The sequence below is a fragment of the Salvelinus alpinus genome, chromosome 29 (genome assembly GCF_045679555.1).
Source record: "Salvelinus alpinus chromosome 29, SLU_Salpinus.1, whole genome shotgun sequence".
Taxonomy (NCBI): Eukaryota; Metazoa; Chordata; class Actinopteri; order Salmoniformes; family Salmonidae; genus Salvelinus; species Salvelinus alpinus.
Window position 1 is genome coordinate 21376338 of NC_092114.1, and position 123986 is coordinate 21500323.

General features: G+C 41.4%; 3 protein-coding genes across 5 annotated transcripts; 2 read left to right on the forward strand and 1 right to left on the reverse strand.

The window, feature by feature from the left end:
- Nucleotides 1-9038: 9038 nt before the first annotated feature.
- Nucleotides 9039-10049, reverse strand: LOC139559156 (guanine nucleotide-binding protein G(T) subunit gamma-T1-like). Its single transcript, XM_071374922.1, has 3 exons — nt 10000-10049; nt 9580-9681; nt 9039-9415 (listed from the first exon to the last, which is right to left on the reverse strand). Exons 2-3 carry the CDS (start codon nt 9676-9678, stop codon nt 9287-9289), a joined length of 228 nt encoding a protein of 75 aa, XP_071231023.1. The 5' UTR covers nt 9679-9681; nt 10000-10049; the 3' UTR covers nt 9039-9286.
- A 2495-nt stretch (nt 10050-12544) lies between these two features.
- Nucleotides 12545-17455, forward strand: LOC139559298 (tissue factor pathway inhibitor 2-like). 3 transcript variants are annotated; one of them, XM_071375168.1, is made up of 6 exons: nt 12545-12716; nt 13113-13283; nt 13578-13757; nt 15149-15322; nt 16249-16329; nt 16476-17455. In XM_071375168.1, the coding sequence occupies exons 1-6, from the start codon at nt 12641-12643 to the stop codon at nt 16634-16636; spliced, it is 843 nt and encodes a 280-aa protein (XP_071231269.1). In that variant the 5' UTR covers nt 12545-12640; the 3' UTR covers nt 16637-17455. The 3 variants fall into 3 exon arrangements, 2 of the variants coding, with proteins under 2 accessions (XP_071231269.1, XP_071231270.1); XR_011671734.1 differs by adding an exon at nt 15785-15880 and having other exon boundaries at nt 12546-12716; nt 16249-16606; XM_071375169.1 differs by having other exon boundaries at nt 12547-12716; nt 16249-16606.
- Nucleotides 17456-26005: 8550 nt separating this feature from the next.
- LOC139559299 (calcitonin gene-related peptide type 1 receptor-like) lies at nt 26006-121660 on the forward strand. Its single transcript, XM_071375170.1, has 16 exons — nt 26006-26870; nt 63890-63955; nt 71826-71985; nt 74755-74862; nt 76241-76344; nt 76865-77084; nt 85592-85702; nt 91817-91929; nt 99349-99440; nt 102328-102454; nt 105759-105912; nt 107173-107233; nt 107386-107452; nt 110719-110937; nt 111660-111701; nt 117873-121660. Exons 2-16 carry the CDS (start codon nt 63911-63913, stop codon nt 118095-118097), a joined length of 1848 nt encoding a protein of 615 aa, XP_071231271.1. The 5' UTR covers nt 26006-26870; nt 63890-63910; the 3' UTR covers nt 118098-121660.
- Nucleotides 121661-123986: the final 2326 nt, after the last annotated feature.

Below are 123986 nucleotides of genomic sequence, written 5' to 3' on the forward strand. Positions count from 1 at the left end.
AAACATCTTGGCAAATCTTGGAATGAATCATCACTTTAAATCCTCAAACGTCTTATACATATCATATACACTGAACAAAATTATAAACGCAACATGTAAAGTGTTGGACCTGTGTTTCATGAGCTGAAATCCAAAATCCCAGAAAAGTTAAATTTGCACAAAAAGCTTATTTCTCTCAAATGTTGTGCACAAATTTGTTTACATCCCTGTTAGTTAGCATTTTTCCTTTGTCAATATAATCTACCCACCTGACAGGTGTGGTATATCAAGAAGCTGATTAATCAGCATGATCATTACACAGGTGCTCCTTGTGCTGGGAAAAATAAAAGGCCACTAAAATGTTCAGTTTTGGCACACAACACAATGCCACAGATGTTTCAAGTTTTGAGGGAGCGTGCAATTGGCATGCTGACTGCAGGAATGTCCACCAATTTCTCTACCATAAGCTGCCTCCAATGTCGTTTTAGAGAATTTGGCAGTACCATCAGTACCATAGAGAAAATTAAAAGCAATTAAAACCACCATAATTATGAAGTTAATGGGGGAAAATTACAAATTGAATCTAATTGTAACGGCTTCCTTCCTGGGATGAAGGAGAGGACCAAAATGCAACGCAGTTAGTGTTCAACATGTTTAATATAACGAACTGTGAACACTTACAACAATACAAAAACAACAAATGTGAAAACCGAGACAGTCCTATCTGGTGCAGACGACAAACACAGAGACAGGAAACAACCACCCACAATCCCCAACACAAAACAAGCCACCTATATATGATTCTCAATCAGGGACAACGATTGACAGCTGCCTCTGATTGAGAACCATATTAGGCTGGACACAGAAACAGACAAACTAGACACACAACATAGAATTCCCACCCAGCTCACGTCCTGACCAACACTAAACAAGCAAAACACATAAGAACTCTGGTCAGGACGTTACACTAATGTAACTTCCTTCAGTGCATAAGCCACTGTCAGGGGTCATGAGTCACTGTTCATAATGGAGCTTGTAATACAATCTTAAAATTCAGTCTTATTCAATTTGATTAAGTTCATAACCAAAGGAAAGCACAGGATCTGGCTTTCCGTGTGTGTTGGAAGGCATTTCAAGACAAATAAAAAACCTGTCAAGTGGTAAATGCACCCCAAAAAGTTATTTCCAGATTTCCGAAAGATTGTGCAAGAAGGAATACTAGGGCCCTATAAAGACTGTTACATTTTTTGCCTGATTCCATTTAGTTTTTTCCCAAATACAGCTTCTTCTATTTAATTTTCCCAGGTTAAAAATATGTCCCAGTTTTTTCAGGTTTTTACTCTCTAAATCACACTTCTTTAATAGAAAAACAACTACGTTTGGATGTTCTAAGAACACAATAATGCTTAAATCACATCAGGAGACCACTTTTGAGGTCTGAGAAAAATGTGATAAATGTAGATTTTTGGGTGTAAGATCATGATTAGTTCATTATTGGAGGCAGTTGTGTTAGCTGGGGCAAAGGTGTGACACCAATCAAGCCCCCTGGAGTTGTCCAGGCCTGCTAATTGAAGCACACACCTACTGTAGCAAGAGGCTGTTGTTTAGCTGTGTTTTTGTAGCGCACATGTGATGTCAGTGTTTGCAAAACAAATACCCACTGCCAGGTAAGCAGACCCTTGTGAAATTATGCATTTACATCCTGAAGTTTGTAGTTAGCATTTAAAGGTGCACTATGCAGAAATCGCTCCGCCAGTTCCTGGTTACTAAAATTATAATAGTTAGCCTAATTTCAGTTTATGTGACAAAACAAGCAAGTATAGTTTAGAGAATCATTGTACCATCTAAACCTTTGTGAAATATATTTTCCATAAGCCAAAATATTGTATTTTCAGCTGTTTGAAGCTGGTGTACAAAACCAAAAGTAAAAGACGCAAAAACGAAACTTGAGAATGAGAAGCATAGAAATAGCGCACATTGAACAGATCTCCCACTTCTTAGACTTGCTTTCAATGAGAGTGACAGATCTATAACTCACATTTCTAGGTGAATTTGGTCAGGTCGCCCAAAATGCGACATATTGCAGCTTTAATTGAGAATGTTTTTGAGGAAGCCTTTCCATCTACCAGAAGACTGTTCTCATTAGCTAGCATAATCGCTAACAGCTACACAAAGTGGTAGACGTGTGCCCCTCACACACATGGACAGGGACATTCTCATGGCCTCTTAAGAAAGTTGCAGGAAATACGAATCCCTGATGCATTCTGTTCATATATGATAAACTTGGGCAAATTAATTAATTTGAAATACATTTATTCGATTCCCTAGTATGCTCAATACATTTTTGAATATTGTTGAATCCCGTTTTAATGTCTGAATTCCGTGATTCCGTCCAAGTTCTGCACACCACTTATTTTATAAGACCATAGGATCTGAACTTCTTACTTTCCAACATACACAGTAACGGCTCCTCTACCAGCCCAAAAAACAAACGTGTATAACCTACGAGAACAGGACAACCAGATTTACACATTTTCTTTCTGGACTTCAGAACAATAACACTAAACACATTCCACTCACTTCAGAGGACTGCATGAGTTATAAACCTGTCAGATATAAAACACAGTATAGGCTAATCAAAATCACAAACAGCAGCTATGAGCAGAGTACTGGTCCTCCTCTTCCTCTGCAAGAAATGCTTCATTTCCCAAAGTTCAAATCCTCAGGAAGGCAAATGGGAGGATCTGCTAGGTCTTGGAAAGGGAAATGCTTATCTTTACTGGGACCCTAAATCATATACAGTGTATTCGGAAAGTATTCAGACCCCTTGACTTTTTCCACATTTTGTTACGTTACAGCTTTATTCTGAAATTGATTAAATAGTTGTTTTTTTGTCATCAACCTACACACAATACCCCAGGTTTAAAAAAAACGGAAATATCACATTTAAATAAGTATTCAGACCCTTTACTCAGTAATTTGTTGAAGCACTTTTGGCAGTGATTACAGCCTTGAGTCTTCTTGGGTATGACGCTATAAGCTTGGCACACCTGTATTTGGGTATTTTCTGCAGATCCTCTCAAGCTCTGTCAGGTTGGTGGGGAGCGTTGCTGCACAGCTATTTTCTGGTCTTCCCAGAGGTGTTCGATCAGGTTCAAGTCCAGGCTCTGGCTGGGTCAATCAAGGACATTCTGAGACTTGTCCAGAAGCCACTCCTGCTTTGTCTTGGCTGTGTGCTTAGGGTCGTTGTCCTGTTGGAAGGTGAACCTTCGCCCCAGTCTGTGGTCCTGAGCGCTCTGGAGCAGGTTTTTATCAAGGATCTCTCTGTACTTTGCTCCGCTCATCTTTCCCTTGATCCTGACTAGTCTTCCAGTCCCTGCCGCTGAAAAACATACCCACAACATGATGCTGCCACCACCATGCTTCACCGTAGGGATGGTGCCAGGTTTCCTCCAGGCGTGACGCTTGGCATTCAGGCCTAAGAGTTCAATCTTGGGTTCATCAGACCAGAGAATCTTGTTTCTCATGGTCTGAGAGTCGTTTAGGTGCATTTTGGCAAACTCCAAGCAGGCTGTCATGTGTCTTTTACTGAGGAGTGGCCTCCGTCTGACCACTCTACCATAAAGGCCTAATTGGTGGAGTGCTGCAGAGATGGTTGTCCCTCTGGAAGGTTCTCCCATCTCCACAGAAGAACTCTGGAGCTCTGTCAGAGTGTCCATTGGGTTCTTGGACACCTCCCTGACCAAGCCCCTTCTCCCCCGATTGATCAGTTTGCCTGGGCGGCCCGGTCTAGGAAGAGTCTTGGTGGTTCCAAGCTTCTTCCATTTAAGAATGATGACGGGCCTCCTGAGTGGCGCAGTGGATTAAGGCACTGTATTGCAGTGCTAGCTGTGTCACTAGAGATCCTGGTTCGAGTCCAGGCTCTGTCGCAGCCGGCTGCGACTGGGAGACCAATGGGGCGGCACACAATTAGCCCAGCGTCGTCCGGGTTAGGGGGGGGGGGGCGCAATGCACACTGACACGGTTGCAGGTGCACAGTGTTTCCTCCGACACATTGGTGCGGCTGGCTTCTGGGTTAAGCGGGCATTTTGTCAAGAAGCAGTGCGGCTGGGTTGTGTTTCGGAGGATGTATGTCTCTCGACCTTCGCCTCTACCCAGTCCGTACGGGAGTTGCAGCGATGGGACAAGACTGTATCTACCAATTGGATACCACGAAATTGGGGAGAAAAAGGAGGCCGCTGTGTTTTTGGGGACCTTCAATGCTGCAGAAATTTTTTGGTACCCTTCCCCAGATTTGGGCTTCAACACAATCCTGTCTCGGAGCTCTACGGACAATTCCTTCGACCTCATGGCTTGGTTTTTTCTCTGACATGCAGTGTCAACTGTGGGGCCTTATATAGACAGGTGTGTGCCTTTCCGAATCATGTCCAATCAATTGAATTTACCACAGATGGACACCAATCAAATTTCAAGGATGATCAATGGAAACAGGATGCACCTGAGCTCAATTTCGAGTCTCAAAGCAAAGGGTCTGAAAACGTATGTAAATTATGTTTTAATGGTTTTTTTCTAAAACCTGTTTTTGCTTTGTCATTATGGTGCATTGTGTGTAAATTGATGAGGCACATTTTTTATTTAATCTATTTTAGAAAAACATAACAAAATGGGGAAAAAGTCAAGGGGTCAATGAGAAGACGGCACTTTCTCAATGCAATGCACTGTACAAAGGTTATTGTTAACTGGTAGTGTTGCATACTAGAACAATTTCACACCGCAGAGCTGTGAATTGTGAGTCGGGGTCAAGAGCACTGTCAAGAACACTACTTTCCCCTGACACGGTTGTGTTTCACACCTAGCTGTAACATCTGAGCAATTCCACAGTAACAGAATGAAGTTGAGACTCAGAATGTTCACTTTAAAATGTATGTCAAACAAAAACCAATGATTGAAAATTGAAACAAACAATACAACTCTATGCACAAGGACTACTTTTAAAAATGTCCACTTTGGTAACAGAATGACAGCACAAACAGCACTAACACGGAACCCAAACCGGCTGCACGTGTGCGCCATCGTGCGCTGTCGTGCATAAATGTATTTTGTCCCCCTACACCAAACGCGATCACGACACGCAGGTTAAAATATCAAAACAAACTCTGAGCCAATTACATTAATTTGGGGACAGGTTCGAAAAGCATTTAACATGTATGGCAATTTAGCTAGTTAGCTTGCACTTGCTAGCTAATTTGTCCTATTTAGCTAGCTTGCTGTTGCTAGCTAATTTGTCCTGGGATATAAACATTGAGTTGTTATTTTACCTGAAATGCACAAGGTCCTCTACTCCAATTAATCCACACATCTACGACAATTAATCCACACATAAAATGGCCAACCGAATCGTTTCTAGTCATCTCTCCTCCTTCCAGGCTTTTTCATCTTTGAACTTATATGGTGATCGGCATCTAAACTTTCATAGTATTACCACGACGACCGGCAAAACAGTTCGTCTTTCAATCACCCACGTGGGTATAACCAATGAGAAGACGGCACGTGGGTACCTGCTTCTATAAACCAATGAGGAGATGGGAGAGGCAGGACTTTCAGTGCGTCAGAAATAGAAAGGAGTTATATTTTAGCCTTTGGCATCGCAGACGCTCGTTGGCACATGCGAGCAGTGTGGGTGCAATAATTGAATAACATGGATTTCTACATTTATTTTGCGACGCTCGCGCACGCGACGTGTCCGGTCTGGTCAGCATGTTAGCATCGCAGACATAAGCGTCATTATTTTACCAAATTTTGCATCTGCACTGTTCTTCAAGTCAATGTATTTTTGTCAAATTTTCTGTGGACATTGTTCAAAGTAGTCCTTGTGCATAGAGCTGTACAAATATAACATAGGCTAGGTATGATTGAGCTGAGGTTTTGGAATTGAGTAAACTCGGAAGTTCTACTTTACTCTAAAATTAAGTGAGGTTAGAACATCCTGGTGGGATAGGTCTGAATCACTCTGATTGGATATGCAATGTGATTATGACATTGTAGTCACTCAACGATTTCTCGTAACCCTTTTGTGTGCCATTACCAAGTTTACAATGCACGGAACCTTCAACTGTATTCTTTTAATAAACGGAAGTTCCTATATTCCCCACTGGTGCGTTGTATTCATATTGTTCCTCATTTCCTTTTTGCTTTAATATCCTTCCTATTATTTTGCATGTATGTTTATTTTCAACCTCCCTGCATCCTTTGGGGTTTGAGTCACAAAAAAAATGTATTCCATTTACCGCTCAGTCTTTGTTTGTTTCTTTTTATAGGGTCTCTGTTTGTAGTTTGAGATTGTTGCCCCCGGCGACTGTCTAGTCTAGCAATATGTAGCCTTGAAGGGCTGCAGGTAGCCTACTGTAGGGTTTAGCTTATGCCTTGCTCCAACTAGGTACAGTATCCCACACCCGACTCGTCATTTAAAGAGTCACTAATGATAAACATGAATGATTGGCAGGATTCCACTTACTGGTCTTCCAGGTCTAAAGCTAAAAGTGTGGGCTCTATATAACCAGAGAAGAAGAGGTGAAGCGAGAGGGTTTACTCTGCCCAAAATCTGTCCACAAAAATAAGACCACGAAGTGGAGGTCAATAAACATCATGTTTATGGACAGCTCGAGCTGAATTAGCCTTTATGCTAGTGACCTTTCATCTACTGATGTAGTGTTACTATCATTTGCGAGTTATGTCACAAATATTAATATCCACGAAAGCTATATTAGTTAACTTTCTTTGTGAAATTTAATCATGATTTATGTATTCTGTTTCTGTGTTTCATTGTTGTCATGCTATGCTCTGATAGCTAGCTAGGCTAGCACTCGTTCATAGCTTTTGAGAGACACCTTTAGTGCAAAATGTTCTAGTCTATAGAGTCTTTAAATGATCAGCCGTTGTCTGTGAACCACTGGCGGCTTTGGATTTAGATGACACATTTCCAATCAGCTTCCTTGTACTGCTAGCCAAGGTTAATTTGTAGAAATGACGGCCACCTGCCAAGTTCAGTCGCAGAGCTCCGTCAATCAGAGCCATTTCTGGTACAAGTGACAGTTGTGTGTGCGTCTAGGATTCGCTCATGCGCAATGGTCGTGTCAGGTATCATTGCAGTTGGCATAGGTCATGACAGGCAAAGTATCAAGGCGTAGTGTACCAAGGGTGAACTTTATAATGGCAGGTGGTGACTAAAACATACTTGCTGCTTATTTTCCCTTTGACATTTTTCCATTGAAAAAACACTTGAAAAAACAAACAATGGATAAGTTTGAATGTTTGCTTTAGAGGTATCTGTGCTACAAGCTGTCTGTCTCAGTACCATCATTCAATAATTCATATTAGCCTATCCCTTTACAACATACAGTACCAGTGAAAAGTTTGGACACACCTACTCATTACAGGGTTTTTCTTTATTTTGACTATGTTCTACATTGTAGAATAATAGTGAAGACATTAAAACTATGAAATAACACATATGGAATCATGTAGTAACCAAAACAGATTATTCAAAGTAGCCACCCTTTGCCTTGATGACAACTTTGTACACTCTTGGAATTCTCTCAACCAGCTTCATGAGGTAGTCACCTGAAATGCATTTTTGTGGAATTTCTTTCCTTAATGCGTTTGAAACAATCAGTTGTGTTGTGACAACGTAGGGTTGGTACACAGAAGATAGCCCTATTTGGTAAAAGACCAAGTCCATATTCTGGCAAGAACAGCTCAAATAAGCAAAGAGAAACAACAGTCCATCATTACTTTATGACATACAGCTCAGTAAATCCGTAATATTTCAAGAACTTTGAAAGTTTCTTCAAGTGCAGTTGCAAAAACCATCAAGCGCTATGATGAAACTGGCTCCCATGAGGACCGCCACAGGAAAGGAAGACCCAGAGCTACCTCTTCTGCAGAGGATAAGTTCATTAGAGTTACCAGCCTCAGAAATTGCAGCCCAAATAAATGCTTCACAGAGTTCAAGTAACAGACACATCTCAACACTAACTGTTCAGAGGAGACTGTGTGAATCAGGCCTTCATGGTCGAATTGCTGCAAAGGAACCACTACTAAAGGACACCAATAATAAGAAGAGACTTGCTTGGGCCAAGAAACACAAGCAATGGACATTAGATTGGTGGAAATCTGTCCTTTGGTCTGATGAGTCCAAATTTGAGATTTTTGGTTCCAACCACCGTGTCTTTGTGAGACACCGAGTAGGTGAGCGGATGATCTCTGCATGTGTGGTTCCCACCGTGAAGCATGGAGGAGGAGGTGTGATGATGTAGGGGTGCTTTACTGGTGACACTGTCTGAGATTTATTTAGAATTCAAGGCACACTTAACCAACATGGCTACCACAGCATTCTGCAGCGATACTCCATCCCATCTGGTTTGCGCTTAGTGGGGCCATCATTTGTTTTTCAACAGGACAATGACCCAACACACCTCCAGGCTGTGTAAGGATTATTTGACCAAGAAGGAGAGTGATGGAGTGCTGCATCAGATGACCTGGCCTCCACAATCACCCAACCTCAACCCAATTGAGATGGTTTGGGATGAGTTGGACCGCAGAGTGAAGGAAAAGCAGCCAACAAGTGCTCAGCATTTGTGGGAACTCCTTCAAGACTGTTGGAAAAGCATTCCAGTTGAAGCTGGTTGAGAGAATGCCAAGCGTGTGCAAAGCTGTCATCAAGGCCAGGGGTGGCTACTTTGAAGAATCTAAAATATATTTTGATTTGTTTAACACTTTTTTGGTTACTAAATGATTCCATATGTGTTATTTCATAGTTTTAATTTCGTCACTGTTATTCTACAATGTAGAAAATAGTCAAAATAAAGAGAAACCCTGTAATGAGTAGGTGTGTCCAAACTTTTGACTGTTACTGTATATCAGTTACAATATATGAGCTCAACAGCTATTTAATCTTAGAAAACAGCCCGGGTGACTTGTAGTTGTAAACAAGCTCATTTAATGACTGTGGTTTCATCTAATAACGAAACAGATGGTGCACACTCAGAGACGTGGGAGACAAGCACTTTACTGACAAATAAACCATCCAACAAAGCTCTGACAATCATTGCCAAAAACTACTCTTATTTACTGCATCAATTCAGGGAGATTCATTTACATGGGTTCATGAGGTTTATATATATATTCAGAAATGTACATTTGTTTTTTGTTTCTTCTTGGTTGGGTAATGGTGATCCAACAATGTTTCCTGGGTAGGGGGAATGTCCTTGGGCACTAGAGAGGGTCTAATCTGTTCTTCCTGTCCTCTTCAGCAGACGACACATCCACCTTTCAACTCCTTGAATGGGTTCTTGTCCTCTGCAATACCTTTGACCAGGGTGTCATCTTCTACACCGGCCTGAACGGCCTCCATAAACTCAGTACAGCACTTAGACGTCTGTCGTACAAAAGAATAGTCTACCGGTAACACACACAACTTTAATATCAAGAATGCCATTACAGTCTCATTTGATGACCAATCCAGATCTCTTATTGTTTCTACATAGATATTACTTTTACAATTGGAAAAATGATCAATTAAAGTAAGCTGGTCGAATTTACCAGCCATCTCTCAAGCTTGACTTCAATCTTCTTTTGGTCTCTTTCCATTTTAGCCTTATCCACGTCTGTCAACTCGTCCATATTTATCACCCCCGGCATTGTCTGTCAAAGAAAATAAATACATTGTTGCCGAAGGGAAGGTAAACATTATTCTTAAAGTAGAGACACACTCACAAAAACAATTTTAAAATGTGCCTCGTAGAAGCTTGATAATCATAATTGCATACATTAGGTGGTACTTCATTAATTGTTTTGTTGATTGGGGTTGTGAATATTCATTGGTATATTATATTTTTTAAATAGTCCCCAATCCTACACTCAGATGATCCCTTCCCTATGATTGCTAGATTAATGAATTGAATAATATTAATTCATCAAATATATATTAATTCATAAAAGACAAGGAACAAAAGGACTTACCGCGTCTTTCAAGGACCAGTCTTCCACCCCTGAAAACTGCTAGAGAAATCCCTCTCCTCTCCCTCAATCCAGGTTATAAAGTAATCTGCATAAACATCCTAATCTCTTAATCTGATTAAAACGAGGCCCTTTATTCCAACACTGTAGAATCATAGCAGAGGGCAAAGGGCCACTCTCCAAAGTACAGGTGTTACGTTGGAAGTTGTGTTGTTGAGACGTCTAAAAATGGCATTGAGAGTGGAAGAATATGAATAATACGTTGATACGTACAATATTTTGCCTGTGGTTCTCTTCACTGTTCCAATGCAGATATGGGTCAAGGGGAATGACATGTTAGCAGTTCATGTTAGCATGATAAGAAGGCTAATCTGTATTTACCTTCAACCTGTCATGTTGAAGGATACATCATCATTAGGACCATCTGCATTGTTGGAAAAGGACCTGAAAGTAAGCATTTCACTGTTAGTCTAAACCTGTTGTTTACGAAGCATGTGACAAATAAGATTTGATTTGATTTATGAATATGACAACTATAGCAGTTCTCCAGGAGATATAAAGGATTGATGAGCTTGAACTGAGATCATAGAGGTACTGCAATAGCTGCATCCATGAGCTGTGTAGGCTAGTATTGTCTAAGTAACTATAAGTCACATTTTCTATGGCTTTGGGACGAAGCAAGATAACGTCTTTTCAGTGTAGAGTGTAGATGTAGGAACGATACTGCAACTGGTGCATCCATGAGATGGGTTCCTATGTATCTATTAGCCGACATGTTCTGTGCCTTTCAGATGTAGAAAGGTTTCATGTCAGTGCAGAGAAAAGGTGCAGAGAGAAAAAGTGTGTGGGAGTATAGTGGTCACTGGTCAGACATTATCCTGTCAAGGGAGAAAGAGTATTGTCCCATGTTGAGAATGGGGTGGAGAAGGTCATTTCTATGGAATGGATGACAGCCTCCTGTCAAGGGAGAAAGAGTATTGTCCCATGTTGAGAATGGGGTGGAGAAGGTAATTTCTGTGGAATGGATGACAGCCTCCTCTACAATATACTGAGAGAGATGGAATCAAGGTTTAATTAAGAGGACAGTCAGGGGTTCATGTTATGAAATAATTTCCCCCTCTTGTTGCTGTCCTCTACTAGCTTTCCACCTATGTAATTGAAATGTATTGAGATTGAGAAATAAGCCTTTCTTTTCTTAGACCAAGGCTCCTATTCAATATTCAATCAAATACAGGTCAAGCACTGAGTCTAGCCTACATTTGAATTGTGCTGCCTGTATGTGTTGGATTCAGGCACAGAACAAAACAGGGTGACCAGTTTGAAACGAAAAGAATCTCCACTGCAAATGAATTGGAAACATGTTTGGTGCTCTACAACAACTAGGTTTCAAATGCAAACTTTGTGTGTGAGTAAAGTACCTGTCGGATAAAAAATATCATGACAGGCCTGATGGAAAGAGGCAATTTGTCGGTAAACTTTATAAATGTGCACAAAATATGCTACAAAAATTGGGATCTTTTTGTGTCAGTAAAATGTATTATGTAAGAAATTGCGGTGGAAACGCTTTTATGCACAAATATTGATATAATAACCATCATATAGAAATAAACTTGGAGTCATGTGATGACATGTTGTGTGGTCCCTCCCACTACAACGCGGGAAAGCATGTCGTTTATTGGCTACAGATTAAATATATTATGAATTTCACAGGGTGGTAAAAGTGCATGGTGATGAGTTTAATGCTCATTTCCAAAAAATATCGAGGACGTTATTCTGGTGACATGATGATCGATGCTTTGCTGTTTGACAAATAAAAATAATCTCGCTATTTTGTCCATAACAATCTCATAATGTAGTAACAGGCTATACTGTCACTGTAGTTGCGAGTTGTTGGCTAGAGCGCACGTGCTTATACCAGAGTGGGCATATTCTCTATGTAACTCCCCCAAAAATTGTGACAAAACCATCAGTAGAGTTGAAAATGTAATGGAAACACATTTAAATTGTCATTTTTATCCGATACGTGAATTTAACCGCAAAAGTTATGTTTATGCGCACTTCGTAATCACGCACAGCCTTTTATCCTCAACAAGTAAAAAACAAGTAAAAATATGTTGGAAACACATCTCTTATGTGGAGAATGCGGGATTTTGGAATATATATAGAGAAACTACTTAAAAAATGTAAGAAACAACAATAATCTACATTATCATGTAATTGAACTACTCTGAAGACAGCAGTCCACAACATGACACATATGGTCATAAACCTGTTAACAAATCATTATTTTCATGATACCGATGATTTATTAATTATCACTACCATAGTAGTTCCGTTCCCAGACTAGCCTACATCTATTCTGGTGTATTTCCACAGCAATGATTAGACCATAGCTATTACCCAAGATGGGCGTCTTGCATAAATATTTTAGCTGTCTATAAATGTGACATTGTCTATGATTCAAATCATCACATTAATCAGTCGTTTTAAGATCTACTACGAATTTTTATGAAAATGACAAATGAGTCATCAGCTATAGCCCGCCCCTCCGGCCCCTTGGGAAAATCTTTACAATAGTATAAATGGCTGCACATCTCGTGCGTAAAATTAGAAGGATAGTTGAATTTAGAGCCGATCTACAACAATGGAGTTCAGTTTATTGATTTTTCTGATCCTTTCATGCTCCCTTTGTTACGTTTTTGCGTTGTCACCGAAACAAGGTAAAGAAACATTTGATTACCGTGACTGTTGATTTTATTCGTTATGAGAGTTAAGCACCAAAATACCGTTCAACCCCATGATAATCAATATAATGGGCGTTGGCTCAAGCCTTTCTAGTAGTGATAAAGTTGTTGTTGACATGAATCTGTACTTCAGCAGAGATGTCTTTACCTAGGGGGCATAATTCAAACCGTATCGTGGAATTTCAGCGGTACAGTTTGATTGACAGTTAAAGGCAACGTTCCCTCATTATGGTAAACGCTGCCGGTTTAACAGGAATTTAACTTTACATGTCAAGCGTGTTATCTGTAACGCTTCAGCGATACAGATTGAATAGAGACCCTAATTACATAGCCAGCAATAGTGTTGATGTTGTGTGTTTCTTCTCATTCCAGAGGTGTGTCTTCTTCAAGTAGACGAGGGGCCTTGCAGAGGAGATAGCCAGCGTTACTACTACAATACTATCACTCAACAATGTGAGGTGTTCAGCTATGGAGGCTGCCAAGGGAATGGCAACAACTTCATGAGTTTTATGGAATGTAAGAAAGCATGTTTTAGGATACCAAGTAAGTTTATTTGCATTTTAATGAAAGACTGTATTTGTTTAGCAATTGCAGTCATTTTCCTTTGCATTAAAAAGTTTGCTGTTTTAAATAATGTATTTATTTATTTGATATGCAATCAAAACTATTGTAACCATTGAAATCATGATGTTTGTGGAAATCTGGCCTATTAAAGCACTAAAGATTTGAAATGGACACATCAATTTATTTAGGGTAAATGGCAATACACCGTGACACGTTTCATTTTTCAATAGTTCTTATAAGAATGTGTGTCTTTGCACATCCTCCACCCACCAGAGATCCCCCAGATCTGCAGGTTCCAGAAGGAGGAGGGTCCCTGCCGTGCCATGCACTGGCGCTACTTCTTCAACATGACCACCATGCAGTGTGAGCAGTTTGTCTACGGCGGCTGTCAGGGCAACGAGAACCGCTTCCAGAACCAGATGTCTTGCATGGAGTACTGTAGACCACACAAAAGTATGTGGAGAATGGTCAAAGTCAACAGTCAGGCTGTTTTCTATCAGCTGTACTGCACAATAGAGAAAACATTTCCACGTAAACACATCAGTGTTGAGCACATAGGCTCATTCCACGTAAACACATCAGTGTTGAGCACATAGGCTCATTCCATGTGAACAATGCTAGTTAGACCCATATTCTACTGTGTTCTACTGTGCTCACTCTGTTGTGTTGTTAACTTTGTATTAATTTTGCGGAAACATATTTAACTTTGCTCACAAGAATTACATGAAGAAGTATGTAGAAACAAGATTAGAGGAACCTCTTTCATGAAATCGGCCAGGCAATTTGATTGTAAACACCCACATCCAGGACATTTTAAACTTGTAGTGTATTTGACGTTTAAAAAGGCTTCTGAAGTTTGTAATTCCCACTTTAAAATTTTAGACTTGATTTTCCCTTACGAAATGTATCAACCCCTACAAACATTTCCATTAAAGGTGCACTATGCAGAAATCGCTCCACCATTTCCTGGCTGCTAAAATTCAGATAGATTGCCTAATTTCAGGATATGTGACAAAATAAGAAATTATAGTGTAGAGAATCATTGTACTATCTAAACCACTGCGAAATATATTTTCCATAACCAAAAATGTTGTATTTTCAGCTGTTTGAAGCTGGTGCACAAAACCGAAAGTAAAATAAGCAAAAATGTAACTTAAGAAACATATAATTAGCGTGCATAAAACAGATCTACCGGTTCTTAGACTTGCTTTCAATGAGAATGACAGATTTATAACTAACATTTCTATGTGAATTTAGTTGGGTCGCCCAAAAAGTTACATATTGCATCTTGAATTATAATCTACACCATAATTCACATTTCCTGTTGCTGTAGGATTTTTTTCCTGCTGGCTCAAATTAAGATCATACATCTGTAAGTAATCAGGAAATTCAACAAGATAGAAGGAACAGCAGTACAAAAATACCAACCCTGACTCTAACAGCCTGCTCTATCAATACGATACTCAAGGGTCTCACAGTTTGCGAGTGCCTTAATTTTCCTCAAAAATTGCACTGAAATGATTCCAAATGGCCCTCTATACAGCCTTCTCTCAGTTGTGCATCTGTTCATGTTCAGAAGCCGGAGATGATCCTCTTGATCTAAAATTAGACAATGCTAGCTGAAGAGTAGACTACATTTACAGAGTACTTATTGTCCTTTCTTTAGACTCCATTATTCCGAAATGATTCCATCCAGTGCCCTCGCTCAATTTTACATCTACTAATGTAATTAAGCAATGAGCAATGACACCAGCAATGAGCTTCTTGGTTTAAAACGAGATAATGTTAGCTGAAGAGTAGCCTTCTCTTTCAGAGTTCTTATAGTTGTTTTGTGTGATTGACAGCTACTCCTGTGCTCTGCCTGGATCCCCTGGATAAAGGAGGCTGTGCTGCGTCTATTCTGCGGTATTACTACAACTCAGCTTCCAGGATGTGTGAGCGGTTCATCTATTCAGGCTGTGGAGGAGGCAGCAACAACTTTATATCCAGGCAAAGCTGCATGGACGTCTGTGCTAAAGGTATAATAATGGTCATGACACACGTACGCATGTACAGACGTGCACGCACACACCCACCCACCCACAGACGTGCACGCACACACTCACCCACCCACAGACGTGCACGCACACACTCACCCACCCACAGACGTGCACGCACACACTCACCCACCCACAGACGTGCACGCACACACTCACCCACCCACAGACGTACACGCACACCCAGTATTCTCTATTTTTTGTTTATCTGAAGATAGATCTGGGAGGTAAGGGAGGAAGGTGGTGTTGTTGAAAATAGTGAACAACAGACTTATTACATTTGTCAGCCCAGCAACCATTTGCATGTTCCCCATAATTGCAGTAATGGCTACAAGGCTTCTCGTTAGCGAAAGCTAACACGCTGAGTATATTTTTACTATCTCAGTAATAATTTAAATGTGGCAGATTATAGACAGGTAGAAGTTACATGTAGCTGTGTTTTAGGTCATGATGTGACTGGGGATACTGAATAGATGAACTGCTCACACGTCCAGGAAGCTGAGTTGTAGTAGTGGTGCAGTATGTGGATCAGGTTATAAGGTACATGCTTTATGACTTTTCCATTTCTAACGGGATCAAGCGCAGCCAGCTTTGAATGCAGTACAGTGCCCCAAAACAGCTGGGTTACACCTCAATCTCTCAATTTTGGCCACATTAATTGGATATTTGTGTAATATAATATATGATTATGCTATAACTGACAATATGTGTAGTTTAGGTTCATTTGCACACAGTTTTCAATAGTTTTAGGTGGTTTTAGTCGAGCTGAGGCTCTCCCCCCCCAGCAGGCAAACCGAATGTTCTGCACCTTACTGTGACTTAATAAGGGAAAGGGAAAGGGGGATACATAGTCAGTTGTACAACTGAATAATAACCTATATGACGATATGTCATTTTCTTTGTTCCAGCTGGGAAACCATGGAAACCCAGAAGAACAGGCATGAAGAGAACAACCACCAAAAAAGGCATTAGAATAAAGTCTAATAACGGTATTAAATGGTCAACAATTTGATTCAGTGATTTTTATTCAAAGAGACACATGGATTGACTGTAAATGAACAGACATTGAAATGTTGATTTGTATGTTTTTTCCTGCACCAGAAGTAACTAGCTACTTGCACTGCCTTTTCTATAGATGTTAACTGTGATGCACTGTTGAAAATAGCATCCAACCACTCGAATGGGAATCAACCTACACCAGCAGTATTTTTGCTGTGTACCTTTCTCAAGACGGTGTATTGTAGAATACATTTACCATGGCAGCTATCATACAATATAGCATTTCATTTTTGTTAGCAAAATAATTAATGTATTTTTAGTATTTTGTGTTTTTAACATAGTATATTTCAACAAAAACCTTTGGTTAGCTTTATATGAAGTTTTCGCACAATGGCATATTTTGGATATAATTTAACTTTGCCTTGTCTGGATAGTCTTGTTATTAAGCAGGAATAAGAACTGAATGTGTATCAATACTTATTCTGTATTTGTTCTTAACTGACTTGCCTAGTTACATTTTTTAAAATTACATCTTTATTTTCCTCTGGATCCTCTTTGGTCAGATATGCTTGCATCATCACCTTGTCCCTTCTCATCTGGGTTTCCAGGTGATAGCACAGCCACAAGGTCAAAATTGGCTATTATCATACAAATTTATGAGAACAAAAATGCCCTTTTTGGTCTTAATTTAAGGTTAGGGATAGTCATAAGGTTAGCAGTGTGGTTAGTGGTAGGTTTAATATCACATTTTAAGAAGATAAATTGTAGAAATAGGCAGGGTTTATGACTGTGGTCACAAAGTCAACACATCTGTCACGCCCTGACCTTAGAGATCCTTATTATTCTCTATGTTTGGTTAGGTCAGGGTGTGACTCGGGTGGGAAAGTCTATGTTTTCTATTTCTTTGTTTTTGGCCGAGTGTGGTTCCCAATCAGAGGCAGTTGTCTATCGTTGTCTCTGATTGGGGATCATATATAAGTTGTCATTTTCTTTTTGGGTTTTGTGGGATCTTGTTTTCTGTTTAGTGTCTGTGCCTGACAGAACTGTTCGCTTTCGTTTTCGCTTTCGTTATTTTGTTGAAGTGTTTTTTGAATAAAAGGAATCATGAACACTTTCCACGCTGCGCTTTGGTCAACTCTTCCTTCCACCAACGAGAGCCGTTACAACATCAATGTAATATGTGATACATACTGACACACCTGCAGGTACATTCCCATCCACTATACAATAACATGACATGACAATTCAGATTTATTTCGTTGTTTTGACATGAACCCTAACTTGAAAGGGTCAGAAAATCCAATAGAAAACCATGGACCAGAAACGTAATAAGCATTAAAAAGGATTTAGAAGGAATTAAAATGTTCCCATAGAGTTTCTGTATGCAAATTGATACTTTGGAGTTTGCACTCCTTGCTTTTGTCAAATAAACTAAGACGCATTTCAGACAAGCTTGTTAAATTTAATCACATAGAAAATGTATCCCTGTTTTTTGTCGCTTTGTTGTGAGATAAAATCTCCAGCAAAAGCCATTAAAAGCTGTCCATCTCTGTAATAGACATGGTGGTTTATTTTCTATTACAGACAAACCGTCTGAAATGGAACCTATTAATTTTGAATGGTGCTGATTATGAGAGATTTGACTGACATAAGAGTACTTGAGGCCACTGTACTAGTCACAGGACATTAGGTAGGGCAATTTACTAGTAATTAATTCACTGTTTTAATTAAATTACTTTTATATACAGAACCATGAGATCCATGTGTTAATCAGTCCAGTTGTTGTCAGACCCTTTAGCTCTATACCTTACGTACTGTATAAGCCTAGCCTGTTGTTCTAAGGCAATTTTCAGCTACCATAATATTACTTGTCATTCTATATACATTTAAATAACAAAACATTAGTATTTTTCATAAAAGTGATTGCATGTATACCAATTAATCATGTGTTCTATAAATAATATAATTGAAAGTGCTGGAAGCTAAAAGATTACTCAAGTTTGAGGATGACTTGGGGACTTAGGTTACAGAACTTTAGGCGCCTCCTGGTGGCAGAATTACACCCGTTACAGCTGCCCTTGGCAAAGGAAAAGGAAGTGCATCCCAAATGGCACCCTATTCCCTGTATAGTGCACTACTTTTGACCAAAACCCATAGGACTCTTGTCAAAAGTAGTGCACTATATAGGGAATAGGGTGCTATTTGGGACATATTCAGTATATGCTTGAGAAAGTAAACCGCCCAGTAGCTCCATGTAGACTGTGTTCCTAGTATATTAGTATCCATAATTAACATAGTCTATTAACAGAGTTATACCAGAGTCTATTACTTCTAACTACTCTATCTGTGGATGGATCCGGTCCTAGGTCTGTTAGGACCTTCATTCAGCATGACCTGATAGCTTGGCAGCAGGGGCTGGATCCTGAACAGCCACTGGGTGGGGATCCAAGGCAACGTTTTACAGACTTCCACCTTCCACCCATATTAACTGTAAATGAGTAAGCAGCAGCACCCCTCTTCTTTCTTTCATCCCTTCATCATGCATTTCACTCATACATCCCTCTGAATTATCCACCAAAAGGGAATCAAGAAGTTTTGTCATGTTGAGGTGACTGATATAATAAAGAATCTAATTAAATCCTCCTATGAGAGAAGTACATTTTCTGACCTTTGCCCAACAGCTGGAAATTTTTGGTGTCAGTCTCTGGGTATGTCTTAAATGGCACCATATTCCCTATATAGCGCACTACTTTTGACCAGAGCCCTATCAGCCCTGGTTAAAAGTAGGGCACTACAAAGGGAATAGGGTGCTATTTGGGATGCTGACTAAACCAAACATCTTCTGACTGAGTGCTCTGGAGCCTGGCTGTTTCCGTACCAACACATGGCATCACATTTTCCCCAGAGTCCATGATCCAGTGTGGGATTAAGAGGAGTGTCTCTCTCTCTCACCCCTGCCTGAATTGATCTCTCTGGTCTGGTCCGAGGCTAGGCTGGGCTAGGCAGGCCTGGCTGACACTCCCTGTCGATCTGTCTCGCCGCCTACGTTCTCTGTCACGTGGCCATGTTACGGAAACACAGATCAACTGTACTGTGTACCTCTGCTGGAGTGATGCAGTGGTGAAAAAAGTAGTTGTGATTAAAAAGTTACGCTCCCTATACTTTCAATGCCGTTTTCTGCAAAAGGTGGGTAAACTGTCAAGCAATTTCTTTTTTTTTAAGCTGGGGAAACGTTTACTTACGTTTACCCTCCACTACACCACTGCTCTGCTGTAGACGTTGTAATGGGCATTGCTTTAAAGCATACGACCCCGAATTCTTCCCACAGTTCTGTCAAGTTGGCTGGATATCCTTTGGGTGGTGGACCATTCTTGATTCACACGGGAAACTGTTGAGCATGAAAAACCCAGCAGCGTTGCAGTTCTTGACACAAACCGGTGCGCCTGGCACCTGCTACCATACCCTGTTCAAAGGCACTTCAATCTTTTGTATCGCCCATTCACCCTCTGAATGGCACACGTACATAATCCGTCTCAATTGTCTTAAAAATCTTTATTTAATAACCTGTCTTCTCTCCTTCTTCTACACGGATTGAAGTGGATTTAACAAGAGACATCAATAAGGGATCATAGCTTTCACCTGGATTCACCTGGTCTGTCTATGTCATGAAAATAGCAGGTGTTCATAATATTTTGTACACTCAGTGTATAACTGGGGGTTTAGCATTCACATCCATCAAGCTTGGTATCTTAAGATCTACATGTACAAAATAAGAGCTTGAATGTGATTTGAATATTCAAAGGATGTAATCAAAGGCGCTATAATTTCATCTGAATCCCTATGAAAAAAGTTCAACAGTGAACTCTGCATTCACGGAATCCTGGGTTTGATAGTGAATATTTTATTTTAAATCATCTGTGTTTATTCACAGACCTTTGTTTTATGTTGGGGCTGAAGCATATACCTTTAGTCTGTAGGTAGAATCTTCCTTTATTTTGTGATGGGCGGTAGCATACACCTTCAGTCTGTTAACAGAATCTTCCTTGATGGCACACATTCTATGACTCTCAATGGAGATAAAGTAGATCTACCACTGTAGCCTGCATGCTGCACGCGTGCCAGAGTCATTTTCAATCAAAGTTTGGAAGATTACAAATTACTCAAACAAATCCCCTGAATACAGACACACAGCCACACATTTCTTAACCTGATGTATTTTACAACACATTCACAAAGTAAAGTGAAGAAAGATTTCAATATGTGCACTCCACGCGGCAGCCTCCAAAGGTTAATAACTTTATATCAAAAATAAATGTCATCCGTTCTCAGCAGACTTGGCAGGTAAACACATTGGCGCTATTGTATTTGTGTGTCTTAATAAAGTAATATATTTTGTTAGGTTTGTGGATGGAGGCTACTGTAGAGCGCTCCACCTCCTGAGAGCTGAACTTAGAACCCTCTGAATAGGCAAGGCGTATGCAGATGTGAGGCGTGGAACCATCCTTCTTCTGTGATTACCTCCGTAAATCAAACAAAACGTTATTCTGCCAATGGAGCACAGCTCAGAGGAATGGTCACGAAATGCTGGCCTGGCACCAGGGGAGACTGAGTGCATATGCTTCTAGCACCACAGTTTCTGGAGTTGAGTTGTAGTGGGTCTACAGTAAATAGAATGTGTCCCACAGTATTGCCTACACACAATAAATCAGACAACATTTTGACCATAAAGGTCTTCTCCAGCTGATGGGATTGAATTCTGTGGCTCTACAGGTTGTTTAAAAAGGTTCTTGGAAGAAAGTTTAATTTCTCATATGACAGTGACATGTGATGTGTGTAACAGCATCTTACCCCACTGTGAGTAGACCTGCAGGTCTTAAGATTGTGACTTTGATAAATACATTAGGGAGGTTTGAATCTGTGTGGGCATCCACCATTTTTGAGCCATTCCAGAATCAAGGACCTATCAATTCAACACAATCTACAGACTTATTTGTTACCAAATATACTAATTGGAGGAGTTGGAGGAAGTCTCCAGATTTTACCAGAGGGATCCTCTCTGTGGATCCAGACAATTGATGCCCGTGACATTATCTGCCACCAGCCGCCATTACGTGCCTTTATTTTCACCTCCAGAGCCTAAAATGTAGCATCTCCTCGTGAAACAGGTGCCTGACTGGTTCTATTTCCTCTCTACCTGGCTCAAACAATGGCCATGATGGGCTTAAGCTGGATAAAGATCTCTTCCTTGCTTTTGAAGGTCACTGTGGCTGCCTCATATCTAATAAAACATGCAAACCAGTGGGCAGCTGAACCACACTGCTAACCTTATGCCTAACCCTAACCTTAAATTAAGAACAAAATATTCATTTTAGTTTTCATTAATTTCTAAAATATAGCTAATTTTGACTTTGTGACTGTGGTAACTAGTGGAAACCGCGGCTTTGGCTTTCTAAGAGGATTCTGCCTGATGAAGGGTCAAGTGAGGACAGCTTGGCTCAGTGTTTTACGCTATGTCAAAACCTTCATCCAGGTGTAATTGCCCTTTTAAAACCCCAACTCTCACTGGTCTCTAATGGACAGATGAACTAGAGGAGAGAAGCTGCGAAGCTGGTGAGAAAGCCCCTGTGTAGTATGGTTATTATTACCAAGGCTGTGTCCTAAATGGGACCCTATTCCCATTCCCTACATAGTGCGCTACATTTGACCAGAGCAATGAAGGCTCTTGTCAAATGTAAGGCACCACAGTATGTAGATAATAGAGTGCCATTTCAAACACATCCCAGGAGTTTCTTCTCTCTACCTGGTTAAATTAACATTGTGGCATCGCTGATGCACAGTGTATATTAAAGTGTGTATTAAAAGCATCACTAGGAGGTGGCAGTTTAATTTGATATGCACCTATTAAGGTTAATCTAATGATCTCGTGGAGACGTGAACAAACACTCCTCACATACAGTCGTGGCCAAAAATATTGGCAACCTTGCACTTTTTTCAAGTAACTCACAATTTTCCCTAAAAATAAGTTGACAATTATTTGTTCTCCACAATTCTTTATTTCACTGTTAACATTACAGAGCCTTTGTTTTTAATTCAGAACTTAATATATCCATTTGAATCAGAAAATAAACAGAAATAGCATCGTCATCGTTATTGTCACCCTAGACTTAATATTTGGTAGCACAGCCTTTGGTCAAAGTAACTGCAATCAAGTGCTTCCTATAACCATCGATGAGCTTCCTGCACCTCTGTACTGGCAGTTTGGCCCACTCCTCTTGTGCAAACTGCTCCAGTTCTCCCAGATTAGAAGGGTGCCTTCTCCTAACTGCTGTTTTCAGATCTCTCCACATGTTTTCAATGGGATTTAGATCTGGACTCATTGCTGGTCACTTCAGAACAGTCCAGCGTTTTGTCTTGAACCATTCCTGGGTGCTTTTTGAAGTGTGTTTAGAGTCATTATCCTGCTGGAAGATCAATGACCTTTCGACGGAGACCCAGCTTTCTGACACTGAGTCCGACATTGCGCTCCAAAATGCCTTGGTATTCTCCTGATTTCATGATGCCATGCACACGTTCAAGGCACCCAGTGCCAGAGGCAGGAAAGCAACCCCAAAACATCACTGAACATCCTCAACTTTTGACTGTAGGGAAGGTGTTCTTTTTTTTGAAGGCTTCATTTTGTTTTCTGTGAACATAGAGATGGTGTGCTCAACCATAAAGCTCTTATTTGGTCTCATCTGTCCACAGGACATTCTCCCAGGAGGATTTTGTTCAGGTGTGTTTTGGCAAATTGCAGTCGGGCTTTCTTATGTCTCTCTCTCAGCAGTGAGGTCCTCTTCGGTCTCCTACCATATAATCCCTTTTCATTGAGTTGGCGACGGATGGTGCGAGTTGAAATTGTCATACCTTTGAATATGTGGCAGTTGAACAAGGTACCTTTCCACCATTTAAAAAATCCTTTGCTGCAATCTTCCATCAGGTTTTCTCTTGCGACCACGTCCAGGGAGGTTGGCTACAGTGGCATGAAACTTAGACTTCCTAATAACATTACATACGGTGGAAACAGGAATATCAAGGTCTCTGGAGATGGACTTGCAGCCTTGAGATTTTCCATGCTTGGCTACAATCTTGTGTCTGACCTGCTTGGATAATTCTCTGGTTTTCTTTCTTTTCTCCATGCTCATTGTAGTACACAGTGACACAAAACAGGAGACTTTGTTATTTTCTCTATTCAAACTGGTTGAATGAGTGATTTTTATATTGCAGGCAGCTGCAACTCACCACAGGTGAGTTTAATTTCAAAGTAAAGGAGAAGCACCGGCTTGAGATCTAATTATTTATAATACTTCTAAAAGGTGGCAATAATATTGTTCGGCCCATTTTAGGATTTATTTGTGGAATAAGCTAAGCTTTAATAAATTATAAATTTTGTTTTGTTTTGTTCAACTGGATACCAAAATATGTTGACATTTCAACAGTTTTCTGAAAGAAATTGTGTATTATTTGAAAAAAGTGCAAGGGTACCAATATTTTTGGCCACAACTGTATATGTAATTACTTGTGTGCCTTTAATATCAAGCAAACCTTTAGAATTCGAGAAAATTTGAACTATTGCAAACAAAACAAAACATATTGAAAGCAAAACATTAACCCAAAAGTATTGAGAGAAAAATAAATTATATCGCAAGGAAATACATTTTGAAAGGCAAGAACAAATGAATTGTAAATGAATGCAAAAAATTGCAGTGAAACATTTTCAATGATAATGTGATTGTGATGAAACACTTCCCTCTTTGCTTGCAATGTTTTCTATCTTTGGTTATGTTACCCTGCCCTTTGCATTCGTTGCCTTTTTATGTTTGCAAAATTCTGGCACATTCATTCCATGTAGGTGGGGTTTAGCGGGATGCATAGATGATGAGTCTCTATTGGTCAACAGGTTTTGGAGTGACAGTTCATCCTCATTTTTTCTATCCCAGCTAGCAGCTTAAAACGATCACCCGGACAGCAATGTTAGATTGCTAGCTAGCTGGCGATGCTGAGGCAACAGCATTTTATGCTAACTACCTGTCACGACTTCCTCCGAAGTCGGTCCCTCTCCTTGTTCGGGCGACGTTCGGCGGTCGACGTCGCCGGTCTTCTAGCCATTGCCCATCCACCTTTCATTTTCCATTTGTTTTGTCTTGTCTTCCCACACACCTGCTTTCAATCCCATCAATTACATGTTGTGTATTTAACCCTCTGTTCCCCACATGTCCTTGTCCGGTATTGTTGATTGTAAGAGTTTGTGCACATTATGTCTGGCGTGTGAAGGGTTTCGTCCCAGGTTCCAGAGCAAGTGACGTAACTGATTGAAACGCTACTAGCGCGTACCCGCTAACTAGCTAGCCATTTCACATCCGTTACACTCACCTCCCTTTCAACCTCCTCCTTTTCCGCAGCAACCAGTGATCCGGGTCAACAGCATCAATGTAACAGTATAACTTTAGTACGTCCCCTCGCCCCGACACGGGCGCGAACCAGGGACCTTCTGCACACATCAACAACTGACACCCACGAAGCGTCGTTACCCATCGCTCCACAAAAGCCGCTGCCCTTGCAGAGCAAGTGGCAACACTACTTCTAGGTTTCAGAGCAAGTGACGTAACTGATTGAAACGCTACTAGCGCGTACCCGCTAACTAGCTAGCCATTTCACATCCGTTACACTTGCTCTCCTGCGCCTGACTTCTCTGCCGCCAGTACGCACGCATTACACTACCCAGCTAGTGTATAAACAAAGCTTGATTGTTTATTATTTAACTGTACATGTAGGTAGGGGTAGGTAGTAGGTAGTACCAATAAAAAATGTACCCCGATTCTCCACCGTTCTCCCCAAAGTGTCCACTTGCACCCTTCTTGCATGGATTTAGCAATGCCAGGGTTTTTTTCTGGATCAAAATGGGGATTAGGTGATGGGCGTGGCTGGGGCTTGGCGAACGGTACATTCCCAGACCTAACATGTTTTAGGCCCTGCACATACATGTAGCAAAAAGACAGAAACTGCAAAGTTATTTTCAAAGTTGGAAGAAGAAAAAACATATATGAAAAGATTGTTTGCCCGCCCCGTTCTCCCCAGTGAATTAAATGTCTATCTTCTCAGCATTGTTTTCCCCTGCTGTTTGAGACTTAGAGATGACAAGCTCATCATGCATTTCAGTCTAATAATATGTCATAAATATGCAGCTTCACGCCCCCATTACCCCCTCTCTGTGTGTGTGTGTGTGTAGGTGTATGTGTGTATGTGTGTGTGCGTGCGTGCGTGCATGCGTGTGTGCGTGCGTGTGTGTGTGCGTGCATGTGTAGAATACAGACAGATAAATGCTGAAGCTATAATGACATTGACGTCAGTCAAACACCTGGAAGTGCACTAAATGAGGTGGGTATAGAAAATAAAAAACAGCAGAGAAAAACAAAATGTTCTTCCAAATGTCTTGAACTGGGGCTTCTGATTTAGCGAATGATGAGGAGGAGGAAGAGCAGGAGGAGGAAGAATAAAAAGGTGGTGACAATGGTGATGATGTTGATAATGATTACCAGGACAATGACAGTTCTGATGATGATGGGGAAGATGATGTTCGTTTCTGCTGCCCCTCCTTTTTGCCATTGTCTTTTGAGGATTCAATGCTGCTTGTGCCTGGTTTTCAGTGGACTTGGTTTTCAGTGGAACCCGACTCTATCTACACCTTACACATAAGACACTTTTTTGTAAAATGATTTTTTTTTAATTTAAATTTTAATATATGAAATCACAAACTCCTCACCTCACAAAAGAAAAGATCATTTAAAAAATATGAGTTAGTTAATGTTCAACATTTTCTTAATGAATCAGTATCCATTGAGGAGAAAGATGATAACGACAGCAATAATCAACCGGTGGGAGTCTTAATTTCAATTGGGTTGCATGTATATTACCTCACCCGGGACGGTCACCCAGCACCATCGCATATTGTAACCTGAGCGTTGAATGTCCTTTTTAGAGTCCATCACTTGTGCCAAGAGCGCCAGTCAGAAGAAAGCACACGCTGAGATGCTCGCGCCTCGCCACTGTGAGTCTTTAACAAAGTGCTGAAACCCACCAGGCAGTCACAATCCTAGGAGGAACTCCGCGAAACGGGAGGCAGTTAGATGCACTTGGATTACCGGTTGGTGAAGTGTCACAGAGTTAACCGCGAACAGACTGGCGCGTTATCACCGCAAAAACGTAAACCACGCGTCAGTCATAAAACATTGCTTTCATAGCTGCAATGAAATCAACAATGGCAATTGTCGCACTTGATTGATATTATTATTATTTGATTTTCGAGTGGATATTCCTTTTCCGGTTGAAAAAAATATTGTAAATGTACATTTGGTTGAGTTAAATAGAATCACGGACGATGGAAGTCAGTCTCAGAATAAGCTTTCTGTCTACATAGGCTGCACCACCGGGCTCTTCTGAAATACATCACTATTGGACCCCAGAATTGTAATCTTTCAACACATTTTTTAGCAAGGTAAGAGCTTTCAATTATGTTGTTGCTTTTATTTTATTCCTATTTGGATTCATTCAATTCTTTTAACGTGACTGTCACAATCTTAAAATTAAGTTTAAAAAAATGAACTAGAATAACTTGCCAATCAACAGTCATTGAACATTGTTACATTTTGCGATTTTACATAAATAAATTGCGCCTTCATATTCCGTTGTACAGCTTGTGCTGAGTAGATGGCAGTGAACTTTGCCTTCCACCTACTCTGTTCATAATACTGGCTGATATGGAAGGAATGAGACCAAGGGAATCCAATGTTATAAACACCAAAGAGGCACAATGGTAAATGTATTATGAATTGATCTGTGACCATAAAAGGGCATATGTGTAGGTCTACTGGTTGGTTTCTGATTGATGAGCTCTCTACACTCATCAGTCATTAGTCAATGGGATGGCATATTTCGTTGAACATATCAAGCTATCGGTCTCACACAATTTAACATGGTTTATAGGAATGTGACATTTATTTAATATCATAACAAATCAAATCACAAAATGAAATGCTGTATTGACTTTTAAAATGTTTCATACCTTAAAAGCCCACACCCATCCCTCCCAAATAGACTAATGCTGTTGACACATATTCTAGATTTCTGTTTCAGCATGTGAAATATGCTGATTGAAGACATTCTCGCAAAGCTTATGTAGAAAACATTGCTTAGACTACAAATTTCCATTCCCATACCATACTGTATAGCCACTTTCCCTCTCAGTCATTTGGGCAGATTTCTAAGTATAATCAGATCAGTGGTCTAGCAGTGCCATTTAGAGGAGCATATCATTTTACATGTGAATCAAAGTAGCCAGTTGAGCATTAAACATTGTGCCTAAAGCAGCACTTTTGCCCCTCATGAGGAGTGTGTAAAGGAGATGTGATTGGGACTGGGGAGACTGTGGCTGTTGTCAATGTACTGAAAGTCTAACGTAGTCAACCACCAGGCTAAATTACAATCAGTGTGGTATTATCCAAGCACCACAACGTGTCCACTCAGACGATTTGATAGTGAGAAGAGAACTGCCATGACACAACCTAGAACCATTCTCCTTATACATTGTTTTAGCATATTGATGAAGAAGATCATTAGCAATCAATGATGTCATTCCGTAGGCTACTTATATCAAATTCATTCTTGTCGAGAATCAGTCAGGCTACGTCCCAAATGGCACCCTATTCCCTACAAAGCGCACTAACATTGACCATAGAAGGGGCAGAAAGTACCCAGGCGGCTATTGTGGCTAAATGTTGAATAGATTAGTTCTGTTAATGTAATCATGTTTAAGGAAATGTATTACCATCTGTCTGTCTGTCGGTCTGTCTGTCGGTCTGTCTGAACGGGCATTGATTTGAGACGGGATGATGGGCTGAAGGGGCGATGTGCACATATATGACGGGATACTGTCAGAAACACACACGAACACACAATTGGAGTGTCACGCCCTGACCGTAGAGATCTTTTTATGTCTCTATTTTGGTTTGGTCAGGGTGTGATTAGGGTGGGCATTCTATGTTCATTTTCTATGTTTTGTATTTCTTTGGTTTTGGCCGGTTGTGGTTCTCAATCAGAGGCAGCTGTGTATCGTTGTCTCTGATTGAGAACCATACTTAGGTAGCCTTTTCCCACCTGTGTTTTGTGGGTAGTTGTTTTCTGTTTTGTGTTTCTGCACCTGACAGAACTGTTTCGGTTTCGTTCGTTCTCTTCGTTGTTTTGTTATTTAGTATTCAGTTGTATTAATAAATCATGAACACTTACCACGCTGCGCTTTGGTCCACTCCTTCTTCTTCAGACGGCCGTTACATGGAGCTCAGTTGCATACGTCTGGTTGCTCTATCTGTGAGATTGGGGAGTGATACATCAGCTGTCTGATCAGTGATGAGTGGAGCGGCAAATATGCCAGACTAACAGGAAAGCAGAGAGCCAGGAGGGAGATCAAATTAAAATGAAAGTTAAACCTCGGTGCTCTCATGCCCTGAAATGGCACACACACAGAGAGCATGAGATTGAGAGAGGGATACAAGTACATTCTCATGCACGCACGCACGCACGCACGCACGCACGCACGCACGCACGCACGCACATGTAACGGATGTGAAATGGCTAGCTAGTTAGCGGGTACGCGCTAGTAGCATTTCAATCAGTTACGTCACTTGCTCTGAAACCAATATGTAGTGTTGCCCCTTGCTCTGCAAGAGCCGCGGCTTTTGTGGAGCGATGGGTAACGACCGTGCTTCGTGGGCAACCGTTGTTGATGTGTGCAGAGGGTCCCTGGTTCGCGCCCGTGTCGGGGCGAGGGGACGTACTAAAGTTATACTGTTACATTGATGCTGTTGACCCGGATCACTGGTTGCTGCGGAAAAGGAGGAGGTTGAAAGGGGGGTGAGTGTAACGGATGTGAAATGGCTAGCTAGTTAGCGGGTACGCGCTAGTAGCATTTCAATCAGTTACGTCACTTGCTCTGAAACCAATATGTAGTGTTGCCCCTTGCTCTGCAAGGGCCGCGGCTTTTGTGGAGCAATGGGTAACGACGCTTCGTGGGTGTCAGTTGTTGATGTGTGCAGAGGGTCCCTGGTTCGCGCCCGTGTCGGGGCGAGGGGACGGTTTAAAGTTATACTGTTACATTGATGCTGTTGACCCGGATCACTGGTTGCTGCGGAAAAGGAGGAGGTTGAAAGGGGGGTGAGTGTAACGGATGTGAAATGGCTAGCTAGTTAGCGGGTACGCGCTAGTAGCATTTCAATCAGTTACGTCACTTGCTCTGAAACCAATATGTAGTGTTGCCCCTTGCTCTGCAAGAGCCGCGGCTTTTGTGGAGCGATGGGTAACGACCGTGCTTCGTGGGCAACCGTTGTTGATGTGTGCAGAGGGTCCCTGGTTCGCGCCCGTGTCGGGGCGAGGGGACGGTTTAAAGTTATACTGTTACACACACACACACACACACACACACACTACCTTTCCACCACCCCACCCACTCCCCTCCTCCACACACAGACAAGGACACAGGACACAAAGACATACACTACCGTTCAAAAGTTTGGGGTCACTTAGAAATGTCCTTGTTTTTGAAAGAAAAACAACAATTTTGTCCATTAAAATAACATCAAATTGATCAGAAATACAGTGTAGACATTGTTAATGTTGTAAATGACTGTTGTAGCTGGAAACTGCAATTTTTTTAATGGAATATCTACATAGGCATACGTACGTTAGAGCCAATTTACGCTGTTCTGTGAAAGGAGTAGTATATGGCGTTGTACGAGATCTTCAGTTTCTTGGCAAATTCTCGCATGAAATAGCCTTCATTTCTCAGAACAAGAATAGACTGATGAGTTTCAGAAGAAAGTTATTTGTTTCTGGACATTTTGAGCCTGTAATCGAACCCACAAATGCTGATGCTCCAGACACTCAACTAGTCTAAAGAAGGCCCGTTTTATTGCTTCTTTAATAAGCACAACAGTTTTCAGCTGTGCTAACATAATTGCAAAAGGGTTTTCTAATGATCAATTAGCCTTTTAAAATTATAAACTTGGATTAGCTAACACAACGTGCCATTGGAACACAGGAGTGATGGTTGCTTATAATCGGCCTCTGTACGCCTATGTAGATATTCCATTAAAAAAATAGCCGTTTCCAGCTACAACAGTCATTTACAACATTAACCATGTCTACACTGTATTTCTGATCAATTTGATGTTATTTTAATGGACCAAATTTTGGTTTTTCTTTCAAAAACAAGGACATTTCTAAGTGACCCCAAACTTTTGAACGGTAGTGTATGTAACTAAGAGCTATCTGTCAACGGAGGTCAGCAGTGTATACAGACTGAGCTTGTTGTTCCTACGTATTAAACTAATGCTTCATGTTTTATTCATTGGTTCGTTCATGTACGCCACTCTGCCTCTCTCTGTCTGTCTCAGGCTGCGGTTCTGTTGTCTACAACGCTCCACTAGGGTAATTTGACAGAGCAACGATATTTGTCATAATTGTTTCCAGTAGAAAATATCTGTTCAATAGTAAATTTCATTCTTCCATGTTGTTGTCTTTCAAATCCCAGACTGTAGCTTTAAAATAAATGGGATTGAAATGTGTTAGTTGTTGTGGGGACATGTTGTCCTTCGGCCTTTTGTGTAGTGTAGGTTGTGTGTAAGACGAAGTTTGTGCAACCTTATCTTGTAGTCGTTTTCTATTTGTCTTCCTCTTTTATGGACCTTGTCAAATTTCACAGCATCAAATTGTACTACGGGCTAAGTCAAGACATTAGCCAGCCAGAATGACGTGTGGATGTTTTCCCATTATAAAATACACATTAGTGCATGAAGCCAGTGTGAGAGAATACAGCTCCCTTTCGGATACTTGTTCTCGCGGATGTGTGGATGCAGCTGCTCCCACAAACATTGATTAAGTCCCCGTAATGTAGTAAAGACATTTACAGAGCTAGCGATGATATGATGTGGTTATTACATTACATGTGTAAGTGTTTCAATGTGTGCTGTGATTTTCAAATTAGTGCATATCACTCATGTTCTTGGAGCAACACGATCGGTTGTCTGCGACCTACCCATGAAATGACACCGTAGTGAAATATTTTCTTAACATTTCCTTATTCATTAATCTGCTCCAACACAAAGAGGAGCTGTTCTCTCTGGGTCTATTTTTGGATAGTCCCGGTGCGCCAGTTCTCCACACCCTAAGCGGTGAACAATTTCCAGTGATTGCCTGCGCTGTGTCTACCTAACGTTCGCTCCAGGGAGAAGTTTCCCCAAGGTACAAATCTAGGATCAGCTAACCCTTATTCATTATTACATTAACCATTAGTGGGGGAAATGCAAAACGGACCCAAGATCAGCATTTAGGGATAACTCCCCCATACTCTCCAGAACTACAGTGTCTATAATATACTGAACACTAGTGATGGGGGAAAAATCGCTACAGTTACATATCGAGATATTATTTTTGACAATATAGCATATTGTATTGTTTTGACAATATTGCAAAAAGGGTAGTTGGCTGTACCTGCACCAAAACGTTTCCTTTATAGATTGTTCTCCATCTTCTTTTTAAATAAGAAGCCAATTAGTTTTCAGCACTTTTATTTCCATTACTGATCAAAACTCGTTTTCTCATGGGTCTCTCTTGTCCCTCTGCAGCAGACATATGGTGATCAATATGTTTTCGAACATCGAATCGGAATAAAAACACAGTATCAAATCACAATACATATAAACTCAGCAAAAAAAGAAACGTTCCTTTTTCAGGACCCTGTCTTTCAAATATAATTAGTAAAAATCCAAATAACTTCACAGATCTTCATTGTAAAGGGTTTAAACATTGTTTCCCATGCTTGCTCAATGAACCGTAAACAATTAATGAACATGCACCTGTGGAACTGTCGTTAAGACACTAACAGCTCACAGACGATAGGCAATTAAGGTCACAGTTATGAAAACTTAGGACACTAAAGAGGCCTTTCTACTGACTCTGAAAAGCACCAAAAGAAAGATGCCCAGGGTCCCTGCTCATCTGCGTGAACGTGCCTTAGGCATGCTGCAAGGAGGCATGAGGACTGCAGATGTGGCCAGGGCAATAAATTGCAATGTCCGTACTGTGAGATGCCTAAGACAGCGCTACAGGGAGACAGGACGGACAGCTGATCGTCCTCGCAGTGGCAGACCACGTGTAACTATACCTGCACAGGATTGGTACATCTGAACATCACACCTGCGGGACAGGTACAGGGTGGCAACAACAACTGTCTGAGTTACACCAGGAACGCACAATCCCTCCATCAGTGCTCAAACTGTCCGCAATAGGCTGAGAGAGGCTGGACTGAGGGCTTGTAGGCCTGTTGTTAGGCAGGTCTTCACCAGACATCACCGCCAACAACGTCGCCTATGGGCACAAACCCACCGTTGCTGGACCAGACAGGACTGGCAAAAAGTGCTCTTCACTGGCGAGTCGCGGTTTTGTCTCACCAGGGGTGATGGTCGGATTCGCGTTTATTGTCGAAGGAATGAGCTTTACACCGAGGCCTGTACTCTGGAGTGGGATCGATTTGGAGGTGGAGGGTCCGTCATGGTCTGGGGCGGTGTGTCACAGCATCATCGAACTGAGCTTGTTGTCATTGCAGGCAATCTCAACGCTGTGCGTTACAGGGAAAAAATCCTCCTCCCTCATGTGGTACCCTTCCTGCAGGCTCATCCTGACATGACCCTCCAGCATGACAATGCCACCAGCCATACTGCTCGTTCTGTGCGTGATTTCCTGCAAGACAGGAATGTCAGTGTTCTGCCATGGCCAGCGAAGAGCCCAGATCTCAATCCCATTGAGCACGTCAGGGACCTGTTGGATCGGAGGGTGAGGGCTAGGGCCACTCCCCCCAGAAATGTCTGGGAACTTGCAGGTGCTTTGGTGGAAGAGTGGGGTAACATCTCACCGCAATCGAACTGGCAAAACTGGTTCAGTCCATGAGGAGGAGATGCACTGCAGTACTTAATACAGTTGGTGGCCACACCAGATACTGATTGTTACTTTTGATTTTGACCCCCCCTTTGTTCAGGGACACATTATTCAATTTCTGTCACATGTCTGTGGAACTTGATCAGTTTATGTCTCAGTTGTTGAATCTTGTTATGTTTATACAAATATTTACACATGTTAAGTTTGCTGAAAATAAACGCAGTTGACATTGAGAGGATGTTTCTTTTTTTGCTGACTTTAGAATTGTGAGAATCGCAATACATATCGTATCGGTACCCAAGTATTGTGATAATACCAGCCCTACTGAACACCCCGTCTGCATCAGTAGGTGGAGCTGATGTACACAATAGTTGTGTGCCCAATCTACCTCATCCCCATACTGTATTTATTTATTTAATTATTTATCTTGCTCCTTTGCACCCCAGTATCTCAACTTGCACATTCATCTTCTGCACATCCTACCATTCCAGTGAGTAAGTTCTATATTGTAATTACTTTGCCACCATGGCCTATTTATTGCCTTACCTCTCTTATCCTACCTCATTTGCACATGCTGTATATAGATTTTTCTACTGTATTATTGATTGTATGTTTGTTTATTCCATGTGTAACTCTGTGTTGTTTTATGTGTCGAACTTCTTTGCTTTATCTTGGCCAGGTCGCAGTTGCAAATGTGAACTTGTTCTCAACTAGCCAACCTGGTTAAATAAAGGTGTTCTCAACTAGCCAACCTGGTTAAATAAAGGTGAAATAAAAGATAAAAACAGAAAAATAGCAGAGGGCTGCGATTCCACTTGATCCTATACAGAGCTTATCAGAGGAGAGACATAGGGTATGATCCTATACAGAGCTTATCAGAGGAGAGACATAGGGTATGATCCTATACAGAGCTTATCAGAGGAGAGACATAGGGTATGATTCAGATGTCATTTTTCTCCAAATGAGGGAGTTCTATGCATTGTTGTGATTTTACTTCGAGGCATTTTTCTATTTGTGAAAGGTGTAAAATTCATCTTTCAATACTTGCATTCTGTATAGAAGCAACACAAGCCTCTCTCTCTCTCTCTCTCTCTCTCTCTCTCTCTCTCTCTCTCTCATTTGAGTTGTCTCCCCTGACATGAGAAAGAAGAGAGGACATTTTCTGAAGATGGGCAGGGACTCCTCTGTCCTGATGTTAGGGGGAAGCTTGTTCCAACATTGGGGTTCCAGGACAGAGGAGTGCATTGACTGGGCTTAGCGGGAGCTGACTCCATGTATGGATGGGAGGGCCAAGAGACCATAGGTGGCAGATCAGAGTGCTCAGGTTGGGGTATAGGGTTTGAGCTTAGCCTGAAGGTACGGAGGGGCAGTTCCCCCTGCTGCTCTGTAGGCAAGCACCATGGTCTTGAAGTGGAAGCCAGTCAGTGTGCCGAGGAGCGAGGTTACATGGGAGAACTTCGGAAGGTTTAACACCAGGCATGATCTGGCATTCTGGATAAGTTACGGGGGTTTGATGGCACAAGTGCGGAGCCCAGCCAACTGAGAGTTGCAGGAGTTCAGACACGTTTTACCCACTGTGCAAAAACTGGTTGAATCAATGTTATTTCCACGTCATTTCAACAAAATGTTATGTGATGACGTTGAATCAATGTAGAAAACGTTGAGAATGTCGACCATAGATATCTTTTGATTAATGAGCAGATGTTCTATGCGTCATACATAGATATCTTTTGATTAATGAGCAGATGTTCTATGCGTCATACATATATATATTTTGATTAATGAGCAGATGTTCTATGCGTCATATATAGATATATTTTGATTAACGAGCAGATGTTCTATGCGTCATACATAGATATATTTTGATTAATGAGCAGATGTTCTATGCGTCATAAATCTACGTACTGTACAGGCTATCATGGGGTTGGGATGAAAAGGGCACAACGGATCTGTCAGCCTCTGATAAAACTGAGGAAAACACTGACACAGTCAGATTTGAAAGCTTAGTTCTCATTCCAGCCATAAGAACAAGACTTTGCCTAACTAATAGGCTTCCCCAGTCATACACAAGTCTATCAGAGAGACTGGAATAACTGTTTGGTTGCAAATTATAATTCATTTCTCTCAGCGATTCATTAACAATTGTGAGACATTTATAATTCTGACTGATTATGCTTCCCCTTTCCAAGTCTCTCTGTCCGGATAATCCCTCAATGGTAATTGATTTTCCTACTCCTAATTGATTGCGTTTTACCTGGCCACCTATACGTAACTGCCATTTTGGCACATTTTGGAACACCAGGAACAATCATCCCCAGATGGGTTTTTCTATTCTATTGATTATGAACCCTAGGGCCTGTCCTGGTGCCTTCAAAGGAAGTTTGCATCCCAAACGGCACCCTATTCCCTATACAGTGCGCTACTTTCTGACTAGGACTGATAGGGCTCTGGTCAAAAGTAGTGCACTATGTAGGGAATAGGGTGCCATTTGAGATGCAGACGAACGGATCAATATTCTTTGTTAAACCTTCTTAATCTCCTGTCTGTGTGGGGGCTATTTCTTCTGGATAGGTTTTTGAGAACCAAACAAAAGTGGATACTGAAGACAAGTTAGAGTTTTTAGAAACATTTTGTCAAATGTACAAAAATATTATTAAAACGGTTTGTATACTTTAACAATTGTAATTTCATTTAAGCTACTGCTATGTGAACACTGTTTACACAGTGGAATTGTCTCTGCCAAAATCAATATAAATTGGTAGCAATGGAAATTATGCACCAATGTTGTGGTATAAAATCTTTATATACTCTCCATACTTGATATATGTATTGGTTTTAGAATTGGTTAAAAACAATTGATTAAAAGCTATTTTGTTCTACATTGCAGCTCTAACATGCATCAACTCAGCCTAAGATAACAATCAACAATAAAAGGGTCTGTTGAGCATTATTAACCATCGTCAGTGGCGAACAGGCCCTCGGCTACCTTTAAACAAGCTTGTCAGAGCAATATAGCGGCCCGGCTTGAGTTCTCTGTCCCAGAACCAGAGCATGCTTCTCAGTTAACTATTTAACGAGAGACCGGGGGCTTGTCATGAGATAACTAGCGTCCTCTCTGTACACTGACACTGTTCTCTTTCTCTCTCTCTCTCTCTCTTTATTTCTCTTTTGCCATCTCACACCCTCAATGTTTGTCTTTTATTTCACACACCAAACTCTTGTGATGCTATTTCTGAGTCTCTCTTCCCAGCTCTGGTGCTTGTTTTAGTTCTGTGTGTCTGTGATCGCCGGACCGTGCTCCTAGCTCCTCTGTTCTCCTCTGCTTATCCACACCCCACTACATCCGTGGCCTTTGTGGAGCGATGGGTAACGATGCTTCGTGGGCGACCGTTGTTGATGTGTGCAGAGGGTCCCTGGTTCGCGCCCGTGTCGGGGCGAGGGGACGACGTAAAGTTATACTGTTACATTACGTCGCCAAACCCACTGGTTCCAGGTCATCTACAAGACCCTGCTAGGTAAAGTCCCCCCTTATCTCAGCTCGCTGGTCACCATAGCAGCACCTACCTGTAGCACGCGCTCCAGCAGGTATATCTCTCTAGTCACCCCCAAAACCAATTCTTCCTTTGGACGCCTCTCCTTCCAGTTCTCTGCTGCCAATGACTGGAACGAACTACAAAAATCTCTGAAACTGGAAACACCTATCTCCCTCACTAGCTTTAAGCACCAGCTGTCAGAGCAGCTCATAGATTACTGCACCTGTACATAACCCATCTACAATTTAGCCCAAACAACTACCTCTTTACCTACTGTATTTATTTATTAATTTATTTTGCTCCTTTGCACCCCATTATTTCTGTCTCTACTTTGCACTTTCTTCCACTGCAAACCAACCATTCCATTGTTTTATTTTTATTTATTTTTTTATTTATTTTTTATTTATTTTATTTTTATTTTTTATTTTACTTGCTGTGTTGTACTCACTTCGCCTCCATGGCCTTTTATATTTTTATTTATTTATACATATATTTGTTTGCCTTCACCTCCCTTATCTCACCTCACTTGCTCACATTGTATATAGACTTATTTATTTTTTTTCACTGTATTATTGACTATATGTTTGTTTTACTCCATGTGTAACTATGTGTTGTTGTATGTGTCGAACTGCTTTGCTTTATCTTGGCCAGGTCGCAATTGTAAATGAGAACGTGTTCTCAATTTGCCTACCTGGTTAAATAAAGGTTAAATAAAAATAAAATAAAATCCAAATGCTGCCCAGTTAGTCCAACACCCAAAAGACTATACTGGAAAGCTCAGTGCAGAAGGGAATCATAATGCTTCTTGGCTAATCTCCAGCCACAAATGTTTATTTAATCGCTTTTCCCATTTCTGCCAGCCGCAAGTATAAGGCTACTTCCCCAACGATTACATATGGGACTTTTTCATTCAGGACAAAGGGTGAATTTTGTTTTTATTTATACATGAACATGAATCTTGCCTACTCTGCATATCAGCAGGTTGTTTTGATCTTTTGATGAATATTTTTCAAATTTATTCAGCATTTGACAAAATGTTGGTACGTTTAATTCACATTACAAATTGTTCTCTTTGAAACTCCAGTAATGCTATCTCATTTGGTACCAAACTGTATTAATGAAAACTGTATTGAAAATTAAAAGTTCTCCAGAAACTTTTTCAAAATGTCTGCCATGTTCAGCGAGATAGAACCTTTGATTACAATGAGGTAGTTTTCTCATGATGTTGATATATAATGATATCTGCTGCCTCTGCCTGTCTTTGCCATTCACTGTCAGGTTGAGATGATGAGTGATAGAGGAGAAAAGGAGAAACCGTTAGAAAAGCACATCACTCCGTCTTCGAGATGGAAAGGGAGGGAGGGTAAGAAGGGATTCTTGGGAAAGGTCTTCTCTCCTGGTAATAATTGAAAGCACACACTAAAAGAATGTGAGCAAGTTTTTCTTGAAAAAGGAGGATATCAAAGCTCATGAGTTATGGTCCACAGATGCATTATCATATATAGAAAGGCTTATACTGAGTCAACATACATGTCTGCATACAGGGTTCTGGGTTCAATCTACTGGATTATTTTCTTGATTTATCATCTATGAATTCTTCTAAAGATCTTGACATGTTTTATGTTCATTTTAATTGGTTGTACTAAACACTACTTCAAACAAAGATGGTGAAGTAATTGGAGAGAGTTTGGAATACGCTGTTTTCAATTTGCCATAATAGATGGAATGGTCATAGTTATTTGTATTTTTTTAATCTGTTGTAATATGCTGTACTTTAACAAAGTGAGTAAAATCATTTGAAACAATTAGGAATATACTGTTTTTGATTTGCCAATATAGAATCAATGACCATTGTTATTTTTCATGGATTAAATTTTTTTTTTTTTTAATCCATTCTAAATCATACTAGCTAACTCTAAAGTAATACAATGCACATTCCCTCACACTAACTATGAAACTCCAGGTAGGAATTCCTACCAAATGTCTGCAAAAATAAATTATAGCAGTTCATGAAATGTTATTATCAGCCTATCAAACTCTCAAAAATACACCAACGTGTCTGTGATCATTAAAGACGTACAAAACTCGGCTCAAGTCTAGAATGACATCATTTCACTTGTGGCATGCTCACCCTAATGCCAAGTCACAGATTCAGGACCAGGGAAGTGTTTTCATGTGGTTATCAACATTTTCCTGGACCATCCAACGTATCTTTTAGTGCCAATGGAAGAATGTGAGGAGAAAAGTTGATTTATGATGTCTTAAAAAGAAAAGCTCTACTTTTGCCACACTTGCAGCGTTGTTTTATTGCAAGAAATACAATGTGATAAAGAAAAATGCACTGGCCTGCTGGTGAACACCAAACAGCTTCTGGCTGAGATGGATTTATTGCCTTCTCTTCTAATCAATTCAACACAACCGATGGCCATTCTTCATCATTAGTTTTCTAGAATCAAATGTCCCTCGAGACTTTCCAACACTGCTAAATAGCCCTGATTTATTTGCATCTACAGTATCATCAGAAACAAAAATGCATCAAGACTGAATTGTTTCTACTTCTCCACAGAAAAGGAAAGATCTTAGTTGAATCTGTGCAGTGTATGTCACCTAGACAGACCTGGGAAATTAGCTTCAAAGAGCCACTGCAGATTGCTTTACTGCCCATAAAAAGACATAGGCCAGACCCCATCTAGTGATTAGTTAATAGTTGTGTAATTTAGACCTTACTTACTTAGCTGTCCAGAGGGAGGGAGAGAAACAGAGATAGAAAAAGGGAAACAGAGAGAGAGAGATGGACAGAGAGAGAAACAGAGAAAGAGTGTAAAGTGAATGGTACGTGTTTTCCTCACTGACAGACCAACACGTTTAAAGAAAATACCTAAGCCAGGCGCAGATAAGAGAAGAGCTCCTGATGAGATAAACATATCTGAACCCACTGACCATTTACATACTGTAGATTAACCAAACAGAAAAACAGAAAATGAATCCCTTCAATGACCATTTGTAAATTGGTAATCTGAGACTAGAAATAGATTAAGGCAGAATAGCGAGAGTAGGCAAAAGTCAAGTTACGTAGTTATCTTCACAGTAGAGCTAGGCATGCAGTATTTCTATAAAGATACATTTCAATGATCAAAGTGGCGTTAATTACCTTTCAGGTACAGTCCCAGTGCTCATGACTTAATTACAATTTAATTAAAATTAGCTAAGTATGAATTATTATAGTTATTTAATGTTAAAAGGCACTGTAAAAGTGTTATGCATGTTATGCACATATGTTGGATTTTAGATGTGTCATCTGTCAGTCACCAGAGCCAGATGACATCACAACAGGAACCGCCTCACTAAAAGGGTTATTTTGCACACAGGGAATGCAATTGTATGGATCTGTCTGTCTGTCTGTCTGTGTCTGTCTGTGTGTCTGTGTGTCTGTCTGTCTGTCTGTCTGTCTGTCTGTCTGTCTCTAAGGGTTGTTTTGGACACAGGGAATGCAACTGTATGGATGTGTCTGGCTTCACTGAGAATCTCTCTCTTTCCCTCTCTCGCTCCCTCTCCCTCGCTCTCCCTCTCTCGCTCTCAATTTCAATTTCAATTTAAGGGCTTTATTGGCATGGGAAACATTTTAACGTTGCCAAAGCAAGTGAAGTAGTTAATAAATAAAAGTTAAATAAACAATAAAAATTAACAGTAAACATTACACTCACAAAAGTTCCAAAAGAATAAAGACATTTCAAATGTCATATTAAGTACAAAAGGGAAAATAAATAAACATAAATATGAGTTGTATTTACAATAGTGTTTGTTCTTCACTGGTTGCCCTTTTCTTGTGGCAACAGGTTATTGAATTATTTGTGTATCTGTGTAATCTGAAGGAAAAATGTGTCTCTAATATGGTCATACATTTGGCAGGAGGTTAGGAAGTTGATGCCAGGTGATGCAGACTGTTCTAGTGCCCTCGCCAATTCGTTGATATATATGTTGAGGAGGGTGGGGCTTAAGCTCCCCTTCTCATGTGGAAGCTATTTCTTTAAACAGTAAGTAATTCCTTTGATTGAACATTCCACCGTATCAAAAACCTTTCTCATTGTGACATGAAAGGATCCTGGATTAAAGGTATGTGGTACAAACGCAAGTTTACCAATTCTCTATTACCTCCTAGTGGTCTGTCTAAGACTATAGAGGTAAATGTCCTCATTCTTTCTGATGTTGTTGTCTTCTGGGACACAACGTCCCCATTCAGACATCTGAGGCTGCGGGGCATGTTGTGTGGATCAAAAGCCGCTCTCCCATGATGCTTTTCTGTGAATGAGAACATGGCTCGGAAAGGCATAGCAATAATCCGGTTAATAATAGATTTTTCCCTCCAGTGTTGTCGTCACATGTAGTTCCTCTTACGTCATCAGTATGACAGAATGCACTACAGTGAATAGGGGACACTAGCGCCATAGAAATTGAACAGGCCATTAGAATGAGATCAATTATTATATTTTGATGGAATTAGATCCATTATTCACGCACAATTAAACTGGGGAAGAATGTGCTGCTGGCGCTGTTCGTTAACGATTTGGGAAATCTTTCAACGTGGCCACGTTCCAGGGCTGGGAATGCGGTGGCAGCTCCGGTCTGATCTCGTGTGACTGACGAATCTGCTATAGAAACCGGATCCTTTCTATTCCCCGCTAAAAGAAATGTGGTGTTGACTGTTGACACAACATGTGATTGAACATGTGGTACATAGGTTAAATGTTTTGTTTTATGGGTGTGGTTAATTATGAGGATTAGTTGGCCAGGGAGAAGGATCCAGAGCTGGGCTGTCTTCTAGCGTGACTGTCCCAACGGGTCCAATGCAGCTGAACTGTCTGTGTTGCTGACAATGAGCAGAACTACAGAACCAGAACACTCTAGTGTCAAGCTACATTAACTTTTTGGAACCATCACTTACTTGGAGTGATATTTACTGTAATGCTTTTATTAAAACGCTGTCAAAGCAATGAGTTTTGTCATAAAATTAAGTGATATGTAGGTTTATAATTATGGTGTGTTTCAATGGTTTATTTTAACTGTACATCTTTAAATGATTTAGCAAAATCAGGATAGGCCAGTGAAGAGAAAAGGTTGATGTCAGAATCACAGCTGAACTGTACATGTATTAGTAGACTAGCATTATATACACCTTTCATGTCTCTGTCATTTATGAAGGAAACTGGGTGTTAAGAATAGGTTTATCACGCTGATTCAGGGATTCCTTATTTGGCTGGAACAACCATACAAAATATTGTAAACCCTGTATAAACCCTAACATACACAATGGGATGGTTTAGCCACCGGTAATGTGTATATGAGAGTGTGGAGTAGACACACACACACACACACACACGGTGAGAGTGAGAGAGAGAGTGAGAGAAAGAGAGAGAGAGTGGGTGAGACAGACAGAGAGAGAGATATAGAGAGAAAAGTAAAAGGAAAGGGAAAGAGAAAATGTGAAAAATAAGAAATTGAGAGAGAGAGAGAGAGAGAGGAGCATAAAGAGAAATAGAAAGCTCCAAAGGAGCAACCATGCAGGCAATAAATTCTGTGGTTTGGTGGTAGCTGGCATGCTGACTGACTGACGCTCAGGGAGCCAACAGAATAATGAGATGATACCACTCTGTCCTCTGAATTCTGTTTAACCCAACCGCAGCCTTTCTTTTCTCCTCCCGTACCTAATTTATATATGTCATAATGTTCTCATGGCTGTGCTTGCCAGGTTTGCAAGCACGCTCACCCATTTTCATAAGAAATTACTTTTGCAGGTATTCTGTGCTAGTTAAAAATACATGTTGAAGAGATTTCCATGGAATGAACATTGGACGATTCTTTTTTTTTTTTTATGGTACACAAGCAATATTTCTGTCTTGTTTTCAGAGAGAAAGACTTGTAAGTGCATTGTTAGGTAAAGATTTTCCTCGGGAAGTAAGTTGGGGGTGCTTCTTTCCATGGAGGGGGGGGGGGGGGGAGCCCAATAACAGTCTTCTTCTCATTAAGGTTAGTCGGTGTGTAGCCTACCCCTTGGCCATATTGCATGATGGAAGACTGACATCCCCCTCGAGTCTCCATTGACTTGACTGGGCTCTGTCTGCTTCTCTGCTCTCACAGAGGCTGCGTCCAAAATGCTATATAGGGAATAGGGAATACTATATAGGGAATAGGGTGCCATTTGGTATGCAAACAGAGCTATTTCTGGCAGTTTTTTGCCTCCTACCCGCTCTGATTTATCGGACCAATGTTGCTTCCATTCACCAAGCGCTGCACTTCCCACAGCTCTTAGACACTCCCTTTGTGCACCTATATTTATCATTGAGCATGTCTGTGTACTTTCTCTTTGAAGCTTTGAACCTCTCAATTTGAGTCCCAAGATTGAGTGTTAGGATTAAGTAGGATTTCTGACCTATTTGGCCTTCCATCTAGTCCACAGATCTATCATCTCTCCTAGATCCTCAGCTTTTGACCCTGAGGCCTAATCTTGGTTTGACTGGATGTGGCCCATCAGTCCTAATGCTTTAGGACAGAGGCAGCTCAGCCATACCTGTTGTGCTGTTTTGATCACATTGTCATATTTCTGACTGTCTTAGCAGTTCCACTATGAGGCCAACCTTTTTATTATCTAGAAATACCTATGTGAAACAGGCATAATAAACTTAGCCTTATAATTCAGTTCTGATTTTAAAAAGATGGCAATATTGTGCACTTGTTGTTTGACATAGGAATATGGATACACTCGTACAGTATATGTTATTTTTTGTTGTTGCTGTACAATCATCGGGATGTCATTCCTGTCTGTGTTTTCCCTTTCTCGGGCCTACATGGCCTAAAGCTCTGGCAGCAATATTCAATACGTCACTCTGCGTCATAATAGTTATGACTGTCTGCTTTTGGAGAGGAGAAGAACAAATGTCACTCGCTGAGAGATGAGATATACGTTGGTGAAAAAGTCAAAAGAAATCAACAGACAAAGGGAAGGATAAACCAGTGCAGGATAAATCAGTATAAACAGAGGGAAGGTTGGCTAAATGAAAGGACTTGATATTCTCCCCCTATAATAGCCCTCAGCCCTCATTCAAACGTAGATATCCGTATAATAGGCCTGAAATCATGGACTTTTTATCCCCTCGAAAATAACTATTATGCAATGTTAGAGAAGGGCCTGAAATCAAGGGGTCTACCTAGTAACAGAAGAGCGAAACAATACAAAATCAGTCCAGGGATAATCAAAATGGCGGCACTGTCAGAACAGAATTTGCTTGTCGGCAAGAAAAGAGCACTGTTGTTCCTTTAACTGAATTACATTTATTTATTTATTTTCCTTTGTTGATATCAAAGAGCAGACAACTGTGAAAATACAGGGGAAATTATAGGATATTTGACAGCTGTCTGCCACCCCAGCACAGCTGCATTCCTTCATTGCCTTGCAGTAGAGCAAAAAGAGGACGTCATGATCGAGCATTACTACCCACAGGGCTGGAAGCAGGGGGGATTTACAAGAGGAAGTGTGTAGGATTTAGAGATGATTGACTGTCTGCAACATCTCCTGAATAAAATCCTGAGAGTAAAACAACATCTCCTGAATAAAATCCTGAGAGAAAAACAACATCTCCTGAATAAAATCCTGAGAGAAAAACAACATCTCCTGAATAAAATCCTGAGAGAAAAACAACATCTCCTGAATAAAATCCTGAGAGAAAAACAACATCTCCTGAATAAAATCCTGAGAGAAAAACTAAGTCCTATTAGTCCTAGACCAGAGTTTAACAGTCTGGTATTGCAAGTATTTGTTGTTCACGAGTGTGGACTGTTTTCCTGGTGAGATACTGTACACCAGAACTGGGTTACAAATACCTACATCGATTCACATAGTGTATCTGTGTCTGTTTGAGCTTGCCTGGCTTAAGAAACAAACAGGAAAGTTTAAAAACACTGCAAACCCTGCCCATCTGTCACTTCAGGCAGAAGGCAAGCAAACGTTCCAAGTATTTGAATACATATTTTTTATATTTGCAGCCCAGGTCTGCGGCACACATGGTGTTTTCATCCATATAGTAACTCTCCATGTACTTCCGATGTTTTCAACATCACAGAAACATATCAATGTACTGTGTAATGTGGTGTTATTGTTGTCATGCGGTGTTGCAACCATCTGTGTTGTCATGTGTTGCTGCCATGCTATGTTGTTGTCTTAGGTCTCTCTTCATGTAGTGTTGTGGTGTCTCTCTTGTCGTGATGTGTGCTTCGTCCTATATTTTTAATCTCAGCCCCCGTCCCCGCAGGAGGCCTTTTGCCTTTTGGTAGGCCGTCATTGTAAATAAGATTTTGTTCTTAACTGACTTGCCTAGTTAAATAAAGGTTCAATATCATCTAATAAAATAGTTCTGCGTGAACTGTGAATGAACTAACATGTTGGTTCCATGTTAGTTATAATGCTATTCTTCTCTCTACTATTGGCACAGCTGAGAAAGAAGCTGCAATAGAAACGTTTTCTATTTACAGGTAAACAGTATAATTGTTTGAATCTCTATGTAGCAGCACCACTGTTTAGATAACCAATTCCAGTACAGTACCAGTCAAAAGTTTGGACGCACCTACTCATTCAAGGGTTTTCTTTATTTAGTATTTTCTACATTGTACAATAACAGTGAAGACATCAAAACTATGAAATGTGTCCATTGGTCTGATGAGTCTAAATTTGAGATTTGCTGGTGACACTGTCTGTGATTTCTTTAGAATTATATTTATTTAACTACTCGGCAAGTCAGTTAAGAACAAATTCTTATTTTCAATGACAGCCTAGGAACAGTGTTCAGGGGCAGAACAACAGATTTTTACCTTGTCAGCTCGGGGATTTGATCTTGCAACTTTTCGGTTACTAGTCCAATGCTCTAACCACTAGGCGACCTGCCACCCCAATTCAAGGCACACTTAACCAACATGGCTACAACACCATTCTGCAGCGATACGCCATCCTATCTGGTTTGCGCTTAGTGGGACTATCATTTGTTTTTCAACAGGACAATGACCCAACACACCTCCAGGCTGTGTAAGGGCTATTTGACCAAGTAGGAGAGTGATGGAGTGCTGCATCAGATGACCTGGCCTCCACAATCACCCAACCTCAACCCAATTGAGATGGTTTGGGATGAGTTGGACTGCTGTGTGAAGGAAAAGCAGCCAACAAGTGCTCAGCATATGTGGGAACTCCTTCAAGACTGTTGAAAAAGCATTCCAGGTGAAGCTGGTTGAGAGAATGCCAAGAGTGTGCAAAGCTGTCATCAAGGCAAAGGGTGGCTACTTTGAAGAATCTAAAATCTAAAATATATTTGGTTACTCCATGATTCCATATGTGTTATTTCATAGTTTTGATGTCTTCAATAGTATTATACAACATAGAAAATAGTAAAAATAAAGAATGAGTAGGTGTGTCTAAACTTTTGACAGGCAAACCTGTCAATTGAAATGCATTCCAGGTGACTATCTCATGAAGCTGGTTGAGCGAATGCCAATGGCTGTCATCAAGGCAAAGGGTGACTACTTTGAAGAATCTCAAATATAAAATATATTTTCATATGTGTCCAAACTTTTGACTGGTACTGTAGATAGTGAGGAAAAAATCCCCAGACAGCTGTCAATCTTCCTCTTTAATCTTCCTCTGCATCCCAGGTGTCCCAATGCCATCAGCCATCAGAATACAATGCCATCAGAATACAATCACACACATGTAAATCATTCTGCAGAGTTGTTAGAGCACCATTCAACCAGGGCGTTCAGTGTACTGTTTCTGACCAGGGCCCATTATTGCTTCCTCCTAGTGAGTGTGTTAATGATTCATACTTTAAATATGCAGCACACTGTTACTAAGAATGAATAATACCCTAAATATTCAGACTGTTACTAACGACATGACTTTGTTCTCTGCCTGACATAAATATAAAACCTGAGTGTATTTCGGGACAGCTGTTAATGCTCTAATGTTTTTAGAGAATGGAGATGGAAGGATGGAACAATCTGGCTCATTTTGAGATATTTCCTCGCTCTAAAAGGGAGTGCTTAAAGGTTCTATCCTCAGAGCACACAGACAGGCGCGTAAGGAAGCTTATGGGTCTGAGTTATGACAGGGTGGACTGGGAGTTAGCCTTACGAGACCCGACAGTATTCCATGTTGTCATATTCAAAGTGTTGAAGGAGGAAATGCTCATTTATTCTCAGCAGGCGCCTTCACAAACATAAAACCCCCGTTGTAAATCTCCACCCAATGCTGCCTGAGAAGAGCCCCAGGCTCCAAAACACTGTCCAACGTGGGCTTCTCCTGTTAAAACAAAACTCAAAACTCTTTTTCATAGTGTATCCACTATCCATATTACTCCCCCTCCCTAGCCCTGTAACTCTCCCCCCATTCCCCCATCTCCACCCTTGGTTCTGCTGCTGGCTTATAAAGGAAATGCGTGGGTTGCCGTATAGCGTGCCGATGTGATATGAATCAAGTGTACATGGAGTAGTAAACGCCTGATGGCTTGCATTGAAGAGGCTCACCACCAGAGTACTTGACACTGCCTGCCTCTCTTTTCCTGTCTTCCATTCCATTCTGTAGAAAATCAAATCTGCTCTCACAGTGAAGGGTGCTCCTTCACAATGGCAGGAGAGGATAGGAAAGAGCTGGAGTGTGTCTCAAAAGGCACCCTATTCCCTATATAGTGCACTTGTTTTGAAAAGAGCCCTATGGTTCCTGGTAAAAAAAAAAGTAGTGCACTACAAAGGGAATAGGGTGCCATTTGGGACACCGACCAGGTCTGCTCAGGCAGGGAATAACCCCCAGTGCTCTGTTAGAATAACTATGGGAGAAGGGCCAAGTAACAGATCAATAGCTTTTGCTCTTATGAACCGTAAATATTACATTTTACACGTTTTTTTGTAACAAAATGGCCTTAAAAATGTTATTGGACAAGATAAGTATTGGCCTTTTGGATAAAAATGCTGACTGTGTCATTGGATGCCTGGACACATGTATTTAACCATTCCTGAAAGGATAGCTGGGTTACTGGGCTCTTATATCCAAGCTGGGCTTCACAATAACAACATTGGTGTAGAAACATTTTCTATTACATTTTTTGTCCATTCTGGTGTTCAAAGTTAAACAATAGAAAAGTAAACACACAAAAAAAATGTATCCAACTCAAGCAGGAGATTATGGCTGTGTATTATCCTCCTAAACACATTATCTGCATCCGGCACCAAATTTACAAATCCAATTTACCTGGATCTGACTCCCAGATGGAGACTCAGAATAAAGATCTCTCATTCGGTGAGAACGGCAGAACGCTGCACGCCGCCGCTGTTTGGTAGGCCTCCATTTTAATCACACCCAACAGGTTTTGGGCCCATAAAGCCACAGATATTTAAAAAAAAATAAGTCATTCTGTGGTTAATTGCTTACAGTTGCTGTTTTCCCTCCATTCTTTTTCTATTATTCCATATTTTTTTTATGCTGTCAGGCCAGTCTCCGGGGGCTGCGTCGTTGAATATATGCCTTGTCTGGTTCTTGGGGAATAGCAGCAGCTGGATCACATGTGGAAATGGGGCGGAGAAGTGTAAGACGAGGCGGAGACGGATACACTTGAAATGGGACAGGTCTCAATAGAGGAACTCTGCTTGGAACCGAGTAGCAGAGGATATATAGGTTCATGAATGAGGATATCAGGAGGAGAGGATAGTTCATGAATCAGGATATCAGGAGGAGAGGATAGTTCATGAATCAGGGATCAGGATATCAGGAGGAGAGGATAGTTCATGAATCAGGGATCAGGAGGAGAGGATAGTTCATGAATCAGGGATCAGGAGGAGAGGAGGAGAGGATAGTTCATGAATCAGGGATCAGGAGGAGAGGAGGAGAGGATAGTTCATGAATCAGGGATCAGGAGGAGAGGAGGAGAGGATAGTTCATGAATCAGGGATCAGGAGGAGAGGATAGTTCATGAATCAGGATATCAGGAGGAGAGGATAGTTCATGAATCAGGGATCAGGAGGAGAGGAGGAGAGGATAGTTCATGAATCAGGGATCAGGAGGAGAGGATAGTTCATGAATCAGGGATCAGGAGGAGAGGATAGTTCATGAATCAGGGATCAGGAGGAGAGGATAGTTCATGAATCAGGGATCAGGAGGAGAGGAGGAGAGGAGGAGAGGATAGTTCATGAATCATAGATCAGGAGGAAAGGAGGAGAGGATAGTTTATGAATCAGGGATCAGGAGGAGAGGATAGTTCATGAATCGGGGATCAGGAGGAGAGGAGGAGAGGGTAGTTTATGAATCAGCGATCAGGAGGAAAGGAGGAGAGGAGGAGAGAATAGTTCATGAATCAGGGATCAGGAGGAGAGGAAGATATAGAGTTTCATGAATCAGGGGATCAGACTACGGAGGAGTCACTCAGTGATTGGGGAGGAGGACAGTAGGGGGACGAGGGGGTGACACTAAGCACATGAGGACTCCCTTTCGTCAGTGGGATCCCACATCTGGGAATAATAAGACCCAAGGTCAATCATGGCAGTGAGTGAGTGGGACTGTCATCCAGACAGTTCTAAAAGTTTTACTGAGGTAATTTACCTCTTTAACCTTCGTCCTGTACCAGATTACCCCTGATCTGACCTGAACAACTAATACATGTGAGCTGAGTTTAGTGGGGAATGAACGGGACTCTCAGGTATTGTGTGGATTATGGAGAATGTGTTACCTCCGCCGTTCAAGACGTCTTATTTATTTACAATAAACATGTCACCCACAATACATACGCACCACTCCTAAACCAACCTCCCCATGAATGCACATAAATATGGCATCGTTGGCCAACCCACTCTCTATGTAAACATACACATTACACATCCAGAACGTACACTGAGTGGAACACCTGCTCTTTCCACGACATAGACTGACCAGGTGAAAGCTATGATCCCTTATTGATGTCACCTGTTAAATCCACTTCAATCAGTGTAGATGAAGGGGAGGAGACAGGTTAAATAATGATTTTTAAGCGTTGAGACAATTTAGATATGGATTTTGTGCCATTCAGAAGGTGAATGAGCAAGACAAAATATTTAAGTGCCTTCGAAAGGAGTATGGTAGTAGGTGTCAGGCGCACCAGTTTGAGTGTGTCAAGAACTGCAATGCTGCTGGGTTTTTCACACTTAACAGTTTCCCAAGGACATCCAGCCAACTTGAGACAACTGTGGGAAGCATTGGAGTCAACATGAGCCAGCATTCCTGTGGAACCCTTTCGACACCTAGTAGAGTCAATGCCCCAACGATTTGAGGCTGTTCTGAGGGCAAAATGGGGTGCAACTCAATATTAGGAAGGTGTTCCTAACGTTTTGTGCACTCAGTGTACACTATTATGTTACTATTATGTACACTATTATGTACACTATCTCCCCCATACAAAACTCCCTATGTGTACCACTGTGTACACACTTCCAGAGCCATACATTTAAGATAGATATAATAAATAATTATAATAACATTTTAATAATATTTTAAATATATGGATCTGCACTTTCTCTGCATTTAGTCAGGTCTGGCTCTGGTTCCATTTAGTCAGGTCTGGCTCTGGTTCCATTTAGTCAGGTCTGGCTCTGGTTCCATTTAGTCAGGTCTGGCTCTGGTTCCATTTAGTAAGGTCTGGCTCTGGTTCCATTTAGTCAGGTCTGGCTCTGGTTCCATTTAGTCAGGTCTGGCTCTGGTTCCATTTAGTCAGGTCTGGCTCTGGTTCCATTTAGTCAGGTCTGGCTCTGGTTCCATTTAGTCAGGTCTGGCTCTGGTTCCATTTAGTCAGGTCTGGCTCTGGTTCCATTTAGTCAGGTATGGCTCTGGTTCCATTTAGTTAGGTCTGGCTCTGGTTCCATTTAGTTAGGTCTGGCTCTGGTTCCATTTAGTTAGGTCTGGCTCTGGTTCCATTTAGTCAGGTCTGGCTCTGGTTCCATTTAGTCAGGTCTGGCTCTGGTTTAAAGTAACTGTCCAGTTTTTCCAGATTTTAATTCATGAAAATATGAGTGAAAAAAACATGTAATTACGTGAGTGAAAAAGCAGCTTTTCTGTGTTTGAATTATGTTGGCGTACCCAAACAACAGAATGTAGTGGGTGTTTACTGGTTGTTAAAAATATTCAATGAAGTAGACGACTGATTGGCCAGCTCATCCTCCTCAGGAGTTTGAGGTGGGGTTTTTGAAGTGTTTTTTCTTTAATTCATGTTTTGGCCACAAATAAGAGTATAGGATGAGCCAACAACATTATTTGGGTCTGAGTTAACAGAATATTAACTTTTAAAAGTTCGATTCTTTCACTAGACATTTACTTTACTCGTGTGGCCAAACCCATGACCAAACCAGACTGAATAATGATGTCTAATACAATGACATGTCAGGTCCAGAGAATATTCATCCTGGAACAGATCATACTGGCTGGGAAGATTCATTCTGGAACAGATCATACTGGCTGGGAAGGTTCATCCTGGAACAGATCATAATGGCTGGGAAGATTCACCCTGGAACATCTAGATCCAGACAGAGAGGTGACAAACGACAATACCACCCCGCACCAAGAGGTGACAGACAGACTGATAACTAAAACAGAGAGAGATAGAGAGAAAGGGGGTGAGAGAGATGGAGCGATAGCGAGAGTGCACTCGTGAGAGAGTGAGCGATAGAGCGATGGAGAGAGATAGCAAGAAAGAGAGAGAGAGGGCGAGGGAGAGCGAGACAGAGAGAGATACCCAGTGAAAGAGAAAGATACCCAGTATGGAAAGACCGCTCGAGAGAGAGAGAGAGAGAGAGAGAGAGAGAGAGAGAGAGAGAGAGAGAGAGAGAGAGAGAGAGAGAGAGAGAGAGAGAGAGACAGAGACAGAGACAGAGACAGAGCTACCCAGTATGGAAAGGCCACAGTGTCCACGTGCTCTGTGAAAGAGTTGACAGAAATAGAGAGCGAGAGAGACAGAGAGAGAGAGAGATTTGACAGCATAATCCTACCAATAGCTCTTTACGGAAGTGAGGTTTGGGGGCCACTCAATAAACTGGAGTTTAAAATGTGGGACATGCATCCAATTGAAGCCCTACATGCAGAATTCTATCCAAAGAAATGGTGTATTCCAAAGAAATACACCAATGCATGTAGGGCAGAATTAGGCCGCTTTCCAGTGGTAATTAAAATACCAAAAATAGTCCAAATTCAAGTCTCCAATTTAAAGCACTTCAAACCCAAGAGCTGAGCCCAGAAACGAGCCCTCTCAGTCAACTAGTGTTGGACCTAACCAACCAAGCTGACACCAGCACTGCTTCAAAATAAATCATTCAAATAAACAAAACCAATCAAAGGACATTGGAAAAACAAAACAAAATCCCAAAGCCGACTAAATTGCTCAGGCCCTAAACAGAGAATATTAATGAGCTGAGTGACCACCAATTGGCAATAGAAACCAGCAGACGTGCTGTAAGAAGACATGGCTACCCAAAGAGGAGCATGAATGTGGTCACTGCACGACAGGGGAGGTAGAAACAGAGATTGACTTTCTCCTTTCCTATGAGAAATATTCCTCACCAAGAGATTCATTATTCGCAGAAATTACTACATTTATTCCAAACTTTAACTTATTAAACTCAGAGGAAAAACAAAAAATACTCATGGGCGAAGGAGCAAAGGCTCCTGTCAGAGTCGTGTGTATAGGTGGCAGGGAAGTCAGGTGCAGGAGAATCAACTTAGTGGAATGGAGTTGTTTAATGACTTAAAACAAAACATAACTACAAAACTACAAAAACAAAGTGGGTACGAGGACCCGTCGCGCAACAATACAAACAACACGAAATCTGAACAACAAACAATCTCTGACAAAGACATGAGGGGAAACAGAGGGTTAAATACACAACAGGTAATGAATGGGATTGAAACCAGGTGTGTAGGAGGACAAGACAAAACCAATGGAAAATTAAAAATTGATCAATGATGGCTAGAAGACCGGTGACGTCGACCGCCGAGCACCGCCCAAACAAGGAGAGGCATCGACTTCGGCAGAAGTCGTAACAGCTCCTGTTGCAGCCAAATATGTATTTGCCTGCCATAGCCTGAGGCACAATGAATAATAACATCTGCATAGTAAATAGTAACTTAGTATTATTGTTATTATTGTTATTACTATTATTGTTATTTCTATTATTATTGTTGTTTATCATTCCAAATAGTAGTGGTACGGGTAGTAGAGTGATGGTAATGATAGCAGTTTAATGATGGTGGTGTTAGTAGTAGTAGTAGTAATGATGATCAAATCAAATCAAATGTATTTATATAGCCCTTCTTACATCAGCTGATATCTCAAAGTACTGTACAGAAACCCAGCCTAAAACCCCGAACAGCAAGCAATGCAGGTGTAGAAGCACGGTGGCTAGGAAAAACTCCCTAGAAAGGCAAAAACCTAGGAAGAAACCTAGAGAGGAACCAGGCTATGAGGGGTGGCCAGTCCTCTTCTGGCTGTGCCGGGTGGAGATTATAACAGAACATGGCCAAGATGTTCAAATGTTCATAAATGACCAGCATGGTCAAATAATAATAGTAGTTGTCGAGGGTGCAGCAAGTCAGCACCTCAGGAGTAAATGTAAGTTGGCTTTTCATAGCCGATCATTAAGAGTATCTCTACCGCTCCTGCTGTCTCTAGAGAGTTGAAAACAGCAAGTCTGGGACAGGTAGCACGTCCGGTGAACAGGTCAGGGTGGTAGTGATGTAGTACTGATGAAATGGTGAAGATGACAGTTATAAGTTAGTTATAGTTTCATTTTCCATGTTCAGCCTTTTACATTTATTACATTTCTACTATTGACCGTTACCATTTTATCGTTGTTATTTTTATTTAGAGAGAGAGAGAGAAAGAGAGAGAGAGCGGTAGAGAAAGAGAGAGGGAGAGAAAGAGGGAGAGAGTGTCATGTTCTGACCTTAGTTCCTTTTTTATGTCTTTATTTTAGTTGGTCAGGGCGTGAGTTGGGGTGGGCATTCTATGTTGTTTTTCTATGTTTTGTTCTAGTCGTTATATTTCTATGTGTTTGGCCTAGTATGGTTCTCAATCAGAGGCAGGTGTCGATCGTTGTCTCTGATTGAGAATCATACTTAGGTAGCCTGTTTTCCCACTATGGGTGTGGGTAGTTATTTTCTGTTTAGTGTTTTTGTTTGCACCTTACAGAACTGTTCGTTTGTCGGTTTGTTGTTTTTGTTCAGTATTCATTCTTTATTAAATTATTATGAATATGTACCACGCTGTACTTTGGTCCTCTTCTCCTTCCACCAACGACAACCGAGTGAGAGAGACAGACAGAGAGACAGAGAGAGATATGGTTGTGAGGTCTGGGTTCCACTCACCAACTAATAACTCACAAAATGGGACAAACACCAAATTGAGACTTCATGCAGAATTCTGAAAAACGATCCTCTGTGTACAACATAAAACACCAAATAATGCATGCCAGTACCCGCTAATTGTCAAAATCCAGAAAAGAGACGTTAAATTCTACAACCACCTAAAAGGAAGCAATTCCCAAACCATCCATAACAAAGCCATCACCTACAGAGAGATGAACCTGGAGAAGTGTCACCTAAGCAAGCTGGTCCTAGGGCTCTGTTCACAAACACAAACAGACCCCACAGAGCCCCAGGACAGCAACACAATTAGACTCAACCAAATCATGAGAAAACAAAAAGATAATCACTTGAAACACAGGAAAGAATTAACCAAAAAAACAGAGCAAACTAGAAGGCTATTTGGCCTTAAACAGAAATACACAGTGGCAGAATACCTGACCACTGTGACTGACCCAGAATTAGGGAAAGCTTTGACTATGTACAGACTCAGTGAGTGAGCATAGCCTTGCTATTGAGAAGGCAGACCTGTATTTCAAGAGAAGACAGGCTATGTGCACACTGCCCACAAAATGAGGTGGAAACTGAGCTGTACTTCCTAACCTCCTGCCCAATGTATGACCATATTAGAGACACATACTTCCCTCAGATTACACAGACACACAAAGAATTTGAAAAAACAAGTCCAATTTTGATAAACTCCCATATCTATTAGGTGAAATACCACAGTGTGCCATCACAGCAGCAGGATTTGTGACCTGTTGCCACAAGAAAAGGGCAACCAGTGAAGAAAAAACACCATTATAAATACAACCCATATTCATGTTTATTTATTTTCCCTTTTCCACGTCGTTACAACAGTGTATTTATTCATTTGACCTTTATTTAATTTTACATTTACATTTAAGTCATTTAGCAGACGCTCTTATCCAGAGCGACTTACAAATTGGTGCATTCACCTTATGATATCCAGTGGAACAACCACTTTACAATAGTGCATCTAACTCTTTTAAGGGGGGGGGGGGTTAGAAGGATTACTTTATCCTATCCTAGGTATTCCTTAAAGAGGTGGGGTTTCAGGTGTCTCCGGAAGGTGGTGATTGACTCCGCTGACCTGGCGTCGTGAGGGAGTTTGTTCCACCATTGGGGTGCCAGAGCAGCGAACAGTTTTGACTGGGCTGAGCGGGAACTGTACTTCCTCAGAGGTAGGGAGGCGAGCAGGCCAGAGGTGGATGAACGCAGTGCCCTTGTTTGGGTGTAGGGCCTGATCAGAGCCTGAAGGTACGGGGGTGCCGTTCCCCTCACAGCTCCGTAGGCAAGCACCATGGTCTTGTAGCGGATGCGAGCTTCAACTGGAAGCCAGTGGAGAGAGCGGAGGAGCGGGGTGACGTGAGAGAACTTGGGAAAGTTGAACACCAGACGGGCTGCGGCGTTCTGGATGAGTTGTAGGGGTTTAATGGCACAGGCAGGGAGCCCAGCCAACAGCGAGTTGCAGTAATCCAGACGGGAGATGACAAGTGCCTGGATTAGGACCTGCGCCGCTTCCTGCGTGAGGCAGGGTCGTACTCTGCGAATGTTGTAGAGCATGAACCTACAGGAACGGGTCACCGCCTTGATGTTAGTTGAGAACGACAGGGTGTTGTCCAGGATCACGCCAAGGTTCTTAGCACTCTGGGAGGAGGACACAATGGAGTTGTCAACCGTGATGGCGAGATCATGGAACGGCAGTCCTTCCCCGGGAGGAAGAGCAGCTCCGTCTTGCCGAGGTTCAGCTTGAGGTGGTGATCCGTCATCCACACTGATATGTCTGCCAGACATGCAGAGATGCGATTCACCACCTGGTTATCAGAGGGGGGAAAGGAGAAGATTAATTGTGTGTCGTCTGCATAGCAATGATAGGAGAGACCATGTGAGGATATGACAGAGCCAAGTGACTTGGTGTATAGCGAGAATAGGAGAGGGCCTAGAACAGAGCCCTGGGGGACACCAGTGGTGAGAGCACGTGGTGCGGAGACAGATTCTCGCCACGCCACCTGGTAGGAGCGACCTGTCAGGTAGGACGCAATCCAAGCGTGGGCCGCGCCGGAGATGCCCAGCTCGGAGAGGGTGGAGAGGAGGATCTGATGGTTCACAGTATCAAAGGCAGCCGATAGGTCTAGAAGGATGAGAGCAGAGGAGAGAGAGTTAGCTTTAGCAGTGCGGAGCGCCTCCGTGACACAGAGAAGAGCAGTCTCAGTTGAATGACTAGTCTTGAAACCTGACTGATTTGGATCAAGAAGGTCATTCTGAGAGAGATAGCAGCAGAGCTGGCCAAGGACGGCACGTTCAAGAGTTTTGGAGAGAAAAGAAAGAAGGGATACTGGTCTGTAGTTGTTGACATCGGAGGGATCGAGTGTAGGTTTTTTCAGAAGGGGTGCAACTCTCGCTCCTTTGCTACTTTCAGAACTACTGGCTAAAAAGTATACAAAAGTACCAGAGAATCCCTTTAAGTTTCAATGAAATTATTTGATTATCTAAACAATATTGAATGTAAAGGTCTTGTTTCGTTATGTCGGCTACAGGCTTTCATTAGGTAAGAAGGCTAATTAGAAGTCTCCATTTTTCATAGCGATTTGAGTTGTCAATGTGCCGCATTGCATTGTGAAGAAAAATATATATATTGTTCTTAATTCATGTTGAATAGACACGCAGACAAATTAATTCATGCAGGGAAGAAGAATATTAGCCTACTACACAGGAGTCACAAACACTAAATAAATAGATGTTATTTGGCAGGTTAACGGATCAGCTCTCGGGAAACAATTTTATGCGGATGGGTCTGAATGTACAGAAAGATCTCTCTTGATGTCGGGTAGGCTCAGAATTTATGTGGCTGGCGCGGGGCGGGTGCGGCTCCAAAAACGGACCCATGCAGGACTCTAATGTCAATGAGTCCCTACCAACCTGCTGGCCAGCGAAGAAGCCCTTCACCAGAGAGCCCATCATCTGCTGTGGGGAGCGGGTGGAACTGACGTAGGGCAGGATGAACTCTCCATGGGTTTTCTCTGCATAGCAGATCCAACCTGAAGACAACACAAGCCTGTATTATTACTGGACATTTAATCAGGTAGGCTAGTTGAAGTTCTCATTTACAACTGGTATATAAACATAATATGACATTAGAAATGTCTTTATTCTTTTGGAACTTTTGTGCGTGTAATGTTTTTTTAATTGTTGATTTCACTTTTGTTTATCATCTATTTCACTTGCTTTGGCTATGTAAACATATGTTTCTCATGCCAATAAAGTCCTTTTCTTCCTGAGAGATCGCTGGTCAGATTTTCTCACATATAAAACTTTGGCAATTTATTCTCTTTACTGCCGTGTTCTTCTCTCCTAATCTAGTCCTCACATTTCTAAAAACCAAACCTTTAGCCTAAGTGGCTCTGGAGAGGTCCCTACCCCTCTACACATAACCCTTGTAGCTCCACTTGATCCACATCACCATCCTTTCCCCAGCGATGTGCCTGGTACACTGCTACTGCTACTGCTGCTCTAAAGTGCCATCTTATTATAGATGCTCTCCAGCTAGTGAGTGCCTTTCTCTGTCCTCTGTCCTCTGTCCACAGAGCCGCATCTCAGTTGTGTGTCCATTCACAGTATTGTAACTTTACATACCACACTTGTCAAAGGCACAGATAATTGCCCATTGATGTTAAGGTCTCCATATATCTCTGTGTAGAGGTTGTTGAGCTACTGAGATAATGGGTTAGGCAGAAATACTGTAGCACTGTGAATTCCCCAGCTGGAAGAGAAACATGCCCAGAGAGTTAAATCAACTATAGTCTAGGGATTAGCCTACTAGGCTGGGGTTAACTACCTAATGTGTGCCTAAGATATTAAGGCTCATGCAGAACGGAAAGCCCATTATTTATTTATTAAGACAGAGTGGATAGTACTGTTCAAACTCATCCTGGGAAAAACTATTTTGTTGAGAGAGAAAGAGGGAGAGATTGCGAGAGATGGAGAGAGAGAGACAGACAGAGAGCGATTTAGAGAGCAAGACAGAAAGAAAGAGTGAGAAAAGAGAGGGAAGAGAGAGAGAGAGACTCTCAGGATGTTCCTAGGAAGTGTATCTAGTCAACACACATATTCCAATATAAACTGAACAACAATATTAATGCAAGATGCAACAATTTAAAAGATTTTAAGGGAGTTACAATTCATTTAAGAAAATAAGTCAATTAAATGAATTCATAAGGCCCTAATCTATGGATTTCACATGTCTGGGAAAACAGATATGCACATAAAAAAAAAAGATGGGGCGTGGGTCAGTATCTTGTGTGACCACCAGTTGCCTCTGGAAGCACGACACATCTCCTTCACATAGAGTGGATCAGGCTGTCGATTATGGCCTGAGGAATGTTGTCCCACTCCTCTTCAACGGCTGTGCAAAGTTCCTGGATATTGGCTGGAACTGGAACACCCTGTCATACACGTCGATCCAGAGCATCCCAAACCAGCATACTATATTACATTATAGAATTACATTATATCATTATATCATTATATTGTACTATTATATGATAATATTATGTTATATTATTAAATTATATGATGTTATTATTATTATTATTATTATTATATGATATTATTATATTACATTATTATATTGTTATATTATATTATTATTTCATATCATTATATTATATTATTATATTGTACTATTATATGATATTATTATATGATATTATTATGATTATTGTATTATATTATATTACAGTATTATATTATTATATTATTAAATCATTATATTACATTATAATATTATATTACATTATAATATTATTATATTAATATATTTTTATATGATATTGCATTATATTATTAAATCATTATATTACATTATAATATTATTATATTATATTACGTCATAATATTATTATTTTATATTATTATATTATAATATTAAATTATTATATTATTATATTACATTATTATATTATATTACACTATATCCATAAAGCCTATAGTGTTTCTCATTCTGTCTTTGTCCAAAGACTTGATCACTGTTGACTATAATGGTTTGCAATTCACTTATGTCCAATTTTAGTCAACAGATATCAGTATTGATGTTGACTAGGCTGTCATTCATCTTGTTGAAACTCAATTTCTGTAATAGAGTTCTCTCCCTAATGTGCTGCCCGTCTTAGAAGGCTGTCTGAGGCAGGTAGTGCACTAAATAGGGAAAAGGGTGCTATTTGAGACACACACAAAGAACCAAGAAAAATAACGGCGCTCGACTGAGCGTGAATACGACTGAGTGTGAATTCAAACAGCTTATGTCCTGATGGGTGGTTACTGGTTTCTTAATAGTTTCTCAGGCTCGGACCCATTTACGATCTATCTTCTTCCACTGCTGCCATTTGATTTATGTAGTTGTTGGTTTGAGTTTCATAACTTTTTAAGGCTAGTCCCTCTGGTTGTTCCCTGCGGTATACTCTGTGAACTGTGTCCTTAAATGAAGGTCAGTTTCTCTCCACAGGTCAATGTGTCCCCAAAGTTTTTGTTTCTGGCAACAAAATCTCATGTGGACAGATTGCGTAAACCTAAATGGTTCCGTAGATCTGTCATGATACAACAGGATGCATGAGCAGCACTAGTTCCAGTGCGTTGGACAAATCACAATTTAATCTAGCATTTTAACAATTGGGTGAGACTTTAGTTCTGGATTAACCGAGATTACGGGCAACACTACATTGTCACGTTAAAATATCCATAATTTTCTCCAAAATGACCATTACATGAAAAACTTGCTCTTTAAGCTATAACTGTCTCTGTTCCCTTGAAGTCTTGAATTATAAATGTATGCCTTATAAACAGTATCAGAGGTGTTCCTGTATAGAATTTATAGCCCATAACAGTTTGTCATTAACACTGTGCCTTTGGAACAAAGACCCGACACTTGCTAGCCTGAGGGACACTGCCTCACAGTAGTAAGACAGGATGAGGATGAAGGTAAAAAGGTAGACCTAGCACATACAGTACATTACAATCCCCACCCTTCTCTCCTTCCTTCCTTCCCATGTCTGGGTGCCACAGAAATGTACACTGGCATTTTTCTGTAACACCCACATATTCCCATATTTCTCTCTGTGCACCATTTCACAGGCGGGTGGGTGGGTAAGCCATGCCAGCAGCAGATAAGTGCCTTGTTCTCAGCCATCTGGCAGGGGTAGGAGCTGGAGCTGGCATGCAGAGACGAACAGGGGCTTTAACTGTCTGTGCTCAGCAGGACTTCCACCTAGGCACTGATCTGTGGTCAGTTTTACTGTTTTTTGCTGATTCCGGGAGGTTATGCTGCCTACAGGTAACTTCTACTCCAAGCTGTTCAGATGACTATGCCTGTTCTGAGGATGTATTTTCTGTCACGACTTCCGCCGAAGTTGGTGCCTCTTCTTGTTCGGGCGGCGTTCGGCGGTCGTCGTCACCGGCTTTCTAGCTGCCACCAATCTATGTTTCTTTTTCCATTTGTTTTGTCTTGATTGTACACACCTGGTTCCCATTATGTTATAATTTATTCCCTATGTAACCCTCTAGTTCCCACATGGTTTTGTGCGTGTTTGTTCTTTGTTTAGTGTTCAAGACTTCTGTGAGCTGGTGTGTTTTCCCTGCGTGGAAATTTTGTTGTTTCTTTTCGAGTAAAGTATGTCTTTTACTCAGTTCTGTGTCCTGCGCCTGACTCCGTCCTACCCGCTGCACATTGTCACTTGACATTTTCAGGGTGTACGGTAGTGAATGCACTTGCACTGATATCATTTCCTTTCCTACACTGCTCCTTAGCCACCAGTAAGCCACAGCTTATTATGTCACATCAATAATGTTCATATAGGGCTTATAGGTTTTTAAGTAACACATTAAAATAATTAAGTTCTTAATCACAGCAACATTAATGAAGTGCTTAATCACCTCTCCAGTTCTTTCTCCTCTTAGACTGAACACACTCCCCTAGCCCCCGTCCGACCTCCAAAGCCAGTCACAATGATATGCTTACTGATGTATGTCTATCAACTGACAGTGGAACCTGCTGTGGAGCCCCAGTGAGGTGTGGAAAGCTAACAGCAGTGCACTGATTGGCGTAACCCAGCATAGTAATGAGTTTACAATGGGGATCTGCAGGGCCAATGTAGAGAGACCTGAGGGGAATTCTAATCTAACTCCCAGGCTTGGCAGTCCAGCCATTCAACCTGAGAAAGAAGCACCACTGTTGACAGTACAATGATTAACTAGCATTAACTATTTTTGTCTGCCTCTTGTGTTGTCTGCCTCGATCGATCTCATTCTCTCTCTCGCACACTGTAGTTTCCCCCCTCTTTCTCACACTGTAGTTTTCCTCCTCTCTCTCTCACACTGTAGTTTTCCTCCTCTCTCTCACACTGTAGTTTTCCCCTCCTCTCTCTCACACTGTAGTTTTCCTCCTCTCTCTCACGCTGTAGTTTTCCTCCTCTCTCTCTCACACTGTAGTTTTCCTCCTCTCTCTCACACTGTAGTTTTCCTCCTCTCTCTCACGCTGTAGTTTTCCTCCTCTCTCTCTCACACTGTAGTTTTCCTCCTCTCTCTCACACTGTAGTTTTCCCCTCCTCTCTCTCACACTGTAGTTTTCCTCCTCTCTCTCACGCTGTAGTTTTCCTCCTCTCTCTCTCACACTGTAGTTTTCCTCCTCTCTCTCACACTGTAGGTTTCCTCCTCTCCCTCACACTGTAGTTTTCCCCCTCTCTCTCACACTGTAGTTTTCCTCCTCTCTCTCACACTGTAGTTTTCCTCCTCTCTCTCACACTGTAGGTTTCCTCCTCTCTCTCACACTGTAGTTTTCCTCCTCTCTCACACACTGTAGGTTTCCTCCTCTCCCTCACACTGTAGTTTTCCCCCTCTCTCTCACACAGTAGTTTTCCTCCTCTCTCTCACACTGTAGTTTTCCCCCTCTCTCTCACACTGTAGTTTTCCTCCTCTCTCTCTTGCTGTAGTTTTCCTCCTCTCTCTCACACTGTAGTTTTCCTCCTCTCTCTCACACTGTAGTTTTCCTCCTCTCTCTCACACTGTAGTTTTCCTCCTCTCTCTCTCGCTGTAGTTTCCCCCCTCTCTCTCTTGCTGTAGTTTTCCCCCTCTCTCTCACACTGTAGTTTTCCTCCTCTCTCTCACACTGTAGTTTTCCTCCTCTCTCTCACACTGTAGTTTTCCTCCTCTCCCTCTCGCTGTAGTTTCCCCCCTCTCTCTCACACTGTAGTTTTCCTCCTCTCCCTCTCTCGCTGTAGTTTTCCTCCTCTCCCTCACACTGTAGTTTTCCTCCTCTCTCTCACACTGTAGTTTTCCTCCTCTCCCTCACACTGTAGTTTTCCTCCTCTCCCTCACACTGTAGTTTTCCCCCTCTCTCTCACACTGTAGGTTTCCTCCTCTCTCTCTCGCTCTAGTTTTCCTCCTCTCTCTCTCTCGCTGTAGTTTTCCTCCTCTCCCTCACACTGTAGTTTTCCCCCTCTCTCTCACACTGTAGTTTTCCTCCTCTCTCTCTCGCTCTAGTTTTCCTCCTCTCTCTCTCTCGCTGTAGTTTTCCTCCTCTCCCTCACACTGTAGTTTTCCTCCTCTCCCTCACACTGTAGTTTTCCCCCTCTCTCTCACACTGTAGGTTTCCTCCTCTCCCTCACACAGTAGTTTTCCCCCTCTCTCTCACACTGTAGGTTTCCTCCTCTCTCTCACACTGTAGTTTTCCTCCTCGCTCTCTCGCTCTAGTTTTCCTCCTCTCTCTCTCTCGCTGTAGTTTTCCTCCTCTCCCTCACACTGTAGTTTTCCTCCTCTCCCTCACACTGTAGTTTTCCCCCTCTCTCTCACACTGTAGGTTTCCTCCTCTCCCTCACACAGTAGTTTTCCCCCTCTCTCTCACACTGTAGGTTTCCTCCTCTCCCTCACACAGTAGTTTTCCCCCTCTCTCTCACACTGTAGGTTTCCTCCTCTCCCTCACACAGTAGTTTTCCCCCTCTCTCTCACACTGTAGGTTTCCTCCTCTCCCTCACACAGTAGTTTTCCCCCTCTCTCTCACACTGTAGGTTTCCTCCTCTCTCTCACACTGTAGTTTTCCTCCTCTCTCTCACAATCTCTTTTTAAACTATCATTAACTTTTTTTGTCAGTCACATACATGAATGCAAACACACATGCGCGCAGACACGCAGACACACACACACACACACACACACACACACACACACACACACACACACACACACACACACACACACACACACACACACACACACACACACACACACACACACACACACACACACACACACACACACACACACACACACACACACACACACACACACACACACACACACACACACACACCACAACTCGGGACAGAAGAACTTTAATTGCCCCAGAACAGTCAATATGGGAACCACTGTTGCAGTATACTAGTATTCAAGAGTAAAGAATGTTGTGCTGTTCTCAACCCTCAAGGCTGCCTAATCGTGATTCAAAACAACAACCTGGTTCTGTTTGTTAATCCAATTTTCCGCTAGAATTTTTTTCTTCTTCCCTTCTCTTCTCTGTCTCCACAGACTTGGCTGGGACCAGACAGTATGGGATTAAAAAGCTCCTACTGGCTTTTGATATCTTTCATGGTGGTGAGTACATCTTCAGCTTTTCATTAACAAAAGTTTGGACACATCTACTCATTCAAGGGTTTTTCTTGATTTGTACTATTTTCTACATTGTAGAATAATAGTGAAGACATTCTTGGCATTCTCTCAATCAGCTTCACCTGGAATGCTTTTCCAACAGTCTTGAAGGAGTTCCCACATATGCTGAGAACTTATTGGCCGCTTTTCCTTCACTCTCCTTCACTCAACCTCTGGTTGAGGTTGGGTGATTGTGGAGGCCAGGTCATCTGATGCAGCACTCCATCACTCTCCTTCTTTGTCAAATAGCCCTGACACAGCCTGGAGGTGTGTTTTGGGTCATTGTCCTGTTGAAAAACAAATGACAGTCCCACTAAGCGCAAACCAGATGGGATGGCGTATTGCTGCAGAATGTTGTGATAGCCATGCTGGTTAAGTCTGCCTTTCTAAATAAATCACTGACAGTGTCACCAGCAAAGCACCCCGACACCATCACACCTCCTCCTCCATGCTTCACGGTGGGAACCACACATGCAAATATTATCTGTTCACCTACTCTGTGTCTCACAAAGACACGGTGGTTGGAACCAAAAATCTTCCATTTGGACTCATCAGACCAAAGGACAGATTTCCACCGGTCTAATGTCCATTGCTCGTGTTTCTTGGCCCAAGCAAGTCTCTTCTTATTATTGGTGTCCTTTAGTAGTGGTTTCTTTGCAGCAATTCGACCATGAAGGTCTGATTCACACAGTCTCCTCTGAACGGTTGATGTTGAGATGTGTCTGTTACTTGAACTCTGTGAAGCATTTATTTGGCCCACAATTTCTGAGTATGAAACACTAATGAACTTATCCTCTGCAGCAGAGGTAACTCTGGGTCTTCCTTTCCTGTGGCGGTCCTCATGAGAGCAAGTTTCATCATAGCGCTTGATGGTTTTTGAGACTGCACTTTAAGAAACTTTCAAAGTTCTTGAAATGTCCTGTATTGACAGACCTTCATGTCTTAAAGTAATGATGAACTGTCGTTTCTCTTTGCTTATTTGAGCTGTTCTTTCCATAATATGGACTTGCTTTTACCAAATAGGGCTATCTTCTGTATACCACCCCTACCTTGTCACAACACAAATGATTGGCTCAAACGCAATAAGAAATGAAGAAATTCCACAAATCAACAAATCAACAAGGCACACCTGTTAATTGAAATGTATTCCAGGTGACTACCTCATGAAGCTGAGTGTGCAAAGTTGTCATCAAGAGTTTGCAAAGTTGCACACCAAGAGTGTGCAAAGTTGTCATCAAGAGTTTGCAAAGTTGCACACCAAGAGTGTGCAAAGTTGTCATCAAGGCAAAGGGTGGCTACTCTGAAGAATCTAAAAACTAAAATATATTTTGATTTGTTTTACACTTTTTTGGTTACTACATGATTCCATATGTGTATTTCATAGTTTTGACATATTCACTATTATTCTACAATGTAGAAAATAGTAAAAATAAATTTAAACTCTGGAATGAGTCGGTGTGTCCAAACCTTTGACTGGTACTGTAAATACTTGTTGTTAGATTGCTTTTTGCTGTGTTTATTACTGTAATGCAGTTTATATATTACTGTAATTCTTTTACCAAATTGTACAGGATTTATTCTGTAAATGTGTTTTAACTTGATAAAATACCATGCATTGTCTCAAAGTACTAGATAAACTGCAATACGTTTTGCTGTGCTGGTTTTCAACGCATAGAGAAAATCAGAGAGATGAATTTGATGTAGTTCACTAATCCATGAATCACTAATTGGTTCAGTTTGGCAACTAGAGGCATGGATGACCTAAAAGCCAGAAGATCTTTCAGCCATGACGCTCTGCAGATACTTTCTATGAATGGCAGAGGTTGGTTGGCTGGTGTGTATCTGTGTCTCTGTCTGTGTGTGTGTGTGTGTGTGTGTGTGTGTGTGTGTGTGTGTGTGTGTGTGTGTGTGTGTGTGTGTGTGTGTGTGTGTGTGTGTGTGTGTGTGTGTGTGTGTGTGTGTGTGTGTGTGTGTGTGTGTGTGTGTGTGTGTGTGTGTGTGTGTGTGTGTGTGTGTGTGTGTGTGTGTGTGTGTGTGTGTGTGTGTGTGTGTGTGTGTGTGTGTGTGTGTGTCTCTGTGTGTGTGTGTGTGTGTGTGTGTGTGTGTGTGTGTGTGTGTGTGTGTGTGTGTGTGTGTGTGTGTGTGTGTGTCTCTGTCTGTCTCTGTCTGTCTCTGTGTGTGTGTGTGTGTGTGTGTGTGTGTGTGTGTGTGTGTGTGTGTGTGTGTGTGTGTGTGTGTGTGTGTGTGTGTGTGTGTGTGTGTGTGTGTGTGTGTGTGTGTGTGTGTGTGTGTGTGTGTGTGTGTGTGTATCTGTGTCTCTGTGTGTGTGTGTGTGTGTGTGTGTGTGTGTGTGTGTGTGTGTGTGTGTGTGTGTGTGTGTGTGTGTGTGTGTGTGTGTGTGTGTGTGTGTGTGTGTGTGTGTGTGTGTGTGTGTGTGTCAGCGTGCTGGATGCATCCCCACTTGTTCATCATACTTTACTTAAACCCAATGGTCAGCTGGCATGGAAAACTAGTTACCTTATAGCACAAATGCCACTGTCTTTTCCTTTTGTTACTTTATGATCTTGAAACTCAAGGCAGCAGATATCAGCCTCATTTATAATTCATGAGATGCAAAGGGTGGTAATGATGGTATGATGGTAATTTGTTAGAACGTTTGTGTAATTACAGTTTGTAATACCATGTCTTGTTTTGAGGTGTTTTTTCTTATGCACGACTATACTAAGGGAGGGGGGACGAGCTCACTTTCCCTGCCTGTCTCATTACACTACGATCAGAGCCGGCTGCAGACAATAATCAGCTAGGGGGAAATCAGATTTTTAAAATCTTGATGTTATATTTATAATTATAAAAAATATATCCAACAAATTTTCCACTAACAGGTTTCTGTGCAAATCCACCACACACATCCAATAAGCAATGAATAACTGCATAACGATTACCGACTTCGAGCGCTTATCATCATGTTTGTGTTTTCAACACCACAATCAAGTAGAGAATGTTAATCTTGACAAACTGAAAATACATCCCTCCCTACTCAGTAGCGAAGGCTTGGTTTGGCAATCTCTGAATGTCATTAAACCTTTTGGTGTTTTGTAACAGATTTTTGGGGCATTTTGTCTCTTTCCATTAATCAAAAGGTTGTGGCACAGTTTGGATGCTGGAATGATATTAGAGTGGAATTGGATGAATGTGCGCAGAAGGCCTACAGGTAGCCTACAGGTAGCCTACAGGTAGCCTACAGGTAGCCGTGCTTCTACATCTGCATCGCTTGCTGTTTGGGGTTTTAGGCTGGGTTTCTGTATAGCACTTTGTGACATCGGCTGATGTAAGTACATTTGATTGATTGATTGGCAACCCATCCCTCACGGGATTAATTGACACATAAACAAATATTACAATAAGTCACTGTGATAATTCAGTGATAATTCTTACGGTGTTCTGTGCAGTGCGCACCTCATAAAGAGTGAACAAGAAATCACGACATAATAGTAAATAAGGTTATCCAACAATAATTATATCCATAGAGCAGTAAAAATAGTACATACAGATAAATAAATCCAAGCGCAATGACACACCTGGCCTCTCCCCTGCCTATCAGCTATTCTTCTATCTTGTGGATTTATATTGAAAATCTGTGCAGATGTGAATGATTTAATCTGTGGTATGATTGCTAGTTAGCCTATTGCAGATCTGGACAAACGATCCACCTACCACTATTGTCACTATGAATGGTGGATAGAGGGCAGGATAGACCTTTAGACAGGTAGACTATATTGACCTGTGGAATAGTAAGCGTGCAGAAAAGCATAGTGCATAATGGAAGTACCAAAACACCTTGATAGGGGACGCGCATGCAAGCAGATGAGGAGATTTGGCAATATGGAAGACATTAGATAGTAAAACCTACAAAATGGCCAATGTAAATCAAGGAAAAAACGCAAATAGTTTCACAATCATTCCTTATTTTGGACCAGCTAGCTAACCAACAACTGTAACAATGTATTTGAGAGACAACAGTGCTTATTGGGCAAATTTATTGATGTTTTCAATAAAGATTTGGCGAGGAAATATGGTTTAGATGTTGTCAATAATCTTTTGATTGTAAGCCAACCTCATCTGTTCTGCCCCAAAGTTGCGCACGCTTTGGTTTTGTTTGTAAACAGCCCAGGTAAAGCATGTAGAGGTAAAGTAGGTAAAGCATGTAGAGGTAAAGTAGGTAAAGCATGTAGAGGTAAAGTAGGTAAAGCATGTAGAGGTAAAGTAGGTAAAGCATGTAGAGGTAAAGTAGGTAAAGCATGTAGAGGTAAAGTAGGTAAAGCATGTAGAGGTAAAGTAGGTAAAGCATGTAGAGGTAAAGTAGGTAAAGCATGTAGAGGTAAAGTAGGTAAAGCATGTAGAGGTTAAGTAGGTAAAGCATGTAGAGGTAAAGTAGGTAAAGCATGTAGAGGTAAAGTAGGTAAAGCATGTAGAGGTAAAGTAGGTAAAGCATGTAGAGGTTAAGTAGGTAAAGCATGTAGAGGTAAAGTAGGTAAAGCATGTAGAGGTAAAGTAGGTAAAGCATGTAGAGGTAAAGTAGGTAAAGCATGTAGAGGTTAAGTAGGTAAAGCATGTAGAGGTTAAGTAGGTAAAGCATGTAGAGGTAAAGTAGGTAAAGCATGTAGAGGTTAAGTAGGTAAAGCATGTAGAGGTAAAGTAGGTAAAGCATGTAGAGGTAAAGTAGGTAAAGCATGTAGAGGTAAAGTAGGTAAAGCATGTAGAGGTTAAGTAGGTAAAGCATGTAGAGGTAAAGTAGGTAAAGCATGTAGAGGTTAAGTAGGTAAAGCATGTAGAGGTAAAGTAGGTAAAGCATGTAGAGGTAAAGTAGGTAAAGCATGTAGAGGTAAAGTAGGTAAAGCATGTAGAGGTAAAGTAGGTAAAGCATGTAGAGGTAAAGTAGGTAAAGCATGTAGAGGTTAAGTAGGTAAAGCATGTAGAGGTAAAGTAGGTAAAGCATGTAGAGGTAAAGTAGGTAAAGCATGTAGAGGTAAAGTAGGTAAAGCATGTAGAGGTTAAGTAGGTAAAGCATGTAGAGGTAAAGTAGGTAAAGCATGTAGAGGTAAAGTAGTTAAAGCATGTAGAGGTAAAGTAGGTAAAGCATGTAGAGGTTAAGTAGGTAAAGCATGTAGAGGTAAAGTAGGTAAAGCATGTAGAGGTAAAGTAGGTAAAGCATGTAGAGGTTAAGTAGGTAAAGCATGTAGAGGTAAAGTAGGTAAAGCATGTAGAGGTAAAGTAGGTAAAGCATGTAGAGGTAAAGTAGGTAAAGCATGTAGAGGTTAAGTAGGTAAAGCATGTAGAGGTAAAGTAGGTAAAGCATGTAGAGGTAAAGTAGGTAAAGCATGTAGAGGTAAAGTAGGTAAAGCATGTAGAGGTAAAGTAGGTAAAGCATGTAGAGGTAAAGTAGGTAAAGCATGTAGAGGTAAAGTTGGTAAAGCATGTAGAGGTTAAGTAGGTAAAGCATGTAGAGGTAAAGTAGGTAAAGCATGTAGAGGTAAAGTAGGTAAAGCATGTAGAGGTAAAGTAGGTAAAGCATGTAGAGGTAAAGTAGCTAAAGCATGTAGAGGTAAAGTAGGTAAAGCATGTAGAGGTAAAGTAGGTAAAGCATGTAGGGGTCAAGTAGGTAAAGCATGTAGAGGTTAAGTAGGTAAAGCATGTAGAGGTAAAGTAGGTAAAGCATGTAGAGGTAAAGTAGGTAAAGCATGTAGAGGTAAAGTAGCTAAAGCATGTAGCGGTTAAGTAGGTAAAGCATGTAGAGGTAAAGTAGGTAAAGCATGTAGAGGTAAAGTAGGTAAAGCATGTAGAGGTAAAGTAGGTAAAGCATGTAGAGGTAAAGTAGGTAAAGCATGTAGAGGTAAAGTAGGTAAAGCATGTAGAGGTAAAGTAGGTAAAGCATGTAGAGGTAAAGTAGGTAAAGCATGTAGAGCTTGCCCAGGTAAAGCATGTAGAGGTAAAGTAGGTAAAGCATGTAGACGTAAAGTAGGTAAAGCATGTAGAGGTAAAGTAGGTAAAGCATGTCGAGCTTGCCCAGGTAAAGCATGTAGAAATTAGTTTTCTTTGTCACCAAAATGGATTCTAGACGTTTTATTTAACATGTTTGTCGGGACACATACTTGTATTGTTGAACTGCTTTATCGGTACACCAACAGGTTTTTGGCTCATAATAATACCTTTGTACTGATGATAATACCTTTGTACTAACGATAATACCTTTATACTGATAGTAATACCTTTGTACTGATAATAATACATTTGTACTGATAATAATACATTTGTACTGATAGTAATACATTTGTACTGATAATACCTTTGTACTAACGATAATACCTTTATACTGATAATAATACCTTTGTACTGATAATAATACCTTTGTCCATTTGGTCTTCTATTCATCAGTGTCGATGTGAAATGAAATGTTCACCTGATGATAAGTTGGCTGTCGATAAGTGTATGTACCATGTAATTAAATTACATTTGTCTGCCTGGCTGAGTGTAAAAGGTAAATCGAATCCATGCTGATCTCTTTAATCTGGCTGATGTTCATGCACTTGTCTTTGCGTCCAGTGAAGCTTTACTCTAAGCTTCTGAAGTAACTATTATTTCAGCAAGATGCGTGGAGGAAAGGATAGAGGAAGGACATTTGTGTACAGGTGAGGTTTACTCATTGTCTGGACCTTTAAAGCTGACATTGGTGGTGGCCTGGTGGTCGTATGTATGACGTCATTTACTTCAACGTTTGGAGTGACATCATATGTACGGCTGCTAAACTGCTACATGGGACATCGTCAATATTCCGAAAACTCTCTCAGACTTAAAAAAAAAAATCTCCCCTTCCTTTTATGTTTGTGTCTGTAGCTCAGTATGCTTTGAATTGTCAGGTAACTGATGTACTATTCCCTGGAGAAGGAAAATAACTCCAAAAGTTCAACGGGAAGAGATGAAAGTAATTAAAAAAGAGAGAAAGGAGGGAGGAGGTTAGGGCGGGTGGGAGGTGTTTGCGAACAAATCTCTCCAAGCTATTGTGTTAATATTTATGTATAATTAATTAAAGTGTGGAAGCGGAAAGAGAACAAGAGAATAAGAGAGAGCGAGCGAGAGAAATGACAAGCCCCGGCGCTTGAGTGGCTTAATTCTCTGTAGAAATATTAGGAGAGATGAGTCACACTCACGACGACACATTGGACACAGTTGCTATTTGAATCTTGATTTCCTTCTCGTCTTTGTGCAGCGAAGTGTTATCTACATCAGCGTTGGAGACGAGACGAGCTCCCATGGTTTTTAAAGATTTTTTTCCAAACCACACAATAGGAGAACAGACAGGATCAGAGAGACGCTCTTGTCCTCTTCATATAAAAAATCTATCCCTTTTTATTAATTATTTTTTGAGTTCTCAAATGCATTTTACTGTGTGGAGGAATAAACTCACAGAATGATACTACTAAACCACTAGGCTACCTGCCTCTAACCACTAGGCTACCTGCCGCCCCAAGTTCATGTGGGACTATACTGTCAATAAATCGCTCTCACAATTCCAATAGTATACCATAGAAAGAGAACAGCTCATTCTAGGACTCATTCTAGATCATTACACATTCACATTGACTGTTGAAGAACAAGCATGCCAATATTGTCACAACACAATACAAATTGATTCAGCTCAGGGCAATTAGTTTCAGGGCAGCACAGCCTAGGTGCAACCTACACATACATCACTATCCAGTCACTTAGATGTTAAATAGCTCTATTTTGGTAAGATGAAGTGGTTGCTGTGTCTTTGCAGAGCGGAACTGTTGCCGGGGAGTCCAGCTCTGAGCCTGCTAGCCCAGACACATCTCTCAGGCCTGTCCTGACCATAATGGAGGACGAGAGGCAGACCATGACCGAGGGTCAATACAAATGTCTTGAGCTGTTCAGCCGAGACCAGCAGCACAACATCACAGGTGAAGCACAAATCACTAATTTAAAAGTACAAAAATTGATGTACCAATCCCAGATTGCCCCTTTAATCTAATCACACTACTTACTGGAAGTCTGGGATCTGATTAATGGAGCTCTTTGAGAAAGCACTAGTGTTGATGCTATGACCTTTGTTGCTTAAGTAAATCTTAGTGGATGGATGTGTAATCAGTGCTCCCTTGATGCTATAGGTAATAGAAATGCTGGTACTATCTTTTGGTATTTGTTTCATTAGTCCATTGTTGACATAATCCCAAAATGTTTTGCTTGTCACCAATCAAGTTTTCAAGATAGTATGTAACTTTCAAAATACAGAAATAATCACGTATGATACATTTTGCATTATATAATATAAAACACAGCATCATATGATGTAAAATGCGCCATACGGAGATAATTTCTGTATTTTGAAAGTTACATATCTTGAAAACTTGTTTGCTGACAAGTTGGGAATATGTCAACAATGGACTAATGAAAATAAATACCAAAAGATAGTTTTGGGGTGGAGTGTTATATGCCTATAAAATACTTAAATGCAGTGATATATGCCTATAAAATACTTAAATGCAGTGATAAATGCCTATAAAATACTTAAATGCTGTGATATAGGCCTATAAAATACTTAAATGCTGTGATATAGGCCTATAAATGACTTAAATGCAGTGATAAAGGCCTATAAAACTACCATAGCTAAATGGTTGGAGCATCTCTGCTTTTATGGAAAGTGCTAAAGGCACCGAGCATCTGCTAAATGTCTCAAATAGACAGTATCAGTCAAAAGTTTGGACACTCCTACTTATTCAAGGGTTTTTCTTTATTTCTAAAAATGTTTACATTGTAGAATAATACTAAAGACATCAAAACTATGAAGTAACACATATGGAATCATGTAGTAACCAAAAAGGTGTTAAATCAAAATATATTTTAGATTCTTCAAAGTAGCCACCCTTTGCATTGATGCACTAGCGGTTCTGGGGGGGGGGGGGGCAGTGCCCATGTGAGAACAATTTTGGACCCCCTTTTTTGGACCCCCCTTACATAACTCATTTTTGCTATCGTTATTTTTTTACATCCATTATTAATGATGATTATGAACATGTTTTTTCGCCTGCTAATGCCTGCAATGCAGTGAAGAAAACAATATGACAGCAATAACGTCTAATGTAACTGGCCCCTCTAACAGTACAACTGGCCCCAGCTTGCCCCCCCCCCCCCAGTTGAAATCGTCTACAACCGCACTGCATTGATGACAGCTTGCACACTCTTGGTATTATCTCAACCAGCTTCATGATGTAGTCACCTGGAATGCAATTCAATTAACAGGTGTGCCTTGTTAAAAGTTGATTTGTGGAATTCTTTTCTTCTTAATGCGTTTGAGCCAATCAGTTGTATTGTGACAAGGTAGGGGTGGTATACAGAAAATAGCCCTATTTGGTAAAAGACCAAGTCCATATTATGGAAGAACAGCTCAAATAAGCAAAGAGAAACGACAGTTCATCATTACTTTAAGACATGAAGGTCTGTCAATATCGAAAATGTCAAGAACTTTGAAAGTTTCTTCAAGTGCAGTCAAAAAAAACATCAAGCGCTATGATGAAACTTGCTCTCATGAGGACAACCACAGGAAAGCAAGACCCAGAGTTACCTCTGCTGCAGAGAATAAGTTCACTAGAGTTACCAGCCTCAGAAATTGCAGGCCAAATAAATGCTTCACAGAGTTCAAGTAACAGACACATCTCAACATCAACCGTTCAGAGGAGACTGTGTGAATCAGACCTTCATGGTCGAATTGCTGCAAAGAAACCACTACTAAAGGACACCAATAATAAGAAGAGACTTGCTTGGGCCAAGAAACACGAGCAATGGACATTAGACCGGTGGAAATCTGTCCTTTGGTCTGATGAGTCCAAATGGAAGATTTTTGGTTCCAACCACCGTGTCTTTGTGAGGCACAGAGTAGGTGAACAGATGATCTCTGCATGTGCGGTTCCCACCGTGAAGCATGGAGGAGGAGGTGTGATGGTGTGGGGGTGCTTTGCTGGTGACACTGTCAGTGATTTATTTAGAATTCAAGGCACACTTAACCAGCATGCCTACCACAGCATACTGCAGCAATACGCCATCCCATCTGGTTTGCGCTTAGTGGGACTGTCATTTGTTTTTCAACAGGACAATGACCCAAAACACACCTCCAGGCTGTGTAAGGGCTATTTGACCAAGAAGGAGAGTGATAGAGTGCTGCATCAGATGACCTGGCCTCCACAATCACCCGACCTCATCCCAATTGAGATGGTTTGGGATGAGTTGGACCGCAGAGTGAAGGAAAAGCAGTCAACAAGTGCTCAGCATATGTGGGAACTCCTTCAAGACTGTTGGAAAAGCATTCCAGGTGAAGCTGGTTGAGAGAATGCCAAGAGTGTGTAAAGCTGTCATTAAGGCAAAGGGTGGCTACTTTGAAGAATTTCAAATATAAAATGTATTTTGATTTGTTTAACACTTTTTTGGGTACTACATGATTCCATAGGTGTTATTTCATAGTTTGATGTCTTCACTGTTATTCTACAATGTAGAAAATATTAAAAATAAAGAAAAACCCTTGAATGAGTAGGTGTGTCCAAACTTTTGACTGGTACTGTAAATAATAGGGTTAGACATGAATTGTTAACACATGGTTCAGCAATATGGAGGTAGCCTGAAGTGTTATTAATGAACAGCTAGCTAAAGATATTAAACAGTAATTCTCCCTAACGCAGGTGTGTTCTGTAGTCGTATGTGGGATGGCTTGTTATGTTGGGACGAGACTCCGGTGGGGACCTACGCCACACAGAACTGCCCATACTACCCCGGCCTGGACACCACTGGTAAGACCGCATACTGATAAATTATCCAATTTCTGCAGAGGGAATTGGCCAAGTCACAGGTAGATTATAGAGATCATTTTGACCAATAGTCTCTATAGGAATGACAATGTAGCATCTTACACTCAAGTTCTGATCTAGGATCTAGGATCAGATTATATGGACAGGGGGGAACTCGTCCTAGATCTGTATCATACATCAATCTAGGATCAGGTCCTCCCTGTCCATGTACTCTTATGGAATGTGATCTAAAAGGCAAAACTGATCCTAGATCAGCACTCCTACTCTGAGATGCTTTTTGAATACAGGTACTTATCTGACCAATCTGACCAGTGACACAATGACTGCAATGAGAGTTGGACTAATGAGTGTAGAGTATATAGATTGTTAATCACTAGTGATGCAACAATTGATCTAATTATTTCACTCTTCTTTTGTTCTGTTGAAGCAAGCTGTCTTGGATAGCTCAGCTGGGTTTTATGTACAGAACCGTTGATTAGCTGCTGGGGGAGGACAGGCTGCTGGGTTAGCGTGCTTACAGACAGGGAAAATTGTGATCTCAGTCATTATTTAACAGAAGATTCAACTTACGCTTTAGTGATTAGAGCAGGGAAGAGTTTCCCCAAGTCTGGTATATTAAAGTGTTATGTGATGCTCATAACTTATATCTTAAGTGTTTTTCTAGCTTTGGTGGTGAATTAGTTGAATGACAAGGAGCTGGCTCTCAGTGTTATGGAATGCAGTGATGCTCAATTGAGTAATGAGGACAAACAGAATAACACTTAAAGGGGCAATCTGCGGTACAAATAGCAACATTTATATGACAGCAAAATGAGAGAGAAAAACTACCGACACGGCACAAACTGGTTGAATCAACGTTGTTTCCACGTCATGTAAAAAAAATAACTGATAGGATTTTTAAAAAAATCATCAATGTAAAGGCATTTCAGATTTTTTTCATCCAGCTTCTAACCTAATGACATAGTGAAATGTTTTGTTATTTTCACGTTGAATTCACGTTAGTTGACAACTCAACCAAATGTAAATCAAAACTAGGTGTTGAACTGACGTCTGTGCCCAGTGGGTAACTATTGCCTCTACAGTTGATATTACAGTCCAGTCAGTGTAGCTATAGCAGCGGCTTCATGTGACAATGATGGATTCAGTGATGGATTGATGATGGATTCAGTGATGGATTGATGATGGATTCAGTGATGGATTGATGATGGATTCAGTGATGGATTGATGATGGATTCAGTGATGGATTGATGATGGATTCAGTGATGGATTGATGATGGATTCAGCAGCTGCCAAATCACCATTACTCATTGCTGAAATTATATCGCTAACAATTACCATGAAGTGTTTATTTTTTTTGCAGGAAAAGTGTCAAAATATTGTGATGAATCTGGTAATTGGGTCCAAAGTCCCTTCATTAATAAGACCTGGTCCAAATGTCTGACGTTCTCCAAGGAAAAGTTAAAGGTAATTGGAGATTGATTCGTTCTCAGTTGATTAATGGACAAAACAGTACAGGTCTGTCTGGGACAGGCAATGCATCCAAAATGGCACCACAGTCCCTATAAAGTCCACTACTTTGGACCAGAACCCTATGGGCCCTGGTCTAAAGTATTGCATTTTTTAGTGAATAGGGTGCCAATCCTCACGCTGTATTCCATCTATCTGTGTCTTGGTAATCACTGTTACTGTTCCCTGTTGACAAGTAGAAATCCTCACGCTGTATTCCATTTATCTGTGTCTTGGTAATCACTGTTATTGTTCCCTGTTGACAAGTAGAAATCCTCACGCTGTATTCCATCTATCTGTGTCTTGGTAATCACTGTTACTGTTCCCTGTTGACAAGTAGAAATCCTCACGCTGTATTCCATCTATCTGTGTCTTGGTAATCACTGTTACTCTTCCCTGTTGACAAGTAGAAATCCTCATACTGTATTGTGTGTGTTTCTTTATGGTGTCTGTCCCGTTACATGTGGTTCTTCCCCAGAAGGTGACTCCCCATGGTCTGCTAGAGCCAGGGTCTGTGGAGCCCACTGTGGAGACTCCAGTCAGCCAGAAGGTGACTCCTCATGGTCTGCTAGAGCCCACTGTGGAGACTCCAGTCAGCCCCAGGGTCAGTCAGGAGGAGGAGGAGAGGAAGAAGATAATCGACGGTCAATACAAATGCTTTGAGAAGATGAACAGAGACCAGCCGTATAACAAATCAGGTAGTGATGATGTGCGCTACTCTAATTCCGCTTTCACATAGGATTTATGGGATTTTGCCTGTAAAAATATTTGCATTTTTGCCTGCATATGCTTTTTATACCTCCAGTACACATTCCTTTTATATCTCCAGTGCACATTCCTTTTATACCTCCAGTGCACATTCCTTTTACACCTCCAGTACACATTCCTTTTACACCTCCAGTACACATTCCTTTTATACCTCCAGTGCACATTCCTTTTATACCTCCAGTGCACATGCCTTTTATACCTCCAGTGAACATTCCTTTTATACCTCCAGTGCACATTCCTTTTATACCTCCAGTGCACATTCCTTTTATACCTCCAGTGCACATTCCTTTTATACCTCCAGTGCACATTCCTTTTATACCTCCAGTGCACATGCCGGTGAGGAGTGGTAGTAGTGGTATACAGATGTGGGTGGGTGTCTATTTGAATAAATCCATTGAGAAAATACTCAGGTCATGAGAAACATTATAAGACTAATGAAATGTATTTTCAAAAGAATAGAATGGCATATTTTGAGTTGAATTATGTTACTGGTCTGTGCAGTCTATATGCTATGTGGCTGTGCCATGCACAGGAACTCTAGTTATTTTGTTCATTAAACAGACAAGATACACTTAGGCTACGCTGATCACAGTCAATACACATATTTTATAGTAGGCTAAGAATATAATGAAATATAACAGAATAAAATACTGCTAATATTTTTCCCATACAACTTGCGTCATGGCAACGTGTGGAAACGTTATCATATAAAAAAAAGTGATATTTTGAAACAGAGCCCAAGTCTATACTTTTTTCATCCGCGTTTCATTTCTTTCCTACCCTCACGCTGCCTTGTTAGGGAGCAGGCGCTAGAGTTTTACATTGAGAGTATCTTCATCAGGCGCTAGAGTTTTACATTGAGAGTATCTTCATCAGGCGCTAGAGTTTTACATTGAGAATATCTTCATCAGGCGTTAGAGTTTTACATTGAGACTATCTTCATCAGGCGCTAGAGTTTTACATTGAGAGTATCTTCATCAGGCGCTAGAGTTTTACATTGAGAGTATCTTCATCGGGCGCTAGAGTTTTACATTGAGAGTATCTTCATCAGGCGCTAGAGTTTTACATTGAGAGTACCTTCATCGGGCGCTAGAGTTTTACATTGAGAGTATCTTCATCAGGCGCTAGAGTTTTACATTGAGAGTATCTTCATCAGGCGCTAGAGTTTTACATTGAGAGTATCTTCATCAGGCGCTAGAGTTTTACATTGAGAGTATCTTCATCAGGCGCTAGAGTTTTACATTGAGAGTATCTTCATCAGGCGCTAGAGTTTTACATTGAGAGTATCTTCATCAGGCGCTAGAGTTTTACATTGAGAATATCTTCATCAGGCGTTAGAGTTTTACATTGAGACTATCTTCATCGGGCGCTAGAGTTTTACATTGAGAGTATCTTCATCAGGCGCTAGAGTTTTACATTGAGAGTATCTTCATCGGGCGCTAGAGTTTTACATTGAGAGTATCTTCATCAGGCGCTAGAGTTTTACATTGAGAGTACCTTCATCGGGCGCTAGAGTTTTACATTGAGAGTATCTTCATCAGGCGCTAGAGTTTTACATTGAGAGTATCTTCATCAGGCGCTAGAGTTTTACATTGAGAGTATCTTCATCAGGCGCTAGAGTTTTACATTGAGAGTATCTTCATCAGGCGCTAGAGTTTTACTTTGAGAGTATCTTCATCAGGCGCTAGAGTTTTACATTGAGAGTTTCTTCATCAGGCGCTAGAGTTTTACATTGAGAGTATCTTGATCAGGCGCTAGAGTTTTACATTGAGAGTATCTTCATCAGGCGCTAGAGTTTTACATTGAGAGTATCTTGATCAGGCGCTAGAGTTTTACATTGAGAGTATCTTCATCAGGCGCTAGAGTTTTACATTGAGAGTATCTTGATCAGGCGCTAGAGTTTTACATTGAGAGTATCTTCATCAGGCGCTAGAGTTTTACATTGAGAGTATCTTGATCAGGCGCTAGAGTTTTACATTGAGAGTATCTTCATCAGGCGCTAGAGTTTTACATTGAGAGTATCTTCATCAGGCGCTAGAGTTTTACATTGAGAGTATCTTCATCAGGCGCTAGAGTTTTACATTGAGAGTATCTTCATCAGGCGCTAGAGTTTTACATTGAGAGTATCTTCATCAGGCGCTAGAGTTTTACATTGAGAGTATCTTCATCAGGCGCTAGAGTTTTACATTGAGAGTATCTTGATCAGGCGCTAGAGTTTTACATTGAGAGTATCTTCATCAGGCGCTAGAGTTTTACATTGAGAGTATCTTGATCAGGCGCTAGAGTTTTACATTGAGAGTATCTTCATCAGGCGCTAGAGTTTTACATTGAGAGTATCTTCATCAGGCGCTAGAGTTTTACATTGAGAGTATCTTCATCAGGCGCTAGAGTTTTACATTGAGAGTATCTTCATCAGGCGCTAGAGTTTTACATTGAGAGTATCTTCATCAGGCGCTAGAGTTTTACATTGAGAGTATCTTCATCAGGCGCTAGAGTTTTACATTGAGAGTATCTTCATCAGGCGCTAGAGTTTTACATTGAGAGTATCTTCATCAGGCGCTAGAGTTTTACATTGAGAGTATCTTCATCAGGCGCTAGAGTTTTACATTGAGAGTATCTTCATCAGGCGCTAGAGTTTTACATTGAGAGTTTCTTCATCAGGCGCTAGAGTTTTACATTGAGAGTATCTTGATCAGGCGCTAGAGTTTTACATTGAGAGTATCTTCATCAGGCGCTAGAGTTTTACATTGAGAGTATCTTCATCAGGCGCTAGAGTTTTACATTGAGAGTATCTTGATCAGGCGCTAGAGTTTTACATTGAGAGTATCTTCATCAGGCGCTAGAGTTTTACATTGAGAGTATCTTCATCAGGCGCTAGAGTTTTACATTGAGAGTATCTTCATCAGGCGCTAGAGTTTTACATTGAGAGTATCTTCATCAGGCGCTAGAGTTTTACATTGAGAGTATCTTCATCAGGCGCTAGAGTTTTACATTGAGAGTATCTTCATCAGGCGCTAGAGTTTTACATTGAGAGTATCTTCATCAGGCGCTAGAGTTTTACATTGAGAGTATCTTCATCAGGCGCTAGAGTTTTACATTGAGAGTATCTTCATCGCGATACACATAGAAAATAATATAAATAAATAGATATTTTCAAAAGAACGTGAGTCTCGTGTTCATATTTGACATCCTCCGTGCGCTTTTGCTATTGAGCAAAAATAATGACCTACACTTGATTTAGGCTACATTATTGCATGCTAAATATTTCTGATAAGTGCTAGATGACCAAGTGAAAGACCAAGTATTTTTCCCATTCAGAGAATTAACCAAATAGACAGAGATTCAGTGAAACAAAATCATATTGATTGATTAAGACGAGTCGCAGGCTTTTTGGTTGTGAATAGACCTAGGCTACTAAACTATTGCGAATGAAGAGCAAAATACTCCCCTTGTTAAACTACATAACATGCTGGCAACATATTCTGATCCATCCTAATAAATGAGCCAACTAGACAAGATCATCATTAGCAGCACTCACCTCAACTTGGCTCACATTTCCACAGCCTAATTGTATAAGGGCACAAGGCGAGACCCATATGCAGACACAGGAGTCAGATGGTTGAGCTCCGATATTTATTATAACACAAGGGGTAGGCAAAAGGCAGGTCGGGTACAGGCGAGAGTTCAATAACCAGGTCAGAGTCCAAACAGTACAGGGCGTTAGACAGTCTCGAGGTCAGGTCAGGCAGGGGTTCAGTAACCAGGTCCGAGTCCAAACAGTACAAGGCGTTAGGCAGGCTCGAGGTCAGTGCAGGAAGAATGATCAGGCAGGCGGTTTCGGTGTCAGAACAGGCAAGGGTCAAAACCAGGAGGACTGGGAAAAACAGAGACCGGGAAAAAAAGGAGCTAGGAGACAACCACTAGTTGACTTGGCAAACAAGATGAACTGGCACAGAGAGACAGAAAACACAGGGATAAAGACACCGGGATAGTGAGTGACACCTGGAGGGGGTGGAGACAAGCACAAGGACAGGTGAACCAGATCAGGTCGTGACAAATTGTAGCCTACCCAAAATCCAAACTGAGATTCAGTGAAAATAAAAATCGGACATTGATTGATTTATCAAGACCCCAGGCTTGTCTCAAAGCAGCACGAAATGGTGCTGAAATAGTTGACCACACGCGGGTAGGCTATTGCTTCAATCAAATGTAGGCTATTATAACAATATTGGATGACTTTGGGAGTTTCCGTTAGCAAGAATTTGATGCCTTCAATTTCATTGGCATACTTTATTCCAGTATTTTCATAATTCAGTGATTATTTATTCCCACAGTAATTCGTTACAGATCCGTCCAGTTGTGGTTAAGAAAATAGTGCATGTGGAGAGCGGGTGAAGAGATGGGTGAAGTGACTGACATGCCTTGCAAAGTTTAGAACTGCCAAGAGGATAGCAAAGTTTATAACTGCCAGGAGGATAGTAGTAACGGGTGCTGCTTAGCAACAACCACGAGCTTAAGAGTGTAGTGCAGGCCTGGGCGGCCACATTAGAATATATTTTTGCCATCGCGGGCCAGAATCATATTACAAGATTATACATCATGTGTTGATAGATATATCTACTGTAAATCACATCCAGATATGCTACTTATTTTACTTTTTTAACATGCACAGAAATAAACCACATCCATGTTCTCCTTTTGGTAGGTTTTTTCATTATTATAATTTTTTTAAACTTATATTTATTTATTTTACCCCCTTTTTCTCCCCAATTTTGTGGTATCCAATTGTTAGTAGTTACTATCTTGTCTCATCGCTACAACTCCCGTACGGGCTTGGGAGAGACGAAGGTCGAGAGCCATGTGTCCTCCGAAACACAACCCAACCAAGCCGCACTGCTTCTTAACACAGTGCGCATCCAACCCGGAAGCCAGCCGCACCAATGTGTCAGAGGAAACACCACAGAGACTCTGTGCCACCACTGCGCCACCTAGACCACTCTAGACCACTGCGCCACCCGTGAGGCCCTAGGTTTTTTCATTATTAAACATGCAATGAACTACATGGAGGGAAAATTACACTGTGCATTCAGCACCATGGACAGAACTCTTGTTAACGGGTATGCACAAAAACACAAGAAAGAGAGAGAGCTCAACATTACAGTTAAACTACTCAATCAGTGTGGGGAGTGAAGTCTCTGATGGGCATTGACTAGAGCAGTGAAGTCAGGTATAGTTTCTGACGTCGCTATGAGCAGGATTGCTGAGATGTGAGAGTCAGTAAGAGATGATCTGTGTCTTGACTTGTTATATTTCATCACTGAAAATGTCTGTTCACATACATAAGTTGACCCAAACAGTACAAACATCTTCTGAGCATGACTCCTAATCTTTGTAAAGTTTTGTTCATCGAGAGATGCATAGAACCTCGTCAGTGACATTGTTTTGAATAGTTCTCTTGAATAGTTCTCTATCACTGCATCAGACTGAAGATCGATAAGTTCAATTTGCAGGTCAGTGGGAGTGTCATCCACATTGAAAGTGAAAGGAGAGGAAACCAACAGCATGTCATTTTCCAATGTCGTGGAAATATTCAGTCAATAATATTTCCTAAATACCGGAGCCTGTGAGTTCAGATAGACTTTTATTACAATATAATAAAAGCTGAGCTGGTTCATGAAAACAACTGCCTTTTCTTTTTTTCTTTTTTTTCTCCTTTAAATTTTACCCCCTTTTTTCTCCCCAATCTCGTGGTATCCAATTAATTGTTAGTAATTACTATCTTGTCTCATCGCTACAACTCCCGTACGGGCTCGGGAGAGACGAAGGTCGAAAGCCATGCGTCCTCCGAAACTGAACCCAACCAAGCCGCACTGTTTCTTAACACTGTTTCTGCGCCTCCAACCCGGAAGCCAGCCGCACCAATGTGTCGGAGGAAACACCGTGCACCTGGCTACCAGGTTAGCGCGCACTGCGCCTGGCCCGCCACAGGAGTCGCTGGTGCGCGATGAGACAAGGATATCCCTACCGGCCAAACCCTCCCTAACCCGGACGACGCTAGGCCAATTGTGCGTCGCCCCACGGACCTCCCGGTCGCGGCCGGCTGCGACAGAGCCTGGGCGCGAACCCAGTCTCTGGTGGCACAGCTAGCACTGCGATGCAGTGACCTAGACTACTGCGCCACCCGGGAGGCCCTACAACTGCCTTTTCAACCTTGGCACACAGTTCTTATACATTTACTATCACAGACATAGTAACTCCTTTTTATGTTAATGATTCATCCCCTCTGGCATTTATCCACCGTTATCTTTTTGCCTTGCACTAATTTTAGTTTGGTTTCATGTTAGGGCATGGATACATTAGAGCCATCGCAATAGTTCAAAATTAACAGACATGTCATCCTGCTAACTCCTCTGAAATTAACAGACATGTCATCCTGCTATCTCCTCTGAAATTAACAGACATGTCATCCTGCTAACTCCTCTGAAATTAACAGACATGTCATCCTGCTATCTCCTCTGAAATTAACAGACATGTCATCCTGCTATCTCCTCTGAAATTAACAGACATGTCATCCTGCTAACTCCTCTGAAATTAACAGACATGTCATCCTGCTATCTCCTCTGAAATTAACAGACATGTCATCCTGCTAACTCCTCTGAAATTAACAGACATGTCATCCTGCTATCTCCTCTGAAATTAACAGACATGTCATCCTGCTATCTCCTCTGAAATTAACAGACATGTCATCCTGCTATCTCCTCTGAAATTAACAGACATGTCATCCTGCTAACTCCTCTGAAATTAACAGACATGTCATCCTGCTAACTCCTCTGAAATTAACACACATGTTCTGGAAAATTCCCAATAGGTGTAACCATAGCAACAGTAAATATTAGGCCATATCACTGGTACAACAGTCATATCCACTCCCCAGACATATCTAATATCTAATGGTGTCTAATGACCCAGAGCACATATAGAGAGCACTATTCTTGCTGGCTCCTCTGAAATGAGCACACATGTTCTGGAAAATACCCAACACCAACACTTTGAAATCCTCAAAATGATGAGAAAACTCCACATGTTTTCCTTTCATTTGCAAAAACTCAGCCATCTCTGACTTTTAAGCCCCTTCCCCAAACTCAGCCATCTCATGTTTGTGTGGTAGCGGAGATCTGCATGACCCGACGCTATCTCTTCCAACAGTGAGACAAACTGCCTGTGGTTTAAAGATTTTGCTCTTAGGAAGTTGACCACTTTAGGGACTGTATCCACAACATGGCTCATTTTCAGAATACATTTACAGAGCACCTCCTGATATGCAATGCAGGAAAATAATTTTCTGATCTGGGTTCAGCTCAGCTACTTGATCTTCTATCCTTTTCAAAAGGCCAACGTTTTTTCCTGGGCACCCATCAGTGGTCACACTGGATAGCTTTCAAAAGTCAGTCCCAGCTTTGACACACACTTATTAACCTCCTCCAAGAAATCTTTCCCTGTGGTTGTGCTCTTGACTGCACTGAAGCAAGCTCCCCTGTAATTTCAAAGTCTGGGGTTATGCCTCGTAAGAATATCAACAACTGTGCCGTGTCACGTGCATCACTGGTCTCATCCAGGGCCAAGGAGAAATAGGTGAAATCCTTTACCTCGTCTTTCAACTGTTGTTCCATATTCTCTGCGATGTCCTCAACATGCCGTGTCACTGTTCGTCTTGACAGGAAAACATTTCCAAACAGCTCTTTCTTGTCGGGGAAAAGTATTGCTGCAGAGTCAATTAAACATTCTTTAATGAATTCGCCCTCAGCGAATGGCTTGCTATGTTTAGCAATTTTGTGGGACAGTACATAGCAGTACATATTGAATCAGGTCGTGGGTCGTGGCCGCATACGGCCCCCGGGCCGGTCTTTGCCCGGGCCTGGCGTAGTGCTTGCCAATGCCACCACAGCATTACGGATACATTTTATAGTAGGCAGAACTTTTCCTCAATCATGACTAGGTAGGTTGGCGGAAATAAAAGTAGAGGCTTTGTAACCGGCAATATCTTTTATAAAGAAAAGTCGGCAAAAAGTTGACTGGATGCAAAAGTTGGCAGAAAAACGTATTGGTTTAAAAGGTGTATAATAATACAAACTCAGAGTGTGTGATTATTCCAGAATAGAATTATAATAGAATACAATACATTTCATAACCACTTCAAGGTTACAGCACACAATCAGAAGAACCCACAAAGACAAGTACGGTCACAAATCACAGAGCCAAACAATGTCACTGTGAAGAGTTACGATTAACATGCTATTCCAGTAGACAGATGACAGACGAGTGTGGCCAAATGGTTAATGTAGCCTACAGCTGGTTTCACTAAGCTAAGCTACATAGTGTTTTCACAGTGAGTGTTCATTCGTGTGCTGTGTCTGGTTGTGTGTTGCTGGCGGTGCAGGGCTGTACTGTAACCGGACCTGGGATGGCTGGCTGTGCTGGGATGATACACCAGCTGGGACAGTCACCTGGCAGAACTGCCCCAACTATTTCCCTGACTTCGACTCCACAGGTAAGTCCTGGCTATAAGAGGTGTTTGTTTTTGTGTCCTGTTTGTCTCTATGTGTGTGCATTTGTTTTCTATGCTATTTTTTACTATGTAAATTCTGCATTTCTTTACTTTCTGTAAACTACAAGCAAGAATAAATAAAGTCAAAGTTCTGGACGGTCAGATGCTCCAATGCTGACTTGTTAACTCCTTGTGATAAATGCATCACTCTGGAACTTGTCTTGAATTTAAAATATTCATAGTATTTAAAGGCCTAATGCTTTATATACATTTTCACACTATGAGGTTGGAATAATACTGTGAAATTGTGAAAATTATGATAAAACCTTTTTAGTTGTTGGAAAAGATGGCCTGAAATTTCAGCCTGTTTTGATGGGATGGAGTTTTGGCCTGCCTGGTGACATCACCAGGGGGTAAATTAGTTATTAGACCAATAAGAAAGATAGTTCCAAACCTACTCAGACCACTCCCAGACAGTCCTAGCAACATTCTTGCTTGAGAAATAGCTCTTTGCTAATAAGCTATTTTTGCCCATTCTAATAAAAAATAATAACAGTAAGGTACTTAATTGTTACCCATAAATGATTTGATATCACAGTATCAACGGCTGCAATTGGACCTTTAATTCATTATTCATGGTTTCAAGAGGTTGCAAAGCTTATGGACATTGCACAGTTTAAGTGTTTATGTTTAAAGATCAACTTTGGGCACACAAAACGGTCCAACTCGCCTCTTTCTCAATTTTCAAACAGATATGGGGTGTGCATTTGGTGGTTCATCGATGTGTCATCCTGGTCATGGGCGCCGCGACCGACGTAGCTAGTTCGTTAGCTAAGCTAGCCACTTGTAGCTAGCCAGTAACTCCTCCAGTATGTGTTGACATCATTTCACAGGATTTGTTTTTGGACAGAAGCTGTAGAGATCGGTAAGAAATGGCACTTCTGTAGCCAAATATCTCATTCATCATTTTATTTGTATTTATTTTTGCATTCAATTACCTGGTATGATGGTGCATTGATTAGTTATCTTCTCTGCGCTACGGATCCCTTTTACGGGATCACTTTTCTAAACAACCGCTAGAATTGCAGGGCGCCAAATGCAAAAATATTACAAAAAATATTTATAATCATGCAATCACAAGTGAAATATACCAAAACACAGCTTAGCTTGTTGTTAATCCACCTATCGTGTCAGATTTTGAAAATATATTTTACAGCGAAAGAAATCCAAGCTTTTGTGAGTGTAGCTTTCAATGCTACAACAGCTAGCCCCAAATTAGCATGGTCACGAAAGTCAGAAAAGCAATAAAATGACTCGCTTACCTTAGATAATCTTCGGATGTTTCCACTCACGAGACTCCCAGTTACACAATAAATGTTATTTTTGTTCGATAAATATTACTTTTATAACAAAAAAACGCCATTTGGGTTGCGCGTTATGTTGAGAAAACTACAGCCTCGTTCCGGTCCTGAAAGGAAGATGAAAATGTCCAAACGTATCAGATTAAAAGATATTACTAAAAATATTTATAATCGTGCAATCACAAGTGAAATATACCAAAACACAGCTTAGTGTCACGTTCCTGACCTATTTCTGTTAGTTTTTGTGTGTTAGTTGGTCAGGACGTGAGGTTGGGTGGGCATTCTATGTTTTCTGTTTCTGTGTTGGTTTTGGGTTACCTGGTATGGCTCTTAATTAGAGGCAGGTGTTTGGCGTTCCTCTAATTAAGAGTCATATTTAGGTAGGCGTTGTCACAGTGTTCGTTGTGGGTGATTGTCTCCTGTGTCTGTGTCGATGTTTGCACCATACGGGACTGTTTACGGTTTGTTCATTTCATGTAGTCTGTTCCTGTTCATTTCGTTCTTCACGTTGTATGTAAGTTCGTTGTTCAGGTCTGTCTACTTTCGTTTTGTTATTTTGTATCATTTTCAAGTATAGTTCGTTTTCGTGTTTGTTCGTTTTGTTTATTTAATAAATCATTCATGTATTCACAACCCGCTGCGCCTTGGCTCGATCACTACTCCACCTCTTCTTATGAAGAGAGAGAGGACAGCCGTTACAGAATCACCCACCAATCCAGAGCCAAGCAGCGGTGTAAACGGAGTAAGGGACAGCGAAAGAAGGAGGAATGGACTTGGGACGATGTATTGGACGGTAAAGGTTGCTACACATGGGAGGAGATCCTGGCTGGAAGGGATCGCCTCCCATGGGAACAGGTGGAGGCACTGAGGAGAACAGAGGCAACCGGAGAAGGGAACCGGCGTTATGAGGGGACGCGTCTTGCACGGAAGCCCGAAAAGCCCGTGAGTAACTCCCAAAAATTTCTTGGGGGGGGGCTAAGGGGTTGTGGGCCAAGGGCAGGTAGGAGACCTGCGCCCACTTCCCAGGCTAACCGTGGAGAGCGGGAGTACGGGCAGACACCGTGTTACGCAGTAGAGCGCACGGTGTCTCCTGTACGTGTGCATAGCCCGGTGCGGGTTATTCCACCTCCCCGCACTGGTAGGGCTAGATTGGGCATTGAGCCAGGTGTCATGAGGCCGGCTCAACGCGTCTGGTCTCCAGTGCGTCTCCTCGGGCCGGCATACATGGCACCTGCCTTACGCATGGTTTCCCCGGTTCGCCTACACAGCCCGGTGCGGGTTATTCCACCTCCCCGCACTGGGCGGGCGACCGGGAGCATTCAACCAGGTAAGGTTGGGCAGGCTCAATGCTCAAGAGAGCCAGTACGCCTGCACGGTCCGGTATTTCCGGCGCCACCTCCCCGCCCCAGCCTAGTACCTACAGTGCCTACACTACGCACTAGGCTACCAGTGCATTTCCAGAGCCCTGTTCCTCCTCCACGCACTCTCCCTATAGTGCGTGTATCTAGCCCGGTGCCTCCAGTTCCGGCCCCACGCACTAAGCTACCAGTGCGTCTCCAGAGCCCTGTACACACTGTTTCTTCTCCCCCTACTAATCCTGATGTGCTTGCCCTCAGCCCGGTGTCACCAGTGCCGGTACCTCGCACCAGGTATAGAGTGGGCTTTGAGAGTCCAGTGTGCCCTGTCCCTGCTCCCCGCACTAGTATGAAGGTGCGTGTCCTTAGCCCGGTGCCTCCAGTTCCGGCACCACGCACCAGGTCTACAGTGCGCATTATCCGGCCAGAGCCATCCGTCTCCCCAGCGCCATCTGAGCCATCCGTCTCACCAGCGCCATCTGAGCCATCCGTCTCCCCAGCGCCATCTGAGCCATCCGTCTCCCCAGCGCCATCTGAGCCATCCGTCTCCCCAGCGCCGTCTGAGCCATCCGTCTGCAATGAGCCTGCAAAGCCGCCCGTCTGCCATGAGCCTGCAAAGCCGCCCGTCTGCCATGAGCCTACAGAGCCGTCCGCCAGACAGGAGCCGCTAGAGCCGTCCGCCAGACAGGAGCCGCTAGAGCCGCCCGTCAGACAGGATCTGCCAGAGCCGCCAACCAGACAGGATCTGCCAGAGCCGCCAATCAGACAGGATCTGCCAGAGCCGCCAATCAGACAGGATCTGCCAGAGCCGCCAGCCAGACAGGATCTGCCAGAGCCGCCAATCAGACAGGATCTGCCAGAGCCGCCAATCAGACAGGATCTGCCAGAGCCGCCAATCAGACAGGATCTGCCAGAGCCGCCAGCCAGACAGGATCTGCCAGAGCCGCCAATCAGACAGGATCTGCCAGAGCCGTCAGCGAGCCATGAGCAGCCAGAGCCGTCAGAGAGCCATGAGCAGCCAGAGCCGTCAGAGAGCCATGAGCAGCCAGAGCCGTCAGAGAGCCATGAGCAGCCAGAGCCGTCAGAGCGCCATGAGCAGCCAGAGCCGTCAGAGCGCCATGAGCAGCCAGAGCCGTCAGAGCGCCATGAGCAGCCAGAGCCGTCAGAGCGCCATGAGCAGCCAGAGCCGTCAGAGCGCCATGAGCAGCCAGAGCCGTCAGAGCGCCATGAGCGTCGAGAGCCGTCAGCCTGCCATGAGCGTCGAGAGCCGTCAGCCTGCCATGAGCGTCGAGAGCCGTCAGCCTGCCATGAGCGTCGAGAGCCGTCAGCCTGCCATGAGCGTCGAGAGCCGTCAGCCTGCCATGAGCGTCGAGAGCCGTCAGCCTGCCATGAGCGTCGAGAGCCGTCAGCCAGCCATGAGCGTCGAGATTCGTCAGTCAGCCATGAGCTGCCCTTCAGCCTGAAAAGGCTAAATACCCAGAACTGCCCATCAGTCCAGAGCTGTCTCTCTGTCCGGAGCTGCCTTTCAGTCCGGAGTTGCCCCTCTATCCTGATCTCCCTCTCTATCTTTATCTACCTCTATAGTCTTATCTATCCCTCTGTCTTGGTTTATCTCTCTGTCCCGGTATTGTCATTATTAGATTTGTTATTAGGAGGATTTTGTGGGGGAAGTAAGAGGGTGGACATTCTTGAAGGGAGGGGGCTAGGATGGATTATGGTGGGGTGGGAACCGCGCCCGGAGCCTGAGCCACCACCGTGGTTAGATGCCCACCCAGACCCTCCCCTAGACTTTGTGCTGGTGCGTCCGGAGTTCGCACCTTGTGGGGGGGGTACTGTCACGTTCCTGACCTATTTCTGTTAGTTTTTGTGTGTTAGTTGGTCAGGACGTGAGGTTGGGTGGGCATTCTATGTTTTCTGTTTCTGTGTTGGTTTTGGGTTACCTGGTATGGCTCTTAATTAGAGGCAGGTGTTTGGCGTTCCTCTAATTAAGAGTCATATTTAGGTAGGCGTTGTCACAGTGTTCGTTGTGGGTGATTGTCTCCTGTGTCTGTGTCGATGTTTGCACCATACGGGACTGTTTACGGTTTGTTCATTTCATGTAGTCTGTTCCTGTTCATTTCGTTCTTCACGTTGTATGTAAGTTCGTTGTTCAGGTCTGTCTACTTTCGTTTTGTTATTTTGTATCATTTTCAAGTATAGTTCGTTTTCGTGTTTGTTCGTTTTGTTTATTTAATAAATCATTCATGTATTCACAACCCGCTGCGCCTTGGCTCGATCACTACTCCACCTCTTCTTATGAAGAGAGAGAGGACAGCCGTTACACTTAGCTTGTTGTTAATCCACCTATCGTGTCAGATTTCGAAAATATACCTTACAGCGAAAGAAATCCAAGCTTTTGTGAGTGTAGCTTTCAATGCTACAACAGCTAGCCTTATATTAGCTTGGTTAGCTTGGTCACGAAAGTCAGAAAAGCAATAAAATGAATCGCTTACCTTTGATAATCTTCGGATGTTTCCACTCACGAGACTCCCAGTTACACAACAAATGTTATTTTTGTTCGATAAATATTACTTTTATCACAAAAAAACGCCATTTGGGTTGCGCATTATGTTGAGAAAACCAAAGCCGTGTTCCGTTCGACAAATTCCAAAAAGTATCCGTAATGGTCGTAGAAACATGTCAAATGTTTTTTATAATCAATCCTCAGGTTGTTTTTAACAAACATAATCGATAATATTTCAACCGGACCATAACCTATTCTTTAAGAGAGAAAAGGAAAATGGGGAGCCCCTCTCGCGCGCAGGAAACATTCAGAGGACACCTGACTACTTATGAAACATCTCGCTCATTTTTCAAAATAAAAGCCTGAAACTATGTCTAAAGCCTGGTCACAGCCTGAGGAAGCCATTGGAAAAGGAATCTGGTTGATACCCATTTAAATGGAGGATAGACGGGCCAGGGAACACAGATTATTTTTTTTTATATCACTTCCGGGTTACATTTTCTCAGGTTTTCGCCTGCAGAATAAGTATTGTTATACTCACAGACAATATTTTGACAGTTTTGGAAACTTTGGAGTGTTTTCTATCCCAATCTGTAAATTATATGCATATTCTACGATCTGGGTCAGAGAAAATGTCCGTTTACGTTGGGCACATTATTTAAAAAATATATAAAAAAATCTGACCCCTAGTGCTAAGAAGTTATGCAGTTTAAAGCCGTTATTTGTGCGGTTTTTGTCCAAAGTCGACCTTTAAGTGTCATAGACTACCATAGACTACTTTCAAGGTGAGGAACCATCTAACATCAAGTTGTAAAATAGTGAACTACTCCTTTAAGTGTCTAAGTGTTAAACATGTTTTGCAGCATGTGTCATTAGTCCTACTTGATTGTTTCAACAGAAAAAGCTACAAAGATCTGTAGCGAATCAGGACAGTGGTTCCGCCACCCAGACACCAATAGGACGTGGTCCAACTACACCCTGTGTAACTTCCACACTACAGGCAAGCTGAAGGTAAGGGTTGTCACAGAGTGATCCATCAATCCCATTTATACATGCTATTTTGAGCATACACTTGATCCCATTTTACAATCACAATAAGGGGACATTTTCTCAAGGGGATAATATGCAGAGGAGACAAAGGTGGGAAAAATGTGTTAAATTAAGCTAGATATGATAAACAAGACCATGGTGCTTGCCTACGGAGCTGTGAGGGGAACGGCACCTCCGTACCTTCAGGCTCTGATCAGGCCCTACACCCAAACAAGGGCACTGCGTTCATCCACCTCTGGCCTGCTCGCCTCCCTACCTCTGAGGAAGTACAGTTCCCGCTCAGCCCAGTCAAAACTGTTCGCTGCTCTGGCACCCCAATGGTGGAACAAACTCCCTCACGACGCCAGGTCAGCGGAGTCAATCACCACCTTCCGGAGACACCTGAAACCCCACCTCTTTAAGGAATACCTAGGATAGGATAAAGTAATCCTTCTAACCCCCCCCCCCCTTAAAAGAGTTAGATGCACTATTGTAAAGTGGTTGTTCCACTGGATATCATAAGGTGAATGCACCAATTTGTAAGTCGCTCTGGATAAGAGCGTCTGCTAAATGACTTAAATGTTAAATGTTAAAATAAATATGGTACAATAAATGTACCAAAGCTTACACTTGATGACATTTTACAATCATGACATATGGAAGAGGTCATAGAGGGAACAACTGGTCAAATTAAGCTGGCAAAGGTTTCTATTTCTGACCAGTGAGTAGTAGTAAAACTCCTGACCCTAGCAATGGGAAACAGGCAGGGCCGGTTTCTTAAATCAATCAAATGTATAATTTATTTATAAAGCCCTTTTTAAATCAGCAGATGTCACAAAGTGCTATACAGAAGTGGGGCATCCTGAGGACACAAAAAATGCTATGACTATTTGTCTACGTCAGTGGTCACCAGCCTTTTATAAGTCAGGATCTCTTTCTGAGTCAAAATGCAAGCCGAGATCTACCGCTCAGTTTGTTTTTAAACATAACTTGAAAAACATAAGTCTATCCAACATGAACCAATTATAAACAGTTCTGTAGCAATGAGGTTTGTGCAGTACGCTTTAGGCCCAATACATTATCACTGCATATTGGCTATGCTTGAATTGCCCTGCCAATGTTCTTGTCAGACAATTTTTTAATTATATTTTAAAAATGTAGGTATATGATCACACTGATAATAGATCATTTGTTGTATTACTTGTGAGCCACAGCTGAGTGAGCATAATATATATTTTTTTTTACTGGACTGATGGCCTGCATCTGATGATCAGCCTGAGGGGAGGGAGGGAGCAGCGGTGAGGCTAGCTCTCACCCGACTCACTGTCTCTCCACTCTCCCTCCTCCCTTTGCTGAGAAAAGGGGACACATTCTTCCAGCTGATGGTGGAACTCAAGTCACACTGCATTATCTCTTCCTCATGCACCAATTCCTGTTGTTACTCCTATGATTAGAGAAAGTGAATTATTAAAAAAAAAACACAAGCAGCTAATAATAACAACGCAAGCTTATCGGAACACTTTGCTGTACTCAGTGGTGTAGCTGTGTCTGGAGAAGTGGGTATACTCTAATTTTGACCAAAAAAATGGCTCGCACGGAACCCCGCCGATCCTTCACAACTGGACTACCGACGAAATCTGCTCGAGGGGGTACTCAAACGGGCTCTGCGGCACTGCTAGCCACGGCCCGCTAGCGTTAGATGTCTAGAGCACACCGGACTGTTAGCTTTAGAGTCCCAAATTCTTCAGCCACTAAACCTATTTTGCCAATTGGCTTGGTTTACCACACGGAGCCCTGCTGATCCATCAGCCGTCATTTTCAGCACGAGGGGGCCACAACAGACTTTCTTCCGTCGCAACGTCCTTCTAAGGCCCTTCTGCTAGCTGCTAGCCCCGGCCCTCTAGCTGCCTGAAGCCACTCACTGGACTCCCATGATTACTCGGCTACGCATGCCTCTCCCTAACGTCAATATGTCTTGTCCATTGCTGTTTTGGTTAGTATTTATTGCCTTATTTCACTGTAGAGCCGCTAGCCCTGCTCAATACGCCTTACTGAACACTTTAGTCCACCTCCAACTCATTCGGTGACATCACCTATTTTAAACTATATTCCGAGAGACAATATCTCTTTCATCGCCACTCTATGCACAGGTTTACCCCCACTGTATTCACATCCTACCATACCTTTGTCTGTACATTATGCCTTGAATCTATTCTACCGCGCCCAGAAATCTGTTCCTTTTACTCTCTGTTCTGAACATACTAGACGACCAGTTCTTTTAGCCTTTAGCCGTACCCTTATCCTACTCCTCCTCTGTTCCTCTGGGGATGTGGAGGTTAACCCAGGCCCTCATTTGTTGACTTCTGTAACCGTAAAAGCCTTGGCTTCATGCATGTTAACATTAGAAGCCTCCTCCCTAAGTTTGTTTTATTCACTGCCCTAGCACACTCCGCCAACCCGGATGTCCTAGCTGTGTCTGAATCCTGGCTCAGGAAGGCCACCAAAACCCCTAAAATTTCCATCCATAACTATAAAATTTTCTGACAAGATAGAACTGCCAAAGGGGGCAGAGTTGCAATCACTGCAGCGATAGACTGCAGAGTTCTGTCTTACTATCCAGGTCTGTACCCAAACAATTCGAGCTTCTACTTTTAAAAATCCACCTTTCCAGAAACAAGTCTCTCACCGTTGCCGCTTGCTATAGGCCACCCTCTACCCCCAGCTGTGCCCTGGACACCATATGTGAACTGATTGCCCCCCATCTATCTTCAGAGCTCGTGCTGCTAGGTGACCTAAACTGGGGCATGCTTAACACCCCGGCCATCCTACAATCTAAATTTGAAATTATCAATGAACCCACCAGGTACAACCCCAAATCTGTACACATGGGCACCCTCATAGATATCATCCTAACCAACTTGCCCTCCAAATATACCTCTGCTGTTTTCAACCAAGATCTCAGCGATCACTGCCTCATTGCCTGCATCCGTAATGGGTCCGCGGTCAAATGACCACCCCTCATCACTGTCAAACGCTCCCTAAAACACTTCAGCGAGCAGGCCTTTCTAATCGACCTGGCCCGGGTATCCTGGAAGGATATTGACCTCATCCCGTCAGTAGAGGATGCCTGGTCATTATTTAAAAGTGCCTTCCTCACCATCTTAAATAAGCATGACACTTTTTTTTTTAACCAGGAACAGATATAGCCCTTGGTTCTCTCCAGACCTGACTGCCATTGACCAGCACAAAAACATCCTGTGGCGTTCTGCATTAGCATCAAATAGCCCCCGTGATATGCAACTTTTCAGGGAAGTTAGGACCAATATACACAGGCAGTTAGGAAAGCTAAGGCTAGCTTTTTCAATCAGAAATTTGCATCCTGTAGCACAAACTCAAAAAGGTTCTGGGACACTGTAAAGTCCATGGAGAATAAGTGCACCTCCTCCCAGCTGCCCACTGCACTGAGGCTAGGAATCACTGTCACCACCGATAAATCCACTATAATTGAGAATTTCAATAAGCCTTTTTCTACGGCTGGCCATGCTTTCCACCTGGCTACCCCTATCCCGGTCAACAGCCCTGCACTCCCCACAGCAACTCGTCCAAGCCTCCCCGATTTCTCCTTCACCCAAATCCAGACAGCTGATGTTCTGAAAGAGCTGCAAAATCTGGACCCCTACAAATCAGCCGGGCTAGACAATCTGGACCCTCTCTTTCTAAAATGATCTGCCACTCCTATCACTAGCCTGTTCAACCTCTCTTTCGTATCGTCTGAGATTCCCAAAGATTGGAAAGCTGCAGCGGTCATCCCCCTCTTCAAAGGGGAGACACTCTAGACCCAAACTGCTACAGACCTATATCTATCCTACCCTGCCTTTCTAAGGTCTTCGAATGCCAAGTTAACAAACAGATTACCGACCATTTCGGATCTCACCGTACCTTCTCCGCTATGCAATCTGGTTTCAGAGCTGGTCATGGGTGCACCTCAGCCACGCTCAAGGCCCTAAATTATATCATAACCGCCATCGATAAGAGACATTACTGTGCAGCCATATTCATCGACCTGGCCAAGGCTTTCGACTCTGTCAATCACCACATTCTTATTGGCAGACTCAACAGCCTTGGTTTCTCAAATGATTGCCTCGCCTGGTTACCAACTACTTCTCTGATAGAGTTCAGTGTGTCAAATCGGAGGGCCTGTTATCTCTGATCCACCTCTACGCAGACGACACCATCCTGTATACTTCTGGCCCTTCGTTGGACACTGTGTTAACTAACCTCCAGACGAGCTTCAATGCCATACAACTCTCCTTCCGTGGCCTCCAACTGCTCTTAAATGCAAATAAAACTAAATGCATGCTCTTCAACCGATCACTGCCCGCACGTGCCCGCCCGTCCAGCATCACTACTCTGGACGGCCCTGACTTAGAATATGTGGATAACTACTGTTAGGTTCTTCTTTTTCAGAGTAAATAACCCACAAACACTAGAGAAGCTTTAACCAAGTTTATTCATCCCAAAGATTCTGTACAGCTGAAATCAGACAGCAAAACATTTCAGACATCACAGTTTATATACATCCCACTTAAGACACTCCTGTTTCTCTCCAATCCTTACATTTTATGGCTCTACGGGAAGCTAATAAAGAGGGTAAAATGATTCCAAACATGTATTACTCTCTTAAGAGAATCTGTCCTCACCTCCTGACCTCAACCCCTCTTTAATCTAATACACAGATGTCCATCTGTCTTCCCTATATCAACCCATCGCTCTCCTCTCCTCCATCAAACACATTCCAAAGCCTTCTGTCTTTCTTCAGAGAACCATTAACTTCTAACATAACACCCAGTCTCTTTCATTTCCTATCATTCATTTAATATCTCAATGTTCAAAGTTTAGCCGATTCCAACACTACAAATACTTAGGTGTCTGGTTAGACTGTAAACTCTCCTTCCAGACTCACATTAAGCGTCTCCAATCCAAAATTAAATCTAGAATCGGCTTCCTATTTTGCAACAAAGCATCCTTCACTCATGCTGCCAAACATACCCTCATAAAACTGACCATCCTACCGATCCTCGACTTCAGCGATGTCATTTATAAAATAGCCTCCAACACTCTACTCAACAAATTGGATGCAGTCTATCACAGTGCCATCCGTTTTGTCACCAAAGCCCCATGTACTACCCACCACTGCGACCTGTATGCTCTCGTTGGATGGCCCTCGCTTCACTCTCGTCGCCAAACCCACTGGCTCCAGGTCATCTACAAGTCTCTGCTAGGTAAAGCTCCACCTTATCTCAGCTCACTGGTCACCATAGCAGCACCCACCTGTAGCACACGCTCCAGCAGGTATCTCTCACTGGTCATTCCCAAAGCCAACTCCTCCTTTGACTGCCTTTCCTTCCAGTTCTCTGCTGCCAATGACTGGAACGGACTGCAAAAATCACTGAAGCTGGAGACTCATATCTCCCTCACTAGCTTTAAGCACCAGCTGTCAGAGCAGCTCACAGATCACTGCACCTGCACATAGCCAATCTGTAAACAGTCCATCCAACTACCTCATCCCCGTACTGTATTTATTTATTTATTTTGCTCCTTTGCACCCCAGTATCTCTACTTGCACATTCATCTTCTGCACATCTACCATTCCAGTGTTTAATTGCTATATTGTAATTACTTCGCCACCATGGCCAATTTATTGCCTTATCTCCCTTTTCTTACCTCATTTGCACTCACTGTATATATACTTTTTGTTTTATTTTTCTACTGTATTATTGACTGTATGTTTAAATATTCCATGTGTAACTCTGTGTTGTTGTATGTGTCGAACTGCTATGCTTTATCTTGGCCAGGTCGCAGTTGCAAATTAGAACTTGTTCTCAACTAGCCTACCTGGTTAAATAAAGGTGAAATAAATAAATATTTTAAAAAATCAACTTCTTTTACAGTCTATGGCTCTAGGAAACTGTGCAGACACAGTGTTCTGAGCTATCTGATTGGTCAGCAGTAGACCTATAGGTGCACTTGATTTGCTCTCTGGGCCTGCCAAGTGGGTGGAGTTCTACCTTCATTGAACCTTTATTTAACTAGGCAAGTCAGTTATGAACAAATTCTTATTTACAATGACAGCCTACCAAAAGGCAAAGGTACCGTCCAGCCATACTCCAAAGTACTTGTATGATGTGACTGCCTCAAGCTCTAAACCCTCAGAGGTAGTAATCACACCTGTGGGGAGAGGGACATTTTTCTTACCAAACCACATGATCTTTGTTTTGGAGGTGTTCAAAACAAGGTTAAGAGTAGAGAAAGCTTGTTGGACACTAAGAAAGCTTTGTTGTAGAGCGTTTAACAAAACATCCGGGGAGGGGCCAGCTGAGTATAAGACTGTATCATCTGCATATAAAGGATAAGAGAGCTTCCTACTGCCTGAGCTATGTTGTTTATGTAAATTGAGAAGAGCGTGGGGCCTAGGATCGAGCCTTGGGGTTCACTCTTGGTGATAAGCAGTGGCTGAGACAGCAGATGTTCTGACTTCATACACTGCACTCTTTGAGAGAGGTAGTTAGCAAACACAGACACGTGAAATGGTTCAAAATGAGAACACTTTGCCTTCCCAGCCCTAGGGCTACTGAATCAAGTGCAACTGCCGCCAACACCGCAAAACTAATTTAAAAAAATAGGAACGCAAGGCTTTATCATTTTCTTTTTACATAAATGGTTATTGACTAGGAATGGCTTGGAGATTGACCAGTCAATCGACCAGTTAGTGACCACTGTTCTACATGGTAAATGGTTCAAGCGTGGCTTAGTCACACTGTGATTAGAGTACGAATGAAAACCAGCTGTGCTGCAGAGCTTAAGGACCTGATTTGAAATACCCAGGTCCTAAACCTTAAAGGGATACTTTGGAATTTTGGCAGTGAAGCCCTTTATCTGCTTCCCCAGAGTCAGATGAACTGGTGGTTACCATTTTTATTTTAGCTGTTCCTGTAAACTTTGTCATTGCGGTAACACTAGACAATATCGTCTCGCAAAAACTTCCTTCCTACTGGACACAGAGTCATAAAAATAGTATCCACGAGTTCATCTGACTCTGGGGAAGTAGATAATCATAATCATGAGTGCCAAAATCCCGAAGTATCCCTTTAAGGTCCTAGTCTCACCCCTTTCATAGTTTGTTTACATCAAGGTAGAAAATGGAAGTCAGGGTTAATGGTTCATGAATGTCCTTGATGCACCACTGTATGAAATGTTTTGTCATACCTGTGGTATACAACAGCTGTCAGCCAATCAGCATTCAGTGCTCAAACCACCCAGTTTATAATGGTTCACGGATGTCCTTGATGCACCACTGTATGATCCTGTTTGTTTTAATGTTCATGTTTCTGTATTTTCCAGATGGCCTATATCCTGTACTACATGGCGATTGTTGGTCATGCCTTCTCCATAGCCTCCCTCCTGATCTCTCTGGCCATATTCTTCTACTTCAGGTAATTATAGATGCTGCTGTTGCTTTCTTTATGAAACAAACTACTGGTTTGATTAGGGAGAGTAGTCGGTCTTGGACTATCAAAGCTTTTTCCCCCACATGATTAATGAATACTTCTGATGATGGTGATAATGATGACGATGGTGATAATGGTGATTATGATGAAAATGAAGACACATCTAATCGTGATGAAAATGAGGATGTTGATGATGATAGTGGTGATAAATATGATGAAAGTTATGATAATATTGATGGTGGTGATGACTGCGATTGATACAGTTCAGGCGGTATAATATATTTCTCCTAAGGATCTGAGAGTGCTTTATCAATCATCTTGTCATTATTTAACTGAAGAGATGGCTGTGTATTTCCTCTAAGATAACTGAATCGTAAAGATGGCCGCAGTGGTGTAAAGTACTTGTTATCTTGAAGCTGAAAGGGTTCCCTCGGTTGTCCTCATAGGATAACCCTTGGATAACCATTTTTGGTTGCACGTAGAACCCTTTTGGGTTGCAGGTAGAACCCTTTCTACAGAGGGTTCGTTCTACAACATTTCTTTCTAAGAGTCTATAACCATTAGGCCATTATCCTTGAATAAACATTATGGGGGACATAACTGCAGGAGCAAAAACAACATTTCTGCATCATATTGGTTAATACAGACTTGGGATAGTTCTCAATTGGCTCAGTTGCCAATGTGAAAATTCCCAAAATGTTGACATTTGACGTGTTTCTAATCTCAATGGATATAGCAAGTAGGGTGTTAACCAGCAAATGCAGCTGTGGAGCAACAGGTTTTGTAACAGACTGCAATGTGAGCTAACGTACAGTAGGTCTTGTAACAGACTGCAATGTTCCGCAAAGTTTATACCTGCTCATAAATCTAGCTAAGACATAGTTCAGGTGCATATCTTAGTAGCCAACTAGCCGCTATCCAAAACAAAAGTAAACGCTCAAACTACACTGTGTCTGTGTCATGACACGAATCAGAATAGAATAGATCCTTTCTTGGCATTGTAAAGCATCAATGGACGATCAAAGCCATCAGCTAATTATGACCTCAATTACATTTTAAAGATGGCAAGCAAAGCATTGCTTTTTAGGGGAACATCGTTTTTATGATCATGGCACTATCTTTATAGGCTGATCCCTTTAAAACTGAAAGTCTTCATGTTCCCAGATGTGCAGTTTACAGTGGTATTTGACGCAGTACAGCTGCACTGTCTTCTTATTTATGGCCTCCACTTCATCACTGCCAGGACTCACCGACAAAAAATACTCCGGCTAGCTGTGGAAAAATACAGTTGGGTTAGCTTAAAAAATATTGTATCACTGTGCAGTTTGATCCTGTCCTAATGCATACATGATGCTTGTTGTCATAAAATGGCTGTCTGTTTTGACAGGCCCTGTCTGATTAAAGTGTCAATGTACATGGGGTTATCATTTTGGTAGTTCCTGCTTTTACTGTACCTTGCATGTCAGACGTTGCCCTGAAACTCCTTTAGCTTGTTTAGGTGTAGTCTGAGAACATCCATACAGCATCTTCAGATGAAGAGCGTTCTTCTGTCTGTTCTATTTTCTGCTTATCCTAGTTTGAAGATATTCTGCTAATACGTCATTTTACTTCTGTTGTGCCATTTAAAGGTAGCCTTGTTCTCAAAGACATCACACACCACTGACCCAGAATAAGTAATTTACTAATGTTGCCATGCTGACATTTCTTCTTCTTCTTCTTCTTCTATAAACAACACATTTACAGCAAGACTGTTACATTAGCTTCCTAATGACTGGAGACAGATAACAGGACATTGTTGCTGTACACAGGTTTGGCACAAAGTGTTTTCACTCCAGTAAACACTGTTTCCTCCTATCTTTAATTGCTCGTGTTTGGCATTACTTTCCTAACCTTTTATAGAAAATAGTATCATTTGATTCCACTGCCATCCATATGGATGATGGAGCTTTTGATTACTGATGATTTTACCCCCACTACTTTGTAAATTACTTATTATGTGACTAATACGCTTCTGTATCAGATTCTGTGAGAATCAGGAAGCTCCACAGGGACCTCAAATACAGTCGTCAATAATCTTTTTTGACAACTGATTCCACTTATTGTCGGACGTTGTGTGTGCCAGTATTTAGCACGGCTGAACCGAAGCAAATGATATCAGTTCTTTGGTGTTGCTTGGGAGAAGTGTTGTGTATTTTTATACCAGTTTACAGCATGCTCTGAATGGAATGACAATCTTTATTTATATTTTACAAGAGGATCCTTCGTTCAGATGACCGCAACATCTGACTAAGTCATTATGGGTCAGAGTTAGTCATTCCAATGGTTCATGTTATTTATCGTCCTGTTTTCTTCATCAAAGCTCGAAACATATTTTTTGTAGGATTAAATATGTTGAAGTTGCAGATTAGTTTTTTATTGCAACGTGCAGAATGGATTTTTCATCATGAATATTCATTATTTGATGTTGTTAAAATTCGATTTGCATACAGTCCCAGTCATTTTTTTAATAGTTTCTCATGACAAGAATAATTTACCTCCAGCTTTGCAGATTATATTTTCATCTGTGACTATCAACTGTGAAGTTATTTTTCAGATTTCACATACTAACGATTTATATTGAAGTTTGTTCTCTCGTTTCAGACTTACAATTTACACTCTCTCTGTATCACTTACAATTCTGTAACCTATGTTCTCGACAGCATTCCCTACATATTTTCACACCAAAAAAATTGATAATCAGCTTAATCTTTTGGCTTCTGTCATTTAGTAAATAGTTTGATGTAGCTCTCTCTGTGAATGTCTGCTGGGGTAACCGCAGCCAGACCCATATCATATGTTAACGTTATTATGCTGTGTCTTTGTCTTCACTCAGGAACCTGAGCTGCCAAAGGATCACGCTTCATAAGAACCTCTTTGTTTCCTATGTCCTCAACTCCGCCCTAACCCTCATCTACCTCATAGCAGTGGTCAACAACCCAGATGTAGTGGGAAGAAATCCAGTAAGTATCACTTTACTTTACTCAACCCATATCACAGTCAAATACATCACAGAAATACATTTCACCTTTAAGGTAAAGAAGATCAATGAGAAGAGGAAATATAATGTACTGTGTTGCTCAGTATTGCACTGCATGATCATTTCAAAATAATACTTGTTTGAATTCTTAAAAACGATGTAGCCCTCGAGCACTATTTTATTTCATTCAAATTAGTTTACTCTATATCAGCTGTTTTTTCTAAAAGCGTTCGTTAGAATATAATTTCTTCTTTTCAGCATATCTTTTTAATGTGTTTTGCCATTAACAGACAGCCCAGAGCTATACTTCTCATATCACTCAGACTTCTTTCATTTGTCAGACTTTTGAACAGTTGCCACTCGTTGAGTTTCAGTCAAACGTAAATTCTTTGTATCCTAAGGTCTGTTAAGGTGAAGATAGTAAATCTGCCTCTATGGAATGTGACATTACTGTATCTGGAATAATCATCCCTTTCTGATACTTTCAGTATTGTCTTTTAAGAGACATTTTCATTGTCCACCTTTCAATGGAAATTATTTGAATAAATCATCTTCTTATTATACAGTATTGTGACTCAGCAGATAGAGTTACAGAGTTGCAGGCTTCTGTTCCATAAAAATACAAAGAAAAAAATCGAATAATAATAATAATAAAAACAGGTCTGAGAATTGTAGAGATGATGTTAATGTAGAGAAATATCTAGAACATGGGCTTGTAGAGATGGATAGCCTATGAGTAGAGACATTGTTTTTTTCCCCGGTTAGGTTAAATGGTTAGTAAAAAACTGCTGGCCCAATGTATACAGTAAGGTCCTGTTATCATTCTCTCGATTGGAGCATCTCTTTAGAGCAAATAACTGTCGTCTGGGTTTGATTTTCAGCGTCTCTTCTCCCCGTACCATCACGTTCTCACTGGAGAAACAGACTTCAAGCCTAATCCAACTGGCATATTCACAGTCGGAGATTTATTCAGATATACCAGCTGACCCTGGTGATCCAACCGACAGGGAGGAAGGAACGACAGCTTTCAAAATGAATATGAATAGCTATGTTCTAGCAACATTGGCTCAGAACCATCTTTCCCAATCTTTACAAATCTGTCTTAAATTTATTATAATCTGCTTGTTTTGAACCAAATTGCAGTTTGTCTTTCACACCTCAGACAACATGGTTTTGATTTCCAGGGATGGGATGAAAAAAAATCCCATCACAGTTGGTTGCACATACTACACGTCTTTAGTGGAACATGTTGAAATTCTAGAGCGGCAAATTTAGACTGGGTTGGTCTGTGTTCTGACTGCATGTTTGATTTAGGGATGTGGTGCTCTGTTGGGAGAATAGACTCAGCTCTCTCTGAACAAAAAGAACAAGGTCTCTTTCTCTCTGGTGGATCACAGCAGAGACTAGTAGTCTGCCAGTAGTGAAAGAGGAGTGGATCCCTAGTGCTCAGGTCAAGTAGGGCAAAGACTTGAGACACACTTTGGAATCGTCAGACATGAGTGCCTTAAACTCTGTTCCATAAAACACTGAGAACCATCCAGACAGTCCCATTACATCAGGCTGTGGTTATGAAGTGGTGAGACGTTTAAAAACAAAATCTTAAATTGAACCTCTACAGGATCGGTGGGTTCCTCGCGGAATGGTTGAGCTAACGTAGGCTAATGTGTTTAGCATGAGGTTGTAAGTAACAAGAACGTTTCCCAGGACATAGACATATCTGATATTGGCAGAAATTATTTAAAATTATTTTTAATCTAACTGCACTGTCCAATTTATAGTAGCTATTACAGTGAAAGAATACCATGCTATTGTTTGAGGAGATTGCACAGTTAGGAACTTGAAAATGTATTAATAAACCATTTAGGCATATTTGGGCAGTCTTGATACAAAATTTGGAACAGAAATGCAATGGTTCATTGGATCAGTCTAAGACTTTGCACATACACTGCTGTCATCTAAAATCTAAACTGGAATAATACATTATGGCCTTTTTCTTGCAATTCAAACATGACGATACAAAGAAAATACAAAAAACGCATATTATTTTCTTTGTATTATCTTTTACCAGATATAATGTTTTTATGAATTTAATATTTTCACAAACTTCAAAGTGTTTCCTTTCAAATGGTATCAAGAACATGCATATCCTTGCTTAAGGTCCAGAGCTATAGGCAGTTAGATTTGGGTATGTCATCTTAGGCAAAAATTGAAAAAGGGGCAGATCCTTAAGAGGTTTTTAACTAGGCAAGTCAGTTAAGAACAAATTCTTATTTACAATGACGGCCAACCCTGGCCAAACCCTAACCCGGACGACGCTGGGCCAATTGTGCACCGCTCTATGGGACTCCCAATCACGTCCGGTTGTGATACAGCCTGGAATCGAACCAGGGTCTGTAGAGACACCTCTAGCACTGAGATACAGTGCCTTAGACCGTTGCGCCACTCGGGAGCTCCCATGAAGTGTTCTGATCACACCAATAGACCTTAGTAATGTCAACTGTCTTTCACCATACATGTAATGGCGCAAGAGAAATAGGAGGAGGAGGAAGAGGGGAGAGGAGGAGGTGACATATGGCTAAGAGTTTGTGGGTGACTGACATGTTTTTAAGGCTGCGTATGCTGCGTACACGGACCTCGGGGACAGGAGACTAGCTAATACCAATGCCAGTATCTTCTAATTAGATCAGCACACTTGGAGACAGAGGGCTGAGAACCAGGAATCTCAACATGGAAAAACTAGAGGATGAGCCTCAGTTAATATGTATAGGCCCGTCTCAAATGGAACTCTATTCCCTATATAGTGCACTACTTTTGACCAAGTCCCATCTTAGAAGAAAAGGTGCTATCAATAACCTAAAAGGGTCCTTCAGTTGTCCCCATAGGACAACCCTTTGAAGAACCCTCGTTATTTGTAGGAAATAGGGAGCCATTTGGGACGCAACCCCATTAAAAAAATAGAAAGGCTTTAAAAGACAGAAAGAGACATATGATAGTATGGTGTTGACGGACAAGAATGTGGGGATATTATTGAACAGAATATAGGCTGCTTAACAGTCTATTTTTTCTGGCAAATACAACTATCTGAAATGTGGAGCGAGGGATACGCTGTGGCTCGAGCAGTAAGGGGTAAACGGGTAAACATCCTCCTCTCAGAAAAATCATTATACCCCACTAACGATTTTGTGTCAGGGCTGGTTGAGTGTTGGGCTTTGTGTTGTTGTTATTATTGTTTAATGTTGTTGTTATTGTCTCTGTGACTAACTCTTTGTGATCCTAATCCCCTGCAGGTTGGCTGTAAGGTGTTGCACTTCTTCCACATGTACATGCTGGGCTGTAACTACTTCTGGATGCTGTGTGAGGGGATCTACCTGCACACGCTCATTGTGGTGGCTGTGTTCGCCGAGGAGCAGCACCTACACTGGTACTACCTCCTAGGCTGGGGTGAGTCTTACTACCTGCCTTAACCACAGATCTAGGATCAGTGGTTATAGCCAGCAATAGAAGGTCAACAGTCAATTCAATTCAATAATCCAAAGTTGAATGGTCACAAAACCAAAAAAGGTGAATCAAAATGTTTGAAATGTCCTTAAATCCGACGTCCCAAAAACAGTTAAATTCTTTCCACAAAAAGATAAATTATAATCCAATAAGAAGTGTAGGAGAGTCAATCAACAAAGGAACAAATAATAAATGATCAACCAAAGATTATCTACATATTGACAAGATGCTGGACTGATCGCTCGTATGCTGTGTTCATAACCAATTGAGAAGGTGGTATTTACCACATACGACTGGGAATTACCTCCAACTGGTAATTACTAGTGGGAAACTTGTCTATCATCCCTGAGCTCCAACTTCTCCCAGATGCTGACCTCTGACGTCACCTACTAAGGAATTGACCTTGATTACATTTTTCGGCAGTTGAATGCAACAAAAATAATATTTTATAAAAGCAATCTAATTAATCTATTTTTTTAACACAAATGTGTTTACATGCATGATAGTTGTACTTTTAATTTATGCTTGATGCAGCTTGTGGCCATTAGCCAATCAGCGTTTCTGAACGTCATCTGTTTCATCTGTTTATGGCCCCAGCTAAAATGAGAACCCCAATAAATACTGGCATGGTTTGTGTTGTTTTTAGGGAAAGGATTTAACCAGACTTGGTAAGTAGAGGAAATGGCCTCGTATAGGTTGTTCTTGCTAAGCTTGTAGCAGACAACACGATGCTATAAGCTTGTTTTGAGTTTAGAAAGAGCTTCCACTGTCTGTTCTGTCAGGTATCTTCACTATAAATTGCATGATCAATACTTAACAGCCTTAAAGGGATAGTTCAAAGGGATATCCACTTACCTCGGCTGTGTTTATGCTCATTTTCTATTTTGAGTGAAAGGGAAAGGGGGATACCTAGCCAGTTGTACAACTTAATGCCTTCAAATGAAATGTGTCTTCTGCATTTAACCCAAACCCTCTGAATCAGAGAGGTGCATGGGGCGACCTTCCCTTTTAACTTCTTCTATACAGGTTACAGTACAGTAGATATACAAAAAGTGACTCTTATAAATGAGGAATTACACACAAATTACTGTAGTAAAAACATTATAGCTGTTTACTTTATAATAAAACCAACATCATTAGTTCATGAATTGATTAATTCAAGTTTTGCAGATGTCCTTACAGTGTTTGTCTTCTCGTTTCCAGGGTTTCCCTTAGTGCCTGCATCCATTCACGCTGTGGCGAGGAAGAAGTATTTTGATGACAAGTGAGTAATGGTCCTGTGCAGTGGTATTGTAAATAAGCTGAGCAGCTGTGTGGTGGGCTGCAGTAAACATATCTAGAAGGAGAAGAAGAATACTTCATTGTCTGTTTGTAGAGAGGGACTTGTTTACCGGCTAATGTTTCTCCTTCCTGTAGCTGCTGGATGAGTGTTGAGACCCACCTGCTCTACGTGGTCCACGGTCCCATCATGGCAGCGCTGCTCGTAAGTCACACCCTACTCAACTGAAATGCCTAAAGTGAACACTCAAGGCTACATCCTGTACAGCCTGGTCTCATAGACTAGACGTAACATAGCAAATGTAAATCCGGGATACCGAAATTAGTATGATATGTTATATTTGGTATGGATGCATAAGACAGAAAGTTACTTAATGCGAACGTCTAGGAACTCAAAAGGTTGCACATACGAATCTCATCACGGACATTTTTAGCATTTTAGCTAATTATCAACTTTGCAACTATAATAAACAAAAATCTAAACGCAACAATTTCAAAGATTTTACTGAGTTACAGTTCATATATGGACATCAGTAAATTGAAATACATTCATTAGACCTTAATCTATGGATTTCACATGACTGGACAGGGGTGCAGCCATGGGTGGGCCTGGGAGGGCATAGGCCCACATACTTGGCAGCCAGGCCCACCCACTGGGGAGCCAGGCCCAGCCAATCATAATTAGTTTTTCCCCACAAAAGGGCTTCATTACAGACATAAATATTCCTCAGCACCCCCTCAGACAATCCTACATGTGAAGAAGCCGAATGTGTAAATCATGGGCTGGTGTGGTTACATGTGGTCTCCGGTTGTGAGGCCGGTTGGCTGTACTGACAAATTCTCTAAAACAACGCTGGAGGCAGTTTATGGTAGAGAAATTAACATTCAGTTATCTGGCAACAGCTCTGGTAGAAATTCTCCCTCAAGACTTGAGGCATCTGTGGCATTGTGTTGTGTATCAAAACATTTTAAAGTGGCCTTTTATTGTCCCCAGCATAAGGTGGGTTAAGATCACTTGGTTCATCAACTGTATGCAAGGGCTAACCGAAATTTGACTTCCTTTTTATCCCAACCACTCCACACACAGTACCAGTCACAAGTTTGGACACACCTACTCATTCAAGGGTTTGTCTTCGTTTTGACTATTTTCTACATTGTAGAATAATAGTGAAGACATCAAAACTATGAAATAACACATATGGAATCATGTAGTAACCAAAAAAGTGTTAAACAAATCAAAATACATTTTATATTTTAGATTCTTCAAAGTAGCCACCCTTTGCCTTGATGACAGCTTTGCACATTCTTGGCATTCTATCAACCAGCTTCTTGAGGAATGCTTTTCCAACAGTTTTGAAGGAGTTCCCACATATGCTGAGCACTTGTTGGCTGCTTTTCCTTCACTCTGCAGTCCAACTCATCCCAAACCATCTCAATTGGGTTGAGGTCGGGGGATTGTGGAGGCCAGGTCCTCTGATGCAGCACTCCATCACTCTCCTTGGTCAAATAGCCCTTACATAGCCTGGAGGTGTGTTTTGGGCCATTGTCCTGTTGAAAAACAAATGATAGTCCCACTAAGCGCAAACCAGATGGGATGGCGTATTGCTGCAGAATGCTGTGGTAGCCATGCTGATTAAGTGTGCCTTGAATTCTAAATAAATCACAGACAGTGTCACCAGCAATGCATCCCCTCTCCATCACACCTCCTTCTCCATGTTTAACGGTGGGAACCACACATGCGGAGATAATCTGTTAACCTACTCTGCGTCTCACGAAGACATGGCGGTTGGAACCAAAACTCTAAAATTTGGACTCATCAGACCAAAGGACAGATTTCCACCGGTCCATTGCTCGTGTTTCTTGGCCCAAGTCTCTTCTTCTTATTGGTGTCCTTTAGTAGTGGTTTCTTTGCAGAAATTCGATAATGAAGGCCTGATTCACGCAGTCTCCCCTGAACAGTTGATGTTGAGATGTGTCTGTTACTTGAACTTTGTGAAGCATTTATTTTGGCTGTAATCTGAGCTGCAGTTAAATATAATGTACTTATCCTCTGCAGCAGAGGTATCTCTGGGTCTTCCTTTCCTGTGGCGGTCCTCATGAGAGCCAGTTTCATCATAGCGCTTGATGGTTTTTGCAACTGCACAATTCTTGACATTTTCCTGATTGACTGACCTTCATATCTTAAAGTAATAATGGACTGTCATTTCTCTTTGCTTATTTGAGCTGTTCATGCCAGAATATGGACTTGGTCTTTTATCAAATAGGGCTATCTTCTATATACCATCCCTACCTTGTCACAACACAACTGATTGACTCAAACGCATTAAGAAGGAAAGAAATTCCACAAATTAACTTTTTAACAAGGCAAACCTGTTTATTGAAATGCATTCCAGGTGACTACCTCATGAAGCTGGTTGAGAGAATGCCAAGCGTGTGCAAAGCTGTCATCAAGGCAAAGGGTGGCTACTTTGAAGAATTTCAAATATAAAATATATTTTGATTTGTTTAACACTTTTTTGGTTACTACATTATTTCATATGTGTTATTTCATAGTTTTGATTTCTTCACTATTATTCTACAATGTAGAAAATAGTAAAAATAAAGAAAAACCTTTCAATGGTACTGTATATATACAGGTTGGAGAGGTTGGAGCAGGAGGCTGCCACTCTGGGCGCACTTGGAGCAGTTGTTGTGGCAGGTTAAGTGCCTTGCTAAATGGCACAATGGCAGGAAATGGCATCTAGGATTCTATACCAGCGACCCTCCACTTCCCGACAGATTTTTCACGTCAGACTCGGGATTCAGACTGGCAACTCTCACCTCTCCAACCGCTAGGCTACCTGCCACCCATATGGTTCATGGATTTTCTGCTAGATCAAAACTCAATGGGTTGCCGTTGTTGGACCTATAATCCTATATTGTTATACTGTTGAATGTGCAACACATCAATCAAAGCAAATGGTTTCTCATGCTGGTGTTGAGATTTCCATCGTTCAGACAAAATCATTATAATCAGATTAGGTTGCAGCTCTTTCAGACACTGCAACTGTAACGGCTTTCTTCCTGGGATGAAGGAGAGGACCAAAACGCAGCGCGGCTAGTGTTCAACATGATTTAATAAAGATAATAACGTGAACACTACAAGCAACAAAACAATAAATGTGAAAACCGAAAACAGTCATATCTGGTGCAGAACACAAAGACAGGAAACAACCACCCACAAACCCCTACACAAAACAAGCCACCTAAATATGGTTCCCAATCAGAGACAATGACAAACACCTGCCTCTGATTGAGAACCATATCAGGCATACATATAAATGGACAAACTAGACACACAACATAGAATGCCCACCCAGCTCACGTCCTGACCAACACTAAAACAAGTAAAACACACAAGAACTATGGTCAGAACGTGACAGCAACCATTTTCAGCTGTTTATAAAATCCTTTCTTTCTTTTCTTTCCCAGGTAAATCTGTTCTTCTTGCTAAACATCGTGAGGGTGCTGGTTACTAAGCTGAGGGACACCCACCGGGCAGAGTCTAACATGTACATGAAGGCAGTGAGAGCTACCCTGATCCTGGTCCCTCTCCTGGGCATCCAGTTTGTCATCTTCCCCTGGAGGCCAGAGAACCGCCTGGCGGGGGAGGTCTACGACTACATCATGCATATATTAATGCATTACCAGGTAATGACTACATAATGCATATATTACCAGGTAATGACTACATCATGCATATATTACCAGGTAATGACTACATCATGCATATATTACCAGGTAATGACTACATCATGCATATATTACCAGGTAATGACTATATTATACATTACCATTACCTCGCTGTTTATTATAGACTTATAGACTGTAACATCTCACAGCAAGAACTGGCAAATCTGGTGCAGTCCATAAGGAGGAGATGCACTGCAGTACTTAATGCAGCTGGTGGCCACACCAGATACTGACTGTTACTTTTGATTTTGACCCCTCCTTTGTTCAGGGACACATTATTCCATTTCTGTTAGTCACATGTCTGTGGAACTTGATCAGTGTATGTCTCAGTTGTTGAATCTTGTTATGTTCATACAAATATTTACACATGTTAAGTTTGCTGAAAATAAACGCAGTTGACAGTGAGAGGATGTTTCTTTTTTTGCTGAGTTTATTACCAGGTGTGACTACATCATGCATATATTACCAGGTAATGACTACATCATGCATATATTAACACATTACCAGGTAATGCTACTGATCGCTATGACTACATCATGCATATATTAATGCATTACCAGGTAAATTATGCAACTGATGGTATGCCAGCAGCACAGTCCTTGCCAAAGCTCTGAGCTGACAAACAGTATGTTAATATTAGCGAGAGTATCTGATGTTTGGTTTTTTTGCTTTTCCTCCAGGGGTTACTAGTGGCAACGATATTTTGCTTTTTCAATGGCGAGGTAAGCATTACTTTTCAGTAAAACTCAAGCAAATATTTTTCTTCACTTCCCATTCAGTTCGACTCTTAGATAATTTGTTTCTTGAGGTACAGTTGACAGTATACAGTAACAATTTACACTTGAACCTCTGAAGAACCCTTACCCTTTGGTTAAGTACAGTTTTAATTGAACCTCTGAAGAACCCTTACCCCTTGGTTAAGTACAGTTTACACTTGAACCTCTGAAGAACCCTTACCCTTTGGTAAAGTACAGTTTTGATTGGTCATGTTGAGGGGAAGACAAGTCAGATACCATTGAAACAGCTCATCGCTGCCTGGTGGCGTTTCCAGGTCAACAGGCGGCCATCTTGTGCACCTGATAACACATTGATGAGTGGTCCGTGGTTATAGAGTGGGAGGGAGCGTCTCTGCTGCTGACTCCTGTACAGCAGCAAGGACAACAGCAGTAAGGCCATCTCAGATGAAGATGAAAGAAGACAGACACTTGAACCTCTCTGGGGCGAATCACCCTGTCTGTCTGCCTGTCTGTCTGTCTGTCTGCCTGTCTGTTGCCCACTTAGCTCAGCCTGCAGCTGTTTGCTGTCTAGATTCACCAGTGGGCTCCCCCACCCAGTTAGTTAATGTCATACGTTGATAGAACGCATTTGATAGTTCAGGGGTTGCATACTGCTTGGCCAGAGACTAGGAGAAAGAGGGACTGACTGAGCATTTTCTTCGCTTGAGAAACGAGAAAACAAAAACAATACACAGACCAAGAAAAACTGATACCTTATTTGAATACTCAGCATGAGGTGGTATCTGGCACTGACAAAAACACAGCGAATTAACACAGCGTTCGTTCATTATCAGGCGCAGTGTTAAGTTATGTTTTATACATTGGAAATGATTTCTGGGCTGGGTAAACGGGTCAATCGTTAGCTCCTGCATGAGCAATCAGACCTCATCAGCGTCACTCCATCGGCTCCCGTAAACAAGTTCGACATGTCCAAAGAACAGATTCAGTTTCGGGGGGATAAAAGACACATTGACACAAAGTTATTGTTTTTTCGGTAGAGGAATGTTTGTTTGCTTTGCCGCATAATAGTTTGTACTGTCTCTGAAACATTCGTTTTTGCGGCTGAGTTCATTGCCCGATTTGATTCTGTGGCCAAACTGCATAGACCTAGGCTATGTTCCAAGTGACACCCTATTCCCTATATTCCCTATGGGCCCTGGTAGTGCACTACAGTATATATGTGAATAGGGTGCCATTTGAGACTCAGTCCAAACAACACAGACTGTTGAATAGCTCTTTGTCAAGTTCAGCCAATGGGGAAAAAAGTTGTACTTATTTTTATGTTTTCTAGGCTGTGTCTAAAATGGCACCCTATTCCCTATATAGTGCACTACTTTGGAACAGAGTACAATTAGTTAATACAAAGGAAAGAGAAACCCTGTGCACAGCAGTGTGTCTCGGTCCAGCTGCTGGTTTTGGCAGGAACAACGAGTATTACAAAACAAGAGTAAAAACAGCATACTGAAGAAAGACATGCGATTGGTCGCCTTTTTATTGTTTTTGAATGCTAGTTGTTGATATGCTCTGCATCATTAGATCATGGGAGAGTGCAGTGTGTCCTGTCCTCATTTTCCCTCAGTAATTAGTGTGGCGTTGTTCAGGAATTAGACATTCCTTGTTCTGGGTCAGCCCGTTCTTTTGAGTTAACTATTGGCTCTATTCATTCCGTATCACGGACGTTCAGCGTTACAGCGTGATTGATATTGAAAGGCAATGTTCCCTCGTTAGCTGTGATTGCATTCACAATAAACGTCAGCTCAATCGGAAATTACCTTTACATCTTTTATGGCACATTCTGTAACTCTTCAGCGATACAGATTATAATAATTATTATTATTGAATTGGGCCCTATTTCACACACTGCTTTGATTTACATTTTTAGACTGCACACTTATCATGCAGTATAACATTATCACACAAGATAACGCTCCTTAATCAGATTGGTACTGTGCTCAAAAATGTGATACTCTCATCATGTAAAATGTACAAACAAAAAGCAGATAATCTAGCCTAAATTGACACTTGTGTTCACGTGTCTCTTTTCAAAAGTGGCTAACTATTGTTTAAATGCCTCAAGCTACTCAACCTGCACTAAACTCAGTGAGGAAGGAAGGTGCTTCAAGTAATGACAGGAAATGGGAGCCTAGATTGTGATTGAATTCAGTTCTTGCCAAATTCATATCTACAAACTTCTATTAACATGTATCAAATCAATCCACATTTCCTCAGCTGTCACATTAAATTGAGTTAATGATCATGCATATTGATGAAAGTGTGTGGTTAGACACTAAAATGCCCAACAAATAGTGTTATTTGACGTGTATCTTTTTTGACACGCAAAGACCCAAACGGCGTTCCATAATATATTTGTTTGTTTTGTATGTGTGTTCATGTGAGTGTGTAAGAAAATTCTATTGACACGTCAAATAGTGTTATTTGACGTGTCAAATATGAATGTTGACCAATCAGGACCTGAATATGACTGCACGTCACATAATAATTTAACGCGTTCATACATTTTTTACGTAGTTATTACACATTGATTACACTATCAGTCGTATTCCATGTCACAACGATTCATCGATACGTTTGCTATGACGCTGTTAAAGTTGTCTCGCGCACCTAATGTGCTGGTCATAAAAAAAGATCGTTAGCTGATGGATGCCATGTTCTTCCCCAAAAACATAGCAAAACGACATCATCTGTTTCAGTAGCTATAGTTAGCCATCTAACCATATAGCTAGGTGTCATCATCTAAAATAACCCTAATTTATAAAACAGTTCTTATTTGATTAATGGTGGTCGGACCCTCTATGTGAAGCTAGCCACAATAAGGATTAGCCACAATATTGGACTTTGCGCTTAGCCTTCAAAATAAAAGTAAATCATTGACAGTGATGCAAATTAATACAAATAGTAGAATTATGCCATAATTTAATAGATCATGCTAAACGCGTTTGGAATGTTGTTATATAAAATCAACAAAAGACAATAATTTGTTAATTTTACAAAAATATGTTGAAATCACACTGGATGTATTATACTTTAGAATTGCATTGTGGGCATACTTATTTCACTGTACAGCCTTACCTATGGATTGTGGATCAATGACATGGGGTATCAGTCTACTCAGTGACATGCAGAGAACATTAGCGTTGTAACAGTTAGCTCTTATTGTGTATCATTTGTCATTTGTTGTACCCCCTAGCATATGTTATAAGTGTCTATTTATGTACGTACTGTATGTATACAGACTTTTCTACATTGGTAATAAAAAAATAAAAAATAAAAATATAAATATATGCGTTGGGAAAAAATACACTGCTCAAAAAAATAAAGGGAGCACTTAAACAACACAATGTAACTCCAAGTCAATCACACTTCTGTGAAATCAAACTGTCCACTTAGGAAGCAACACTGATTGACAATAAATTTCACATGCTGTTGTGCAAATGGAATAGACAAAAGGTGGAAATTATAGGCAATTAGCAAGACACCCCCAATAAAGGAATGGTTCTGCAGGTGGTGACCACAGACCGTTCCTATGCTTCCTGGCTGATGTTTTGGTCACTTTTGAATGCTGGCGGTGCTTTCACTCTAGTGGTAGCATGAGACGGAGTCTACAACCCACACAAGTGGGTCAGGTAGTGCAGTTCATCCAGGATGGCACATCAATGCGAGCTGTGGCAAAAAGGTTTGCTGTGTCTGTCAGCGTAGTGTCCAGAGCATGGAGGCGCTACCAGGAGACAGGCCAGTACATCAGGAGACGTGGAGGAGGCTGTAGGAGGGCAACAACCCAGCAGCAGGACCGCTACCTCCGCCTTTGTGCAAGGAGGAGCACTACCAGAGCCCTGCAAAATGACCTCCAGCAGGCCACAAATGTGCATGTGTCAGCATATGGTTTCACAAGGGGTCTGAGGATCTCATCTCGGTACCTAATGGCAGTCAGGCTACCTCTGGCGAGCACATGGAGGGCTACCACTAGACTCCGTCTCATGCTACCACTAGAGTGAAAGCACCGCCAGCATTCAAAAGTGACCAAAACATCAGCCAGGAAGCATAGGAACTGAGAAGCGGTCTGTGGTCACCACCTGCAGAACCATTCCTTTATTGGGGGTGTCTTGCTAATTGCCTATAATTTCCAGCTTTTGTCTATTCCATTTGCACCACAGCATGTGAAATTTATTGTCAATCAGTGTTGCTTCCTAAGTGGACAGTTTGATTTCACAAAAGTGTGATTGACTTGGAGTTACATTGTGTTGTTTAAGTGTTCCCTTTATTTTTTTGAGCAGTGTATATTGGGTATTGAGTAGATTGATACCCACATTTCATTGATCCCCAAGACTTATTGTGGCTAGCTTCACAACACAACCCGGTCCGGTCAAGCCTCAGTAGTCCGATGAAGCTAGCTGGCTGTTTATAACATTAGCTTTTGGCAACAAGGTTAAGTAGTTGGCTAGCTATTTATTTTCATGAACTGAAGTTCAATTTCAATAGGCGAACAACAAGTAGCTACCTAGCTAATACTTACTCACAAGGATTCCTAAATCATTGCTAAGAATAATGAAAATAACTGCAGTTTCTACTGGTCATTGTTTTCAGGCTGGTTGTATTGGTGCTAGCTAGGTACGCAGCTAAAGCTAGCTAGCTACCCCAGAAGTAGCGTTCAAACAAATAATGCCTTATTACCAATGCGGTATTGTGAACAAATAAAATTGTATTGGTCACATACACATGGTTAGCAGATGTTAATGCGAGTGTAGCGAAACATCGTTTGTGGCCGGTGTGTGCTTGTTTGCAGACTTTTGTACAGCTTTGACAGTGCTACTGATAAGTACTAGTGGCGCTGGGCTTGCACGCAGTGTTGCCAACTCCTCAGTAAGGAAAGTAGCTATTGGCTGTCCTAAAAGTCGCTAGAAGTCACTAAATGACGCCATCGCCTAATTTGCATAATTGGCCACGTGCATGTAATTGTGATGATTGACGTGCATCTTTTTTGACACGAAAAGAACCAAATGGCGTTCCATAATATAATTTTTTTCCTTCGTAATTACTGATCAATTAATTTATACACTTATAAATAGTAGGTTTTATCTGTTTTAACAAACGTTTTTATTTTTGTACTTATGTTCAGTCTTGTGAAAAAGTAAGTACACCCCCTGGAAAGTAGTCATTTTCTTTCTTTTTTTACATATTTGGACAGATGGATATGTAATCTTCACTTCAACACTATTGACAGATAAAGGTAACCTATTTTAACAAATGACACTGAAAGATTATACTTTGCAATTATTTATTCATTAAAAAAATCTACAGAAATGCATCTTGGCATGACGTATTACCACACACCCATATGGTTAAGACCAAACCAGACCAAGTTTCTAATCTTTATGGAAGGCTGGACCCTCCTTAATTTCTCTCTAATTATTTTCTAATCATTTGCACCTGTTTTGGTGCACCTGATTCTAATTTTAGCCATTTAATGTGATGATAAAGGTAGGGGTGTACTAACTTTTTCTGCATAAGGAAAATGCATTTTTGTTTATTTAATTCCATAACATTTTCCCAAACATTTTTGGGGGTGATTTGTTACACTGGGTTACCTTTGTCAATGAATGTGGTGGGAATTTAGCTCATATCCATGTGTTCAAAAATGTTAAAAACATTTATAAATAATACTTTCCAGGGGATGTACTTACTTTTTCACATGACTGTATATAGATTTGTGGTTTTCAAATCAGCCCTTGGGTTTCCAACCACACCTGCACACAGTTTATTTTATTTGTTTATATCTGTATTGTTGTCTATCACTTGTTTTCTTTGGTGAAAAAAATGCTGTGTGATGACAGTGAGGTACAAACAGGCTATGTGTATTTGTTCTAGGCACCTGTCCCTGCCTAATGAGTCTGTAAAACCCTGATGAAGGCAACAGCTGAAATGCATTGATTTAATTCATAAAGAAGCTTTTATGAAATGTACTTCCATTGTCTTCCAAGAGTAGCTAAATATGGTTGTACCCTCTCTCTCTATGAGTGTGTGTGTGTGTGTTTATGCGTTTGCATGTTTACTCACCCATTAGAGAATACAGTTTATAATCTGAATGTCCCTTTTTCTCAGGTGCAGGCGGCTCTGAAGCGACAATGGATTCAGTACAAGGCCCAGTGGGGTCAGAGACGGAGGGACCACTGCTCCATGCGCTCTACCTCCTACACCGCCACATCCATCACTGAGGTGCCCGCCTTCATGTACCACCACGACTGCAACAGCGAACACTTAAACGGCAGACACACCTCTGAGGACTCTGAGCTGGTAGCTCTTAAGACAGGGGAGACGTACGCCTGACAAGCGGGAGGCAGTCTGAGTGTCGGAGGAGAGTAGAATTAATAGAGGAACCAAGATGGAGACGTTTCTCTAATATCCCGCCGCAGTTCCACATTTCATAGATAGAACTGGTGGGTTCAGCCCCAGACTGTGAAGGAGAAGACAGTGTGTGTCTGGACAGTGATATCTCTCCCATGAATTGGCCAATGATGGCTGATGCTTCATTTACATGACATTGCTGCTGCTATGGCTGCTTATTAAAAACACTAAGATATACAGTACATGAAACGGGAGCCGCGTTTGAAATGTGGCGCGTCCTAAAGCTGCTATCTGTGGGACTTAACACATCATGGGAATGTTGATGTTGATGATGATGATTATAATGATGAAGAAGATGATAATTAGAATGACTATGATGATTATTATAATGATGATGAAGATGATGATGCTAATGGTGATGATGAAACTGTATTGTTGCTTTGCCTATACCAAAGGGTGTGTGGGGTGGGCTGCCAGTATGAGAGGCATGCTCTGTGTGAACTGAATCCAACACTGAAGAGATCCCCTGAAGGTCACATACTGTCGGACAGCACAGTGCATGTGTGTGTGTGTCCATGGCGACACAAGAGGTCAATGGTTTAAAAGGCTCCCTGTGCCTAAGTTCTGGAATCCTGTAAATAATGGTTTCCCACTTTCACTTTAAAAGTGTCAAAGTGTGTTTTAGAGGATTTTATTTTTTATGACTAAATGTTTTTTTTCCTTGCCAACGACTTGCTCTTTAAACATTTTCTGTCTGTTTCGTGAAGCTAGCGAGCTCCTCCAGACTGCTTACAGCTGCTGACTGTGCTAGCGGTGTGTTTGTCACAAGGCCTGTATTTAAAGAGTGCAGAAGATACAGAACGTCTTGATATGGGCTCAAGAGAGATAGAGTAAAAAGGATTGGTTAACTTAGAATAAAAATAAAGACAGACTGAATCGCATAGGTAACGTGTTTAGCAGACACATTTTTGAGTACCACCTGGCTCTTGAGAATATTTTCAGTGAAATAGTCTGTATTTTGTTTGACGTGTCCATTTGCCAAAAGGTCTAATGTGAAGCTTCTAGGATTCCACAATAAGTGTTATTTGATGTTTTGTGCTTAAATGAAAGCCATTCCAATATGGTGAAATGATTTTCTCTATGTCATATCAGTTATGAATAGAGAGGGAGGAGAGAAGAAAAAACAGTATGGTTACCTGCAAAAATAATCATAAAAACAATAACAATATACCCTTTTTAAAAGAAAAGTCTTGACAATCTAGGCCTATGGAAGATGTTTCAAGGTAAAACCCTCGTTTCCCCAGGCAATTATCTATATCGAAAACATAATTACCTTGAAATAGCATCCTTCTAGTGTACAGAATCTGTCAAATGTGAAGAAAATCATTCTAATTGAGGGCTATTTGAAAGATTCTGTTGTCATTTTTCTTGGGTGAATAATACAGTGTATTTTCATTCACTGTTTATTTTCATACACCTATATTATGCCCATAGATTATTATGCCCTTAGATCCTAAATGAAAGTCTTTGAGGCATTTCAATCAGGGGTCAATTTAATCAGTAGCGCAGAATATCTGAATTGAGTGTAGTGTGGAATCCCTTGCTCTTAGCCAATCTGCTAGCCCAGGCTAATTTCTAGGAGTGGGATTTTGCTTTTATGTCACAAAGGCTGTCCTAGGGAGTCAGGAATGGAAACAGAATCTCAAGTGGGGTTATAACTCCTATTTACCTTCTGTTTCTCAGAAATCCTAATCTCAAATGTATTCCTTTGTAGGTTGCGCAATCATAACAGATTCCTAAATTAGACACATGGAAAACTAATCTAAACCATTGAAATACTGTTTTGTATTGAGTAAAGATGTGTGTGAGTGTTCGTGTGTGTGCGAGCGTGTGTGTGTGTATGTGTGTTCATGTTTATCAGTGTGTAAATGGAGCTAGTGATGCATGAGCCTTGGGGCCTTCTGATGTTTAAATTATTCCCATCTTCACATTAACGGTGTTTAAAGATAGACATCTGCTATGATTTATCTCCAGGGGACTTTCAGAAACTAAGAACAGCTCTGATCTGGATATAGTGGACACTTAGGAAAAAATAGTTCCATAAGGGTTCTTCTGCTGTCCCCATAGAACCCTTTTTGGTTCCATGTAGAGACCTTTTGGGTTCCATGTAGAACCCTCAGTGGAAAGGTATAACCCAAAACGTTTTTTTCAACAGGTTCTCTTATGGGGACAGCCAAAGAACCCTTTTAGGTTCTAGATAGCACCTTTATTTCTAAGAGTATAGCACTATGCTAGATATATACCAAGACTTTAGTAGGGTACCGAGGACAGCCGAGGGGACTCATTTATAACACCTTTTTTATCTATATTTAATCCTAAATTGTGCATACAACGAAATCCACAGCAACAATATGATTTATAAATCTCAAACAATTTATACATGAGGCCTCAGGTGCCCAGACCCATAGCAGACTAGTCTGGATTTGAATGCCGAAGACACATCTTTCTTTGGGGACAATCAAGCTTATCTTACCTTAGACCCTGTCACACTTATTGTGCCAATCTAATTTATTTTACAGCTTCAATTCCTATTAGGCCAAGATCAAATAAATCTTTACACTTATGCGAATGTTTATACTGAATCCAATGTCTTTGCTGTTGTCGGGCCATCATGGAAGAGACGGAGACAATCAGTTTGAAATGGGAGAAGGCCATTAGATGAGGTCTCAATAGGCTCTATTCAATCTGGTTTGAGGAAGTTCGGCGTTACAGAGCGATTGAAATGTAAAGGAAATGTTTCCTCAATCGGAAATTACCTTTACATTTCTAGTGCGCATTCTGTAAGGCTTCAGCGATCCAGATTAAATAGAGCCCTAAGAGCTCATTCTGTAAGGCTTCAGCGATCCAGATTAAATAGAGCCCTAAGAGCTCATTCTGTAAGGCTTCAGCGATCCAGATTAAATAGAGCCCTAAGAGCTCATTCTGTCTGATATCAGAGAAGGTGTTAACTACTGTGAAGTCTTATAGATGATTTAGAAAGGTTTTGATCCATCCATATTTTAAGTTTGATTTGTTCTGGATATGAACACAATATTAAGTTTGATTTGTTCTGGATATGAACACAATGTTAAGGTTGATTTGTTCTGGATATGAACACAATGTTAAGTTTGATTTGTTCTGGATATGAACACAATGTTAAGTTTGATTTGTTCTGGATATGAACACAATGTTAAGTTTGATTTGTTCTGGATATGAACACAATGTTAAGTTTGATTTGTTCTGGATATGAACACAATGTTACGGTTGTTTTTTTCTTCATTTGGAGGGAGATGAATATTTCTGTATATTTAGTATGTTCATGGCTATGTTGTCCAGTGCCCATGTCAACATGACCGCAAAGTTTGTGTGTGTAATAGATGTGAAATGTTTTGACCACTGTTTTTGGTTCTTTTGTTTTGCTTGTGTTTGGCTCTCGACTTCTAAGCTCTTTGTATGGAGTTACTTCAAACAAGAGAAAAACTGTGTTTTTTTAATGCACAAATCGACCAGATTCTCTGTTATTTCTTTCTTTCCTGCACGATAACAGGTAACCTCTAGTACTTCAGAACAGCCTTGGTGTGTGTGTGTGTGTGTGTGTGTGTGTGTGTGTGTGTGTGTGTGTGTGTGTGTGTGTGTGTGTGTGTGTGTGTGTGTGTGTGTGTGTGTGTGTGTGTGTGTGTGTGTGTGTGTGTGTGTTTTTGAGAAGGAGCAGAAAAATGTGGTTTTAAAAGTTCCAAAATACCTCATCACCGATGTACCTCTCAGCAGACAACAACCAATCCTCCCTGTATTATTTGTCTATAAAAATGTCCCCACTAAATTATTTAGGTGTACTTTGATATGTAGTGTCCTTAATGGAAAATACACATTTCAAGCTTCAGAAGATTTGCGTGGTAAGTATGTGAGGGAAATTATGTAGTGTAGTGTTTGACTTAATTTATATTCCTGCTCTCTCATTCATCAACCGTCGTACAGTAATGCTTTTGACACCCATTATACAACACAAAGTCTCAAATGGCATTCTATTCCCGACATAGTGCACTACTTTTGACGAGGGCCAAAGGAGGTCTGGTCAAAGTAGTGCACTATGGAAGGAATAGGGGGCCATTTGAGACGCAGCCAAGTCTGGGCCAATCAGAGCTCAGTTGTCCTCTGAAAAGGACAGTTCTTCTCACCAGTAGACTCTGGTAAAGGCTGTTATCATCCTAAAAGGGAAAGCTTTTGCTTTTCTAAGAGCCTGCTGCAACTATAGGGTATCTATAACATGAAGTACAATTTCAAGGCCTGTTGGTTCCTAAGCACAGCTAAAAAGGAAAAAGCATTCCGCCCCCATATTCATAGTATTGTGTGTTTGTAAACCCATAATAAGTCAGTGGCAATGAAGTTGGATTTGTAAAGCCATTTCAATAATATTATTCTAATTGCTGTTTTACAATACTTACAGGAAAACCCCAACCCATAAATAGGAATCATTAAATGATAGTGTTCAACTTGAAACTGGTGGTGAATTCACCATGCCTGTAAAGTTTCATGAAAATAATCTGAATCTGAATCTTAGCATTCAAACTAAGTAAGAGTAGACCTACAGTACCAGTCAAAAGTTTGGACACACCTACTCATTCAAGGGTCTATATTTGACTATTTTCTACATGGTAAAATAATAGTGAAGACATCAAAACTATGAAATAACACATATGGAATCATGCTGTAACCAATAAAAGTGTTAAACAAATCAAAAGACATTTATATTTTATATTCTTCAAAGTAGCCACCCTTTGCCTTAATGACAGCTTTACACACTCTTGGCATTCTCTCAACCAGCTTCACCTGGAATGCTTTCCCAACAGTCTTGAAGGAGTTCCCATGTATGCTGAGCACTTGTTGGCTGCTTTTCCTTCACGCTGCGGTCCAACTCATCCCAAACCATCTCAATTGTGTTGAGGTCGGGTGATTGTGGAGGCTGGGTCATCTGATGCAGCACTCCATCACTCTCCTTCTTGGTCAAATATCAAATCATATTTTATTGGTCACATACATATGTTTAGCAGATGTTATTACGGGTGTAGCGAAATGCTTGTGTTTCTAGCTCCAACAGTGCAGTAATATCTAACAAGTCAAATCTAAAAAAACATTTCACAACAATACACACGATACACACAAATCTAAAGTAAAGGAATGGAATTAAGAATAAATAAATATTTGGATGAGCAATGTCGGAGTGGCATAGACTAAAACACAGTAGAATAGAACAGGATACAGTATATACAGTTGAAGTCAGAAGTTTACATACACTTAGGTCGGAGTCATTAAAACTCGTTTTTCAACCACTCAACACATTTCTTGTTAACAAACTATAGTTTTGGCAAGTCGGTTAGGACATCTACTTTGTGCGTGACACAAGTCATTTTTCCAACAATTGTTAACAGACAGATTATTTCACTTATAATTCACTGCATCGCAATTCCAGTGGGTCAGAAGTTTACAAACACTAAGTTGACTGCCTTTAAACAGCTTGAAAATTTCCAGAAAATTATGTCATGGCTTTAGAAGCTTCTGATAGGCTTATTGACATAATTTGAGTCAATTGGAAGTGTACCTGTGGATGTATTTCAAGGCCGACCTTCAAACTCAGTGCCTCTTTGCTTGACATCATGGGAAAATCAAAAGAAATCAGCCAAGACCTCCACAACCTCCACCTCCACAATATTTTTTTGTAGACCTCCACAAGTCTGGTTCATCCTTGGGAGCAATTTCCAAGTGCCTGAAGGTACCACGTTCACCTGTAACAAACAATAGTACGCAAGTATAAACACCATGGGACCACGCAGCAGT

Bases quoted from the DNA above. Each gene is read 5' to 3' on its own strand.
- LOC139559156 (XM_071374922.1), bottom strand. From the start codon at position 9,678: ATGCCGGGGGTGATAAATATGGACGAGTTGACAGACGTGGATAAGGCT. The intron at 9,416-9,579 runs GTAAATTCGACC...TTTGTACGACAG, and splicing joins TCAAGCTTGAGAGATGGCTG to ACGTCTAAGTGCTGTACTGA.
- LOC139559299 (XM_071375170.1), top strand. From the start codon at position 63,911: ATGGGATTAAAAAGCTCCTACTGGCTTTTGATATCTTTCATGGTG. The intron at 110,938-111,659 runs GTAATGACTACA...CTTTTCCTCCAG, and splicing joins ATATATTAATGCATTACCAG to GGGTTACTAGTGGCAACGAT. The intron at 111,702-117,872 runs GTAAGCATTACT...CCTTTTTCTCAG, and splicing joins TTTGCTTTTTCAATGGCGAG to GTGCAGGCGGCTCTGAAGCG.
- LOC139559298 (XM_071375168.1), top strand. From the start codon at position 12,641: ATGGAGTTCAGTTTATTGATTTTTCTGATCCTTTCATGCTCCCTTTGT. The intron at 12,717-13,112 runs GTAAAGAAACAT...TTCTCATTCCAG, and splicing joins TGCGTTGTCACCGAAACAAG to AGGTGTGTCTTCTTCAAGTA. The intron at 15,323-16,248 runs GTATAATAATGG...TCTTTGTTCCAG, and splicing joins CATGGACGTCTGTGCTAAAG to CTGGGAAACCATGGAAACCC.